Source organism: Sinohyriopsis cumingii, chromosome 7, assembly GCF_028554795.1.
Source record: "Sinohyriopsis cumingii isolate HCF-2022 chromosome 7, ASM2855479v2, whole genome shotgun sequence".
NCBI lineage: Eukaryota > Metazoa > Mollusca > Bivalvia > Unionida > Unionidae > Sinohyriopsis > Sinohyriopsis cumingii.
Window position 1 is genome coordinate 119,738,648 of NC_142967.1, and position 117,759 is coordinate 119,856,406.

Genomic DNA, 117,759 nt, shown 5'->3' on the forward strand with positions numbered 1-117,759 from the left:
ACAATGCAAGTCCAATTCAGCCATGCATCACACCAGGTTTTGTCATTGTCAAGGAACTTGATTTTCATATCGGAAATATAAGACAGGTTTCATTTATTTGTTCTAGCTCACAAAGTACTCATTTTTTGTGTGGGTATGTGAGAAAACTTGCCAGTAGCTTCTCGTGGGTCGGTGGTTCTTCCTGGGGTTTTCCCGGGTTCTTCCTCCACCATTAATACTGGCCGCCATGCATAGCCTATCGTGCTGAAAAATGGCGTTAAACCCGACAACAACAACAACAACAACTCATTTTTGTTGTTGCAGGTACAACTTTTATAAGCAAACACAGTGAAGCATCATATGGCATGGCAAGAAATGTTATATTTTCACATGTGAAAATGTAGGAATGAAAAAATATATGAAAGTTTTTTTTCCCCAAAAGTCTCTATATTTCACACTTAAGTATAATAACAAACTTTTAATTGTAGCCTTTCTGGTTTGTCATTTTATAATGGCATCGTTAGTTTCATTGCCGCTATTTCTGGTTATTAATAGTTGTTATTGTTGTTGTAGGCAACTTTTATATGTGCAATAAATATTTAATATACAATTTGTTTTCTTTTCATTTACTATGTTTTATTAAATATAAACATTTAATAAGTAATTGTTTATTATTCTGCCTCCAACTTTAATGATAGCATTACCTTTTAAGAGTCTTGGGGAACAACCTTATGCTAGCAGACAACAACTGAATCAGTCTAGGAGGCAATCTTACAGGGCAGGTAAGAAACCAAGTTGCTTTACCCTCAAGCCTCCTGCTTCCTGATGCTGACTTGACACCTCTACTATCCATACACAGCCTACTGGTGCATGCCAGACTCCTGCACTTCTGATCATGTTCAGTCAACCTGTTCCTGGAAAATGGATGGTTAACCCAAGTCATTTTGTTGGGGCTTCAGATTTCATTTATCCAACCCCCTCCTCTTTCTCCTCTCCTCTTCTAATGGAAGTGCCATCAGATTGAGAGAAAGACCATACTCTTAGCAAGAGATACAGTCACTGATCAACAAGTGGGCAGTGGAGATAATAGGCCAGTGACAAGTTAAGAGTCTGAGACAGATAATAGATTCAAACAACCTAATCCAATTAATTCTTCCACCAAAGTTAAGATGGAGACAGTGAGCTCTATCCTGCTCTGCATCCAAAGGGTCAGTTATGCAATCAGACGCGATCTCACTGATGCCTACTTACTTTCATGTCTCTATTCACCTAGCATCACATAAGTTTCTTTGATTTGCTTACTTTGATAAAGTTTACCAATGCTGAAGCCTTCCCTTCAGTCCAAATATGCACCAAAATTGTGGCTTGGCAAGTGCAGCCAATCTGGATGATCTACTCAAAGAAAATGCCATTCTTATAAAGGGCAGGAACAATCTTCTTACCCTTTCAAATCATCTCAATTTTCTAGCAAACAGAGACAAGTCTGATATTCACCCATCCCATTATTTTGCCCACCTATTTGTGGAGTTTATAACCATTTTCAGTCTTTTACATCAACCTCATTTCTGTGTACTACAGATCATCAAACTCACAGAGTCCATTTCCTACAGAATGTGGATTTCACTGAGAGAGTTCTTGCAGCTCCTTGGGCTGCCTTTATATGTGCCCATTACAATTAGGTTAATTTAGCTGGGCTGCCTTTATATGTGCCCATTACAGCTGAGTTAATTTAGCTGTGCTGCCGTTATGTGTGCCCATTATAATTAGGTTAATTTAGCTTGGCTGCCTTTATATGTGCCCATTACAATTTGGTTAATTTAGCTTGGCTGCCTTTATATGTGTCCATTACAATTGATTTAATTCAGCTGGGCTGCCTTTTTATGTGCCCATTACAATTGAGTTATTTTAGCTGGGTTGCATTTATTTGTGCCCATTACAGTTAGGTTAATTTAGCTTGGCTGTCTTTATATGTGCCCATTACAATCGACTTTAGTTGTGCTGCCTTTATATGTGCCCATTACAAATTAAATTATAAAATAAAAGAGATACAGTATATTAACGTTTAATGAATTTAATGAAGCAATAACTAATCTGATTGTTCACTTTGTAAATACTATTCTTGTTGCCTAGTAACCTATATGTATGGATCTTTTGTTCTATTATGGTGGCCTAGTGGTTAGAGCATCTGTCTCGGAAGTGGGAGGTTGTGGGCTTGATCCCCGGCTGAGTCATACCAAAGGCTTACAAAAAATGGTTCTAACAGCTGCCTCACTTGGTGCTCAGCATTAAGAGGATAGTGTTAGGACTGGTCAGCCTGGTGTCAGGATAATGTGACTGGGTGGGACATCATGCTACATGACTGTGTCATGATGCCCCAGTGCTGGACATCACATTAGACTGCCACATTGCAGACATCGTAGTGATATGACTGAAACTTTGTTAAAGCTACCTTACAAGTCCTAATCACTCACACACACATTCTGTTCTGTTAATACATCTCTTTAACACTATTCATAAACCTATTCTTCTGATTTAAGGCACTATAATACTTCTGTACACAATCTGTTATTTTAGGATGTATTTTAGACCATTATTGTATGTTTTTATTGTTTTATTGTTCTTCCAATGAGTTTAAAATCTTTTTTGTAATAATAATAATGCATGATTATAAACATTACTACTTCTTTCCTTCTAAATTCAACTAATGTTAAAGGAAATACAATAGTGTGTGTAGAAATGCTGGGTACGAAACATTCCAGTTACAAAATGTTGTATGTACCTCGCTGGACTCCCCATCCCACCCTGCCAGAATTTCAGTGAACATATCATCATTTAATCAAATTGTTTTCAAAAAGTGCATGCTAAATAAAAATATGTGAACATTTGGTCGTATGATTAATCCAGACCATGAAGACTTTGTGTCATTTCTATAACAATGGCTATTCAGTGACGAAGTAGCTTGTTCTCTAACACTGGGAAAACATTTTTACTGTCAGCAACATCACATCATTTTTCTGAGGGGTGTGGGGCATAAAAGATCACATTTGAAAGGATTAGTTTGGTTTACTCTATTCAAAATGGGCATAGTTTTTATTATTAAAATGTACTTTATTCTTGTAATTCACTTCCAAAGATTTACAACTAAATAGTGCAAAGACCAAATTATAAAAACAACAGCAACAACAATAATAATATTGATGGTGATAATTGTTGTTATGGTTGTTCTTACTATTATTATTATTATTAATGTTTGCAAGGTTAAACAATGCATGGAGGCAGGAACAGTCAATCCAACTTCCACAGCATTATTGTTTCACAACAATTATTTAAAAGTCCCTCTTAAAAAAAAACATGAAATGTTATCACTTGATAAAGATGAAAACAACAATAAGGTTTACTGAATGCTCTATGATATGTTTGTTTGAAAGCAAAATGGCTGATAGTGCAATGCCACATGGGTAAATGATATCATACAGTATTTAAAGGTTGAAAAACAACCCTATTAAGGTTGATTATTATAATTACTCAACATCAGTCTTCGAGGAATCAATCTGAGTTGTGTTTCAGTTAATATTTGAAAGGATTTATTTAAATTATTTACTGGATTTACAAAATTCTCTTTGATTTCCAGAGTAAATAATTATTTTGGGATTATGTAAATTCATTCAAGGACATTTTAGATTATATCATTGTGATACATCAAGATTGTTGGCACTTTAGTACATTTGAGGCTATTGACACATCAAAACTTTCAGAATTGGAATTCATTTTGTACACTACTGAAATTCATTTGGAATTCTCTGGACTTTTGGACTTTGATAGAACCCTTAGTGATATTTGAGATCTAATTCACAATACTATATGTACCTTTTACATTTTCACTTGGGGCCCTGAGTGGCCGAGTGGTCTAAAGTGCTCACCGTTACGGACCACTGCCATCTCACTTCTGTCTGTGTGAGTTCGAGTCTCAGGCTCAGCTAACGTTGGCATGTGAGAAAGCCTGCCAGTAGCTTCTCATGGGTCGATGGTTCTTCCGAGGGTTTTCCAGGGTTCTTCCTCCACCAACTATACTGGCCGCCATGTATAGCCTATCATGTGCTGAAAAATGGCGTTAAATCCTACAACAACAACAACAACAACAACATTTTCACTTTGTATTCATGGGAAATAAATTATTTGTTTAAATTTACAAATACTTTTTAGTTTTGCTCTTTTCTCTTAATTTGTATTACTCCATTGAGTTTTAACACTATAAGGGAATAGATTGTTTCAAGAACCAAGAAGGCTTAAAGGTATAATAATGAAACCATATCAATTTATGAAATGGATAGTCACTGTAGAGAAAATTACCAACATTTTTTGGGACTGCATTTCAATTTAGCATCATAGGCAGCAGCATGTGTTTGATCAGTATAGTAAATATGCTTTATTTAAAATAAAATGGTTTTTAGATATTTGGGATGGTTATAGAATGATAAATCTGAGTGTCTGGAAAAGGATATCATTGACATGTCTGTTTATTCAGCTTTATGTGAGACAGCCTGGAAGATTTATTCAGCTTTATGTGAGACAGCCTGGAAGATAATAAAGTAGGGAAATGATTATGTGACTTTGCGTGCTGAAAGTCAAGAAAGGGGACTAGCAAACATTTCATGCCATAAATGCTATGGTTGAAATACAGAATTTAAAAAAATACATCCGGGCTTGCACATTGATAGACAGATAGATGGATGGATTGATTCAATTTTCAAAAATGTTCAGATTAGGGATGGTCATCACAGACATATTCTCATTGTTGTTATTATGAATAAATTTGTACAATAATGTCACTGTGTTTCTCATAAAATGCAATTATGACCAGTACAGGCCAACATACTTCCTTTTAATTGGAATCAACCTTCCAGGTTAGCCACATGTATTTTATTTGCATATACCATGTGGATAAAAGCTGTATTCAATTTCTCAAAGTTTTGAACAAAATCCACTTCTTGCCACTTAGTGGATTATTAAGAAGTGTCAGTGACATGTTTGTTTTGTTGCATACAAATTCCATTTATGTATCGTGCTTCCGAGTCTGTCAATAAAATGGTATGTAATTTTTTGTATTGTAAGCTGTTTTTTCACAAACTCACTGCTAAGTGTTTCAGTATACTTTATTGAAGGGAATGGGACTTTACTGCCAAAATGTACATACGTTTCTTCACAATAATAGTCCCATCTCCAACCCATGAGCATTGAATTGTGCATTATGGGGATCTAGCACACTTAATGACATACAGTACATGTCCTTACAACTGTGGTCATATAAAATATATGTTTGGCACCAACAGACATGAGATGGGAAAACTATGTGCCTTTTAATCCAAGATGGCCAACATAATGTTACATCCATGGAGTTATTCTTATAGTTCAGCTTGGTGGCAACAATAGATATCCCAGGATGCTCAGTATGTGGATGGAGTCCATAGGATATCCAGTTATGTTTAGTTAAGATATCCCATAAGGCCTAGTTATGATATCCCATCAGGCCTAATGTTCATGTGCACTTACAATTTTTAAATGTTGGCAGTTTGCACACATGCAATGAATTTTTTTAAAGTTTGTGCATGTACATAGAATTTTCTAGAAAGATGTTAAAATATGTGCACTGAAAAAGTGTGTAAAATAAAGTATTTATTTTCACTTTTTATCGAAACGATTTTTACATATGGCATATTGAGGACATGTAGTTTTTCAATCTCAATAAACCTGGGTAGCCTTGGAAAGGTTGGCTCTGACACAGGCTATTTATTTAGTATCCACACTTCCCGGACTTGGCTCATCAGGCAGTACATTCATACATGGACTGGTTTCCACCCTTAAGGATAATGGAGATGAACAGGCTTATTGTAAGTTGTTTACTTTGAATGACTTATCCATAAATCACTCACTAACAATTTATCACAAGCACAAGGGTCTGTAATGTTTTGGGGGGTTTTTTTCTTCATATATAGAGCTGAAGTTTTTACTCAGTTATTGAAAACTCAACGTTTGTTCACCCATTGTGGAAATTTTGTCAACATTGGTATAAGACAAAATCAACCCCTATGTTCTAAACTGAAAAAGCGAATTCCTAAATATCCAAAAATACAAATCAAAATGCAATTAGATCGATATAATCAAGATTATCAGAAGAAATTATTTTTTAAGTAAAAGTGTCATTTGAATAAGAAGCATAATTATGGGTTATTGGTAATGCACAATTCAGTGTTTATCCCCTCTTAAGTTTAATTGTTAGGACTGGTTTTCCTTTATCATAAATAAATTTTCATGTTTTCATATATTTTTTAAACAAGTAACTCAATGAATAGAAATGTCTTGTTGCTGGTTTAAAAAATATATGAAAACGTAAAAAACAAATTTTGGAAAACATCAATGGAATAAACAAAAAGGAAAATATTTATTCTTGTACTGCGCGATGTCTTTTTTACTCACTTTTTAGTATGTGTCAGTGCTTCTCCCCATTTTCTTATTGTACCTTGCAACATGTATTGTTATGCCCTCATTTTCTGAGACTCGTTTGCAAATCTGTCTTCCACACGTACCATCTTGCCTTTCGTCATCATCACCACTACTTAAAGGACATTCTCCCGGCTTTTGATTTGTACTTATTTTTACATCGAGATGTGTTATCTACCCATCTCAAGTTAGTTTATGATTGGGAGTCTTGTTACTATGAAGGTACTTGGCTTTTAGTAGCTTTGTCTATCATTTTCCTTCCTAATAGATCTCCTTGACTTGCATGGACAAGACTGCGTTGTAGGTGGGCCTGTTCAACTCTATTTTTGAGGTTTGAATTGATATAGCATGTTCGAGTGGCGGTTGACCCAGCAAAGCAGGCCATTATAAGTCGCTGCCTTTCGAGTTAAAATAATACACATTATTGTGACACATACATTACATGTGTACACACTTGTGTGTATCTGCATTATTGTAAAACTTAATTTGAGTTTAAAAAGATACAAATATAAATTTCGTTGCATAGCCTATTATTTGCCTCTCCTCATGTATACGAAACCGAAAATAACAAAACTGGAAAATGCAGTATGGAACTTTGCTATTATTATTTCTCCATATGGTGGCGCGGAACATTCAGCCTGCCCTCTACCCACCAACTACCCCACCCCCATCAACCCACGATAACATCTGGCTAAATAGTTATTTTTGCTATACATGTACAGAAGTGCCTCTTACTTACCACCTAAATGGCAATATATATTCCACTATGCTTTTATGTATGTATATTGTTTTCACAAAGCTATTTGAATTTTCTAAAATTTACATCTGTATGTTTAACAATTAGGTGAGTCAGCTTGACATGTACTATTCTGCTTCCGTTATTGTTGAGGTAAAGTAGATTATCATTTTCTACTTATCCGCACTCTTTAATTATATCTAACTTTATTTCTTCTATTTCTCTTTCATATAATTTACATTCTAAGATTAGATGCTCGTTTTCCAAATTGATCATTGGAACAATTAAAACATTTTGGTTTGAAAGGAATTATATCTTTCTTTGCTACTGCCCCTGTTAATTACCTATTGTGTAAGATGCCTAAATATTGTATACACTTTATTTGTGTTCGAATTATTCCCCAATGTTCCAATAATTCTGCCATTTTAAATGCGTAATTTTTGTTTTCATATTCGCCTTCCTAATTCTTTCTTGGTTATGTTTAGTTGGCTTGATTTCCACTCGTCTGTGAATTCTAATGCAAGTATCTTTCCGATATTCTGCATCTTTCGATAATGTATTATTATGGTTTATTTCTGATTTGAATATTAGATGCAATCCAGTATTAACAATTAAGACCCAAGGCTATATTATTGAATATAATAACCAAGATCGAGTAAAATATTGAGCCCACGTGAATCCAATTTTTTACTCCATTTTGTTTATTCTTTTCAATACTGTAGCTTTGAATCTTAATTTTCTATCCAGTATAATGGTACCTCCCCCCCACACACACACTTAATGTGTCATTAGAAATTCTTGTATTAATACGATGATTTCCCTTCCAGAAATAATCTATCATAAGTTAATCTAGTTCATTTATCTAAACATATTGTATTGCAAACTATGGGATAGGGTAGAGAGTCCTAACAACTTACTATCGCTTTTCCCGAGCAAGGAATACTTTCTGACACAACATGGGTATATTGAAAACAAAATTAACCAGGAGTAAAGAAAGCAAGATGAAGAGAGAAGACCCCAGATCCTATGTCAGAAATACAGGAAAAGAAACAAGCATGGTGCAATTGAACCGATTCATTGTTTAATAAATTTTTCTACTGCCAAATCTATAATTTGATTTTGCATCTTCATTTCTTTTGAAGTTCTCTCTTAATAATACCCTAAATTTAAATTCAATTGGTTTAGTTCAAGTAATACAACGTCTTTCATTAATATTCCTGCGGCATAAAAAAATAAATAATTTTCATTGGTTTCGGTGCCTTGTCTACATACACAGTCGGGAGTGTCACTTAAACGTGCTTTGATGCTGCCGTAGGAAAGAAACACTTTTTCGTCGGCTTTGTGTGTATAGATAATTTTTGTATCACCGTGCCATAAGTTTTTGAGAGTTTTAGCGTTCTGAAGAAATGATCATTTGAATTACGCTAACGACGTAATCTGACATATATCATCTGCAAGATTATTCCACAAAACATTTTGGTATAAATGGTTTTCTATAAGGAACACACCTGCATGGGCCTTAAACAAGGTCAGACCTATTACGTAATGGATATCGGGTTTTCTCGCTTACAGAACCAGGATTAATTTCTTTAAAAATGGTGGGGAATCAGCATTGATAATCATACAGAAAGTTCCTAGTGTTTGACTCGTTTTCCTTTCGTGCAAAGGAATAAAACCCATTTCTAAATTAAAAATTATTTATTTGCAAAACAAGGTAAACCAGTGACAATGCGGGCATCTTCAAGCTGTACTCATTCTTTTTTAATATAGACCTCCTCATTACAACCGCCCGAAACTTCACTAGCATAATCCTTTACGAATTTTGAAAGAGTTGTTTGAGAGAGCTTTAACTTTAATATTCTTAGCAATGTTAATTTGTTGTTTGATTTTTTGCCTATACATTCAATGTTTGTTTCAATTAAAACCTTTTTGAATTGTCAAACCAAGGTGTATATAAGAATTACAAAGTATGGTATTCTGCTATCAAAAATTAGTTGATGTGCTTGTATATTTGACCTTTGAAGAAAAACTTTACCTCCAATTTCGAAGCATTTAAAGCCATACACTGTTTTGACTAATTATTTAACGTTTCTAAAGCATGGTTGATCACGTGTTCAATGCCAGCAATGCAAGGGGATGAAAATGTAATGATGAATCACCTACAAAAAGACGAGTAAGGGAATGCATTGATTCAGCAATATTGTTTACATAAACCAAGGGTTCCATACCGAACATTGGAGAACTCCTGAATTTATTATTTGAACATTAGACAATGGATTTTTATTAATAGTTCTTTTAACTTGCGAAGAGTTAGCTTTCGAACTAAACTAGAAAAGTATTATTTATTCCATGCTTCCTAAGTTTTGAGATAAGCCAATTATACGCCACACTCTTTCAAATGTCTCCATATGCCATAGAACAGCATGCACCTATCTTCATTTCCTTCTCTTGCTCAACGCAGAGTATGGTAAATCTCAATCAATAAACGCTATAATGTTTAACATTAAAAAGCCAGACTGATACTTAAAGAAAGGGCATCTTTTACAAGTAAGAATTATAAAAATATTTATGTACAATCCGTTCCAATGCAGTGTATGAATGAGATCCGTCTGTAGGTGGAATCCAAACTTGTGTTGCCTGTTTGTAAAGACATGTACAATACTGGTTAGTTTCCATGTAGCAGGAGCATTTTTCTCCTCCTGAAATCTTTTGAAAAAGCATAATAGGGCTCTAAGTAGAGACCGAGAAACGGTATTTCAGCATCATATGACTGATGACATTGAGACCTCTTGCGTTATTTACATTTCAATTTGCTTCGTATAGCATCCAGCAAGTCCAATTCAACAAACATAATAATTGATAGTCCATGATAGGTCCTAAAGTTGAGCCCAAAAAGGGTTTGATTTTGATGATCGATAGAAGGTATTGACACAAAATACGTGTTCAAAATTTCAGCTTTTTCAATGCCTTCATATGCACACACATGTGAATGACCGGGATCTGAAGTTTGCATATGTAGTTTGCTTTGGATGAGTTCGATTTTGTAATGAAATATTGTAAATGTCTCCAGATATTACAGGGATTTTATGCGTGAGTCTAAGTTAGAATTAAATCCTTGTTGAGCCTCCGTTTTCACATCCTAGGCTCTATTTCACTTAGCATGGCTTCAATGAGGCTAATAGTGTTTAGTATACACCACAATGGGCTAAAACTTATTGTGTTTGCTTTCTTCTTAGTTTATCTACTTTGCAAATGTTTGGATCTTTTCAAAGGAATTATGTTCAGTGATATTGTCCAATTACAATAATTTCTGTCAAAGCTTTAACTCAACTTATAAGCCTACTTTGTTTGTTTGTTTGTTTGTTTTTCTTTGTTCGCTTTTCCTATTTCTATTTTTATTCGTTTTTCCTATTTATCTCTGTTTTGTGTTTGTTTGCAAATGATATATTATCCCAGTTGCTTGAGTTCACATGGGATTAATTTTATGTGTATTGTACCTTCTTGTTGTTCTTTTTCTCTCATGTATTGTCCTGTAGCCCTTTTTCCTTCCTGCTCTCTCTCTCTCTCTCTCTCTCTCTCTCTCTCTCACACACACACACACACACACACACAGACACACACAGCAGGATTTGTGCTTCCAGTAGTGGTGGCTGGGGTGAAGGTGAAGAGCTCAATTTCCTTTCGAGGCCTTGACCGTTCCATTTGCTTTCTGTTATTTTTCTCTTCTTTGATTTTGAATATGAATCGTTTCTCTATTTACGTAAGAACTCTTATGTAGTTCCTGATATTTGCATTTTGTTTTCATGATTAATTTTTTTGTTCTTGTTAATGTTTTCCTTTTCTATTTGCAAAGCTTGTGATCCTACTATGATAATTTTTAGTTTCTTTTAGTGGTTTCTTTATTTTGTGATCTTTTCCTCCTGCCTCTTTCTGGACTCTCTACATTCATGTTTTGTTGACCCTCTAAGAGATTATAAGAAATTAATGATACCTCAGGAGAGTTATTCATGTTTTGCTTTGCCAAAGAATATTGTAACTATTTTCTTGGGTAACACACACACACACACACACACACACACACACACACACACACACACCCCACCCACATATATATATATTTAATTATTTACTTTACATTTGATTTAATTAATTTTTTTAATTTTTATATTTCATTATATGATTATGCAATGTAACATTGTATGTTAGACTTAACCGATTCCAAAATCAAGTCGATTTTTTACTTGATCTGAATTATCGAATTTTTTTATTCTGCAAACAACTTACACATGGCAAAAATATTTTCTATGTGTATGGGTTTAATATCAGGATCATTGTTAATAGACGTAAACATGTTTATTTTGGTCTGGGTCTACGTTATTGGAATTCCCTTACAATTACCTGGTTAACCTGACATAATCCAGATTATATATCATAATTTTAGTAACATACTTTATAATTATAACTAACATTTTATTTTGTAAACATTAAGAAGTTTCCAGAATGTTGTTTTCCACTTATCAGTCCTTTCTAGAAAATGATAATTATGAACTGAAGTCAAGTAGACTTCTATGTAGTCTTGTCACTGGAAAGATTATTCATTCATACTTTAACATCCGATCAGAATCTAATTATTGTTGTGTACAGTAATTGATTTGGAATTATTCAAATTATTTCTTCTCTAGAAATACAAAAAGGCGGCTCTAAAAATATTCTTGGAAATAGAGACTGGAATTTATACTGAAATTTCACATAAGGATTTCTTTTTTAATTGTATTATTTTCATCCAACAAAAGACTGTTGGTACATCAACATATTACGGGCCATCATAGGCACATCACCACTTTCAGAGTTAGACCTAATTTGGATTTCCACTAAAGTTAATTCAGAACTTTATTAGGACTTGTGTATGTAATTCTAGGATATTTTTTAATTCACAACATTGTGAGTTCTTTTTCTTCATTTCACTTTGTTTTTACACTCTTTTCTGTTATTTTAAGAGCATAGACTCGTATCTTCTATCTATCTATACATACATACATACATATATATATATATATATATATATATATATATATATATATATATATATATATATATATATATTGTGGTTCTGGCAATTATGACATTGGTTCTGGATAACATGTGCTTACCTTAAGGTCGATGAATAGAGGTCACTTGGATGATACGTGCTCCATCAGTTATTTCGACGTAGGTTTTGTTAGATCAAAGAATGTGAGTTTAAATAGTTGCATTAAATTTGAATTATGTTTTATCGATCAAAAAGTTATCTGGTATGTAAATTGGGAAACCAGAATTATGCACTATGTATGTATATATATATATATATATATATATATATATATATATATATATATATATATATATATATATATATATATATATATATATATATATATATATATATATATATATATATATATATATATATATATATATATATATTCCCAGGACAAAATGGGTTGTGGGGGTAGGGGCCTTTTTCATAGGAACTGCCATAAAGAATTGTTTGAAAGAAAGCAATATTAAATGGATTTTTTTTTGGACACGGAAAGAGAGCATCACCAACGAGCTCCATAACTGAGTATCATTTAATGAGAACAATATATATTATTAGAACATAAGAACTTCTTGTTACTAAACAATGCCAAAAGTACACGTAAAAGCGCCAGTCTGCTTTACAGGAACATAAGCACTTCTTCTTACTAAACAATGCCAAAAAGTACACGTAAAAGCGCCAGTCTGCTTTACAGGAACATAAGCACTTCTTCTTACTAAACAATGCCAAAAAGTACACGTAAAAGCGCCAGTCTGCTTTACAGGAACATAAGCACTTCTTGTTACTAAGCAATACCAAAAAAGTACACGTAAAAACGCCAGTCTGCTTTACAGGAATATAAGCAATTCTTGTTAATAATCACAGGGTATCTGGTCTTTACAGGCCTAATAATATATTTAGTGATGGTAGGGACTTTATGGTAAAAGGACTTCTCGTCTCTACAAGCCTCTTGCTATATTTAGTGATGTTAGGGACTTGATGGTAAAAGGACTTCTGTAGCTAATGTAACCTAAGCTATTTGTTGTCTTTCAGTCACTTTTATATTTCATTAACACAATATAAATGTACATGCCATTATACAATATAGATTTCAATATTCACGAACAAACTACTAACTACGTGACCTTATTTATGAGGTCAATGTCGGGAATAATCTCTGATGGGAAATCTTATCTCAGTGTTGGTTAAGGGCATACGACATTAATCGGGACATTGAGATATTCAGTATACAGGCAAGCAATTCTACACCACGATGGGAAAACATCTTTGCATCTACGTAAGTGGTGTTTTTTATTTGTTTTACTATTTTAAAAAGAAAGAAATTTTAAACTGTTGACCATATTGTAGCAGTATTAAGGGCTAATATGTTGTATTTTTCAGGCTAATGATTAAATTGTATTTTCGCTTGTCAGGTAAAGTCACGTGCTTCAGACCATCTCTAAAGTTAACAAATAATTAGGAAAGAATTCAGCTTCTAAGGCTGTGATACACTTTTTAAACAGCTCTATTTCCCGTTCATCTTTTTAAGAAAATGGATCCCCGTCGCTGTTAAAAATCATACTTTATATTGTGTTGCATAATAAATTCAGTCCATGCGTCCTTCCCTTTCGAATCATGACCTGTTTACTTAAGAATACATTCATGAGAGATATATTTCTTTCTTATTAAATGAGAAAAGATGATAACTTGAGGGGGGATAGATAGGTATATAGATAGATACAATGAAAATTCAGTTAATATTTTTTTTGCTTTCTTGCAATGGGATGATTTAGTGAATCCGGGTCTTTGCATCTGTTGCTGGTCTATATACTGCTGTTACAGGTTGGTCTATATATACTGCTGTTACAGGCTGGTCTATATACTGCTGTTACAGGCTGGTCTATATACTGCTGTTACAGGCTGGTCTATATACTGCTGTTACAGGCTGGTCTATATACTGCTGTTACCAGTGTATAGAAAGTCACATATGTTGCTGGTCAATGTGATGCTGTTACCAGTGGATAGAAAGTCACATCTGTTGCTGGTCAATGTGATGCTGTTACCAGTGTATAGAAAGTCACATCTGTTGCTGGTCAATGTGATGCTGTTACCAGTGTATAGAAAGTCACATCTGTTGCTGGTCAATGTGATGCTGTTACCGATGTATAGAAGAAGTGTTAAAAAAGTTTCTTAGTGATAGTCAGTCATAACCCATAGAACTCTCTCTCTCTCTGCGTCTTTTTCTCCAGTTTTTGTGGCGCTCACTTCGGCAACAAACAATTAATTATTTTGGTGGATCCTGGAATTACCTCCTCTAGGAGCTTTATTGATTACTCACCTACTGATGACGAATGTAGTAGTAATTATTCGCTTACTGATGACGATGTAGTACTGATTACTCACATATTGATGTGACAGTTGTAAGATTGATTACTCATATACTGATGATGAGTTTAGTATTGATTACTCACATACTGCATACGAATGCAATATAGATTACTCACATACTGATGATATTGTAGTATTGATTGCTTAGAAACTGTTGACGAGTGCAGTATTAATTATTTTCTAGAGTGCAGTATTATTTTTTCGATGTCTCTCTACAGTTTCGATTTTGCGTACGATATGAATTTTAAAGAAAATCAATTTCCCAGGGTTTCTTTGCTGGTTTTTCCTGCACATTTCAAAAAGACATTGTACATCTTAGATATCGTTATAAGAACTTTTAATTCCTTTTATTTGGGTGTATGATTGATGGGTGTAATTGATTTATAGAGTAAATAGCTTGGCCTTACTTCCGATGTACATGTATAAATAATTGATACCTCTGCTTGGTCACTTTCAGTTCATGAACTTCAAAGGTAAATAATAAAAAAAAGCCTTTAACTTTTTGGACTTTTTATACATTTTGTAACTTGTTGCACTTTCAGAAGTTGATATTGTCTAGACTGACAAAATTCGTTTACCCTATATTAATAGCTGCTCAAGTTTGTGTACTGTAGACAAATTATATTGATTTTTCGAACACATGGAAGCAGCCATTTTGGTTGTCCGTGTGCTTAAATCATTTACAATTTGCACAAGCAAGATATCCAAAGAATTTTCAACAACAGTACATGAATGTAACACAGCAGTCATTTAACAATTTCTCCACTGTACATGTTACAAAAGGTAAGAACTTCACCGTACATATGTCACTCTCTCTGACGTACATAATAACTGCAGCGCCCCCTACTGACCACGATGTCGAATAGACTAGTAGCATACTGATGACGAGTACTTCACCATACACGTCACTCTCTCTGACGTACATAATAAATGCAGCGTCCCCTACAGACCACGATATAGAATAGATTAATAGCATACTGATGACGAGTACTTCACCATACACGTCACTCTCTCTGACGTACATAATAAATGCAGCGTCCCCTACAGACCACGATGTAGAACAGACTACTAGCATACTGATGACGAGTACTTCACCATACACGTCACTCTCTCTGACGTACATAATAAATGCAGCGTTCTCTACTGACCACGATGTAGAATAGACTACTAGCATACTGATGACGAGTACTTCACCATACACGTCACTCTCTCTGACGTACATAATAAATGCAGCGTCCCCTACAGACCACGATGTAGAACAGACTACTAGCATACTGATTGCGAGTACTTCACCATACACATGTTACTCTCTCTGACGTACATACCAACTGCAGCGTCCCCTACTGACCACGACGTAGAATAGACTACACGCATACTGATGACGAGTTTATTTTTATAAAAAAACTCAGCTGTATATACAGAAAGAAAGATCTTTACCTTTTGGTTTTGTCGGGTTCAATACAATTGTTCAATACGTGACAGACTATATATGGCTGCCAATATTTCGATTGAGGAATAACTCGGGAAGCTTTCTCACATAATCATGTTGGTCGAGTCGAGACTAACGCACACATACAGAGGTGAGATGTGTCTTTAAAGCGAGTACTATAGACCATTAGGCCACCCGGGTCCCGAAAAGATGTTTCATTTCACTTAAATATTCCCTTTCATTCTTTATCTCTTTACCTTTATCTTTTCAGGCCATTTTTATGCTTTGTGTTGTTTCGTTTAATGATTATTTATTAATGGTCAAGTTAGTTATCCCTCATCAAGTCGTGATACCGACTGATCGGGACCTATTGCATTTTCCTTGTAAAGTAAGGCAATGAAGTTGGAAACTTACGCAAAAGTATCATGATTCATGCTTGCCTATTCTGAAATCCTCTCCCACTCCGCACCCCACCCAACAAATTCACCATAAGGTAAACTGAACGTTTGTATTTCTTGTTTTTCATTTCAGGTTTTGTTCATTCTTCTCCATTGTTTATTCAAAGTTGGCTATTCAACATCAAGTAAGTTGTTTATTACTTAACTGCTTATAACATTTACTCAGTTATTACGAAACCAAAATGAAACAAAAACAAGAACACATCACATAAATAAAAGATGAACTTTGTGTTAAACGCATCGTCAGAGAGAAAAGTGAACCTCTGCATCTAAGGCTAGATAATTATTTCCTTCTTTAGGTACATTGTCTTGCATGAACTGTAACTTACAAAATCCATTTTCAAATCAGGAAAAAAAAGAATTTCTTTGCTAATGGTTTATAATATAGCAATTTCTGTTTTTCACTTCAACTACTTATATGCATAACCTATGTGGAAAGACAATTCATGTTTGTGTGTGTTTGTTTGTTTTTAATTTTTGAATGATAATTTACTATATTTTCTCTTTACTTTGCGTCATAATATTTTGTTTCCTTTTATTGTTAGTTTCTGCGTCTGTTTCGGCCTTAGGCATTGTGGAAGTATTTCTCTTTTTGTTACCTGATTTTGCTTTTCGTTGGTTTTAAACTCGCACCAGACAGGAGTGTGCAAAGAGGTGGAGCTATAGAAAGTTTAATTCCTATAGGTAGTTATTTTCTCGAAAATGGTGTTAAGGAATGCATAAATCATGGTGTTGTTTTGCATTCAAGCAGTTTGATTCATGTGACGCAAAGATTTAAAGTTTTAGAATGTCAAATTAAGAAAATGTTTTAGTCGAAAATTATTGCTGTAACCTAAATGGGGCCTTAATGTTCATGGGTCAAATTATTTTCATGGCGTTTATTTTCTGGGTCAGTGTTAACCTGTTAAATGGTTATTGGTTACACTTGACTCAAACACGACGTTTGAGAATTATGTATCACAAACGATGTCAACGCTCACTTGCGGGTTTTTATTATTTTGTCTTAAAGTCAGACTGATTGGCGGGTCTAATGCTATGGAGGGAAGAGTTGAAGTGTTTCACAATGGAGTATGGGGTACAGTCTGTGACGATGACTTCGATACTCAGGAAGCCAGAGTAATATGTAGGATGCTGGGATACAACCCAGAGTAGGTCTCTCTCTCTCTCTCTCTCTCTCTCTCTCTCTCACACACACACATATAACTAATTCAATAATAATATGATTCATATGATAATTTCATTCATGTTTTTCAAAAAAAGAAAAGAATATCAAATGATTTTATATATCAAATATCAAAAGTCATGACTTGATACTAAAGCGATGTTAAATCTTTATTTAAAAAATGTTACTCTCATATGAACGCATGTGATTACGTCCAAGGATTTTCTAAAGTCATAATAATTATCGGTTGGTCTTTAACGCACCTGAGTACATCCAAGAAATTTCTAAAGCCAAAATAATTATCGGTTGGACCTTAACGCATCTGATTAAGTCCAAGAATTATGTAAAGCCCAAATAATTATCGGTTGGATCATAACGCATCTGATTACGTCCAAGAATTTTCTAAAGTCATAATAATCATCGGTTGGACCTTAACGCATCTGATTACGTCCAAGAATCCTAAAGCCAAAATAATTATCGGTTTGACCTTAACGCATCTGATTATGTCCAAGAATTTTGTAAAGCCAAAATAATTATCAGTTTGACCTTAACGCATCTGATAACGTCCAAGAATTTTTCTAAAGCCAAAATAATTATCGGTTGGACCTTAACGCATCTGATTACGTCAAAGAATTTTCTAAAGCCAAAATAATTATCCGTTGAAATAATTATCGGTTGGACCCTAACGCATCTGATTACAATGTTGAGATACTCTTTAGAAACAAAGATCACCTGCTAATAAAGATTGTAGATACTTTCGTACGAGAAAATCAGCAGTTGAGCACTGCTTAATTTATAGACATGGAAATGAATATATTTTCTCAGCATTAATTGTTTTTGTTCTTCTAGGGTTTAACGCCATTTTTCAGCATAAGATAGGCTATACATATTTCATTTTCTTTTTTATTCTTACATTTTATATATCTTTTTGCTCCTCACAGTCGAGGATGAAGTCATAATATGAAGTTGAAAAAGGCAAATAATCATTTCTCGTCATTAACTCCAGTACTAATTCAGAGATTTTTTCAGACAGATTTATTCATAAATTGTAAACTAAAGCCAGAAATGGATTATGATTTGTCCATAAATGTATGCCGGCTTGCAGTGCATATATTAAAATCCCTCATACTCTTTAAATGACGTTTGGTGAAAAAAATTCACAATTCGAGATATGTACATGTGCTTAAAATACTTTAGAATTAACGTAGCCAGTGGCTAAAATGGTTACGAAGTTGGTTTGACTAAGGTGGAAGGTTGTTAGGGATCGTCAGAAGATAGCGAAAAGATAGGTTTTGCTGTTGATTTCCGATCCTCTTTCGTAGAAATATTCAGACCTTGAAATCCATAAGTTCTGCCCAAGGTCCCTCTCCCTTAAACTATGATGCTTTGTTTTTGAAACTTAGAAAAAAGAAAACAAAACAAAATATAAAGAGACAAAGAAAGGTGGAAAACTCCTGAAAGTTATTTCACTCTTACTTTTAGTCATGTTACATAGTAGTTTTATCTTAAAAGTGTCACGTGAATAGTTTCGAGAATAGAAACATGTGGTCTCTGACAACATGTGATTACGTATTTTCTCATCAGCTGGCGACATTTGCAACAGCATTATTTTGACTAGAATAACCGACATCTACCCGTCCATAAACAAGGACAGAAATAGAAACTGGATCCTCTGCCAAAGAACACTCAAACACAGAAGCTAGAACTGGGAAAAATAAACACCGGCATCTTCACTCACTTACATCATTATTGTGGCCTTCTTGATGATGATGATGATGATGATGATGATGATGATATTATTATTATTATTTTTATCATCATAATCATCATCATCATCATCATCATCTCTACAAAAAAGGAATACATAGAAAATAACATTATGACAATAACACTTATCCAAAGATGCTACCTGGGCGCATGGATGCAGGAATTGCACAAAATTTATACGGATTCGCGCACTAAGAGAACAGTGATGCGTGAGAACTCGCCGCAAATTAGGTTAAATTAACCGTTAATGTTTGACGTCTTGTTGCGACATAAGAAATGCCGCCAGTAGAGTTATTGTATTGCTTGTCGCGACATTCGTCTCTTTTAGGCATTGCCTTGGGGCTGGATCAAGCATTCTTTCGTGGTTTGAACCTAAAATCAGTAAACCTTTAGAAAGTCGTGTTTAAAATACTGGCGATTTAAAACACCAAAAATGTTGTTGTTTTTTTTTTCTCCCAAGGCGAATCATCGTCATATGACGATTCCGTTCGGCAAATAATGACTGATGATAGTGACGATGACAACAATTTTTAATGATATACACTACAGTAGATTATAATTATTAGAACTGGGAAGGTAGAATTGAAGAGACCAGTGAGTGACTTTGAAGCCGAAAATGATCTTGAATACGAGTTCGACCTACAGGCTGGATGGAAACAAACCTGTCTAATCGAGTCTTAAGCGATAAAATCGGCTTATAAGAAACCCGTTTGAACTGGTTTAATCCAGACTAAACCGGTTTGAACTGGTTAAAACCTGCCCATTCGAGTCTTAAGCGATAAAATCGGCTTGTAATAAACCGGTGTGAACTGGTTTGATGAAATATAAACCTGTTGAACCAGATTGAACCGATTTAAACCTGGTTCTTTCAGTTGAATTTCGAAATTAATTGAAGAAAAAACTGCAGAGCACAAAGCTTCATTAAACTGCGGAAAATTTAGATGTAGAGTGAAATCTTCATTTCTTTTTTCAAACAGTTTGGCACTGTGGGATATTGTACTGCACAACGTCATAGCCATATAAGGTTTGAAGTTAAATTGAATGAAAAAAGAATCGAAGATGAAATTAAAAAGTAAAGATATGATTTGATACAAATATCTCTGTATATAAAAAGGACAATATGGCTTTGGCGAACTTAAAGCACTAATATAGCTATATGGAGCATATAAGATATCTGGTATAATAGTCAGCGAAGCAAAAATACCCTAAAGACAATACCTATGAGTTTTGGAAAATTGTACCTAACAACTATAAAGATTAGTTTCCCAACTAGTTCAAGCTGGCCAAGCTAGCTATGTATATATCCCTTTGGACACCAAACTGTGAAGGGGGGGGGGGGGGTCAAAAAAAAAAGAACTATTCATACACAGAAATGTTACAGGATAAGCTCAAATACAATCGACAGATTAATGCTTATACAATTAGAGGCAACATCTTTAAGAGATTTTGATTGCTGTAGAGATCTATCAGTGTGCAGCAGGCAGAAAGAGAGGCAGAGAATGGCATGCTATATACTATTGAATGGTGGTCGTTTCCTCCTCCCTCTACTTTTTATCTACGATTCCGTTATTTTTTGTGACGAATGAGGAGCACTCCTCCCCCATTAGGAAAACTCCTGGCAGCATCTCTGCATTCCGGATGGAATTTACAAAAGGACTATTCCAGCTTACCCTGGCTAAGGCAACAGTGTGACCTGTGCTTGGAATGCTTTTCCATGTGTTTAGGTTATTCCTTATGCTTGGAATGCTTTTCCATGTGTTTAGGTTATTTCCTATAGTTGATGAAAGTGAACCAAGCTTTTAACAGAGAATATGTACTACTTTCATAAATATAATAATGTACCTTTGTGCATAAGTAAAAAAAATAAGAATTTTGTATGTTATCATACTTGAAAGTTTTTGTTCTACTTTAATTCTATTAAACTGTTGTGTGTGTGTGTATATATATATATATATATATATATATATATATATATATATATATATATATATATATATTACGTACATTAAAAATAACATGGCAGTTTAAGTGTGGGTATAAACCAATTTGATCCGCTCATGGCGCAATAATACCCATATATAAACATTCTCGCGACCGTCTGCGATTGATTCTAGATCAATGATCAATTTTCACACATAATCATTATTGGCGTAAGAAAATAACGATAAAATCTATCAATAATCCCCGTTTTCTAAAAGAATTGACACATTTTCATTACAATTATTTCTGCTTTCGCTTCCTTCTTTCCTCTCATGCATAACGAACAAACTGCGCAGAAATGTGGAGTGCGAGAGAAAATTAATTTGGGCTGGATTAAAACCTTGAAATAGAAATTACACCAAGTAACCTACAAGAATATGGTTTATCGTAACGTTATGTGTGCACTTTCCTTGGGATTTATCTACAGTGTTTATCAATGATACAAAGTTCCAAACCATGTCGACATTATATTGTAAATTTCTCGGTTTTGTTGTTGTTGTTTGTTAAACGTACTATAATGTTCTAAAATCGATTATTACTATTATTATTATTATCAAAATGTCCAACGGCCGCTATCTCTCTCTCTCTCTCTCTCTCTCTCTCTCTCTCTGAAAAGACGAGCGTAGAGGATTTTCGTTTGTGTCATCCCACGATGTCTCTGGACTTATGAATGATGGTAAAGGTTGTAATACTGACCAGAGGATGAGAGAGAGAGAGAGAGAGAGAGAGAGAGAGAGAGAGAGAGAGAGAGAGAGTTTTAAAGTCAAACTGACCACAGAGAGAGAGAGAGAGAGAGAGAGAGAGAGAGAGAGAGAGTTTATGGTCAGTAGTACTGTTACTAAAGCAGAATAATGATTTAGACCAACTGTAAATATATTAAAATATTTTAATCACCTCTTGCTGGTTCTTCATTTCGCTTAGCTTTTATTCCACATTCATTTCCATGCGCCGGTACGTGAATGACAAAGCGTTCTTATGAATGGCGTAGCTAACCAAGTGTTTTTAGTGCTCTACTTTAGACATTAAAACCATCTTTCATGTTTAAATCATAAGTGTGTATTATATTGATTTAATTAATGTGAAGACAAATAGAAACTAAACAAAGAAAACAATTAACTTATCAATATGCAAGCGTGATTGTGAATAGCCACAAAAGGCATAGTTCTACATTTTGTAGCGAACACATTCGGGGATGTGAGATGTTCATTCACTTGGTCAATACACAGCTGCCTGTAGTAAATCTTACGTCCGTTCAAAGGGCAAATATATGTATTTGTGGCATAAAGAAAATATGTGTACCGTACGTACGCTGTATCAACGATATACCACTCCTTGTATGCATTTTTCATTAAAAGGAAACTCGGCAAGCCTCGTTTTCTTTTAATGAAAGATATATACACCCGGTGGTATATCATTGACACAGCGTACATACTCTATATAAATATATATATATATATATATATATATATATATATATATATATATATATATATATATATATATATATATATATATATATATATATATATATGTATGTATGTATGTATGTATGTATATATATATATATATATATACATACATACATACATACATACATACATACATACATACATACATATATATATATATATATATATATATATATATATATATATATATATATATATATATTATTCCTGGGTGAACAGAGGAGCTGAAGCATTCGGCAGTTCTTACTTTGGAAGAGGTTCGGGAACAACATGGCTAGACGACATGAGATGTACTGGTACCGAAAGTGACCTTGCCTTGTGTTCATTTAGTGGCGGCACCAACACCTGGGGGCAAGAGAACTGCGAACACACAGAAGACGCCGGGGTCCGATGTGGTAAGAGTGGAACTTGAAACAACCTTCCCTATCTTTACGTTAGACCATTATGTTCGGCAGGTTACAGAATACAAATTTGATTTGTGTGGTAAATATAATCGGGTAATGTGATGAAAATGGGCACAGGATGCAGAGGTCGGGATGTGTGAAGAGGTCCAAATAGTCCAATAAGCAATCTCAAACCTTCGTATACTAAGCACCACTAGAGCCTGAGACTGAGGTAAATTTAATCATGTATGTTAGTTTATCCTTGCAAGACAGCTATTTATGAATCATACGTATGTACTCATTTGATATGATTGCAACAACGTTTTAAAGTGTCATAATTAACACATATGTAGAATGCCCGTGATTGACAACACTGTATTAGCACTGCAGAAACTGATAACCATCTGTGATTAATGTGCTACTGAAAATGATGTATCGTACAATATTAAAAGACGATCAGCAAAAACACAAGTTTAATTGTATCAAATGGTGACGTTTTACGAAATTCAAAATATCCTGGCCAGAAGAGGATACTTTCAATCAGAGAGCTCTAAGTCTAAGTGCTAATATGTTAATACATACATGTTGTAAATGATCGTAGACCCTATTTTATTGAAATAATGCGTAAACGTATATATAGCTTGAGACCTTGTTTGTCTTCGAAGAGTTCTTTAGTTTCATAAGTTGATGTGTTACCTGCTGCAGCGAATTACGATAAGGCCTTGTTAAAGTCCACTGTTCCTTTTTAAAAAATAAAGTTAATTCTGCATAGAACTCAAGCCTAATATCATTCATATGCTTCAATTGTTCTGTTTTGTTGTCTCTGCAGCATCGTATATATTGCTTTATTAACCTTTTGCCGGAATTAAACTCATTCATTCATTCATTCTTTCATTATTTCATTCATTCATTCATTCATTCAGTATTATAATAATACTTTGCATTAGCGCTCAGAAAGATCTTTAAATGTTTTCACGTATATAATTCCTAAAATTTGTGCTGTGCTAATTTCAATCAATAGACATAGACCTAAATATGATGCAAGAAATATACGATAGCAAAAGGAAAATTTTATATTTGAAAAATAATGAATGGAAAATATGAATCAAATGGAAATGTTTCTTAACCATAGATTATAGAAACCTGCTTTAAGAAAAGAAATTTAGCCCTGATTCCCCATCTAATACACGAATTGGTTCAAGTTAGCAATTCATTAATTCATTGCAAATTGTTGAAACCATCTGAACAACACTGATGCATCATTCTATCAGTATTGCATTGATTATAATTTTCCCATAACATATCAAAAATGCAGAGTATCGCATAATTTATTGTTCTTTTAATCACTTGAGAGATAAAAGAATGACCCAAATTTTGTTGGAGAAGACTATTCTCTTACACTGATATATATATATATATATATATATATATATATATATATATATATATATATATATATATATATATATATATATGCAGCCAGTCTTGACGTCCGGCTGGTTAACGGAGCGGGAAACTGGGAGGGAAGAGTGGAACTGCAATACACAGGACGATGGGGGACAGTCTGTAACACATCTTTCGACAGTCCAGATGCTGTAGTTGTCTGCCGAATGCTCGGCTTTGATGACGGGTAAGTCGTCTCTTCAAGGTTGAATTCAGTGGGACAGAGCACTAGATCAGAAATTTGTCTGAAAAATGAACACAATTGCAGGCGTGCCGTTTGCTAAGTGCTAGTGTTTGCTGACAGACACGTCGCCTGTTGTAGTAACCATTAGAAGTTATAGGAACTGAGGAGTGAATCTTTTAAAATTAAACATCTTTGCATGCATATGACCCATGATACACAAATAGCCAGAAGAGCACGCGTTTAGGGGTATGAATATTTTTGGTACAGTATAACACACTCACTTTGTACTTGTTTGATCATAGGTTTGATCCCCAATTCTGACACGTGTGTTCATCCAAGTTTGCGGTTTACTGATGCATAATGTCCTTTCCTTCATTTCTAAGACTAACGTACGCATCTAAGTGATCAAGAGAAGTTCATATATTGTAATGTGTGAGAACGTCTGCATTAATATAGTATATTTGTTTTGTTTTATGCAAGATAAAGACGAAGTTGCAATGATAGACTTGCATTAGTTACGTGGGTGAAATGGGGTTTACTTATATGCAGAGAGTTTGGATTTCATAATGGATATATCATCTACATGGTTTATGATCATGTGATTCCAATGTCCAAATTGTTACTTGGAAAAATCACTCATTGATTGATTTTATTTGATGAACCTGTATCACTGGATATTGGGTTTCATACTTTGGTGTTATTCACTTTGATGTTATTCTGATTTACTTTGGAACATTTTGCAAACGAAACCAGAAAGATAATTTATTAGTTTTATAAGTTATTTCAGATGTAAGAATGAAATTGGAGCAAAAGTTATATTTTATTACATTTGTGATTTTGTCAGAATGGTTTAAAAAGGTATTGCAATGATAAATTGATGCAAACTGGTCATCAGAAGTTATGATTCGAAGAGTAGTATCAATATGAAGTTTGTGGATATTGCTTACTGGCAGAAGTCAAAGCCTTCTATATCTCATGACTTTACCCTTAAATCATACGTAAGTGTATAATTTAAGCAATCATGCCTGGCCATTGGTGAACCTATACACCGCAATGGTGAGCCTCAGGTGAAGTTACCAAACTAGGTAATTTTACTAATGAACATGCTAATAGTCTGGTCAATATACATTATTATTATTCATCGTGTTCAGTGCATGCCCAGCATACTAATAGCACCATCATCAGCAAGGTGCAGAGCATGCAGTCCACCGGGGAACATTTTTGTCAGTGGGTAATTGTTTACAATGTGTGACATGGTCGGCACAACTCCACAACTTCAGGAAGAGTTGAATGCACAACGCCGCTGTCCTGTTCAGCGTGGTCCACAGATTTTGTGGAAGGTTGAAGACAGGAGGGTACACAGATGGTTCAGCTACAAGGGAGTGGTTCACAACATCTGTTGAAGACCACTCATCACTCCATGCCGAAATAGCTGTCGTATCCTCCGACAACGGACCTAGCCAAATTGGATGTCTCGAAGCGAAGCGGGCTGCTTTATGTGAAGTGACGTCCACGTACAGTGTAAGTTTATCACTGGCATAGACCTTAGCCAGCAATTTTGTAGCTGCTTCCTGGCGACGGAGATGTGGAGGAGGAATGTTGCTGAGTACCGGCAGCCATGGTAAAGTAGGACGTATTGTTCCAGAGATAATGCGCATTGCTGTGTTGAGCTGGAGGTCAATTAATTCAGTATAGGACGATCGAGCCCAGAAAGGAGTGCAAAACTCGGTTGTCGAATAACAGAAAATCAGTGCTGATGCCTTGAGTGGCTGAGTACTAGCGCCCCAGGTTGGGCCAGCCAGTTTGCGGAGTAGGTTGTTTCGAATGCTCAGTTTTGCTCAGGTTTTGTTTTCAGGTGGATGTAGAATTTCAGTGATCTGCCAAAACTCATGCCAAGTGATGTTGGTATCGGGTAGTGTTTTTTGTGTTGCCCGTTGAGGGGGATACAAAGCTCACGGTTCGCATTTGCATTGCTAAGGTGGAAGACGCTGGAGACTTTGATGTGCTCAGCTGTAGGTGCCATATCTTGAATACGTCCGTCATTTCCTCCAGGTCTTTGTTCAGTACCTCCTCAAGCTCAATAAATGAGCGACTTTGGTTCATGCGAACAATGTCATCTACGTAAATAAATGTGAGCATTGAACCGATTTGGCGAAAGTATATACCCCTGTGATAGTCTATTAGTCCGACGTCTCCACGAGCTGCAGTTCTCTCGGATGTGCACTCTGAAGCGCCTGGCGATAGCCAGTTCGATAGCCTCAACTATACAGCGGAGGCATTACTCTGGAAATTGTTAACAACAGCCCTGCATGCCAGACCGTGTCATATGCCGCTGTTAAATCAAGGAAAACAGCTCCAGTTTTAAGGTTCCTCTGTTAACCGTTTTTAACAAACGTAGTGAGGACAAGAACTTGATCACAAGTGCTGTGACCATGCCTGAGCGTGACTTCTCAAGAGTTATGATGTTCTCCAAGTCCGGACCGATCCTCTGGAGAATCAGGCACTTCAGTACCTTAACACAGACTGAAGGCAAGGAGATAGGCGGATAGCTCATTGCATTATTAGGATATTTTCCAGGCTGTGGGATCGCAATAATCTTTTCCTGGCGCCACAAAGTCGACATGTTGTTTTCCCTAACAGCCCGAGTGTATAAGCAACGAGCTATACCTCTGCCTTCTGGTCAAGATACTTCGGGAACTCAAGCAGGATACTGTCATATCCGGCTGCTTTGCCTGATTTGATGCTGCAAATCACCTTTTCAAGTTCTGCTGGTGTAAATGCCTTTCGAGTATTTTGATCGAGTTCATCTTCCGATAGCAGTATGGTTGCCACTTGTCTCGTACTTAACGTCGGTGCTATTTGCCCAGGGGTGCTTTTTCCACATTTAGTAAATGGCCAACAACAGCATTTGGTTTGACAACAGGGTGGACTAAAACTGATGGCTGATGAGCCGTGCCAAGTCGGCGAATCAAGCTTCAGCATTTCCGGCTGGAGCGCGTAAAGTTGAGTGACCAAAGATCTGCTATGTCTGGGTCTCAAGATATTTCTTACTCCTTGAGAAGGGCCTTACACTCTTCATCCAAACAAGGTGTACACACTGGACGAATGAGTGGCTGCCTTGAATTTGGCTCTTTGGAAGCTGTGATTAGCTTCCTTAATTGGGATGCAGAGAGATGGTATAGTGACTATGCTTCCTACAATATGTCACTGTACTTAGTCCAGTCTGCTTTGCGGAAGTCCAACACCGCTGTGGAGAGAATTGTATGGGCGGTAGCTGAAGTTCAATATGGATAAGTATTGGTCTGTGCTGACTGTGAGGGAAGTCGTCTATAACTGTTTGGCTTGCTGGCTGAGGATGGTCCAAGCGAAGCCAATAAAGGTTCGGTGAGTAGTTATTTTGCCATCTTGCAGAGTGAAAAATCTCACATTGCTTGGAGTTGTGGGTCAGAAGGAGGTCATTGTTCATTGCCCACTCTACCAAGTGTTCCCCGTCTTCTTCGGGGAGCGAGTAGCCCTAGACGGGGGGCGGGGGTTGTGACTATTGAAGTTGCCAGTATAGACGGCTGGATGTTCTAGAGTTGGAAGAATATTGTTGTCCCAGTGCGCATTTTAGACACTAGCAATCTTGAACCCTCCAACCCTGTTCACATTGCAGTATCTGGTGGAGGAAACTGGAGAGGCGACGGTAATGTCTGCGTGTGCAAACGTTGCACTGCATGTATTTGGAGTCTGGAGTTGATGAGATGAGGTCAAAGCCTCCAATGGACCTGCTACCTGGTCTGCTACGTGAGTCTCCTGCAGACAGATTATGTAAACATTATAACGTGGGCTTTAGTGTTGATGATGGTTCGTTTTTCTGCAGAGAGACCCTCGATGTTAAGTTGTAAAACTCGTAAGGCCGGTCCAATGACTGGAAAGCCAGAGGACTCTGGCACGTCGATGGTTGCTCTTGGTAGTGGCAGGTAACCGGGACTTACTGCTGAATTCGGTTTGCAAGTTGGGTCCTTTGTTTCCCCAGCCTCGAGCGTAGTCATGGCTGAGTACTGACAGGGAGCGCAACGTGAATTCGGATCCATGCTCCCCATTAGTTAACTGTTACTCTGTTTTCACTGTCTGTAAATCAATACCTGTTTTTAGTCACTGACGTCTCAGTTCAGGTTCTGTGTATGAAGTCGTCAACGGTTTTTCATTTCTTCCAAAAGGTTCTCAAATCCGCCATACCGTTTATTTTATCCTCGTTAGGCATCGAGTACAGCTTGGCAATATTATTACGACTTTTTGTGCTTCAGCAAGCAGTTCATAGTCAAGTATTCCCTATTGCAATCTTATTAAAATTATTTTACCAGCATCGCCGCCGACACCGGGTAAAATCTATATGGTCCTGACATCAATTCCGATTGGTGTTGCTCTGATAATTGATGTGGCTGTGATTCCCGCTATATCATAGCCAACAGTTGTTGCTGCATCAATTCCACAATTGCATCGTCGACAAGACCTACACGTTTGTATGCCATACGCAGCGGGGTTCTCTTAGTGATTTGATCACATAGCAGTTATTCCGCTTCGATTATATGTTCACATCGGTAACGTAGAGTCTATCATAGTTCTTCCATTAATAATGTAATCGTGCAGTATAATTGCTAGACAAGCATACACCGTACAGACTCAGAACATGCAGGCGCAACATGCATACACACTTCTAACCAGTTCTTCTTTTCAGTTCCGCAACTGTCATTCAAGGAAAGAAAATTTCGGCCTAAGGAATATTTAAGTTTCCGACGAATGTACGTTCTGTTGATTTACACCACGTTCATAAAGATGCAAACCAATCACGCCTTTGACGGGTGTCTGAAACGATCGTTCTCGTCTTTTCTAAATTATCTTACCCGAACCAGTGCGTTCACTGTGAATAGCAGTAGGGATTGGTATCTTCTTTGTTGAGTCTATTTTAGTTTGACATGATTAACGGGGAATGCAAACAGGGTGGATTTGTCGGTGATCTCGATTTGTCAGCGATCACTATCTGCGTGTATTCATGATTGGTTGTGCATTCTGTGACAGGGAGTTTTCACGTGCTATCAATGCTGTTAATTGATTCCATCCACTATAACAACCGGTTATGATAAATGAAAAGGATCCTGACTCGCATGTCTCTCAGATGTTATATTTAGGTTTATCAAAGCCATTAACGTTCGTAAAAGTAATTCGAAAATTTGTTATTTTTAATTCAAGGTTTCCCTCTCCATTACTGGTCAGGAGTTTCTCGAATAATGTAAATCAAGTTACTACGGGTGGTAACAAAGGTACCACAGCAATCTTTTTATTCACATATTGCTTCATAGCAACATCATAATCGATGGGTTCTTGCATCAGTTGAATTCGGTTTATGTTTATAATAATGTCACCGCTCATTTTATTATCGGATAGTTTTACAGTCAGTATTGCATTCACATCGACATAATCTTGGTTAGCCTCAATTAACACACCAGTTTTTCATGACCACGATTTCATTGATTTATACCAGATTCTTTGCAAATGCGCCTCTCAGTTTCAAAACACCTTTCAAATCGTGTTGATGCCGCGCTTAGGCGAATATATACACGTTCACTATTACTATGAACACGGCTATTGCAAGTATATCCAGGTAAAAAAATGTGTTGGACCTGTTGCTAAATTGTTGGCGAAACATAAGGTGCTCATTTGTGTTGGACATGTTAATATGCATCGTGATCAAACATTTAGAACGATTTAACTGCACGCTTGCCGAAATATTATTTACACATCAATACGTAAAATATTTTTTAATGAGTCCTCAGGATACCGATCAATCGAGCGTGTAACACGACGTCATCAGCCATACACGCATTAAAATAATGAAATCACATGCATATTTGGATTAAGACCCGCTGCTGAGATTTTGCAAAGGCTGAGACTGTTACATACACAATGATTTCACAACCACCACCGTTATACCCTTCCGGAAACAATTGTATTCGGTTTACTAACCTTATATGGTCCATTTATGTATTTATAATTTCAAACCGGATTGGTTTCCCAGGACAAGCAAGTCCTTATCATTGGGCTTCTGCAAATCGCTCTGCGGTCCAACCACTAAGCTGGGCACTTGTTCGAGAAGGATTGCAAGTTATTCCAAAACTACCATCAAGACCTCTTCTAATGCATTAATCCGTAATTAATCAATGCGCAATTTGACGACCGAAAATATAAATCGTAAGTTGATTGACAATGCACGATGTCCGTCCGCAGAAGGCGTGATTCACTCGGGTAATTTCCTTTCTGCCAAATGGAGACAAAATCACCTGTGTGCAACAATCCAAGACCACGCGATGTTCCGTTGAGCGCCATCGATAGAACTGGAAGTTCCTATCAGAATCGAGTACATTTTAGGTCGCAGTCCCACATATACTTCGACAGGCTTGCCAGTATATTTGTCTTTGAAATTTCAAGCAACTTTGCTAGCGATTAGAAAGAGTGAATGACCTTTTGGATGCTCACTAGTATCAAATTCGTTAACAAAATTTGGTTCACCCATATACCATCGCTTGTGATGTGCATCAAGACCAAGTCCGTGTTTGTGTGTTGCATTTCGTTGCTGACGCCATACCGGGTTTGATCTTGCAGTAAATCTCATACATGAGTACGTTAGTTAAGTCCAATACAGACCTGCCAACACAAATCGTCTTTGTCACGTTTAGCTTTGTTTTATTCGTGTCAATAGGCAACAAGTCCTCCGTCTAGAATTTTTAGTGACTGAAATCGGTTTAAATTGTCTTGTTCACAATCTTGAACAAGACCAACACGGACTTGTCTTTGAAGATTCTCCATAGTTTTCCCAAACACATAATTGTTCATCAGTTTGAAGAAGTCTGTCTCAAATTCATTCGTTGTCCTTTTGCACAAAAGATATTCATTTGCACATATGGCGCCATCCAGTCAAGCCGTGAAAATCAAAGTATGCGATGGACTTGGCTTACACACATTCCTAATCGCAAATGCAACTACAGATTTTGTACCGTGGATTATATAGTTGTTTCTAGTCCGTATATTTGGGCCAAGCTTGGTGCATTCAATACACTAGTGTATGTCTGGATTCGTCAACAATTGAACAATGTTACTTTACAACCCCCACTAACCACCACCAATGAAAATATAGCCAACAGATAGTCATAATGGTTGTGATGAAGATCGTCTAGATACATCGGATCAACTGCAAAGTGGTTTCCATGGTCTCAGTAGCTGTCAAAGTTATGTACGCTTTTATGATGCATATGTGCTCGAGATCAATCCATTCAAACCCACTAACAAGAATGAGATGCATCATGGCCGATACTTAGAGATTATTGGTATCGTAAAACACAATGCAGTAGTTAGGGAGAGTGAGGTAATGAACATCTGCGTTTGAGTTGCTTACACGAGCATATCGATGGCTCATCATTGATATACCTCGTGGGTTCCACTCTCACCAAGCAGACGTCGGTCAATATCAGTAAGTAGTACTAGTTCTACATTTGTCTTTGACAGCACTGAATCCCAAGCCATCCCCGGTGACGATAAGCATTGGCCAGGATCGAGCTTGTACTCAAGCTAAGTAGTATCACGAAATGTCTCAAGCACATCCGCGAGTAATAACACATCAGTGCGTAAATACAGATCATGATGGTGACTAAGATTCTGACAACCAAATTTGTAGATGACATTTTGCATGTCTGACGTCGCCGATGGAAATACCTTTGCGAGTAACGTATCATTTGTGATATGTATATCTATATTTTTTCACTCCTGGTACATGATTTTATTAAAGCTTTGTAATTTTTATTCATGGCTGTAAATTTCAGCGGTTATCTTTAGTTGATGGCTTATATACATACATATTGTCCATTCTAAGATACGGTTTTGTATATTTTATTTGCATATATTTTAGATTTTACAATTTTTCGTTATATTCTAATGTAATGTAACATTGTATTTTGGACTTAACCTTGTCAAAAATCAAGTTTATTTTGTACTTGACTTGAATTATTTTTTATTTTGTTATATTTTATTCTGTAAACAAATGATACATGGCTAACATATTCTCTTGTGCATGGATTTATCATCAGGATCATTATTAATAGAAGTGAATATGTTTATATGGGTCTGGGTCTAGGTTATTGGGATTCCCCTACAATTTACCTGGTGTTCCTGGCATTGTCCAGGTTATATATAATTTTAGCAACAGACTTTCTAATGATAACTAACATTTTATTTTGTAAACATTAAGAACTTTCTAAAAGGTTATTTTGGATTAGGTCTTTTTTTGAAAACGTTAATTGTAACCTGAGGTCAAGTAGACGTTTATATAACCTTGTCACCGGAAAGATTATTTATCCTTGCTTAATATCTAGCAGAATCAATTTCTATTTTTGTTTTGTTCCGTTTTCAATTGGGTCGGAATTTATTTCTTTAAATTATTGAATTTAGTTATTATTTTCTCTGGAAATACAGAGTGATCAAAAAGAATAATATTATTGGACAGAGACATTTACTGGGATTTATAGTGAATTTAAACCTGGAATTGTATATATGTGTTTCAACAGGTCATCGCAGACATATCAACACTTCAGCGTTGGACTTAATTTGGATTTCTACCAAAGTTTGTTCAGCTATTAAAAATGTTAGGACTTGTGACTGCAATTCTTGGATTTATTTGGTATTTAATTTGTAATACCTTACTGTTTTTCATGTTCACTATGTATTGTTTGTAAATAATAATAATAATAATAATAATAATAATAATAATAATAATAATAATGAGGAATTTGTATAGCGCCTAATCTTTAGAAGCTCTAAGCGCTTTACAACATAAGACAGCAACTATAACATAAAAAACATATAATGATATGATTATAAAATACAAACACAACGTAATTAGAAAAAAAAACATGCTGAAAATATTTAAGGTAGGAATCATTATTAGGTCTTTAAGTTTGTTCTGGCAGTCAAAATAGGTGAGTTTTACGAGCATTCTTGAATGGGATCACTGTCTTTGTGTTTAAGGTCATTGGGCAATTTGTTCCACGTTGCTGGACCCTGGTATGTAGTTGTCCATATTATTTCGTTTTCAAAGTGGGAATAATGAGTATACGATTGTCAGAAGAGGAGCGTAGGTATCGTTCTGGTGTCTACACATGGTTGAGGTCAGATATGTATGTTGGACTGGAGTCCGTCAGTGAAACGTAGCACAGAGAAATGTTGATGCAATCTGAGATTACTGTCCAGAGTAACACATAGGTTTTGTACTGATCGTGTGAATTTAAAGTTGGTGTTGCTGATATATTTTACTTAAAGTAAAGGATATGAATGAGAACATCTTTGTGTTATGATCAGAATGCCTCAGTTTTATCATCATTCATCTTCAGCTTGGTACATGTCATCCATGATTTCACATCAGAAATGCACCTCTCTACACCTTGGATGATATCATCAACTTCAGTTGGGTGGCTAGATTTGTATATTTGGGTGTCATCAGCGTACAATTGGTGAGACTCTGGATGATGATCTATGACACTTGAGAGCGGCTGAGTGTATAGAATGAAGAGAACAGGTCCAAGAAAAGACCCCTGTGGAACACCACAACATAGATCAAATGGGCTGGAGTGTATTCTATTTGCGAACACAATGTGTGTCATGTTGGCCAAATAGGACTTGAACCACAAAATAAATTATTTGATGGATTTTAGAAAGCTTGTTGCTTTTCATTCTTGTCCGTTGACTTATTTTAAAAATCATAGACTCGCAACAATATTAAAGAACGCAAAATTGCTTACGTATGTCTTGGTAATTGCCAATAATACAATTACTGGTTAAAAATATTTATAAGATGTGGCATTTTTTCCACTGGATAGATCGGTCAGTTGGTATATTAGAAGATTTAGATTAATTCCTATTGGATGATTTAGGTCACTTGAACAGATATTTCGAAATATGTATTGAGAAGTAACATCTGTCTCGTGGGGCATGTGTGCATATGATCGTAATTGACGGTGTACATACGGGGAGAACTGAGCAATCAAATTTCATTCCTATTTTGGAGTCATTCTTGTTTCTTGTGTTCCTTTTGTAACATCAAGTCTGTGGACTTGTTTTATGTTGTACTTATATAGTTTTTGATATGAAAAGCATGTATTTGGATTGTTCAGAGGAAATAGAAAGTGCTAAAAAAATTTACTGTAATATTATTTTGTAACTATTGAGATTTATTTAACGGAGTTCTGGGCAACGCCATTCTTTGCGGACCAGTAAATTTTCGGTTCTGAAGTTTATACGGAATTATGCATTCTTTTGGATTCGCTCCTTCGGCCTAACTGGTTCTAGCATTCCCCCCCCCCCCCCATGCGAGAGATCGCGGGTCCGAACCCTGGCAGAGTAATAAAAAAGGCTTATAAAAATTATACTAACAGCTGCCTCGCTCCGCGCTCATCTTTAAGAGTTAGTGTAAAAGCTGGTCGGCTGGTGTCAGGATAATGTGACTGGGTGTAACATGATGCTACATGTCTGCAGCATGATGGCCCAGTGCTAGACATCCTTTGCGTAAGAGTAAACCGAATGTTCCATCGTTGACACAATCGTGTCGACTAGTGATTTTGACTCAATCATAACAATAAGCTGCAAGGCTGTTCAGGAGTTAATTCCGGCTTGAAGTGAGAAACTGCAGCGATTCGATAAATTGCACATGCGCGAGCCTAAACGTCATGTATTTTTCCATTGTGTTTGGAATGTCACTTATTTGTGCATTGGAATATATTGCTACTGCTTGCATTGTTACATAGTCAGCATGCCCTAGAAGGTTTTGAAACACTATGGGAATTCACGTTTTGTTTAGATAAATTCGTAACTAATTGCAGATTGCATGTGTTTTGTGCAGCTCCTCGGTAAACACCACTGTTGTGGCAGTGATCACTAACTTTGGGAACGTTCACCTCCATCGCTACATGTCACAATAGCAATGAGTGAACACAGAAAACTCGCATGTGTCATTTGTAGACATAGTCATGTCTGAGGACGAAACAAGTGTATCTATGTTCCTGTGACATCAAACCAGTTTATAAATACTTCTACCTTGTCAAATCAATATAAAGAAAGATAAAGATAGAAAATATTCCGTGAAATCTATTCGCATACACAGAGAAGGGTATAATACAGTTTTAAAATATGGAGCAATTATCTTAGTCTTAGGCAGCTACATTAGTAAATTTCGGCATGGTACATTTAAATCACTTAAGGCTAACCTCAGGTGGAGACAAAGAACGTAAATTACACTCGCGTGTGATTTAAGGGTAAAGTGACGAAATCCAGAAGGCTCATAACGATACTACTAGAAGAGAAGAAGATAAATGCATTGAAACTTGCTTTTCTGATTTTACATTTTCACCAAAATAATAGAGCGTATATATAATGGTTCAAAACCCATTAAAAATATAACTTTTATTCCACTGGAGAAAAGAAAACAACAGACCAGACCAATTTATAGGTGTATCTTATCAACCTGAAGTTAGTATTGGAGGCGGTGGGTGGGGTGGGGTGGTGATTGAAACATTGCTACAAAGTAAATAATCTGTAATCTTTTGTAATCTAAATTAAACAAGATGAATGTTCTGCTCTATATACCAAGTGATTGGAAACACTGTAATTAATATTGATAATTACAGTGGGTTAATTAATACACTGGAAAACATTTTATGATTGCTATGGAAACAAGGAAAGCGATAGTTCATAAATCTGAGATAGATGTTTATAATTTCGATTAAAAATGTGATACTGCTTGTTTTGTTTTTAAAATTACTTTATACCGCTGTTTCATTATTCAACATATTATTTATAATGCATTTTTTAGCGTATTTTGTATTAATCCTTGTTAGTTGCTTCTCTCTTCTTAATGTGTTATTATTTTTAAAGTCACCGATTGAGTGGCGTAGCAACGCCCAAACAACCCCCGCAAGCAACGTTTTTGTATCGGGAGCGGGCCCCAGAATTAAGTATTGCGGACGGAATGTCTGATTTGCTTGCTGCGCCACTGCACACATTACAAATATATGTACAAATACTGAGTGACAAAGTACGCAAAGATAGAAATATGAAATAAAGCGATACACGCACGCACGCACAAGCACGCACAAGCTCATACACACCTACCTACCTACCTACCTACATACATACATACATACAGCTCTATGGTCTTATGAGTCCTCAATAATCCCAAAGCAGTAGCTTATCCAAAAAGTCAATGAATTTTATGCTATTGCAATGAATAATATAAATAAATTATTTCTCTCAAATTATATACGAACATAACTAAAAGTGATTCAATAGACTGATATTAAGACAGGAACGACGACTTTATTTGCAAAACCTTTTTATACAAAATTAACTTGACCTGCGACGCAATATATTTTCTTTAAAAACCCACTAACTCTTAGGCTAGGTTGCTTCCAGAACCTTTAAGTTTTGTAAGCAAGGTAAGATATTGAAATCAGAATCAAGTAATCGCCTTAAAAATATGACAGCAGTAATGTAAAACATCCATCCATCCATCAGTCCGTCGGTACGCGCATGGATACATACATACATACATACATACATAGTACTGACACAAGCTTTTCCAATTTGAATCTATTTTCAGACAAGTCACTGTGTATGGTGGTGGATATTTTGGGAAGGGCGATGGCTCAATAATGTTGGATGGCCTTCAATGCAATGGCCACGAGGCATCATTATTACAGTGTGGGCGTGGACATTCCACCATTCCAACCAACACTTGTTACCACAGCCAGGATGTGGGAGTGTCTTGTAATAGTAAGTTTGTGTGTGCACATCTTTGAATCAATCACAACAGTTGATAAATCGCCCATATTTACTCACCTTCCAGTAGTAAAGTAATGTTTATCTATTTGAAATATAGAGAGACCGCTGGCCAGTCTTAATACCGGCTACTTGGTAATCATTACGCAATGCTACCTGAATATAGTTAAAATTGTCTTTCCTGGTAGTGTCATTATACGGGCTACAGACTGGTTCCTGAACCCTAAACCTCTTCTATATACCCCGTGACTCTTCCCTAATGAAGCTTTTTGCTCACGCCTGCGTACCTGATTTCAACCTGCTTGGCCCACCCACCTCATACCCGCTAGCGAAATTTCCGCGAGGAATCCCAGTGTGCTCGCAAGCCAATCGATGTACAGATGTAACTGCTTTTTGTGCCACACATCAATATAGATCTCAGGTCTGTATACTGAACTGCGGCAGAGAGCTGCAGTATACAATCTCTTGTAAAAGACAATAATTTAAGTAAAAAATGGATTATTCTGTGGTGTCTATTGCTCTCGGAGCGGAATCAAGCATTATTGATGTAAGCATGAAATTGTGTAATCTAACGTGAATATTCTTCTTAAAGCGGAATCAAGCATTATTGACGTAAGCAAGAAATTGTGTAATCTAGCGCGAATATCATGCTTAAAACTGAATTCAGTATTTCTTGTCTTATACAAGAGACATTGAATCAAGTATTTCTTGTCTTATACAAGAGACATTGAATCCAGTATTCTTGTCTTATACAAGAGACATTGAATCAAGTATTTCTTTTCTTATACAAGAGACATTGAATCAAGTTTTCCTGTCTTATACAAGAGACATTGAGTCAAGTATTTCTTGTCTTATACAAGAGACTTTTAATCAAGTTTTCCTGTCTTATACAAGAGACACTGAATCAAGTATTTCTTGTCTTATACAAGAGATATTGAATCAAGTATTTCTTGTCTTATACAAGAGACATTGAATCAAGTATTTCTTGTCTTATACAAGAGACACTGAATCAAGAATTTCTTGTCTTATACAAGAGACATTGAATCCAGTATTTCTTGTCTTATACAAGAGACAATGAATCAAGTATTTCTTGTCTTATACAAGAGACATTGAATCCAGTATTTCTTGTCTTATACAAGAGACATTGAATCAAGTATTTCTTGTCTTATACAAGAGACATTAAATCCAGTATTTCTTGTCTTATACAAGAGACATTGAATCAAGTATTTCTTGTCTTATACAAGAGACATTGAATCAAGTTTTCCTGTCTTATACAAGAGACACTGAATCAAGTATTTCTTGTCTTATACAAGAGATATTGAATCCAGTATTTCTTGTCTTATACAAGAGACATTGAATCAAGTATTTCTTGTCTTATACAAGAGACATTGAATCAAGAATTTCTTGTCTTATACAAGAGACATTGAATCAAGTATTTTTTTGTCTTATACAAGAGACATTGAATCAAGTATTTTTTGTCTTATACAAGAGACATTGAATCAAGTATTTCCTGTCTTATGCAAGAGACATTGAATCAAGTATTCCTGTCTTACGCAAGAGACACTGAATCAAGTATTCTTGTCTTATAAAAGAGACACTGAATCAATTATTCCTGTTTTATACAAGAGATATTGAATCAAGTATTCCTGTCTTATACAAGAGACATTCAAACTGACTACAGTCTTATACAAGAGACATTGAATCAAGTATTTCTTGTCTTATACAAAAGACATTGTATCAAGTATTTCTTGTCTTATACAAGAGACATTGAATCAAGAATTTCTTGTCTTATACAAGAGACATTGAATCAAGTATTTTTTGTCTTATACAAGAGACATTGAATCAAGTATTTCCTGTCTTATGCAAGAGACATTGAATCAAGTATTCCTGTCCTATGCAAGAGACACTGAATCAAGTATTCTTGCCTTATACAAGAGACACTGAATCAATTATTCCTGTTTTATACAAGAGACATTGAATCAAGTATTCCTATCTTATACAAGAGACATTGAATCAAGTATTCCTGTCTTATACAAGAGACATTCAAACTGACTACAGTCTTATACAAGAGACATTGAATCAAGTATTTCTTGTCTTATACAAAAGACATTGTATCAAGTATTTCTTGTCTTATACAAGAGACATTGAATCAAGTATTCCTGTCTTATACAAGAGACATTGAATCAATTATTCCTGTCTTATACAAGAGACATTGAATCAAGTATTTCTTGTCTTATACAAGAGACATTGAATTAAGTATTCCTGTCTTATACAAGAGACATTCAATCTGACTACAGTCTTATACAAGAGACATTGATTCAAGTATTCCTGTCTTATACAAGAGACATTCAAACTGACAACAGTCGAAGTGAAGAAGATTCAGATTATCTTTGGTGGAAGTGCTAGTTGAAAATTTGTGATACATTCAGATTTACTAGACCAAGATAAACGTGCTATAAAACGAGACATGTATCGAAATTAATAGTGACCAAATGGTAATTTTAAATGGCTTGGCTTTTTACATTGACAAATAACAGATAGTGTATCACTTTGTTTTTGTTTTTAACCAGTGACGCTATGTTTATATATTAGTGGTTTTGTCTGACATCATGAACGTTTTTAGTGACCTAATTCGTTAGCGGGTCATTCCACAATCGAGACATATCAGATTCAAATCACAGTGGCGGAAAATAAAAAAATGTCTTTATAATTGAGGTAACTTTGAACTCAGGTTGGGTTTGTACAGGAAAATGAAAATCAAATCTGATGATGTACTTTTCAGTGCTAATTAATACTACGATTCAAGCAAAATTCTTTGAGAAGTAGTTTCATCTGAAATAATTTTTGCACCTCCTATGGTGTAATGCTACTCTGGGACTCATCTGGCTTGCAATTTCAAATCATCTTAATTTATATTGGCAAGTATATATATGTTTATTGTAAGAAACTGGTGTGTGCACCACTTTAAGACAGCAGTGTCCCTATAACCTCAATTAGATACGGATCGACAAGCAAATCCTGTGTAATATTATATTAAACAATAACAGCATGTCTGTATACAATGTTGAAATCTTCGCCGAAGGATCCATGAGGGTAGCTCATGGGGTAATTGAATTACCCGAGCAGAGGTGTGTTTGTAACATCATAGCAAAGCTTAAATGACTATTTCACCTAAATGCATCATACTAATTTGTAATAGAGGCTCAGGAACAAGAACGAAGGAGACTTGGCGAGGCATATAAGACAAGCGTGAAAAGTCATTGAATGATATTGTTCAACATAAGTATACGTTATGCGAACCCACCTATGACAACACCGAACAGACCAGTGACGATGACAGGAAATACAACGGCTATACCCACACTGTATGGTGTTCAATTTATAAGTATGTCAGATGTGACTTCTCTCATAAATTTCATCAACCAGACATGCATCGAGAAACAAAATCAGTAGAAGAGGATAGTTAACAAAGCTATTCACGAAAATGGAGGACTCATCAAAAAAAGAACAAGAATTAATTACGATTTCTCTCAATTTAGATTTCTTCATAAAGAAATCCATCCCTTTATTATTTTTCTACTACAATGAACAATTATGAGCCTAAACTACTTAAGTTGATAAGTTGATATTGTCTCTGTGGTTTCTAAAACCAAATCGCTGTGTTAGTTATTAGTTATTAGTCTTTGAGTTTTGATACTGAAACGAATAATTATGAGTCTAAACTACTTAAGTTGATATCGTCTCTGTGGTTCCTAAAACCAAATCACCGTGTCTCTGTCTGTCAAAAAAGCGGCCAACAGTATATAGACCTATATTTACATGTTCTGACATCCTGATTTTATACGAGGCAGGTGGCCAATGATTTTCATTGGTACATATAAGATTTGCTTGGCCTAGCCCTCCAAAAGGATCTCGGCCAACGCAGAATAAATTCCAGCTGCTTTGCCCCGACTGTTCACTGCATGGAACTCATCGTCACAGAGTTAGCATTACTTCATTCCAGTTCGCTGTCCTAACATCGAAAATATATATGTAGTTATCTTAATTTTTAGTTATCTTAATATTAACACTCACCTCCTTATGGACTTTGTAGTCTGAAATAAAGATTTCCTATCTTATCTTCTTATCTTATCTTCTTATCTTATTTCATCAACGAAGACATTTTCTAGTATAGGTCACGGTCTAAATCTAGTTAACCTAACACTAGGTACTTCGAAATTATGGGCACCACTTTCTGGATATTGTAATGCTTTGCACATGTATTCCAGGAAAAACACATCTACATATGAACGTAACTACGTAAATGTATATAGTCCTTGTTCATATACATGTTGTGTTGGCTTTGTCTTTGCATTTCTATATATCTTATTTAGATTTACTTCATAATTCTCCAATTGTTGCCTAGATACGAAATTTAAAATCCATTTTACTATGCAATCATTAAAACAAACATGTACATATTTGTAAATTTGCATGTGATTTATATGTTCTTTTATCGTATTTTCATGCATGAATCTGTAAATATCCTTAAAGACAAATAAAGATGAATGAATGAATGACATCGCACTAGCCAGTAATTGGGTAATAATGTAATAAATCATGCGGACAAGTCATAAAATGAGATTGTGCCTTTTGTGTACAAAATATCTATCAACGTTCACGCCAAGCTCTCTAGGTTTACAAAGGCTTCTCCACTCCAGTGACACGTGCAATATTTTTACCTTGCAACATTTGCACTGGAACCGTTTTTAATAACTCTTTAAATGTAGTTTTTGGTGATGCTATTGTTCAAGGCAATGAGCTAAGTCAAACACGTTGGGTGCTTTGAATCAAGGAAGGACATATGGACATCATTAAATTTGCCATGACACAAAACACGCCATGTTACAAAGACGAAGCTGTGGTTGATTCGGCGGCCTCCAAAGGTCACTCCCTAGATGAACAGTGTAAAAAAATTCAACAAAGAAAGAGGATTTTTTTACATACATACATACATACATACATCTGCTCTGACACTGCTAATAAGATAAGAAAAAGAACAAACAGATAATAGTGATAATTTCTATTTAAGACCACACACCTGTGCGACTCGTGGATGGTGCCATTCCCTCTGAGGGCCGGGTTGAGTTACAACACAATGGTATCTGGGGAAGTATTTGCTCCTCTGGATTTGACATGAATGATGCCAATGTCATCTGCAGAATGCTTGGCTTCCCGGGGTAAATAGCAAGTACTCACTCGATATTCTTTATCGTTTCATCATCAGTAGGTCATAATCCATTTTTTTTTCTTCAAAGTTAGAGGATCAGCAGGTGAAGTTGAAGTATTAGCATGTATGCATGCAATAGCACTTTAACATAACGTCAGTAAAAGAACGATTATATGGTGCCAATTAAAGTTTTACGAAAAGTACTACTAGTAACAGAAGTAATTGTTATCGTTTTGTTGCTACTAATGATAATGATGGTGATAATGATGGTGATGATGATGGTGATAATGATGGTGATGATGATGGTTTTGTGGCGGCTTATTAAGAATTTAGTGTAATTCATACCATAAAATATTTACACGATTACCGTTAGGAAAGTTTGTCATGGTATAGGACACGCTTTAATACAATGGAAGCTAAGAAACAATAATATGACTGGAAAATGTGACATTAATAATTAGCGACTTATGAAACACAAAAACATAGTTGTAATAAACATGAACATACCGGTTGTAAAAATTACTTTTTTATTTTCGCTGTACATTGTTCTTGATGTTGAAAAGTCTATGGTATTCTCGACACACACAAATGATCTGTAACTTGAATTTTAGTAGTTTAGAGCGAGTTCAGTAGTGTTGCTTTTATAACGTTACGCATACTCTGTATTGAATCTACTCCGGCTCATGATGTTTGGTATCGCTTCTGTTTGCATGCGTTATCGTATGGATTTTGAGAGTAAAGCAAGAATTGTACGATAACATCATCCCAAGTCACAATTATGCGGAATACTTCGGGTTTTTTTTTTTACTTATGGCTTTATTTGATAGCCAATCGCAACAGCCGATTGAAGTCGTTCAGACAAGGAAACCAGCCTAGGTAAATATCTGATATTTCTGCGTCTTGGCGTTAGGTCATTTTCTTTAAAGTGTACTAAAGAACTGAGCAAATTACTTACTTCAGCTGGTTCTCTTGTCTCAGCCGCTTTGGTTTTTTCACACACCAATTGATGTTGACGCTAGTGATGAAATGCCCAAAGTGATTCTAATGGCAGCTGTCGTTGGTTACTTTGAATTTTTTAAAGTCGTAACAGTGTATGCAAACCTGGCGACTGTATGCGCATCTCTAATGTTAAACATTCAATTTTAAAATAGTACTACATTTACTACGCGTAAATAAACCTATAAATATCCGGAATTCAACTTCCAGTATTTTGATATGCAGCGCCATACCGCCCACCCCCACCTCGACGAACACTCTTTTGAATCCACTCTGTCTTCTTCCCGTATTTGTTGTTGCGTTGTTTTTGTTTAAATATTTTAAACTTAAAAGTACCCTCGGTTGCATAACTGAACCGGCATTTATCGTTAATGCATGGAAACCGATGAAAGTCAACGTTTAAATAATGTCAAAAGATATACTTAAATAAATACAAGTTTTAATATGGGGTCAAAACATGCAGAACTACATCTCCTAGCCATGGTTTTGTGGTTAATATTCGAAAATAGCAGAGACAATAACCCTTAACATACGTAGGTAAAGTAAATTTCACAGAGGGTGCATACAGCTACGATATCGAACCTATGACAGAACGCTATTGGGACAAGGAAATGTTTTTTAGATTATCAGAAAAGACAAGTGCCAATAGAGAAAAAAGAGATAATAGTTGAAAATGAAACCTGCGGAGTAACTTACTCTGTTATCTGAGATTATTTAAAATAATGCAGGTTGCAAACGCGTGGCGTACAGATTAAAACAACCAATACTTAAATGAGTAAAACTGCACGGAAGCTATGCAGGCAAGTTTGGTTTAAATACATAAGACATTATAACTGCTTCTCATAATGTCAAACTGGCACATGTAAAATAGATTATGTTTAGGAAAAGCTAGATGGAACTCAAGGGCGTTAATTTGGAAACTTCCTGCATTTTGACATAGCAAAGGATTTTGTGGGGATTGTTCACAATGTAGAAAGGGTACAATATTTGCATATTGAACATTTCATTTAAGTATGAAATATTTTGTGACGTGCACAATATGTAGATAAAAAATCATGTTTCTGATATTGCACTGCTTACATTTGTAATTACTTAGCACTAAAATGTCCAGTTTTCATGACTCCGTTATCGTGCATTTCTACCAAATCTTTGATAATCCTTTAATAAACGCTTGGATGGTTTGGTTATCCGGATCCACCTGACGTTCAAATATGAATTTAGTTTTTGTTTGATATTAACCGAGGTCACAGTGCAACACAGCAGACATTTAAACAAAAATAGCAATTAGAATTTGATAGTGATAACTCCAGATCAATGCCTCTTGATTCCCGTATACCACTGGGGATTGTGCTCGGGATCACATTATTTTTAAGCTATATAAATAATGCCCCCTTCCTGTTAAATCATACGTTTATCTTTTCGAAGATGATTGTCTGATGTATAAGAAATACAGACTGGTCCTACAAAATGGCTAATAGAAAAGTCCTCGAATACTTGGCCAAAAACTGAGTAATCAGCCCATTACTAAAAGATTCAATGCTTACGTAACAAGTCATCTAACCTCTATTGCAATGGGGGTTCAAACTCATCAAAATCTTCAAGAGAACCCTCAACTTGGCCTAATACTGTCACCGAACTTGAAATTGGGTTCGCACAACACCAAAAACACCAAAATACGAAACAGCTAATACCGCATAGTTTTCTCAAACAGAAACACGAAATATCAACCTCTAAATTGGCATGCCTGGTATTGTCTGGATAGTACTAGAATACGGTCGATTGTTTTGGGGTTCATGCTATACCAATGATGTAACGACAAGAAAAGGTGCAGCGAATTGTTTATCTAGGATATTTCAGAACCTAGAACTATCCTCTTTACATACTATATGCCACGTACACTACCTTGTATTTCACTAGAAGTTGGCTGAGAGACTTGTACCGGACAACAAATATAGAGATTTTCTTAAACGTTTAAAGGAAAAACGTATATTTGACCCAAACAATTCAAATATTGTGTAAACATGAGCAGTCGGCAATAACAGAGCATATTATATAGAATAATGTAATACTGTCCAGTTTCGGAAATTTTTCTTTGCTTGAACAACAATAGATTGGAACAATCTCGAGGAAAAAATGGTACTTGCGGAAACAATTTTCTGGTAACAGCTGAACACCAATCAGATTTGACCACTATGTTAGTCTCCTTTTGAGTTGTTATTAAAGTCCGTTTTGTGTTAAATGTTGACAAATGAGTTAAATAACAATTTCAGGACTATATCTGGTGGTTTAAGTTCTAATATTTCTATATATTAAGTATCCTTAAAAACTTTTGGAAAATCAAGACCATGTGCTTTTATAAGATTCTATGAGAATTCAACTTGAGGTGGCAGCAGCGTTTCAAGAGAAACAAGTGTGTCACCTATGGGAGGTGGGAGGTCTGTTTTTAACTGGTGTTGCAGAAGGCGTGAAAAGAAAATGTTCTCGCTGACGTACAATGGAACTAACATATTAGTAGCAAAGAATGAAACCAGCGGGCGCATGTAGTTGTAGGGGTCCCCCTGGTTACCCTGGATAAAATTACATGTATTTAAAGCAACCTAATATAGGTCAGAACCGTCTGATACTTTGCATAATACAGCTATAATAATTATACACATACAAAAGACAGTTTAAGGACTGCTTTAAATATGTATTTGTAGTTATATAAGGACCCACCTATCTTAAGTGCCCCGCTTCCCCTGAATAAAATCTTATTCCGGCTTCGAAGAAGCTCTGGCCAAGCCTTTTATAGCTAGAATTAAAAATGAGAATCAACTAATTACCCCCTTTCCACAAACTAGGTAAATCTTAAAAAAGCGTGAAGAAAAATAACTAATATGTCCCTTTCCATTAAAAATTGACGCAACTGCACACTCGCTGACTCTAAATCAATAGTTTAACCGTACATATCGGTTTTGCCAAACCGTACACTGAAACGTTTAATAGATGTTTTAAAAAAATGTAAACAATCAAACAACTTGTATTCATCATGAGGAAACGAATACGAAATTGTATGAGAGTGATCAAATTTTATACAAATTACTGTTATATGGCGTATCAAACGAACTGAACTATAGAATTTATCGATAAAAAGCCAAAATAATATGTTAGATGCGAAAAGCCACATTAAATTTTTAGGAAAAAAGGAGAAGCGTTTGCAACTTACCGCGTAGCATAAAAACTGTTCAGCAACATAAATCCTCGTGCAGTTTTGAACTATATTAAAGTGTTGTGACCTATAGATATGTACTGTCAACAGGTCACAGGAAATACTATTTACCAAGCTACAAGTCTTAACTCGTACAGCTAGAAAACGGGAGAGATGCGGAATCGGAATAATGTGTGTATATGTATATATATATATATATATATATATATATATATATATATATATATATATATATATATATATATATTATCCAGTGATTGGTTTTATGGAGTAATTTTATTCTATTTTAGAGCAATCAATACGAGATTGCAAGGCTACTACGGCCAAGGTTCTGGACCAGTGTGGTTAGATAGTGTAAGATGTACAGGAAACGAATCAGATATTTCGATGTGTTCTCTTCCTGGATGGGGAAATGGCACATGCCAGCATGGTGGCGATGCTGGCGTGCAATGTTGTAAGCTAAACCTTATTCATTCATCCATTCATTCATTTGTTTATTCAATAACTCGTTTTAAGAAGACAAGTTGCAATATCAACGTAAACCTATTTTGAACATTCTAATGGCATGCTGTAATCGAATAACGATAGGGATATGTCTTTTTTATGTAATGGTTCATCTATGTTCACAAACGATGATGTAGGTACTAAAGTACATAAAGACTTTTATTTTTATCTATGTCATATTATTTATGTAATACTGTTAGTATTGTTTTAATACTTTATGTTATGAAGAAACAAACAATTGGAATAAATTAAACAAGTCTGAAAACCGTACATAAATGACATCTCCTTCTTGGTGATCATTAATATTGTACATAAAAATGTCACGTTGAATGGATCAATATATACATGATAGAGATTATATCACTAATGCCTTTTTGAAAATTTATATACATTTATTTTACAATAATCGTATCCAAACAACCATTTGTATATGCTGCTTGAGTACATTTATTTTTGTGTTTATAATGAAAAACCTATTTTTGTAGGTATCTGGTATCTAATTTATCTTCGTAGTAATAAAAATGTCATGATATAATAACAATATCATCCACGCATTGTTGTGTGTTATACTAACGATATCATATACACTTTGTTGTGTGTTATAATAACGATAAAGAGCACGTTTTGTTGTGTTATATAACGATATCATACATGTCTTGTTGTGTGTTATAATAGCGATATCAGACACGCTTTCTTGTGTGTCATAATAGCGATGTCTTATGCGTCTTGTTGAATGTAAAAATTGCGATATGATAGACGCCTTGGTATGTGTTATAATAGCGATGGCATAAATGCCATGTGTATTATAATAACGATATCATACCAGCCTTGTTGTGTCGTATAATAACGATATCATACACGTCTAGAATGTTATAATAACGATATCATTTACGCTTTGTTGTGTGCTATAATAACGATGTCATAAACGCTTGGTTGTGTGTTTAATATCATACACACTTTGTTGTGCGTTATAAAAGAGGCATCATATACGCTTTGTTGTGTGTTATAATAATGATATCATAAACGCTTTGTGTGTTATAATAATGATATCATACACGCTTTATTGTTTATTATAATAATATCATACACGCTTTGTTGTGCGTTATATTAGTGGCATCATGTACGCTTTTTTGTGTCATGATAACAATATGATGAACGCCTTGCTACGTGTCATAATAAAAGTATAATACACGCCTTGGTCACTTTTTACTCCAAATTCACAAACTTATCCTCTTCTTTGCAATGGTTTTCCTCTCCGTCTGCAGTCCAGACTGGTCTGCCTTAGAACTCATGCCAAAAAGTCTACAATCCGGACAAACAAACCGGTGACGAGAACAAGCGTATTTTTGGTGTAAAAAAAGGTCGGGTCTCAAAAATTACTTTTCTCCCTCTGATTTTCGCAAAGCATTTAGAAAATCCAGATTATTTGGTATCATTGTAGAGCTTTATCTGTCTACATTTCTGTCAGACTACCTACTTTTGTGTGTTTCAAATGACCTTGCGGCTACAGAAATTGGAAACAGGGTACAACCTCACGACGTATATTTACTTCACTAGGGGTGAATGAGTTATGCTTAATGTACCACTCTTGGCCATGACTACCGATCTTGGTCATTACACCATATCTTTTGGCCATGACTTCCAATCGGGGTCATTACACCATATGTTTTGGCCATGACTTCCAATCGGGGTCATTACACCGTATGTTTTGGCCATGACTTCCAATCGGGGTCATTACACCGTATGTTTTGGCCATGACTTCCAATCTTGGTCATTACACCGTATGTTTTGGCCATGACTTCCAATCTTGGTCATTACACTGTATGTTTTGGCCATGACTACCGATCTTGGTCATTACACCATATGTTTTGGCCATGACTTCCAATCGGGGTCATTACACCATATGTTTTGGCCATGACTTCCAATCGGGGTCATTACACCATATGTTTTGGCCATGACTTCCAATCGGGGTCATTACACTGTATGTTTTGGCCATGACTACCGATCTTGGTCATTACACCATATGTTTTGGCCATGACTTCCAATCGGGGTCATTACACCATATGTTTTGGCCATGACTTCCAATCGGGGTCATTACACCGTATGTTTTGGCCATGACTTCCAATCTTGGTCATTACACCGTATGTTTTGGCCATGACTTCCAATCTTGGTCATTACACTGTATGTTTTGGCCATGACTACCGATCTTGGTCATTACACCATATGTTTTGGCCATGACTACCGATCTTGGTCATTACACCATATGTTTTGGCCATGACTTCCAATCTTGCTCATTACACCATATGTTTCGGCCATGACTTCCAATGAGCATTACACCGTATGTTTTGGCCATGACTTCCAATCTTGGTCATTACACTGTATGTTTTGGCCATGACTTCCAATCTTGGTCATTACACCGTATGTTTTGGCCATGACTTCCAATCTTGGTCATTACACTGTATGTTTTGGCCATGACTACCGATCTTGGTCATTACACCATATGTTTTGGCCATGACTTCCAATCTTGCTCATTACACCATATGTTTCGGCCATGACTTCCAATGAGCATTACACCGTATGTTTTGGCCATGACTTCCAATCTTGGTCATTACACTGTATGTTTTGGCCATGACTACCGATCTTGGTCATTACACCATATGTTTTGGCCATGACTACCGATCTTGGTCATTATACCATATGTTTTGGCCATGACTACTGATCTTGGTCATTACACCATATGTTTCGGCCATGACTTCCAATGAGCATTACACCATATGTTTCGGCCATGACTTCCAATGAGCATTACACCATATGTTTTGGCCATGACTTCCAATCGGGGTCATTACACCATATGTTTTGGCCATGACTTCCAATCGGGGTCATTACACCGTATGTTTTGGCCATGACTTCCAATCTTGGTCATTACACCGTATGTTTTGGCCATGACTTCCAATCTTGGTCATTACACTGTATGTTTTGGCCATGACTACCGATCTTGGTCATTACACCATATGTTTTGGCCATGACTTCCAATCGGGGTCATTACACCATATGTTTTGGCCATGACTTCCAATCTTGGCCATTACACCGTATGTTTTGGCCATGACTTCCAATCTTGGTCATTACACTGTATGTTTTGGCCATGACTACCGATCTTGGTCATTACACCATATGTTTTGGCCATGACTTCCAATCGGGGTCATTACACCATATGTTTTGGCCATGACTTCCAATCGGGGTCATTACACCGTATGTTTTGGCCATGACTTCCAATCTTGGTCATTACACCGTATGTTTTGGCCATGACTTCCAATCTTGGTCATTACACTGTATGTTTTGGCCATGACTACCGATCTTGGTCATTACACCATATGTTTTGGCCATGACTACCGATCTTGGTCATTACACCATATGTTTTGGCCATGACTTCCAATCTTGCTCATTACACCATATGTTTCGGCCATGACTTCCAATGAGCATTACACCGTATGTTTTGGCCATGACTTCCAATCTTGGTCATTACACTGTATGTTTTGGCCATGACTACCGATCTTGGTCATTACACCATATGTTTTGGCCATGACTACCGATCTTGGTCATTATACCATATGTTTTGGCCATGACTACTGATCTTGGTCATTACACCATATGTTTCGGCCATGACTTCCAATGAGCATTACACCATATGTTTCGGCCATGACTTCCAATGAGCATTACACCATATGTTTTGGCCATGACTTCCAATGAGCATTACACCGTATGTTTTGGCCATGACTTCCAATCTTGGTCATTACACTGTATGTTTTGGCCATGACTACCGATCTTGGTCATTACACCATATGTTTTGGCCATGACTACCGATCTTGGTCATTATACCATATGTTTTGGCCATGACTACTGATCTTGGTCATTACACCATATGTTTCGGCCATGACTTCCAATGAGCATTACACCATATGTTTCGGCCATGACTTCCAATGAGCATTACACCATATGTTTTGGCCATGACTTCCAATGAGCATTACACCGTATGTTTTGGCCATGACTACCGATCTTGGTCATTACACCATATGTTTTGGCCGTGACTTCCAATGAGTATTACACCATATATTTTGGCCATGACTTCCAATGAGCACAGCAGAAACTATACATTGTAACTCATTTTAACAGATAAAAGTACTAAGATTACAGTATTGTAATTGCAAATAGGTACCAATAATTTGCCAACTGCCACTTAAACAAGCAATTTAATTTATTTTAGTTTTTTGAACTTCAGCAGAAAATGACATAGTGGAAAACATTTCAAATCTGTCTTGAAACAAACTTTATTAATATAAACGTGGACACGCATGTCTTCATATTATTGTGTTCGTCTATTCAAATCCTAAGGGTCACTACTATTACCGATGAGTAACCTCGACTAAATGTTTAGGGGTCAATTCAAATCTAAGGGTCAACCTTTTGGAATTTATTAAATTTTGTTGAAGTATAAAAACTGAAGAAAAACAAGAAAAATGTCGATTGTTCTAATAGTGGTTTATTAAATATTCGTACATATTTGTAATTAAAGAAAAGTAATATAGGTACTCCTATCAGTTGTAAGTACTTGCTATGTGCAGATTCTGCTGTCCGCATGTGAAGTCCAGTGGATAAAATACTTTGTGTAATGACCAAGAAGGGTTTGGTGCGTTACTTTACTTTACAGTACCGAAGCAACTGGACTAAAATGTCTTGCCCAAGGATACACCACAGTAGCTGACCAAAAGACAGTATGATTCTAACCCGCACCATTTCAGAAAAGAGTCCAACACGTTAACCAAAGTCACATGACTCTTAAATCAATAACAAAAAAGGCATGAAGTAAATGTGTGTTTCATTTTGCATACCTTTCTAGTGCCCACAATGGTTCGTCTCGTACAAGGAGTGGGGCCGTGGGAGGGACGTGTTGAGTTGCAAATTGGTGGACAGTGGAGCACAGTTTGTGATAATGCCTTCGGAAGAGAAGAGGCCCATGTCATCTGCAGTATGCTAGGATTTAAACAAATGTATACCAAAGCTACATTTTGATTAATCAAACTATTAATGGTCTTCATGTAAATTGAATGACCTATTATAATGATACATGATTACAAATCCAACTATTGTTCCTTTAGTTTTCTCTACCAACAGGCAGTCACAAACCAATGCTGGTAGAACGTCTTACAGATTACATGTAAAATGCATTGCATTCTTTAGAGATTAGAACGCGATAAACACAAATGAATGCAAAGTTTTCTAGGAAAATTAATGAAATATAAAGCATATCAGAAGTATGCATTAGTTTATATTATGCAAATTATATGGCTTTGAAATGTATCATATATATATATATATATATATATATATATATATATATATATATATATATATATATATATATATAGTGGTAAACATTGAAATGTGTTCATTCATATATACCTATATAGTGGTAAACATTAGTCTGTTTCAACACTTATAACCTACATTTTCTTTAGCAAGAAAGTGGTCTGAAGGTGAGACACAATGTATCACATATATATACTTCATAAATATGACCTGTTAAGAAGCCTTACAAGTAAAGACACATTAACATTACACACCAAACCAAGACTTAATTACGCTTATGTGCAAAGCAATACTAAACACTCTGTTTTCTTGGTAAAGTCTGTTATATTCTCAGCTGTTTCTTCTCCGTCTTCTTTTACCAGTAATATTTTTTCTTACAGAGATGCGAATTACACTGTTTACCCAGGAGCCTATTTTGGACCTGGTTCAGTTACACAGGCCATTGACAACATTGATTGTTCAGGAAATGAAAACGATATATCAAATTGCCGCATGTCCTTTCACGACAGCAGTGGTACATGTTCACACACAAATGATGTTGGAATCAGATGCTGTGAGTTTACTGAACACATTTCTTTGAAGTGTACACTAGTATTATCAAGTGTAAAATGTTGCTTGCATCCTCATCCTCATCCTCCCTCTCTCTCTCTCTCTCTCTCTCTCACACACACACACACGCACACACACACACACACATACACACGCATGCGACTCATCTGATAACTACATGTTTCTTAAAATATTTAATTATGTTCTTTTGCTCTTGTCTCGTGCTGGAAAATATCCCCATTTGCATGTAAAATATTATGCTAGCCGAATTAGGATCTAATTGGCTTTGAGTGTTTATTCAGTTCTTCAATGCATGTTCCATCTCCGTTGTAATTTTCAGTAATTGAGGCCCGTTAATAACGTTATAAAATTTAAGGCTATCAATGTATACAAAACATACTTGGAAGATCACATTTGTATTTCGACAATTCATGAATTGTGACTATATGGTGCAATAAACTACTAAGAAATCGAACACCTGGTGGGTGTACATTTGCTCAAATGTTGGTAAAGCTTCATTTTGTGTCGATGAAGCTTTCTAAATTACTTTGATCTCATAAAAAACTAAGTACCCTTTTCCATCATCATCATTGCCACCATCTCTACTAACACCACCATGATCATCATCATCGCCACCACCACTAACAATACTATCATATCATCATCTTCTTCTTATTCTTCTTCTTCTTCTTCTTCTTCTTCTTCTGTGAGAAAGCTTGCCAGTAGCTTCTCGTGGGTCGGTAGTTCTTTCTGGGGTTTTCCCGGGTTCTTCCTCCAGCATTTATACTGGCCGCCATGTATAGTCTATCTTGTGCTGAAAATGGCGTTAAACCCTACAACAACAACAAAAATCTTCTTCTTCTTCTTCTTCTTCTTCAAGTATACTGCAATGTGAATTGTGTTAGATCATTATTTTTGTCGTTGAAGAAGGTCGTGTTTTCCAGGTCTAGACAATTTTCTATTATATTTCGACTGTCAACCCTATATCAAATAGAAAATATTACAAATTAAAAGCAAGAATTTAAGGTACCGTCTGTTCCACAGTGGGTACGACTGTCAGACTGGTGGATGGCGCTCATGCAAGTGAAGGGCGTGTTGAAGTGGAGCGGAACGGCACGTGGGGCACTATCTGTGATTTCAACTGGAATGACGTTGACGCCACTGTCGTTTGTAAAATGCTAGCGCCATATCCTCTTGACAAGTGGGTTGACTCTTAATAATAATAATAATAATAATAATAATAATAATCAATACAGATAAACGACCAAACATTTTTTACATGGGATACATCCTGTTATTGTGTTCCAGCTGAGGTCTTGATTTTTTGACAAAAATGCAGTTTATATTTTAAACTGTCTTACTTTTACCATTTACGAATTTTACTCTTTTGTCTATATCTTTGTTTTGTATTCAATTTTTATGCATATATTTGTTCAGCACTGTATGTCCAGGATGGTGCTGATGTGCATACATACATACATACATACATACATACATACAGTTGCCTCTATTTACACTCACTAGTTAGCTTTAAAATTTCGAGATACGGTATGCGCTTCCCAAGTTTGTAAAAAAGCAACTCCTGACATCTTACTTGGTTGTATGAACTAATTCAGGCAGGTCACCGGAAAGGCCTTGAAAGGATCCATGTTTGGTTATGGCGATGGACCAGTATGGCTGTCAGACGTACGTTGCCATGGCAATGAAAGTGATATTGTGCATTGTCCCGCGGATGTGACCGGTGGAGTTAATTGTGATCACAGCAACGATGCTGGAGTATCGTGCACGTGTATGTATAAAGTTTTGCGTGAAACATACAGAAAAACAGACAGACATACAGACAGAAGTAAATAACAGTCACTTATGGAGAATGAGATATTGACGGGCAAATATTAGGTGTACACGTGAAAAGGAAGGAATGTGTAAGCATGGAGTGTATGAATGATGAATGTGTTTTAATCACATTATTGAATTGTTGAAAATTATAAATATATTACCTTTGTGCATCACAATTAGAATACTAAAGGTATTCAAAATACATTCCATGCGGAAATATGAAATTATCAAGGGCAGATACCAGAGCAGAGTGTATTGTTTCCATTCATCCGTTCCTCATTTAGACTTATTTATTTATAACAAGAACGTGCTATTGTAAAAACTGACTCCGGAAAACCAGACCGAATGTTAACGTTTCAATTTGGACATATAGCTTATATCTCAGGTACAATTCTAATAAACATCCATAATCACCTACAAAAAGCATTTTATTAATGTCTCTGATTTTTTCCTAGATTGCAGACTTCAACCGTTGGAAAACAATATTTAACGTATTTCCTAGATAACTACGTCTGTATCAAGTCTTACAGTATTATATATACATAACCCTTTTATGCATATATCCAGAGACACTGAGCCTTATTGACTTATTATACCCATAGACAATGAGCTTTTTCGACTTATTACACCCAGAGACAATGAGCTTTTCCGATTTATTACACCCATAGACAATGAACCTTTTCGATTTATTATACCCATAGACAATGAACCTTTTCGACTTATTATACCCATAGACAATGAATCTTTTCAACTTATTATACCCATAGACAATGAACCTTTTCGACTTATTATACCCATAGACAATGAGCCTTTTCGATTTACTAAACCATAGACAATGAACTTTTTCGACTTATTATACCCGTAGACAATGAACCTTTTCGACTTATTATACCAGTAGACAATGAACCTTTTCGACTTATTATACCCATAGACAATGAACCTTTTCGACTTATTATACCCATAGACAATGAGCCTTTTCGATTTATTAAACCATAGACAATGAACTTTTTCGACTTATTATACCCGTAGACAATGAACCTTTTCGACTTATTATACCCATAGACAATGAGTCTTTTCGACTTACTGGTGGCTCCTCTGCATTCGAAGGGACTGTTGAGAGCAAATCCAACGGAACTAATACATGGAGTTCATTCTGTGATACCCAATGGGATGCCTCTGATGCAAAAGTCATTTGCCGATCTCTTGGCTACTGGTATGTGTTCTGAGCAGGGTAATCCTCTGTAAGGGTCCATTTTATAGTCGCACTATTATTTCGTCCTGTCCATACATACATACCTATATCTTGGACTCGTTAAATAACACGATTACCAACACGCCTCATCAGACTCTAAGGATTTTTGTGAATTTTTAGTGTTTATGCAAATAATATAATGAAGTTATTTTAGACCGATTTTCCAGATCTCTAATCCAACAGAGACTTCCAATTTTGTATTCATCGTGGACCTCTTGGTATGCAGGTCACTCTTAACTCTTGCCTCGAGAGTGTCGGGTTTTATGAGAACTAGCTAATTAAACTTTCAAGCCGTTCCGTTAACTCTCTCTTTCTCTCTCTCTCTCTCTCTCTCTCTCTCTCTCTCTCTCTCTCTCTCTCTCTCTCGTGGCATTACAAGCAGGAGCAACTAATTCAGCTTCCATGTTCCGTAATGTTTCAAGTGTTTCTAAGCTGCTTTATAATTCTTAGTAAGATAGGCAAAACACTCTTGCGTGCTCTGCCCCAGAGTAAATTTTTAAAACAAATAAAATGACATGCTGAATAGCTCTTTTAAAAAGAAGTTTCTTGTAGATGCTTACTATTAAACGCGGTGTCAGTGTATTTTCTCCATATCATTTGTACAGCGAAATAGATGCAATTAAAGCAGTTCAAGGTTCAAGCCTCCAGCTGCGTACAACGTATCCATACCTATGAGTTTTCTTTCCAGAAAAGAAACCCGTTATTTGTTTCAGTAATTAGGCTGGTTCCACAGCTTGTAAATAAATTAATCATCTTGAGCTAACATTAAAGTTCTTTTTTCATGTGCTAGAATTTATCACAGATAGGTATTTCTAAACGATGGTTAATAACCGTTTTGCCGACAAATGCATTACACAACACTTCGTTAAACTATACTTTAATACCCATGGGAGGCCGTCCACATAGGTGAACTAGGCGGCTGTCTAAGGCGCGAAGTTAAAAGGGGCGCCAAATTTGAAGAGAAATTATCGGGGTGGAGGAAGGGCGCTAACTGGATGGTTCGCCGAGAACGCTACTTTCTGGCAGCTATTCCAAGCCCGCCCTTGTTAGTACCTGTTTATTGAATCCGGGATGTCTAAAAATTGATGTTGTAAGTAAAAATGTCAACAACAACAAAAATACAACAGACATGTTAAACACCAAGACAAAGTCAACCCATTTGAATGATTACAATGGGTGAGATGAAAAAGCTGCTAGGCATATTTGCTCGTGGTCCTGTTCCATTTTGTGTATTTGTTTACAAATGGTTCGTTCATTTACTATCAGCGATAATGTAATTGCAGTGCAAAACTGATAGACTTTCTTGTTAAGACCCATAAAACATAATACACAATATGCATGATCTATCCAACAGTAAACTAGTACAGCCATGAAAATAACATGCCGCGTGGATTGATTTTAAGAAAATGTCTTTTATGTGCTCGATATCAGAATCAGTCCGAATGAAATCTATCCATTTACCTCAGGTACTACATATGCGGCTACAGCAACAAAATAAAAATGGGCTTAGGTTCAAGCATAAAATTATGTACAATTTACCCACACCTAGGCTTCTTCTGAAATTTTTTTTTGCCTGTTTATATTTTGGCCAATCAGCAGCCATCATTTGCTTAAATATAATATTTAATGTTTCACCACACATACTATGCTTCCGTAACGGGTACAATAATTAAGTGTCTGTCACATTTATAACTCAATCTTCGCTCTATTTTTATAGCACAGTTTATCTGTTCGCCTTCAGATACACATACATTCACACACACACACATACACACACACACCGATAGCGTTTTGTTTCAGATAATGCCTTCTTAAGATTCCTGGTTGTACTAGAAATTTGACACTGTTCTGTAAATTCGATATCGTCTTCTAAATAACATAACGGTTTTCTTCCCATTCATTATTGTTATTACCATATAGGAGCACTTCCCCGACGGTTTTCGTAGACTCGTGGTTTGGCCGAGGAAACGGAACACCTCGCAACGTTTCCCCCGTATGTAAGGGAAATGAAGGAGATATAAAAGGATGCACTCTGGGTATCGAATGGGGAAAGTCAACCTGTCAACACTCTGATGATATCGGAGTCCAGTGCACACCCATCCCGTTAGGTAAGAACATGGTACTTCATTTATCATCACAGCTCACATACATGAGGTGTAGTAACTAACTTTCCATCGGCTCCGATAAAGAAAAATAAAACAATACAGAGATGTGTATGCCCGTCTATTGTAGGAATTATTTTAAGAATAATTTCAATTAAAATCAGCTATGTTGAACTTTTAACAATTTTCTTGTGATAAATATGCATTTGTTTAAGCACTCTGAATTTTATAAATTATTATTTGAACTATAATCTTTATCTCTTTGTCAGTTTTAGGATGTTTTATTTTTATTTTTGCGGGACATATAAATAACATACTTAGTCATCCTGTAATTAAATGCAGGTATCACAGAAATGACTGAGCAGGGATAAAACTAGTAAAAGGACAAAAGCTTGAATTTAAACAAAATTATTTGCAAAAAACGAATGTATATCCATACAGAGATAGATAGTTTAGTTAGTCATGTGACCATTTCCCATTCAACTTATACGTTGAAATACTTTGAAATAATTACTCAGATAGCATTGCAGATATTTTCTATCAGGATGAGTGGTGAAAATAATAACTCAGCGGCAGTGTGAATATTTTTCTTTTATCCTGGGATCCAGTCTTTTTTTTAATTACAAAATAGCACAACCACCTATGTGGGCACAAATCCTTCCATTTATCACCCCCCCCCCCCGACTCCCACCCCAAAAGCAAATCACCATTGGTACATAGAGTGCCAGAAGCAAATGTAGATGCAAGACATTGGTCGCGTTTTTAACTGGACGAACACTCAGACTACTGATTGCAATCACTATAAGCTAGGTCATAGACTACTGATTGCGATCACTATAAGCTAGGTCATAGACTACTGATTGCGATCACTATAAGCTAGGTCATAGCCATATATCACAGTAGTAAGTCATTCAGTCAGTCATTTTTTCATTTCCAAATATGACACCATGTCCAAATAGGACAAGTGTATAACAATTGTGTGTACGTAAGAAATATCCAAAAATTATATATGCAATGCAGTTTATTCGTAAGAAATATCCAAATATATCCATTGCAGCTTCTTCATAATAAATATCCAAAAATATACACAATACAGTTGATTCATAACTAATATCCAAATATATACACTGCAATTTATTCATAATGGATATCATTAAATCGAACCATAGATATATGAGATTGAAATATTCTCATCATGTACTGTATGCAAGGTGCATATTTAATAGATACGACAATGGCGACCAAATCAATGCTAGTAAAATAAGGTTGTCAGTAACCACAATCTATTGATAACTGAGCTAAAAATAAGATTATCTGTAATAAAATAATCTGCTGATAACTGATATATCCAGCATTTAAAATAAGATTATCGGTAAAAAAGTAATAATAATCGACTGATAACTGATACATGATAAATCTGACGGACTTCTAAAGCACAATGCATAGACTCTAACATTTACACTTGAATGTAAGAAGGATGAATTTATTACAATGATATTATAATTACAATAATAATACAATACCTCATCAAGCTGATTTATTAGTTATGGTTAGTGAAACTATTTCGCTGACAATAATAATAATAATAATAATAACAATAATCTTTATTTAACAAGGACAGCACATTTGGTCATGAAATACCAGTCTGCCATGTGGTCCTCAGTTTTTGTAACAGTTTTTGTGGAGAAAAAAAATGCCACTAGATATAAACTATAGTGCTCAACAGGTACATATATCATTAATATACTAGATACTGGTACACATATTACATCATGACTGATATACTAGATACTGGTACACGTATTACATCATGATTAATATACTAGATACTGGTACACGTATTACATCATGATTAATATACTATATATACGTACACGTATTACATCATGATTGATATACTAGATACTGGTACACATATTACATCATGATTAATATACTAGAGAGTGGTACACATATTACATCATGATTAATATACTAGATAGTGGTACACATATTACATCTTGATTAATATACTAGGTACAGGTACACATATTACATCATGATTAATATACTAGATAGTGGTACACGTATTACATCATGATTAATATACTAGATAGTGGTACACATATTACATCTTGATTAATATACTAGGTACAGGTACACATATTACATCATGATTAATATACTAGACAGTGGTACACATATTACATCATGATTAATATACTAGATAGTGGTACCCATATTACATCATGATTAATATACTAGATACTGGTACACATATTACATCTTGATTAATATACTAGACAGTGGTACACATATTACATCATGATTAATATACTAGATAGTGGTACCCATATTACATCATGATTAATATACTAGATACTGGTACACATATTACATCTTGATTAATATACTAGATAGTGGTAAACGTATTACATCATGATTAATATACTAGATACTGGTACACATATTACATCTTGATTAATATACTAGATAGTGGTACACGTATTACATCATGATTAATATACTAGATAGTGGTACACGTATTACATCATGATTAATATACTAGATACTGGTACACATATTACATCTTGATTAATATACTAGATAGTGGTACATATTACATCTTGATTGATATATTAGATAGTGGTACACATATTACATCATGATTAATATACTAGATAGTGGTACACATATTACATCTTGATTAATATACTAGGTACAGGTACCCATATTACATCATGATTAATATACTAGATACTGGTACACATATTACATCATGATTAATATACTAGATAGTGGTACACATATTACATCATGATTAATATACTAGATAGTGGTACCCATATTACATCATGATTAATATACTAGATACTGGTACACATATTACATCTTGATTAATATACTAGATAGTGGTAAACGTATTACATCATGATTAATATACTAGATACTGGTACACATATTACATCTTGATTAATATACTAGATAGTGGTACATATTACATCTTGATTGATATATTAGATAGTGGTACACATATTACATCATGATTAATATACTAGATAGTGGTACACATATTACATCTTGATTAATATACTAGATACTGGTACACATATTACATCTTGATTAATATACTAGATAGTGGTACACGTATTACATCATAATTAATGTCGTTTGCTGCTTTATGGCACAGTAGGTTATGTAGTGCAGAGGCAATTGGAGTAAAGTGCCTTGCCCAAAGACACGCCACGGTAGTTGGCCTAATGGTAGGATTCGAACTCACGCACTTTCATTGTGGGTTTGGTACGTTAACCACTGAGCCAACGCGATTACCTTTAGCATGGCATACGTCGTATATACATATTAATAATAAAACTTGTACATACTATTTCTGGTCACACTGGTACGATTCTGTATTAGAAAGCTTTACTATATCATTCCATCTGGTCAGGAAAGAATTTCTTTAATGAGGTTTTAAACACATCAGGGAATTTAAATTATGTATCCTCGGGGGGTAAGGAATCCAAGAGGTATGTGATGATACAGTAAAACAGCTTTAGAAATGGGAGGGGGGTTCGAGCACGGGGTCTGGTGTTCGTTGTTAATTGTTGGAAATTACGCTTAGTATTTATGATCTGAGTTCAGTTAGGTTAAAGATGAAATATTGAGAACGATCGTTTAGAGGATTGTATGTCATGATTCCCTTAAAGTAAAGAATATGTTTTTGGATAGGTATCCATTGTAGACGTGAAAACAGACTATTAAATGGAGTCGTAACGGAAAGTTTCCTAATTATTGGGCAACACTTTTCTGTAGCTTGTCAGTTCTGGATATGTTTTAATTGGACGTGTTTGTACAGCGCAAGTCTATCAGTCGTAGGAGACATCCCGAAAAATAAAGTTCAAGCAACTGGGGAGGTAAAAATTTAGACCGTAAGTTTAATAGAGTTTTTCTTTTGACGACTACTGCACACACGTGGTGGATATTTTGTATAAAAGCTGAGATGTTGATCAATGTTGATACAAAATTTTTTATTTTTAACACTGGATACGTCGAGGCCAATTTGAGTTATAAGTAAATCCATGTTAGTGGATAAGTTTTGCTTTGTTCTGATTGTCAAATATTTTGTTTTAGATGCTTGAATATGATCTTTTGTTGTTGACACCAAACCAGTATATTCTTGATGTCGATATGGAGTTTATGTTCAATGGAGTCATGAGATTTACTTGATGATTGCAGTTTAGAATCGACAGCGAAAATATATGTGTTTGAGTGCGTTGGATACAAGGATCAGTTATTGATAAACAATAGGGATAGAAAAGGCCTTAATATAGATCCTTGGGATCTCTATTTAAAAATGACTTGAATCGGAATTATATTTACCCGTACTAACAACCTAGGGTCTATTAAAGAGATAAGACCTGGGGTCTATTAGAGAGATAAGACCTGGGGTCTATTAGAGAGATACGACGTGAACCAAGTAACTGAGTCTGAATATAACTTGTAGGCTGATAGTGTTTTAATGAGCACCGAATGGTCACCCATATTGAATGCATTTTTTTAAATTCAAAGAAGACTGCACCGGTAGGTTCACCAGATTCGATCGTTTGTAGCCCTGGTCTGTATATTTTGTCGGTGCAGTTTGAAAAGAATGTTTTTGTTCGAAACTTTATTGCGATTTTTGGAGGAAATTACTCTTGTTAAGATATCCGAATCGATGCTTTCTGACATGTGTTTCAATAATTTCTGAAAGTAATATAGAAGAGATAAGGGTCGATAGTTGGATGGGTCATTCTTTTATTTCGCGTTTGAATTGCAAATCCTGTTGATAACTTCAATGAAAATTACAAGAAGTGATACAACAGTTACTTACGTATTTCAATGACTCAGAGATTGATAAAGCTGACATTTTCAGAGTTTGGGGTTGAATCACATGCTTACCCGTTGATTTGTTAGTGCCTGTTTCAGTAATAATATCAATAGTACCAGTTATTGTAAAGAGGGGGATATTAAACTAACGTTTTCGGGTGACCTTTCATTCACGAGAGCAATAGATGTGCTCAGTAAAATTAGACTTGTCAAGTGTTTGAGAAATTATAGTGAAAAAGACGTTCAGTTGGTTTGCAACTAGCGCCATTAACTTATTTGCACACTGACTTATCATAACCGGGTTTGTTTAAGTTCTTGCAATTGATTTCAGACGGACCCGTATCAGAGTTTGAGGCAGTGGTTTGTTTGGGTTGTTTTAGAAAAAGAGCTTTTATGCATTATAGCAAGGGACTTTACGATGTTGAGCCAAGGACGATAACTCTTTACATTTATGGCGGTAATTTGGTTGACGTATCGCCTGTGTGTGTGTGTGTGTGTGTGTGTGTGTGTGTGTGTGTGTGTGTGTGTTTGTGCGTGTGATTTGGATTGTTAACGTAGCTTTAAAAAAAATCAGTCATATCGCTACGACGCATTCAGTGTGGCAGTTTATAGTGATATGTAGCACTGAGGCATCACGGTCACATTATCCTGACACCAGGCCAATCAGTCCTAACACTAACCTCTTAATGCTGAGTGCCAATCGAGGCAGCTGTTAGTACCGTTTTTGTAAGTCTTTGATATGACTAGGCCGGGGATCGAACCCACGACCTGCCGCATCCGAGGCGGACGCTCTAACCACTAGGCCACCGGAGCGGTTCGTCTCGCCTCAACAATTTCATTAGTGTGCCATTCTTGCTGTTTTGATGCTTTTTTTATTTGCATGGGAATATGTTTATTTTGGATAAGAAGAAAACGGTGGTTCCAGATAAACAAATCACAATCTGGGTCTGAATTAGAGAAATTTAATGACGTAACATTTTGAGATAATTAAGACAGAGATAAATTTTCAGCAAGTTATCTCAAAGCATTGTTATTGCATTTGGAATATGAATTGTGTTTATTTTCGCTCTGTTGATTGAGATTTGCACATTTGGGAGAGTAATCACTAATAGATACAAAAGGTACGGTAATGAAGCAGAGGTTGTTAAGGTGGGTAATGTTGATGTGGTCGCTCAATTTAGAAGTACAGGCTGTTATTCTTGTTGGAACATGGATTACCTGTTTAAAGTCGTTGAGTCGTATCATATGAATGGTGCAAGTATCGAGATAAAATCATCATTAAAGTCTCACATGATGATTACTTCGTAGTTAAAAGCTAAAGCAGGCTCAATCTGGCTTTCAAATCGTTAAGCCCAAGACGAGAGAGTTTGGAGTCCTATAAACAGAACAGATATAAATAGATTTGCTCTTGAGGAAACTTACTTCGACTCATATTGACTCTACAGTGGATATTCGCAATCAATTCTTCTCCTATAGGCTATGCTGTTATAAAACGTACACGACTATTCATTTTGTATTGTAAGTCTTGGTGTCTTACATTCAGGTTGAATAAGTTGTATACCTTTTTTCAAGCCAAAAGGTGCCCAGTGTACATTGTTTCCAATCGGTGTAGAATCGAGGACAGATGTAATTTGTTAGTGCTGACTGGAGGAAAAGACACCAACACCTTGGCATGTAAACAAAGAATCAATACTTTGGACGGTAGGACACTCAGAACAAATATCATCAAGAACATAATACATGTTTTTGACTGAGGTACATATACTATCATTGTACCCAGACAGCTGTAACTACTGTTCATAATTACAGGCAATTATATCACATCCGTCATCTACTTACTGTTGTTTTATCATGGTGTCCCTTTCACAAAATCTAATATTGAGATCGAATCTGCCTCAGTAACCATGCAGTGTACTATGTGCATTTTTTGGTTCTTTCCAACCCGTAAGCTTGTATTGCACGTCTGTGGCTCCTTTGTTGCCTAGGTCGGTATTTCAAAACTGGGTAGTGGTTGCTTTTGTTGGTACGTTTTGGTTTGAGTACAAGGGTAACTCTGGGAACATTTTTCAATAGGTTTGCAGTGTCCGAGTCTCTCAGGTGAAAGCAGGTCATGATTTTAAAAAGGTGGACGGTTGCTGACCCGACGCTTGCAGAAAGGAGACTTGGTTTGATGGTAGGTTGAATGGTCTGCCTATATTTATCAATATGCCGTCATATTGCGTTATGTCAATACTCCGTCTTGGAATAAGACCAGTTACCTTATCTAAGTGGACGAGTAACAAGTTGATAAGGGACTTGTGTTTAATCTCAAACTGATTTAGGTCCAGACCTCTATCAGCATAATTTTCTACTGTGGTATATATTTAGTTCAAGTTTAGTTCCGTTTTGAGACTGTCATTGGTGGAACCATGGTACGAGTTAACTGTTACGTTGAGGCTCTTACAAAACGCAACAAGAAAAGAGTGAAGACGACAAGCTTTGTAAAGTTTAACAAATAATTTATTTCCATAGAAATGCAAGGTAAAAACGAGAAAAAGAACTTGCGATTTTACGAATCAAATCCAAAATAATCCATTAATGATACCAAAATTAAAAAATAGAAGTCCTAGTAATACAAAGTCTTAAAGAAACTCAGTTCGAATCCCGATGAAATCCAAATGGAAGGCGATGACGTATGATGTGGTCAGCGTCGTACTGATGTTTCAACATTTCTTTGCTGAATCACAGAAAATAATATTTCAGTGTTTAAATTCTATGTAAATTTCGATAACTGTCCTTGTCAAAGAATTAATTTAGAGCACAGGTATTTCCAGGGGAAAATAATCTCTTAGAATCGAAATAATTTGAAGAAAAATTAAAAATTTGACTCAAACAGGTCACAGCAAAACACCTTTAAGTATCAATGTTATAAATTCCGACTGCCAAAATTCTCTATAGAAGAAAGTTATACACTAATTTAAGACGCCAAATAGATTCCCGTAAGGGGGTCACATGATCACCCTTCTAAAACAACACAGAAGCTTTTTACATACCTAACATCACGTACTCCCAGTATGTCTTTGACTAAAACCAATGATTTTTACTCTGGGAAAGAATAAAAATAAATTTAAAAAGTTGTTTACTTCAACTCTCACTGATTTCTGAATCATGGACAGGAATTAGGTCAGCATTATATACAAAGTTTCTATGATTAGTGTTTACGAAAAACAGTCAGGTCAAACCGAACTGAACTGAATTTCTGGACAATATCAAATCCAGTAAATAAAGTTACATTACAATAGCATGTAATGGAATAAAAAAAAATTAAAACTAACAAACAAACAATTAAGATAAATCAAATATAAATTAAATCAAATATACATAACACAACATTTACATAACTGCAAATTCCTCTGGTATTAATTTCTTTCAGTGGCCGTTTCGTGTTCCGACCTTTGGAACATTGAATTGGTTCCTATGAATTCGATTATATTTTGTGGGGTTTTTTTCAGTAACGAAGTCAGTTTAATACCTGTCTCAAATTCATCATCTAATAGGTGCTGTTTGCTGCTTCAAGTTGAATTGACATTGATTCGTCAAATACGGCTATGCATTTTGATATGCTGTATATTTGGTCATTTAAGTTTAAAAATATTTATTCTGTATTGCTGACAGTTAGTATTTGGTTTAAAATGGCCGTTGTACAAGGATGTAAATTCATCTATCTAAACATGTGTCCTTGGATATTGTTCTACATTGAGTACAGAGCCAGAATCTTATTGGGTCTGTTTTGTTAATACCAACACAAGTATATTGGTACCAAGACATGCAAATATTGTTCCGTGTCATATAGTTTTACAAAAAATTTGTTTGATTTGCCTAGTCAAAGCTACACACATGCTCATTTTCGGCTTTAGCTTCAATGCGATTTTCTTCAGGTTTCGTAAAGACGCTGCTTAAGTTTATATGTCTGTTTCGCTTGTGCTATACTTTCGTCCACACTCCTTGATTTATTTTGCTCCTAATTCCGTTTATCGCAATATGTATCGATGCTATTATCGCTTGGTTAATCGTCATCCAGTTCTGAAATACTGACATCAACGTTCGTGACTGTGTAAGATACAGTGTAGGAAGCGATTGAGAATTTTTTTTTTCTTCTCAAAATTCCATGTCAACTTAATTGGTACAGATCTGTTACATATTCTATATATCTGATTTGTAGTTACATTGTACTTGATTGTACTTATAGGACAATCGAATTTAATAGAAGGATATAAAGGAGTGATCCACTACTATGAATATATACGGCATTTTAAGCTGTTCTAGTTTGGTTATTGTCCACACGTCCTACTCATGAGTCGCCTTTTATGGCAATATACGGTATTATGCTTGATGGGTTTACTATATATTCTTTGTTACACAATGGACGTAAACGAAATAGACAATATCGTACTCTCCGGTGAAAATAACTCACTATCTCATTCAATATAGACAAAAACAAACAAAAAACCATATAAGTTATTTCAGTATCAAAACAGAGTTTGAACTAATCCAACCTTTTCAGGATAAGATAGCACTTACCTTCAGATAAACTTTCATACAAAATTAGTCCGATCTGTTATGCATAGCCATCGTAATGTTGGAAACAGTGACAAGCGCCTATATATCCAAACATACAGCACTTGCCAATTGTATTTAATATTGAATTAATTACACATAAGTCATATATATATATATATATATATATATATATATATATATATATATATATATATATATATATACTCACCAAAGTAAGCCTGTAATCGGCATAACCTGAAGAGCAGCAATCGTCCTAAAACATAATGGGTAAATCTTTCCGCTGAGACACATTGTGATTAAGACACCTAACACATACTGTGCATGAAAATACAGAATAATGTAAAAATAAAAAGCTTAAATGTAATAATTCCTAAATCATTATGTGGCAGCAGATTTATTTATATCGGGAACTCTCTTGAAGGTTGAAATTTTAGTTTCTACGTGCGAATCACATTAAAAACAGATCTGCTTTTCTTATCAGCAAACAAAAGAGTTTAAAATTGTAGTAATTTATTCCAAAAATCCTAAGTTATCATTCATTCCACCTGATAAATTCTCTGTAATTACCTAAAAATTTTAGATATGTATTTATTGAACATGACTGTTGTTAAGGATGAGTGGTATTCTTAAATCAATTCTAAACGCTTTAGCTACAAAGGCTTGTTTTCTCTTGTCCAAAACACAATGACGTCATTCGCATCACTATATGATAACAAGGCTACATGGACTAAAAAAGTTATTAGTGCGTTCATTGTAACATAAAAGGATATTGTAGGTGTTAAACAGTGAACACAGAATGACACTGTTGAAATAAATGGGCCAAGCCACAATCAATATTATGTAAATATAGGTCATATCGTTTTTGTATTGTGACGGCCTTTATTTTGTACTAACGGTTCAACGTCACATACTATTCAGATGCCTGTATATACCTCAATGTTATTGAAGGCATACAAATATCTCAGTTTTATCGTAGGCATACAAACACCTGATTGTTATTGTAGGCATGCGAATACCTCAATGTCATCGTAGGCATGCAAATACTTCAATGTTATAGTAGGCATGCAAATGCCTCAATGTTATTGTAAGCATGCAAATATCTCAATGTTATTGTAGTCATGTCAATGTCTCAGTGTTATTGTAGGCATGCAAACACCTCAGTTTTATTGTAGGCATGCAAATATCTCAATGTTATTGTAGGCATTCGTACATCTCATTGTTATTGTTGGCATGCGAATACTTCAGTGTTATCGTAGGCATGCAAGTACTTCAATGTTATAGTAGGCATGCAAATTCCTCACTGTTATTGTAGGCATGCAAATATCTCAATGTTAGTGTAGGCATAAAAACATCTCAGTGTTATCGTAGGCATGCAAATACTTCAGTGCTATTGTTGGCATGCAATACCTCAGTGTTATCGTAGTCATTTCAATATCTCAGTGTTATTGTAGGCATGCAAACACCTCAATTTTATTGTAGGTATGCAAATATCTCAATGTTATTATAGGCATTTGCACATCTCAGTGTTATTGTAGGCATGCAAATACCTCAGTGTTATCGTAGGCACGCAAATACATCAATGTTATGGTAGGCATACAAACACCTCAATGTTATTGTAGGCATGCAAATACCTCAGTGTTATAGTAGGCATGCAAATGCCTCAATGTTATGGTAGGCATACAAACACCTCAATGTTATTGTAGGCATGCAAATACCTCAGTGTTATAGTAGGCATGCAAATGCCTCAATGTTATTGTAGGCATGCAAATACCTCAGTGTTATTGTAGTCATGTCAATATCTCAGTGTTATTGTAGTCATCCAAACACCTCAGTTTTATTGTAGGCATGCAAATATCTCAATGTTATTGTAGGCATTCTCACATCTCATTGTTATTGTAGGCATGCGAATACTTCAGTGTTATCGTAGGCACGCAAATACATCAATGTTATGGTAGGCATACAAACACCTCAATGTTATTGTAGGCATGCAAATAACTCAGTGTTATATTATACATGCAAATACCTCAATGTTATTGTAGGTATCCAAATGCCTCAATGTTATTGTAGGCATGCAAATATCTGAATGTTATTGTAGGCGTGCAAACACCTCAGTGTTATCGTAGTCACGCAAATACTTCAATGTTATTGTCGGCATGCGAATACCTCAGTGTTATGGTAGGCAAAGCAAATGCCTCAATGTTATTGAAGGCATGCAAATATCTCATGGTTATTGTAGGCATGCAAACCCCTCAATGTTACTGTAGGTGTGCAAATACCTGTGTTATCGTAGGCATGCAAATATCTCAATGTTATTGTGGGCATGCAAATATCTCGATGTTATTGTAGGCATGCAAATACCTCAGCGTTATCGTACGCATGCACATATTTCAGTGTTATCGCAGTCATGCAAAATCTCTGTTATCGTAGGCATGCACATATCTCAATGTCATACGTGACTTACAGTTTGTGTTACCAGTCTAGTTCCCAACATTATTAATGTCAGATGTCGCAGAAAATAAACAAATGAAGAAACGTAGTACTGGCCTAGGATTTCAGTTACTCCATTCTTAAGCAGACGATGTGTGGAGGCGGGTAATTATCCCCTTAGCATTTAAGTTTTATATTAATACCAGAGCTTTCGTTATATTCTGTCTCGTTACAAGAATAATATTTATAAAGAAGGATACATGTTCTAAAGCTGTGAATACATTTTAAAAGACTGATTTATACTGATTCAGGTCGCACTAACATTCGACTTGTGGACGGCCCGGGTCCGTGGAAGGGCCGCTTTGAGGTCTACTACAACGGCAAGTGGGGAAGCGTATGCTGGAGTCACTGGAACACTACCTATGATGATATCGTCTGCAGATCATTACATTACAGGCAATATATTTCCGTCCTAACTAATTTGGTTGTTGGTGTATACAACACTGATGGAAATATTTTTTCAGGGAATACTTTTGATTTTAGAAGTTTATTGTTTAATGAAAACTCCCCAGAGATTTATTTGTAACAATTTTCAGCAGGTCCTAATAACCCACACAGTACTCCGTACAAACGACTTCTTTCAAGCTGCCCTTAAAATTATGGCAAAACAATAGTTCTGTATATACTTTTTCGTGATAAATACTAAATTAGTCACAATAACAAAATTTCTTTTACAGAAACAATAGGTTTGAGCAGGGTTTTTTTTTGGTACCGGTATTAATTACAAAATGGATCTGATTGTACTTTACTGGTCATGGAGTTTTGTTCAGATTATCCGTTGGAAGACGATAATAAAACACATGCCATTGTAATTCAATACCTTTAAGTGAGACCGTGTAAAAGAGCAGCATAGATGCATACCTTGTTATCAGTCATGACTAAAAATGAAGAATACATAGACAGAATCTGTTCGTTAAAAGAATTAGTATGTTCTCTACTCTAAATAGTCCATAATATTATTCTGACTCCATCAAAGTATCAGTAATTTATATCTCTAAACAATTCACTACCAGTTAAAAATAAGCTGTGAGAAAGCCATTTTGTTCAACATGTTTTCCCTTATTGTGAGTATATATCAAAATACATTTATCAGAAAAGAAAAACAAACACAAAAAGCTTTTGCAATTTAGTGAATAACCTCTCTGATCAAATATTCCTATCCTATTGAATGAACTTATATCTCATAAAGCAACACCCCTCACACGGTCCAGAGATGTCTGTCATGAGCCTCGAATTCATGTTAGCAAATATTCCTTCCAAGGTGATATAGCAACGATTAAGAAAAAATATAATCTGATGTTTTTGCTCTATAAATATATAAATTCTGAGAAGAATTAGAAATCAGTTTATCGCGAATAACGCAAGTTGGACTTGATTTTTTATACGTTTAATGTGATATGGTGGAACATTTATGTACTAAAATGGCAACGGAAATTAAAAGAAAGGACAAGTTGAGTTGAGATGCCTAAACAGGAGTATGTGTTTAGATTATTTACATGAATCTGAAATATGGTTTTAGATGTTAAAGCCAGTTAGAATGTTTTTAAACATTGCAATATGGAAGAGAATCTACTTTGCTATGACGCTGTTATTTATTTTGTATTTTCAAGCCTTAGCAGCATTTCATGCAAAGTATCAACGTTCGTGACACTATATGTAAATATTATTCAAGAATATATTGCAAAGCATTCTTAAACAAACTATGGCATGGATGTGTTAATATACTTGTATGGATCAAAGGAAGTTGAAAGATAGATAGATGGATAGATAGATAGATAGATAGATAGATAGATAGATAGATAGATAGATAGATGGATGGATAGATAGATGGATGGATGGATAGATAGATAGATAGATAGATAGATAGATAGATAGATAGATAGATAGATAGATAGATAATTATGCTGCATCATCGATATACGACAAGATGTATAAATATCTGACCAAAAGGAAACGAGGCTTGAAGAGTTTCTTTGTAATGAAGAAATTATACAACGAGTGGTATATCAAGGATATAGCGTGCATACTATATTTTATTTATGCCACATACAAATGCATGTACTTTCCTTTAAAGGAGTTAAGATTGACTGCAGGCAACTGTGTATTGATCGAGTGAATCAAGCCTTCACAACCCTGACCAGTGTGTTCGCTACAGAATACAGTTCCGAGCCTTTTGTGGCTATTCACAATCTCCATTGCATATTGATATCTTGCTTGTTTTCATTTTTGAACTTCTATTTTCATTCATTTTTTAGCTTCTATTTTCGTTCATATTGATTAAATAAATATTACACTTACTTATGATTTAAACAAAAGATGGTTTAATAGAAAAACGTAGGGCACTACAAATACATGATTAGCTTTTGTACACTGAATGCTCAGCAAAGTGAACCAAGAAGAGGTAATTCAAGCATTTTAATGTATTCAAATGTCGTCTAAGTAAATATTCTGTTTTAAATAACCTTTCTACCGACCATAAAACCATGTTTATCCTGCATCACTATCTCTCTTTTCCCTTTTATTTGGTCTCTTTGACTGTAACTTTTACCATCATTCATAGGACCAGCGAGATAATCGTATGAGACAGTCGAAAAGTAGCTAGCTACGATGGATGAGGGCTGGGGTGGGGTTTAATGAGAATTTGCATAAGGGAATTTATTCATTGTCAATCCCTATGTTTCTCTGTTGGTCGATTAGTCTGCTGCTTGGCAATCAACACAGTGAGAGAATGTGTGTGTGTCGTGGGTCGGTCTTCAGACACTTTCATATTTAAACATAATCATTTGTATAACATAATTATAGGTTTAAGAAAAAAACAACCAATAAAGAAAAGAATTAAACAGGTTACAGTGCGTCTCGTATAAAAGAAAGTTGTATTTTAAATCCCATGGACAGTGTGCACAAACCGTTATGAAGAATCAGTTTATTCTAGGTTACATTAAGTAAAGTTCAGCTTCAAGGGTTTCTTGAAGCCAAAAAATACCTTTCTCTCTCACTCCAGAGTTCTGCATATTCTGTCCCTTATACGTGTGACAGAGTAAGAAAGAGCAGCAAAAGATTGCAATGGTATTATGTACCATGTTAAATTCATTAGTAAACGGCGACTAATATTTGTTCGCTATTTTCTTTTGTCGTTTGTGATTAATCAATGGAAGTTCATCATTGATCGAAACAATGATGGCACACAGTTGAAACAATTTTTGTATATACATATTAATGCGCCATGGGCGAATCCATGGGCAAATCACAGTTTGATACACCAATACTGATGTTATATCAATTGCTCCATACCAACACTTTAAAAGCCATTATATATATATATATATATATATATATATATATATATATATATATATATATATATATATATATATATATATATATATATATATATATTACCCAGAAAACAATCCTATACTAAATTTCGCAATGCATAGGGTTTTTTTTTCATTTTCATCCTACCTCAACAGTAATTAACGTGTGATTCATTTTCTCACGGTGACTGATTTAATTTCCGATTAACTCTACCGAAAAAGTGATAGTTAAACTTTGACTTCAGTTGTTAAAAGAGAATGTCCTATTACCGCGACACTTGAGAAATTAGGTGACTGTCAGTAGTACGGTATCAAGTTTTAAAAAAGTTGTAAAATTCAGAAAATATTATGCAAAAGTAACATTAAATTCATACATTTTAATCAAGGTATATAAATCTATGAAGTAAGTATTACTGGGGATATTCCTATATTACATGTCATGGTTACAGTTTAATCCAACCCCTGTACATTTTAATTGTATGCTACGTGTCTAGAAAACGCTTTTTATAATTTGAAGGGACGACAGAGTTCACTAATTTGTCTTTATAATAATATATAGTCAGCCGCAGTCTACATCATATGCGATCAGAAAGGGATACAGTCCGGTGTTTGTCAACAGACTCGAGTGTTCAGCTATGGAGAGTGACGTTGGTTTATGTAAAGCAGATTTCGACCTCTCTGATGACTGTAGCAAAAGTGTCGTGGGCATAGATTGTTCAGGTAACACTAACGCCCTTGCACAAGTAAGAAATCTATTCTTCAACAATATTCTGCATTGATCCTATGTGCTTCTGGCTAATACCCGAAAATATTACAGTTAGGTTCACCTCCACGGCAAGTTAACCTCGAAATTTCGAATGTGTGTAGCGCCCCCATTTACAAAAGCTAATAACTGATCTAAAGTCACAACATCCGATTCTTTTCTCGCCTTTAAATGTCGCAATATGACATTAACCTGCTAAACTAGAAGTAAAGTTGCCGGTAAAGGGACTAAATTAAGACTTTTATCATTGTCGTGACATCTGCTGTTGGGGTTGCACCTGCCAAAGTTGCAAATTGTAACATTTGCTGTTGAATAAGTTCAGCCTTAATGGACGGAAATTTTTTTTATAAATTCATGGAGCCAAACCGTGGAATGAAATTCGGACGAGGATACAAGTGAAAAGTTTGCCTTTGCTGAATTCCCAATGTTGCTCATTGATAAATTTGTATAATTTAAGAGATGAATAGCAGGACTTGAATCAGTTTATATTTATTTAAATTATATTTATGATCACAAGAGGTAGTTTTAGTGGGAATGTGTGAGTTTTCATTATTAATGTCATGTCAATACATGTAATATTGTTCTTGTATTTTTTGTGTTTGTTTTCGTCTTTTGAGGGAGTATCGCCTGCCCTAAACATTCATCCTATCTTATCTTAAGCATTTGACTAAGTGTAAAAGAGTTCGTGACTTTTGTTTAAAGTTTGTGATGAGTTTTCTAATTCAATGTCGCCGGGTATATTTACTGGCTTTTGTAGGGTCCACAACGCGCATTGTTCAAACTCAAAGCGCAATACTTCCAGTAAATGCCACTTTCTAGGCGTAGGATTTACTAATATTTTACTACAGATGCCAACGGTAATGGCTCGTAAGCGTAACATTGCGCAATTTAACAACCACAATGCATGCGATTTTAAATGACATTTATTTACGATTGTTACACGCAGAGATCCTGCACTGACAATTTTGTGAGATCTGCAGGTTCTACTCCATCTTTTTCCACCACATTTGTGACACAGTCTCCACACCGTTTATTCCCCACCGCTCATAAGGCACTTAAAGCTCTACATTGTGGTATTCGTAATGCCCTTTTTAGTATGGAGTAGGTTTAATGCAAGATGAAGTGTTATCACTGATACTATTTTTATTACTAATTGAAGATCTGGAAACATCATTACAATCTTCGGGACATATCAGTATAGAATTAGAAGAGTTGTCTTTATTTTTGGGGTCTTATTCATAGACAGTTTACAAGACTACTGTAATAAATAGAATCTAAATATTAATCTTGATAAAACTAAAGTTACGGTGTTAATAATAGGTGGTCCATTAAGTCAAACGAAGTATAGCGAGGAATAATACTGAGTGGTGGAAACGTTTAATTACAATGGTCTTGTTTTCTCGAAGTGTAAAAATCTATAAAGCTCACAATCATTGATTGATAAACATTAAAGACAATAAAATTGATTATTTGTAAGTTGAAAATATTTAACTTAAATTCTAATGAATGTTTGAGGCTTTTTATATATCTATATTGTTCCAGTGCTGAATTAGGCATCAGGGCTATGCGGTTTTCACCAGCCTACGTCAATGAACGTGTAAAACAACCGTTTTTAAAATATATACTAAACGAACAAATGCATACTTCTGACAAGGTTTACACAGTTACCTTGAAAGACTCTCATTTAAATATTGGAAGCTATTTAAGTTAGTTAAATATTGATTAATAATTAAAATTTATGCAAGTATTATTTGAACACTGCATATAGGCAGTCACATGTTGCAAATGAATCAAATAATATTATCAATTGGGTTTACTCTTCTGAAAAGACTTTAACCAGATTTAGTTTTGATGAAGACTGGATGTTTCCTGACTTTGTAATAATAATAATAATGATAATAATAATGAGGACTTTGTATAGAGCCTAATCTTTAGAAGCTCTAAGACCTTTACAACATTAGACAAAACCCTACAGCATAAAAAACATATATAATGATATGATTACAAAAGAAAACAAACACCATGAAATTAGAAAACATAAAAAACATCCTCAAAATATTTAAGGTAGGAAACAGTATTAGGTCTTTATGTTTATTCTTGCAGTCGAAATAGGTGAGATTTAAAAGCACTCTTGAATGTGATCACTTTGTATTTGCGTCTCACTTCAGTAGGCAATTCATTCCATGTTGCTGGGCCCTGGTATGCAAAAGAACGCTGTCCATATGACATTTTTCATGGTGGAAATAATTAGTATACGAGGAGCGTAAGTATCTTGCTGGTGAGATCGGATAGGTATACTGAACTGGAGTCCGTCAGTGAAACATGGCACAGAGAACAAATTTTGTGTTTGATTCTGGATCGAATGGATAGCCAATGTAGGGTACAGAGCAACGGTGAGGTGTGCTCTGATTGTGGTACTCTAAGGATGTTCCGAGCAGCTGTGTTTTGAACTTTTTGAAGTTTCTGGAGCAGATATTGAGATGAACTAGACAGAACTGAGTTACAATAGTCCAGTCTTGAAAGTACTAATGAACACACAAGTGTTTTAGTGGCATCAACGGAAAGATATTTGCGAACGGAGCTGATGCGTCTCAGCTCAAGATATGCAGCCTAGCATATGAAAATGACATGTTGGTGCAATGTGAGAGTACTGCCAAGAGAACACCTAGGATTCATACCGACTGTGTGAATTTAATGTTGGTGTTGCTAATATTTTTTGTTTGGGGTAAATGATGTGAACGAGAAAGTCTTTGTGTTGCTCCAAGTTTATTCTAATTTTTAAATAAAAGGTTAGATGTGCTTTTCTATCAGACTGGAATAAAAAGTTCCAAAATTCTTACAACGGTCTATATATTGTAATATAAAGGCGGACATCAGATTCGATGATCATATGAAATACTTGCGTAACCTTAAACATCGATCCACTTTGACACAATTCCGAGTGTCTTACTATAATCTGAGAATTTAATTGGGATATATGGAATCAATAGAATCCATAGAAGTTAAAGAGATTGCATGCTCCGTGCCAACCATGATATTGAAGATGAATACCATTTTATGTTTAGTATATCCTGTGTATACTAGCTTGCGTATAAACCTAATTCAAAGTTCTTCTGTGATAAACCTTCCGTGTACAAGTACTTTGAATTGTTAACTACTAAATTTATTAATGAAGCGTTTTATAAAGAGAAATTATTATTTTAGAATAATTAATTACAAAACAAATTACGTGTATTTGTCCATCCTCTCCGTTTCAGCTTTTGACAATTACCGTGTTGAATTTGTGTATAAAGTTGCATAAATAGTATCTGATAACCACGCACTCATGTAACATTTGTAATGTGTATATAAAAGCATCTAAATGCTTATGATAACAAAATACTGAATTGAACGGAAGCTGTCTGTCGACCTCATTTGTTGACATCTAAGGGTGAGGGACGGTCTTCTTACTACCGATTAATACTCTAGAGAATGAATGTGTCTAAACATGTGCCACATGCTTCATTCAGTTTAAAGATAAAAAGAGAGATATTCATTTTTATTGAGGAACACAGATATTAAAACCCATATTAGAAGCTATTATAAAGTTATTTAATTCCAATAAAAATTGAACGCATTTTTATGATATATCAACCTTGAAAGGAATGGATATAAAAGAAACAAAACCTTGAAATTCGGATAAAGCATATCAGCCGTTTCAGATCAAACTGACTAAATTTCCTCATCAAACGCCTATGGTAAAAAAATTCAATTTATTATCTGTCTCAGAAAGAAATTTAACTTCATGATAAACCCAAATAAACATCGAATCGTTAAGTGTTCAGCAGAATTCAGTGTGCATACATCGCTAATTTGATTAATCCCTTGTCCCCACATTTTGCAAAACCTTGAACACAAAACTTTAATGTTGACGAACAAGGCTGCCTTTACGTCCAGGAAAATTATATCTATGTTATATCATGCTCAAACAGGTGAGATAACATTATTTTCGAATTTTTTCATCTCCAGTGTAATATTCATAAGCATTTGAAAGATCCCAATCATAATCGCATAGTTCCATCTGTCCTATAGGTTCTTATCATATGTGCTTGCAAACGTATGTTTGTATGTGTATATATATATATATATATATATATATATATATAGATATAGATATAGATATATATATATATATATATATATATATATATATATATATATATATATATATATATATATATAATAATAATAATAATAATAGGTGGAACTGGAGCGTCCTTGACACAGAGAACTACCGGTACAATCGGCATACGGCAAGGTTCAACACTGGCTGGTATTTGTAGCAACGGTCTTGACGTAAATGGAGCAAGAGTCATTTGCTCTTTAATTGGATACAGGTCTGTAATACTGTAGAAAATATATTTTTAAGGTATGTCTGTCTTACTTGTCCACGTGTCTAGTTCAAGATAACTTTTACAAAACCACCAAATGATCCACAATTATGACACCAATTCTTATATATAATAGCACAGCAAAAATTTCGAAAACAAGACGGATCAATTTGTATGAATAATGAAATAGTTTAAAATGTACTGTTAGTTAACCGCTGCTACAAATAGCAGAACCTATCTACGTGGATTAAGTTTGACCGTACCTGGATATAGAGAAACGAATATAACATAATGGTGTAGAAAATATGAATACAGTCACCATGCTGACATCGTTGGAGCTTCTATTGACAGGAACACTCTGCTAAAGAAAACGTTGTATTGTCTAATAACTTGGCTTTGTCTCCAAAAGCAATAAAGGGCTCTAGCAACAATAACACTCCAGCAAAAATAATAAAATCTTATATGCAAATAACTGCAGAATTTATCAATTACTTTAACGGTATTTCAAAGCAATAGGACTTCATTAAATGAATGAATAATTGGATCCAAAGACAAAAGTAAGATACTAAAAAAGATATGACGTGAGCATGTCATAATATGAGCATGAGTCATGATACTAGAATGAGTCATAATGTGAGTCACGATGCGAGCAAGAGTGATAAAGTGAGCACGAGTCATGATATGAGCATGATTCATGATGTGAGAAAGAGTCATGATGCAAGCATGAGTCATGATGTGAACTTGAGGCATGATGTGAACATGAGTCATGAGTCATGATGAGAGTCATGATATGAGCACGAGTCATGATCTGAGCATTTTGACTCTAATAACATCTTATTGAATCACACAAAAACCCATATTCCATAAAATCATTGTAAGATGTAATTAAAATAAAATAAAACAAAAGAAATACTCAGAAGAATATATGGCTGGAAGCAATGTAGGCTCTGGAGGTAGAAACACTTTGCAAAAACCAATTAAGGACTTGTACGACACACAGTTGCCCAAACGCTAAGATCGTTAGATCACCTGAGATGAGCACATTTTTAAATCTTAAGAAAAGTACGCTAATTATTGTCCACTGTTTCAACTGCTACCTGCAGCCATGGGTGGTTTTATGATGACTGTTTGTATTTTGGGTGATTTTAATCTATATATTAGAGGCCTGGAAGGTACGGCCTTTAAACGAGGGGACATTTTTATTGGGTTAAACAAAAATGTATCTAAAGTATGTTTCCAAGAAACCCTGGGTACAAGAAATGCTAAAATAAAATAGGTTAAAGAATTCGGATTCAGATGTATATTTTAGCCACTGTCCTAATAATAGTGTGGGGTCTCAGTATTCCCAACAGATAATTTTGAAGTTGTGGTTCACCAACAAAGATGTGATAGTTAAGGGAGATTTATAAGGGAAAGGATATTGGAAACTGAATGACGAACTACTGTGGAAAATTGAATATATTGGTTTGGCTGACAAATATAAAACTGACATCAGAGAGAGAATATTTCTCAGGGACATAAGAAGACTATATGCATGTTTCTCTTCTGGTAATTACAAAATTTCTTCGAAATTCTGAAAATGAAACAAAGATTGAAACTTTAAATTACTCTGTATGGCTTACAAAATGGAAACATGGAAAACTAATGGAAATTCAACAGGAAATAATAAATCAAAGGGGATTAATGGTCAGTATAGATGGGGGGAAACACTGGACATTATATACGATAAAACGTAGAATTAAATTTTTTTAGTAAAAAGCACAATACATGGAGGATGTTATATCAAGACCCAAAGATTGTATGAGTTTTGAGCAAACAGTAGAAAAAATTGTAAATCTTGATAAAAAGGAAATTAATTCAACAAGACAATGAATTAAATAATTTAGACGATGGGACAAATTTATCAAACCAAATAGATGTATTAGTCAAAAATGCAACCTAGCCAAGAGGACATATAAGTATTCGAGGTTCTAATTTCAATTAATGAATACAATAAGTCTTTAAAAAGATGGAAAATTGAACAAGTACAATCTGAGATGAAATAACTGTGTAGTTCTTTAACTTTGTTTCGAATTATCTTGGGATATGTAATGTAGGTAAACTCAGGCTCTATGAATCATCACACATGTTGACCAAAATGACAGAATATGCATTCACAACTGGAGACCCAAATTTGATTATAAGATTGCTTTGGAAGTTATTGCAACTAGGATTCTTTTTTAAAACATTCTCCCATCATTAATCAGTGATCAGTGACGCACGCATAATTATTTTCCCGGTGGGGGGGAGGTGGGCATGTAGTCGTCAGCTATTAAGTTTTATAAATGTAGATCAAAAACTGTTTAGAGGAGGAATCTGGGGGAGAGGTGCAAGAACCCCCACCCCCATTGCCCCTATGTGCTGGTTCCCATGTCAGTGATACTCAAAAAGGATTTATGAAGGAGATATTCAGTGAATAAAATACCAGGCTATTATAAGATATCGTGGATTAACTTGATTATTAGATAGAGATCATTTTTGTACTTTGAAAAAGACTTTGACGCACATTTAACTAGTGCTTGGTGAGAAAGCTTTACAGTCTGTACACTTTGGTGACGCTGTTTCCAAGTGAGTTAACCTGCTTTTCATAACTTCTAAAAGTGGTGTTGTAATAGTTATTAGACAATTTTTGGACGTGAAAGAAGATGTAGTTAATGAGATCCCTTTGTGGCTTATTTGTTGATCATTGATGTTGCGATTTAAGCGACAAATTTAAAATAAAATATGGATGTTCGGTGACTGATATTGTTGATTGAAAACAACAATAAATTTCCATTTAAAGAAAACGCCCATATAAATTAATCTTTTCTGACTTTACACTCATTGGCATCTGCTTTTCTCTCTTGATTTACAACAAATGGTTGAATCTAATTATAGGAAGAAATTTATATTGGTAAGACAAATTTCAGTACCTGAATGTTTTTGCTGTAAATAAAAATTTAAAAACAAATTTTTAACAAAATCTTGTTTTTCGTATATTCATACATCTTTTTGAAAACTTCAAAATCCCAAAACGAATTTTGAAACAGAACTTAATCGTGCATTATTTATTTTTGTCTTGGGTGGTAAGTAGAGAGAATTAAACGTGACATCCTGGTGGTTCCGGGGTGCTCTTGATTCGTATTTATTCATTCATTGTGCATAATAAGAGAAGCAAATATTTCCCCTTATTATCCCAAATCTTAAAATCATGAAAATATGATATGCGATTTGTCAGTACACAACAATGTTAATAATCAGAGGATAAAACAAAGAACCTGCAAAAACAAATCCACTGAAATTTGTTTGCAAAGATCTAAAAAAAAAATGCAAAAGGCGTCGAATTGGTAAGCAAGTAACTTGGGTGCAAGTTCTAAATACGCAAATGATAGTAAGAAGTTGTCTGAGATTCATCGTCTGGCAAAAAGTTGAGCTACATTTGTCAACTTGGTCTCTTTTAATTTTAAATTAATTTCTTGAATATTTGTCACTAATAATGTTTATAAAATAATTAAAATAGTATCCGACGACAGATGCACATTCTGAAGGAAGGAGTTTTAACGAAAGTATTGTGATTGTGATGTTACGTCATCTTCTGGTACCGTTCTATTAATATTCTACACCTACTTGACCAAAATGTTGAAAGAAAAAGTAGTTTTGGGAAGTGAACCATTCAACGCTTATTGCCTATTTTGGATAATTATTTTATTCACGTTGATTCAATATGCAAAGTCCTCAAATTTGTTGTTTTAAGCAAATATCTAAAATATATTAGAATACTGAAAACTATATTACCAGCTTAAAATGAACAAAGAGGACCAATATCTTTAAAATAAATGGCCGAAATCATGAATGTACAACTTGTTTAATAATCCTTTTTCTTAGTGCGATTGGTTATTTTTATTGGGGTCTTAGTGCGATTGGATATTTTTATTGGGGTCAATTTTTTTCAAAGGCATGAACATAATATTGCAACATGACAAAAATCTATACACGACGACATTGTATGCTTGTGTTCCTGTATCTAAATCATGTACCTTAGGAGACTGTGCTGTGTGTATGTGCGTGTGTTCTTTCTTTTCTTTATATGTTCAACAATTGAACTGTGTCTAGATTAAGTACCGACTAGAAATGTCCCATTGTAACGTGGCCTTGGGATTGCGTTCCCCGACCCAGTGGTAAACCTATTAAGAAGAAAATAATAAAACAAATAAAACAATTTTACTACAAGTAACCATGCTAAAATAATTACTAATGAAAGCAACACGCCTTTAATAATTTTAACTCTATTTTATTCACACAAAAAAATATTTCTATGAGCTCTGAAAAATCGTGTTATTCCTTTATAGAAACACATCGCCGACGTTGCTTACTGACCAGCAATCTAATTCAACTCTGAATGTGTCCCACACATACACACGTGTCCTGTGTGATGGCTGGGAGGAACACATTTCGCAGTGCATTATGGAACGCAATGGGGATACTTCATGTCCAAATAACACTTTGTCAGCAATTCAGTGCTTCAGTAAGTAATCTTTGACGATTCTGGTAAGCCTGTCTGAACACTAGCCTCCAGATCATATAAAGGCAATTTGCGCAAACGTTTAATATTTTGGTACTAAGTAACTCTACTGTCCAAGGTAGGAGTTCGCAATCTGGATGTCGTGCTACATATCTGATAACAGTAACACTTCACCCATGTTCATCATTGAAAAATATTTTCAAACATTTCTTCTAAACCTCAAAACAACATAAGGACCTCGAATGCTCAGTTGGTGTTAGACTGATTTATTACAGGATGTTTTCGGTCAGTTAACGTTTTTATGTAGCGTATAAATTTTGAGACAAAACTATGTTAAGGTGTCTAAACATAACAAGGATCTTTATTCCCTTTTTAAAAACCCAAGCCATCGAAAAGTTTGACAAAAGCGCTATGTAGAACTCCGAACTCCGATTAAAATATGCAAACATTCCCAATTGTTTTTCTAGTCTATATCTATAATTATTTCCAACTTTCTCATTGTTCCTTTTATCCATCTCTGTATCAACTACAATTATATCCAACCTTCTCATTGTTCCTTTTATCCATCTCTGTATCAACTATAATTATTTCCTACCTTACCAATTAGCGTTTCGTCCTTCTTAGCAAAAAGAAAGATCTTTCATCTATCTTCCTATATGTGTTATGTAGATGGAATGTGTTACTCCTTTTAATACTCTCAGTTAATTCATGATACGTTTACTTAATTCTAAATGTGTTACTTACATTTGGCATCTTTATTTTCTTCCGTTATACCCTTCTTAAATCGAATTTATTCTTCATAGTCCTTCATCGCAATAGTTTCATGTTAAAATAAATTGATAAAATAAAGCCAGTTGATTCTAATTCGTGTGCACTTCAGATTGCACAAAGGAGTACGTATCGATGATGGGGACGTTGTCCTCGGAACACTACCCTTCTCCGTATGCTTCCAATACGGACTGTCTCTACAGCATCCTGCCCGCTGGACATCCTGGCATGTACAAGTTGGTGTTTCATGAAATCAAACTTCCCTCTGATGGAGATTTTGTCGAGGTTCGTTGGACAATATTATCCGATAAATATCGAATTCCATTTATGGTTAAGATACTAGTCACTTTAATATTCGATTCGCTACTTTGCTTTCATAAATGTTGCCATACATTTGGACTTTGAAGAATTTGCAAAGAAAATTAACAATGTTTCTATCAATGTTTTTTTATATATAAATTTGGTTCAAATTTGTATTATCTGTGATATAAGTTAATAATTTATCCATCAGATCTTGTTTTTAGTTCACTGTGTAATGTAGTTTTTACTCGTCGTATACTTTAAAATGTGTGGTGAATAACAGGCCATTCTCAAACATAAAAGCAAGGTAGCAGAGGCTTTTACTGCTGTCTTAATGGGACCATATGATAAGAAACATTCGAATCGCTAAACGTACTCTGTAAATCTGCTAAAAATGATAATCTCGACATAACTGCAACGAAATTAGTTTTCGAAAGATCAAGACTAAAAGATCAAGATTAAATTAGAATTAAGAATTGCCTGTCATGATGTTTGTAATTGTTCAGGGGATATTGTCAATAGGGCATCAATTCAAAAGATTCCATCAAAAGTCATGACCTACATTAAAACAGGTAACTGAAGGAAGTACAGGAAAACAGCTGGGTCTGTTCACAACACCAGGGCATGTTCCCATTCTCGTCGGTGACAGCTTTATTGTGCGATTCAAGACCAATGCCGCTGGAAATGACATAGGTTTCAGCCTTTCTTGGAGTCGTAAGTTGAACAACAGTTTTACCGCAAACCTTTTTTGAGAAAAAGTATTCATTATTTGTGTTTGTCCCGAAATATGGGAATATAGCCTGTGATTTACACACTATTTGTTTGTCTTCGTAAAGATTTGGTTACGATCAAAACTTCTAAAAACAGGATATTAGAGGAGTCAACACACACACACACACATACATTCTTATGATTTTCTTACGGTGAATTCCATTTTGTTTTAAAGCCTGCTACAACTAATACCGGTGCAGTAGCAAAATGTAATAAGGTAAATATTTAATGTGTTATTTCTTAACAATTTTAGTTTTGCTGATCATATGTCATTAATAAGTCTTTCTATCGCAGGTTTAAGGAAATTATTAAAGATATGTGAACAATACGCATTAGAGAATGATATCATAATTAATGCCAAAAAAATCAAATTACCATCTCCTCCCCTGTACACGTGTACATGTTAACGGCAATGTTCTTACATATGTCAACAGTTATACCTATTTGTGTCATATTCTGAAATCCAATCGATCCGATGATGACGATATGAGGAGACATTACCAATTTTTTGTACTCGAACAACCATGCTTCTATGAAAATTTAAGAATTGTTCGTTCAATATCAAGATTAGATTATTCAAATCTTATTGCTGCGCAATGTATTGCGCTCCTCTGTGGACAAACTTTAGTGAATGTATGAAACGTAAACTAGTTATTGGTTATAATAATAGTCTTAGTTTTCTGTTAGGCACAAGAAGCTCTGTATCTGTTGTAACAGACATTGTAACAGGCATTGTAACAGGCATTGTAACATGCATTGTAACAGGCATTGTAACATGCATTGTAACAGGCATTGTAACATGCATTGTTAACGAGACGACTATCCTAAAGATGCTATTACAATGGTACTTGCATTATTGCGAATGTTTTTTTTATGGAGTCTGAATAATTTTTGCTGCAAATCATCTCGAGTTTGTATTCATGAAATAACATTTAAATTATAAGGAGTCCATGTTAATAGAAGTTTTCATTGCTGTTTATTTTGCTATTTAATCACAATGAAGTCGGTCTGACCGTAGATACATTGTGTTTTTAAACGTCGTAACTGCGCGTTCTTTGCTCGATGATCGTCGTAAACTTCTTCATAGTAGCCAGCGAGATCGCTTAAATAATCACACGGGGATTCTCCTGTTATCGGCGAGGTTGTCCTTCATCATCACATGCAATCACTTGTTAAGATATTTTTACGCTTCCTTGTTCCATGGAAAGTATCTGCTACCGTGATATTTCCAATTCCCATTCACTCCCATCCGATTTGTTTGAAATGTATTGCTCACAAAATATTTTCCACACCTATTATGTCTTCAAAATTAGCAAAGGACTTGACTAGTGTTATGTATATCCACATTTTATCTTTTACTTTTAGTGCACTAATGTAGATCCCATTTGAGCAATAACAATGTGTTTAAAATTTAAAATCAATGTTAATAATAAACCTGTTGACAAGAATTTCCCATTAGATAGCTAAATCAGGTGGGTTCTGTTCCGCGGTTAGGTATTGTAAAATATTTCACGTGGAAGTATTGCAACATAAATTCAGTGGGAAAATATTGCGATGTAGAGTCGTAAGCGTGCATAAAATGACAAAGACGTGAACAATTGATTACATTCTATTTTCCAATCTTTTTGTTTTAAGATCAGTCTGCAGATGTATTTAATGTTGTGTTTATATACGATTCCATTTGTTTGGATTATTCATTGGAATTGAACAAAGCTCATTGACTTTGGATAAAATATTATTATGGGATTATTGTAAATTTATTCAAAGGTGTTCTGGACAATGTCATTGTCATACATCAAGACTGCTGCCATATCAGCGCATTCGAGGATCTGGAATTCATTCGGAATACTCTCTTCCTTTGCATTTGTGATGTGACGTTTGGGGTTGTTGTGTGAATTTAATTCATAATACTATAAGTTCCTTTTAATTTTTTAATTATTAACTTAGAGAATTAACCGATTTGTTAAGATTTACAATACTTTTTTTAGTTTTCTTCTTTCTGTTGCTTAGTTTCGGAACATAGAGTTGTAACACTTGAATATACTCATGATGATGGCCGATGAGTAGATCTCGCGCATCTGACAACACACGCTTTGCAGCGTGCATTACACAAGGCCATACGTCAATAATATTTTGCATAAATGCTTCACCATTGATGCGCTTCTGTGTCTCATCTTTGAAATCACCTTCCATTATACGCCATTTTGCAACGGATTATGTGATCACCTCCTCTAGCGGTTGTGATGTGAATTTGGGAATCTTCGAAAGTTCAAGCATCTAGGTGGGCTTCGCTGTAATAGTTCTATCTCTTCAACGCTCCGTCGAGAATGTAACAGTCGAATATGCTTGATCTGTTCATCTCATTCAGAGATCTTTTTATGTCTTCTATGTCCAGCATCCTTGTCGTTAAACTTATTACGAGACAACCCCTAAAGGTAACGGTCAGACCTTTCACAAGTTCTCCCATCACAGCAAGAAATTGTCACCTGATCTTCTCTGTATAAACATGCATGTGGCAGAGGCATGTATCATTTGTGTGCAAAATGACATTACTAGGGGGAATGTTCCTTTTACGTATCATCTGACGGTCGATCCCACGGTAACTACAGAAACATCTCCACAAGTAATATCCACCCACTGTCAAGCACTCGCATATGTTATAACCCCTCTTCGTTACTTTAGGTATACACCTGATCAGACTGTATCTCTAACAGTAAGTTTACATATAAACATCCGTGTGGTAAGTTGTCACGCTACGAGAGCCATTGGGGCCGGTGAGTGGACAGTGGTTCGTCCTTCGGGGGCCTACAGTTTTTGAGGTGGGGAGGAATATGTGTGAGGGTATTTACGCTCAAAGGGTGGTTGGAGTCATGTCTATGGCACGCAGCGTCCAGGACCTGTGATCAGATGGAGGCTGTCAATATCCTTTGGAAGAACCCCACCCCACCCGCTTACTGCCTCCGCAATATTATCTAAGGTCTAAGAACAACGGTTGCACAGCTGTAATACTTGAGCTAAATTAGTTAGAATATGCACGTAAACATAAATGTCAACCGTGCTCAAACGCTCAAATTTTTCAACGGTGATCGGCGTAAATCGCAGCTGGATAACAATTGTGTACTCAGAAGAGGACGGTATTTCTAAGTTACGCTATTAATCTGTTTCTGCTACTAAATCGTCTCTTCACATTGCAGCGTTGACAATAGAAGATGCTCTCAATATGACCTGCAGTCCAGATGGCTGGAATATTGCTGTGAACATAACGATTTTACGGAAGATCTACCCGGACATCGCAGTATCTCAAATCAAACTTTCTGACCCACACTGCACTGGTCGCGTATTCGGGGATCTCGTTGTCTTCACTCAGTCCTACGTTGATTGTTCCACCACGTCAATGGTAAGTTTGAACCAACTATAAATCAAACAGCTCTAAAGTTATGAATGTGAGAAAAGTTTGGAAGTATGAAAATTTAATATCATAAGTTAGTACCAATACAAGGCACGCTATGAATTCCAATTATTTCTTTCAGAAGTCTGACATTTCTTCAGCAATATGCTTGCAATTTATTCAATAATTAATTTCTACCTGAAATACGTTCTATGGTCACATTAACATTAGGGACAAAATCATACTACATACTGCATCCAGCCCTCCAAAATGACGAGTAACGTCTTTACTTTCTATGTCATAAGGACAAAAAGCAATAACTTTTGGCCTATACCTCAGCGTTGCGTCTTTCCACTCGTACGACACGGCCGAGGGCGGAACAACACGGAGACCTTAATGAACAGTCCCTCCACTTTACCACTAATACATCCGTTTCTCCACTCCTGGGTATCTTCCTCAAAAATTAACCCCTTTCATTACTTCAACGGCACCGCAGATTTAAAAAGTGTCGTCATTTATACGACACGCACCAGTACGATATCCTGGTGAGCCAGCCTCCGTACCGGAGCGACAAGTCAATCCGACTGATTCGGCCTCTCCTTTGTTTACGGACTAAGTGGGTTTACGGACTTCATCGGGTGTTGCCGTTCTCTGAATGTCCTCCAACCTTATCACTACACAGGTATATAAGATCAGCCTCTGTGGATTTAAAAGACGAAGTGGATTGTCTTTACTTTCCTCTTCCATCACCGTCTGTCAAAATTAAAGATATAACTGAACGCTTCTCTAGAACAATTAGCGGATATTTATATAGAACCAGTTACCGTTTGCATTTTCTTCCCGCAGGTTTACAACACACTCAGTCACCTTTCAGAATGAGCTTCTAACCCTTGATGAGAATTTTGAGGCCATTAATATAACTCCACCTTTTTTATAACGTATAGGAAAAGGTTTTCCACTCAATATCAAAGTTGGTTGGAAACATTGTCACTTCTTCTTCGATGTTAGATCTTGCGTCTTTAGAGACTTTCCGTGTCGTTGAGAAATCTGGTAAAGACCATGCATTGGAGTCCACAACCCAGATCGCCAGATTCATTAACAGAGCTGCCTATTATTCAATGATGATCACTCCTCAAATCTTACCACACACTGTAAATAAAGAAGACACGTTCTGGTCGCCCCTGCTGTTTGGAGGTAACATAGAGGAAATGAGGAAACAGGCAGCCCAAAAACTTCCGCACAACCCTACAGACCCAATCAATCTCAAACCAAGAGGAGAGACGATCGGCATCAACGGGACAATGGATCGATCTCTAGACAAACAAAGGACCGATCTCGACCCCATGTTACGAGTCTATGCTCTTAAAATAAGTAACAGAAAAGAGTGAAGACAACAAGCATTGTAAAATTTAACAAAATAATTTATTTCCCTTGAATACAAAGTGCTAAATGAGAAAAAAGAACTTCCGGTTTTGCGCATCAAATCCAAATAATAATCCTAGAATTACAGACACAATCCTACTAATAAAAAGTTCTGAATAAAATTCAGTTCAAGTCCTGATGAGATCCAAAATTTAAGGCGATGACATGTCTGTTATGGTCAGCGAAGTCGTGATGTATCAATAGTCTCTTGTTGAATAAAAGAAATATTAGTCCAGGTTTTAATTCAACATAAATTCTAATGAATGTCTTTATCCAAGAATTGTGTCAGAGCACTTTTGTATTTCCAAAGAAAATAATCACTTGAATTGAATAATTTGAAGAAGAAAACAAAAATTCAGCCCAAACTGGACACAACATAATAGAACTTAAAGTGCCAGATGTTAAAGCACAACTGGTAAAATTCTGACAGTCACAAAGATAATTTTGTTCTCTGTTTGACCTCAGGTCACAAATTATCATTTTCTAAAAAGAACCAGTACCTAATGGAAAATAATTTTCATGTATTATTTAATGAGCCTTGTTTATTTGAAATATAATAGCCCATAAAATTCACTTTGGATTCTCCAAAACCCTGACCCAAATCAACATGTTTACCTGAATAATGATTTGGTAAATTAGCTCATACACATACAGAATAATGACGATATTATTAGTTGTTTATCGCTAAAATAAAACAAATATTTTAAAAAAGTCAATCAGGTCAAATAGAACTGAACTCAATTTTGGATAAGGTCAAATCCAGCAAATAATGTTACAATACAATAACATGTAATGAAATTAAAAAAATAAAAACTAACAGACAAATAATTAAATTAAATATACATAACACCCAATTCAATGTCAAGCGGCAACAAACGAGGAGGCAGGCTTAACTCATTCGGCCCCAGAGTTTTTTGTCGTTTTTACCTGAAATGTGCGAATGAAAGACATTTGGGGGGCTATTTCTGAATACATCATAATACATCGGCTGTCAACAGATTTTCCATGAGACTAATGCCTAGTTGTATTAGAAACATCATTTTCCATTGATTATTTTGCTTGCGCATGACCAGAAAGGTAAAAGTTGGATTTTTTTGTGTTTTTTGTTGCCTAATGGACCTGTCATTTTTGTATGGAGAACTCTCTTTATTCCAAATGCCCACCTTATCCAAGTTTTTGCAAAGGATCACTTGTGTGCAGTTAAGACTGGTCTGCCTTATATCTGAGGCCAAAAGGTCTAAAATCCGGACACAAAATCACATTCCGACCACGAGCGAATTTTGGGTGGAAAAAAAACCAGGTCCAAAAAATGAGGTTTCTCCCTCTATATTTTGTAGTGCAACTAGAACCTCCAGATCATTTGGTATCGTTTTAGAGCTATATCTAGCTGCTTTTATTGTAATACCACCCACGTTGGTGTGTCTTAAATGACCTTGATGCTGAAGAGCTTGGAAATAGGGTACAGCCTCATTACTTCTACAGATGAGATCGGGGCCAAATCTGGTTAATGGAGAGGGGGAGGGGCACACAAAACTATTTTCCTTCCTCGCCAACCGCCTAACTTCCGCCGTTGACTTTCCAACCGGATCGCTTGCAGACAGCCTACCAATAGACGAAAGACTGTATTTCAGTTCTCGCTGAGTCTCGATATTTTCAGGAAACGACTGGCGATCCAAGTCGTTTCGGATGGGATTCGGATTTCATTTACCAAAGCCCCTCACAGCTTTCATCGTGTAAGCTTGTTACAGCAGTCCCATCACAGCCACAGAAGACAGAAGCAGCAGGAGATGTTGTTGTTAATCGACCTTTGGATGGTGGAGCTTTTTCGCAAGACATGATGGGGGGGGGGGCTAGCTATTATTCAAGACTCTTTCTTGTATCAAAAGCCAAAGGCAAGCTCATGCTGATTCTCCAGCCTAAACCGATTCAATCTGTATAATTCAAATTGAAGATGAAATGGCTCGATCGCTACGATATTCCATCATAAGATATGTGCTTTCTATCAGTCTCGATTTGACCGATGCATACTTCCACTTCCTTATACATCTGACGTAGCATAAAGTCTTTCGATATACTTATCTCGGGACTATTTACCAATTTTGAAATCTCATATTCGACCTAATCTTTAGTCCATGGGCTTTCATCAAGTCTTTGAACTGTACCGTCACCGTGTTCCAATCGACTTCACTCATAGAAACAGAGGTGTACCTGACGCACTTTGACAACATTCTCCAGAATCATGATACGTTCTATTTTTCTATTTTTATCAAGAGCAGGAACGATCTTTTTTATCTACTATCCCTCCTACGTCATCTGGATTTCCTACTAAAATGGGAAAAGTCCGATCTCTGCCCACCCCATCGTTTTGTCCACATTAGTATGGGATTTATAACCATTATCAATCTTGTACGAATGCCTCACATTAGAGTGATGCATTTCGTTGAACTCGCACAGTCCACTTCCACCTCCTCCATTTGTTAAATGAGGCTGCGAATCTGCTACCACTGTCTTTTCTTGCGCCCTTTACAAATAGAATTGCTAGCATAAAATGATGTCCCCTTTTCACCCCAAGCAATCAGAAGAAAAGAATTATGGATCAGTAGTGCAAAATAAATCATTCATGGGTCAGTGATGCAACTAAAGTTGACTCACAACGGGAATTCGCTGAAAAAGATCAACCGGAAGCTACAATATGTAAAAATTCCTGTACTTAGGTTGGGGAGGCCACCGGTTTTGAGGCTGCGACCTTCTTAAAATAAAAGTTATAATCAGTGCCTTTCTGGAAAGACCAACTCTGCAGGAAAGTTGTCTTAATTATGTAGCACGACTTGGCGGTGGTGACCTACCGCTCAAGCAAAGGAGAACCAAATCACCTGACCTCTCCATTCTGATCTGGCATCTCCTCCGTTTGTGTCCCAAACTCATTATTACTGTTCGAATCAAACACATTACCAGCAGACTCAATGTTCTAGCCGATACTTTGTGAAGAAAATGTCGGAACATTCATACCGGATTTGTCCACTCTTCAATTTGATCTGATTTGCAAACTTTAGTGGCGACCAATCATCAAACTTTTGGCGACAATATGGAAATACGAACTCCCCACCTTTGTCACTCCAGTCTCGGACACAGTAGTTTTGATCATGGACGCACATTCAATAAGTTGAGAGGGTTTGAGGGCCTTTGTGCAAGAGTTATTGCACTTTGCCTACATGCTATATACGGAAAAGATGTTTCTTTTTGTGAGCGCTGGATTCGGTCGGTATCAAGCGCACATCCCTAACGTTAATGTTATCAGGTAAGTGTTTTCGAAAAAAAAATTACGTAGAAAATTTGCTATTGTTGCTTAATATTTCATACAGGTGAATGTTATGGTTCATATTTTATTAAAACATAGACACCCTTTTCACATTATTTTAGTACCTATCTTTTTTCGTGCAGATCAATGATACACTGGTGATATACACCAATAAGTTGGTGTACCCTGAGGGTAGCAATCCATTTCCCCTCATTGTACACAGATACTTGTGGAAGGTGGACGTTCAGTGTGACTTATCCCGGAATGTTGTCACAGAACATCACTTCAAACCAAATCAAACAACTGTGCAAGAGCATCATCACGTGGAAGGCGCCGCACAATATTCTGTTCAGCTGAAATTCTTCAAAGATCCGGCATTTTATCAAGAGATTACGGGAGAACCAATTTCAGCGAAAACTGGTAGAGTACAGTGGTGTTCTCTTCTACATATAAGTAATATAAGATGTACTTCGATATGAAATGTAAGACACATAAAGAAACGTTGATTAAGTGATGCATCTAATATTCCAGATCTTCTTTAGGAGTACATCACGTTTTTAACGGTGTTAATCGCTTTGTCGAATTTCTTATACAATACTGTAGATTCGCAGATCATTTCCTTGGTAGTCATTTTTGTTTCCCCGTTACAATAGTAGTCAGTCAAATTCTGTTTTGACAGGAGATGAAGTTTATGTGAAGGTCCAACTCAATTCGAATGACATTAATACGAAGATGCTGGTCCGTTCCTGTTACGCAAAACCTACGCCTACTGCTGACCAATCATCAACCTACTACCTCATTAAAAACGGGTATGTTCTGAAAGAGTAATCGTGCTGATGTTAATACTATATATATATATATATATATATATATATATATATATATATATATATATATATATATATATATATATATATATATATCACATAACTTTGTTTCACTATTAAGTCCATACACGAGCATTAGTACACATCACAATCACACACAAAATATCAAAATATTAATACAATAATTGGCTTCAGCGATAAATTATTGGTGATTATACAGCATACAATGTGGAACACTTCTTTCAAGATTTTGTTATTCTAATTCTTTCTAAGTAACATGCAAAGACTATTGACTTAGTTGCTCACACTCACCCAACCAACTACATGGCACCTGTCATAGCCTATTAAAACTTCAATTCAGTATTGCAAAAGACACGTAATTGTGCCATTGTAGAACGTGCAAAACTTTGTCCATAGATGAGCACAATACAGATTCATACAACATCATGTGAAAAGCAATAGTTCCACATCTGTAGAACATGTTTGGAATGACCTTAAAAGCACGATTTCTTGTATACAAAGAGAATGATATTGTCTTTGTGTACGACTATTATCTAACGAATCAGAATGAATGACATGTTCACAGCGGAAGGTGTCATCGCTGGATCCTACAGCAGAATGCTTGATAGCATTCAGTGAATTTTTAAAGGTAAAGAAATAATACTAGTATACATGTTAAAGAGTTTTTAGTTCACACTCTATGGAGATTCGAACCCATGTCGGCGAGTCAAGAGGAGTTTAAAGGAGTTGATGCGTGCAGGCAAGGCGATGAGTACCGTAACTCGTGGACCCAGCATAGAATACAAATAAAAAGTTATCTCAAAAGTATATATATATATATATATATATATATATATATATATATATATATATATATATATATATATATATATATATATATATATATATATATATATATATATATAGTTGCCAGCCAGGGGTCCTTACTTGATCGAGCACTGTAGCAGCAGAGAGGGTGAACAGACCATTTAAGGGAATGGTCACCCTTGTGTTTAGACCAAATAAAATAGTGACCCTTCATAGAGGTCAATACCACGTCTACCATTATTGTTTGTCCCAAACAGAATTGTAGATGAACCCTCTCTGCTGCTATTAATCTTGGGAATCTTCATCTGAATCATGGGAATCTTTTGTTTTGTTCTTCAAGTAATATTCAAGTTCTGATGGTGGTTTTTCTATTTTTGGATTATGTTCTTTCTTTTTCTGTAATATACCATCAAACTTCTGTATCGATCTCCACCGCAATGTTTGCAAATCTGATATAATCCTCTAACGCCGTTGTTACATCCAACACATCTTCGTGGACCAGCATGAGGATTTTTCTTTAAAATATAATTATGTTTTTTGCAATATTCTCCACGACACCTTTTGTTGCATTTATTTGTTGTTCCTTGAATTAACCACGCACAGTTGTTCATTATATTAATGATATCTGTTTAATTAAATTTAATTTTATCATCCAAATATTTTATCAAGACCCACACGATATCTTGTTCTAGGATCATGTAAATTTATTGTTATAAATCCATGCGGAGTAGCTTGCGCTCGTGAAAAGAAATTTCTGAATTTAATTATATCCATGTCACCGCTGCACCAAGTTTGATGAATATTTCGCAGCGTGTGTGTGTCTACGCCATTAAACACAACTAAAATATTACAATTGTCCCTGATTACTTTTGGTATTTGTGTATATCGCTGAGTAACATAGATAACATCTGTATTTTTATGTCTGCCGCGAGAAAATATCCTGGCTGGATTTGATTGTTTATCCAGCATCACATCATCATACACAACTAAATTATTAATAAATCCGTCTAAAACATCAACGGACGGTACTTCATCAATATCTGTTATAAACTCTATAACATCATTATCTTCGTCCAGTAATCTTGCATTTTCGTTAAAATCTTTTAATACTTCATAACATCGTTGATCATCAGCGGATGGTGCTACCAAATACAACTTAACCCATTTCAACCATTTCATTATCAGATTAAGTAATAACTGCGTCTTACCCGATCCAGATGGTCCTATGATAATCATTCTGATGGAATTCGGTAGCGCAGGATGATGCTTAACAGGTTCTCGCTGCCGAGTTGCTGAGAATTCAATTATATCCATATATATTATAACATGAATTTATATTGTTTACGCTGCAGAGTTAAAACTCCAACAACTGATTTAGCTACAGTTATAACAAAAAATAAAAAAATAGCGTATGGTGGAAAATGTTCTGTGTGCTGTAGAAAGAAATTTTCGTTTTTACCTAATAAGCGCGGTGGTGATATTGCTAATTTGATATCAAAGTTTCCAGGTACTCCATGGGCTAAATACCCAGGAGAAAAACATCTACCAGGATATAATTATTGCGGTCCTGGTACTCGACTTGATATCAGGCTCGATAATCAAGATCAACCAAAATCAGGCGAGGAACCAGTAAACGCTATTGATCGAGCTTGTCACGTTCATGATGTGGCTTATAAAAATAAAGATCTACAACATAGGCATATTGCAGATGTGAAATTAATTCACGCGTTAAATTCGATAAAAAATAAAAATATCAGAGAATCATTAGCTAATTGGTTAGTAAGATCTGCGATGAAAGGTAAAATTAGCGTTTGGGGCTGATAATATATAATGGAATTAATTTATTATTCACCAAGAGGATATCGGAGAGGCAAAGCAGCAATTGGTAAACTCGCTGATGCAGCAGCGGTTAAACATTCTACTGCTAGCGCGTGGTTATCCAAACAGGCAATATGGTAAATTTATCTACCACCACCGAAACGAAATCAGTACGCGTATTTCGATGTTAGTGTTCCTAATGAAGTTCATCAAGCAGATATTCTGTTTTTACCACATGATACTGTGCGTGGAAAAACGTACAAGTACGCGTTAACTGTAGTTGATGTTGCAAGTAGATATAAAGAGGCAGAGCCGCTATCAACGAAAACATCATCTGAAGTAGCCGATGCGTTTGAACGAATTTATCAACGAGGTGGTGGACCACAAAGTGGTCTGCGATGGCCACAGCTGCTACAGGTTGATCCTGGTAAGGAATTTCTTGGTCCAGTATCATCGTTGATGAAACGACATAATACCAAAATACGACGAGGTCATACTGCAATTCACCGTGATCAGGCAATTGTTGAGCGATTTAATCGAACACTCGCTGAGCGGTAATTTGGATATCAATACGCGAGGGAATTTATTCAGGATACGAGATCTCGCGAATGGGTTGCAAGATTACCAAGCGTGATAGCTGCATTAAATAGCGAGATCACACGAACAACCAACATGAAACCCCTTAGCGCAGTCACAAAAAAAATATACCATTACAACGAAAAGGTACTGAAAAACAAAAAATATTGGGTGATGTTACAGTTAGATATTTATATGAACCGGGTGAACTTGAAGGTGGTAGCGCGAGAGCGACTGATCCTATTTGGAGTGTTACCACACACAAAATATCCACCGTGACAAGATCGCCAGGTAGACCTGCAATCTACAGACTAGATTCGGCTGATCCTCAACGTGGATTTGTACGTGAACAACTACAAATAATTCCCACGGATACACAATTACCACCACGATCACTTAACTAGCACTAGCGCCAAGGGTGCCTGCACCCCGACGTCGATTACACTCAAGACAGGTCACCATGGTAATTTCTCTTGTATGACCGCGACTATTATCTTTTCTGTCTACGGTAAATTGTCTTGAATCATTATTCGAATACCGCCATAACATTATACAATTGCAACTTGTGCAATGATTATTCTGCTGCTGTTTTAACTCAATAATAAATTCAACATCAAGATCAAAGTCGCGTTTATTTTTTTTATCAGATTGTTTGTATCCGATTAATTTTTTTCTTATTATATCATCATCAATGACGTTGAATTTCTTAACGATTTCAGGAATTATAATTCTACGTAATTGAGATATATTTCTCACCCTTGATACCGCTAAATAAACTAAATTTGACCACTCGATGTGATCGTCTACAATCCAGACTCGTGTGTCAGAAATAGTTAATCCCTGAGACGGGTGGATCGTCATAGCGTATCCCAACACCCATGGAGATTTGTCAGCGCGTAATGCATCTTCGACCACTCTGATATCAACAGCGACAACATCATTTAATACGAGATTTTGCTTCTCAGTCTGTCCTGGAATATCAACATTAATATTTTGTTTTCGTGTATCTGATGGTCTATAACACAACGGTACGGGTAATTCTGAATATTTTTCTTTATGCAGCTGAAATAACTGCTGTTGTAAATCGTCTCTGATTATTTTTCTGCTTGCTACGATCAAATCGTTGGGTCTCCATAAATTTAAAAAATCACTCATTGAGGTCTCTGAGATTACTCCGCGTATTATTTCACACTGAATTTTGTTTGATTGTAATCTGATTAATTTTTTAAATTCCTTTAAATTTGCATCGAGAGCTCTATGATCATCATCTATTTCTTCGTAATAATCAACGAAATTTTTTAACCAATCATGTGGAGATGGTCCAACAAAAGGCGGTGGTTGACCATGATCGCCACACATTATTATAGCTGTATTTTTCGTCAACAACCAATCAAGAAACATTTTTAATGTATCCAATGACACCGTGCATATTTCGTCCCAAATAATTATTTTAGGTATATATTTTTCTCCCATTCGTTCAGGAGTCCATGTATCCCCGCGCCACCGAAAGAAACTATGATACGTGCACGATTGTGCTTGCCGTTGTTTCATCTCGCGTGCAAGTCTATGTGTGGGTGTCAGCACGATCATATCTGAATTTCTAAAAACATTAATCGCTCGAGTCGTCTTGCCGCATCCACCAGGTCCATTGAGATATACTGTCTTATATCTAGTTATTGGATCACTCAACGATGACGTTTTCGACATTTCTGATATTTTATTACACTTAAGATAAAAATGTCTCATCGGAACATCTGCTAATTCTGTATAATTGTGTAATATTTCCTTTTTTATTCTCCACGAACTCCATCGTTCATCATTACTTGTAAATTTCATAACAGACTCTAAATATTTACTCGAAATATAAAACGAATCTGTTGCGACTCTGACTGCGGTCTCAGGAAATCTGTTAATCATCGATAATAAATTTATGGAAACATAAGCCAACATGGAAGATCTTAGATGAGTATACTGTGGGGAGATATCATTTATGTAACTAACGATCGTACCCAATTTTGTTCGGTCGGATAAATAAACACTTTCTCGATTTACAAATATATTTCTCGCTGTTGTATCAGCGATTATAAAATCGTACTCGGCATCATCTAAAATTAATCGTGTGTGATGTCTTTTATGATCATATGCACCACCTTGAGTAAATTTACCTATAATTTTTCTACCGAGATCTTTTGCGGTTTTAAGTTTAATCTCGAGAATTTTAGGAGCTTCTTTGATAATATCATCTTCGGAAACATCAGGACATTTTTCCTTAAACTCGCTAATAACTTCATCAGCACTGATAGAATGTGACATGGGCAACCAAACTTCGGTCTGTGCATGATATGATATAATTGCCTCACTAACCACCAACGATGTCAGTACCGCACAATCTAGCATATATCGTAATAAAACTATAGGCGCCCAACGTTTTTCACAAAAATGTCTGCCAAACCAAACATAACAAATCTTGTGAAAATTTTCCTTAAGCTCGAATGATTCAACACAAGCGAATACAGCCAGATCAAAATCAGGTAATGGTCCATTAATTGCCACTCGCGTCATCTCGTTTGTAGGGTGACCGAATCTTTTAAAGTATACAGAACAATCTCCGTATCCTAGAAAACTTCCTGGATAACATGCAACCATATCAACCGAAATAACATCGTTGTAATTATATTTGGTATTCCACAATCCGCCATGTCCGTATTCGCCGCAACTTGCGCGTACATCTTCAAGTAAATCAAATCGTGTTGGTTTCCATGAATTTCTTTCTCTAGCGAAATGAGCCTCAACAGATGGAACGGTGAAGCAATTAGTTAGCAATTTGTCAGTATTTTCCGCGTGTTTGCACTTGGAAAACTTCTCCGCAAGATTTTTCATCTCGTCGTGGAGAGATTCTGTTCGATATATTTCACCGTTTGGTCTAACAAACTGATCAAATTCACCTTCCTCATTACATTTAAATAACCATACCGATACAGGATCGTTTTTACTTATTTCGTTGATAAAATCAAACATATCTGGGGGGTAAAATCTAATAGTTCGATCACGTGGAAATATTGTTACTGCGCTGGTCCATGCGTGCGCGTTATGATCAATAATATTTATTGAAGCTCCTTTCGATTTATATTTTGATTCGTACAGTACTTCTCCCGTTATTGTCGCTACGGTTATTGGAAATTTTAATATTTTTCCTAATTCAGCAACATCTTTTATTGTAGCACCGGTATCCTTAACTGAATCAGCCCACGAGTTTATTTTTTTACGTCTTAAATCAGTTAATCCGTTTCCACGCATCGCGTTTGTAAAGTGTTCTATTACTCGCTCGGCTACACAATTTAACCTTGAAAATTTCATGGGTGTCAGTTTATCAACGTTGGGTTTTTTATTTATCTCATAGATTCCATAAATAACCGCTGTTACAGGATACGCTCGCTCATAATACGGTTTGTCATTACCCGTCAATAGACCCGGTCTGGAATTTTTACTTAATATGACAATTCTATTTTTGCCAAGGACAGGATCATATTTGTCACGGATAATCCAATTACCTGTTTCTGTTAATACAATAAATTTTACTCTGAAGAAATATTTTTGATTGCCCTCATGATAGTTGCCGCTCGCTTGTCATTCATTGTGGCGTCCTTGACAGTATTGCGTATAATCTTGAACGTTGACCATGTATGAGATGCACCATCCGTGTAAAATTCTTTCTTGACGTCGTGAATTTTATTGATCAAACTTTTATTTTTCGGATCAACCAGATCTCGTACTGGCAAGTCTGGAGATAATCTGTCGAGGACGAATTTATATTTAACAGGCCTAGTTTGGGATAATCTCTCAAACTCATTCATATAATTAAAACAAATATTTAAATAAAGAAAATTATATATATACAATGTCTCAATGCAAATGGTTGATGATCGGCTCAGTAAATCGATGCAACAAATCCTGCAGAAAGCAATTTTGTTGGATGCACTTACAAAGTATACGACGAGGAAGTCTAGGACCAATACCGTGTCTACGATGTGGTATTGGAGTGCGAGGAAAAACAGAATTATGTGGAAAGTGCGGTGGAAAACGGTTCAGAGAACTTAAAAGATATTATGACAAAAAAATTAATAATAGTGAAAACGCTATAAAATCCGTGGAGGATTATATATCAAGATTTCAGACAAACAATGATTTAAACAAATAATATTATTGCATATATGGAGCAAAATATATTTGTCCCACATCCCACAATAACAAACTATGAATCAGATCGTAATGGCATGATCAGACACTGTAGGTTGAGGAGACCAGTTGGTCATGTCATTAATTCTGGTTATCTAGCGTTCACATGTGAGGGAGGAAAGAAAAGCTATCTCTGTCATCGATTCACGTATGAGTGTTTCTTCGGAGTGATCAATGACGGTCTTGTTATTGATCATGCTGACGGGGATCCTCAAAACAATAATTTATCCAACCTTCGTGTTGTCACACAAAGCGTGAACTCTGCATTTGGTAATACTGGAAGATGTAAAACAATCGGAAAGAGGGCGGTAAATTCCACAAACACAGAAACTGGCGAAGTAATTATATTTCGTTCGATACGTTCTGCTGCGAAATACTTTGATATTGATCCGTCTTCAGTACAAAAAGTAGCAGAAAATATAACCAGATCTGCTTTCTCAAAAGAATATAAGCAGAAAATCACCTTTCAGTACTGTTAACTATCATCACCACCTCGAATTATATTTATTTTTGGGGGGTCAGAAATTGTCATTATTATACTACTTATTTTTTGACTCACGAAAGGGAGGTAATTTATGGTCATAATCATATACAGCATCCAAGGTCCGTGATGCCTGGTGGATACAGAAAGGATTTATGATTTCTAACTTACAAAAATATACAGTTCGTGTATTTTTCTGCCCTATTAGAACAGCGCAACACATAGAATACATGTATATTTCATCTAACCTACAGAAAACCAACATGTATATTCCAGCCTACTGAGTGCAGAATCCAGCGTCTAGTCTGTATCGTGTGGCGGGTTAATTTTAGATCCAATGTACAATATACTGACTCATAGGTCCACGATAGTGTTTGGAATTAAAAATCAGTTGCATTTTCCTTGTTCAGTGCAGAAATATAATGCGAGATTGTGTATGTATGTGTGATTATTTATTTATCGAGTAAACTCCCTTTGACCAGTCTAGCAATTAGATGATCTAGACCGGATGTTCTATCATACATGGCGTGGTATAGTAAATAGGAAATTCCTTAATTTAGCTTTGATTGGTGAAAATATATCATATAAACGTATTTCTTGAATTCAGAATTGTATTTTGAGTAAATATATTCGAAATTAGTTCCTTTTCAATGATTATTAGCTATATATTAACTTTCGAAACATATGTTTGTAACAAGATTTGATAGCTCAATCGGTATCGTATTGGAATGTGACGCTCGCGGTCCAGGATCGAATCCCCATGGCTGACAACATGTCGGTGGTTTGCGCATAATTGCGATTTTTATAATAATTGGGGGCTTCGACAGATCCCCCCGCTCAGCAAAACTCAACCACGTATCAACCGGTGGTTGATACATATTTTCGTATCACCCACGGGCTTGATTATTGTGGGTGGGTTTTTGCTGAGCGTATATGTTTGTGCCGTCCTTTATTCAATTATTAATTGTATATATTTCATTTCATACTTAATGAACTTGCTAAAAAAAGCTCGTTTCATGATATATGTTTGTAATGTCCTTCATTCATTGTACATACCCATTTCATTGTACATACCCATTTCATTGATACTTAATGAACTTGCTAAAAAACTCGCTTCATAATATATGTTTGTGCCGTCATTCATTCATTGTACATACCCATTTCATTGTATATACCCATTTCATTGTACATACCCATTTCATTGTACATAACCATTTCATTGTACATAACCATTTCATTGTACATACCCATTTCATTGTACATACCCATTTCATTGATACTAAATGAACTTGCTAAAAAAAACTCGCTTCATAATATATGTTTGTGCCGTCATTCATTCATTGTACATACCCATTTCATTGTATATACCCATTTCATTGTACATACCCATTTCATTGTACATACCCATTTCATTGTATATACCCATTTCATTGTATATCTTCACCAAACACACCCTCTTGGGCCTCTAGACCGTTGTTTGACTGGTTAGGGGCTCTCATAGCGGGATAGTGTTTCTTGTACCTGTACCTTGAACTCGCAAAAGACTCGATAGGGGTTCAGGGATAATTTTTTTTTATTTTAAAGATTTACATATTATATAATGAACCATGAAAATATCAAAGACACTATTTCTGCTATTAAAAAACTAGAAGAAAACGGAATTAATATATCTGATGAACTAAATCCTGAAAAAATAATATCTGATTTTGAAACGTTAGAAGAACTTAAAAATGAAAATAAGTATGTTCTATCATCTCAATATAAGTTCATAAAGCGGATTCAGGCAGCTATGTTTCAGTCACTGGCTATGGTGAACGATGATCAAGTAAATGAATTTATTCCTCTTTCTGTTGCAATAGAAAAGATCAGGTCGGAATTATCCAGCGAATATGAAACAAAAAAAACAATCAGTACCCGCATAAGATACTTAAGAAAAATTATGTCAGCGGGTAACGACTGAGTAGTAGTATAATTTCCCTCACTGTATATCACATCAGAATTAATTTACATAAAAAATAAAATATTTCAGAATAATAATAAAATATTTTTTGGAAAACTGATTGCTTTCTATACTTTTAAGTACCAGCCACCCCATCAGAATTAGCAAACTGATTGATTTGTGTACTTTTAAGTAGCAATCACCCCATCAGAATTAGCACACTAATTAATTTGTATACTTTTGAGTAGCAACCACCCCATCAGATTGATTCATAAAAAAATAAAATATTTCAGAATAATAATAAAAATATTTCAGAATAATAATACAATATTTATTTTTGTAGTATTTTTTGGAAAACTGATTAATTTTTATAATTTTCAGTACCAATTACCCCATCAGAATTAGCAAACTGATTGATTTGTATAATTTTCAGTACCAATTACCCCATCAGAATTAGCACACTGATTGATTTGTGTAATTTTCAGTACCAACCACCCCATCAGATTGTACAGAATTGATTAATTTGTGTAATTTATCCCATCAGTGATTATATTTATTTATTCTGAAATATTAGTTTTTTAAGTTGGTCGAGTTTAATACAGGAGTGTGTATAATTTAGAATCTGATCTCTCTACAGATGATCTCGGCGGAGCTCATCTAACTGTTCTCGCTTCCGTATTCATCAATAACTAAATTAACGCTAAATTGCTCTGTGTTTTGAAAACACTGTTCTGATGGCGTTTTTCAAGTGCATAAAAAACAATAACGTGCTGGTACATTATATAATATTTGCTGGATTAATTAAGATTTCACATACAGATTTATCACAAGCTCTTCTCCGCGCATGTCAATTAAGCGATTAAGGTGGTCTGTGAGCTTAAAATTTATTCGTGTTAACATATTATTGTGACACCGCAGATACACAGGATTAGTTGGTTCTTGCACGATTAAACTTTCAGGGGGAACTTGTGGTGTAAATGTATATAAAATATATCCTTGTTGAGCCTGATTTGATTTTCCGAGGTCTATTTGATAGCTGCCATCGACTACGTCACAAACCAGATTGACCACAATCGTGCTGGTTATATTAACGATTCCCGGAGAAACGTGCCTGCCGCCGCCATGTCGATCATTATTATATCTAAGAACGGTTGGATGTGGTGCTAGTTTTCTCCATGCATCGAGTATTTTAGGAAAATATTCATCAATGACATCATTGACAGATTTTCTTAATCTATCTGGATTATAATCAGGGAACTTAAATGTTGCAATATCAGCTTCGGATATTTTGTACTTGGTTGCGAAGGACTTTTTATAATCGCTTGATGACTTAAGAACTACATCTATAATTCTGTTATAGATAATTTCAGAAGAATCAACTATAAAATCTAAAACCTCTATGTACCTGATGATATTATCGCGCGCAGATGTCAAATCAAGTAAATACTCCTGAAAACTATCACGTAAACTATTTAACTGTATTGTATGGTCTGAGCTTATTGAAGAAAATATAGAATCAATATTCGAAGCAATAATACGTCTATTAAGATTATAAGAAATAAGTACAGGATCATAATAAAGTTCTCCCCCTATCACCTCTGGTTTTAATTCTATATAATCTAACCAATTTGAATTCATTCCAATATCGTGACGAGATCTATTTGTTGACGTAAAATCAGATTTTTTCGGTTCTGGTGGTCCTTCATACACCGGGGGAACATCCGGCCAACCTAGTACGGATCTTATCGTGGATTGATAGATATCAACGGCATAATTAGGAGAATGTATCTCAACCGTCGAGGACAGCGTCGGTTCATGAACGTTAATTGATATTTTTGCTTCTTTTCCGGTTATTGATTTTATTCTACGTTGAAATTCCTCTTTGATTTGTTAGATCTCATAACTACCAGTGGGTATTCCAACATCTGTCCAGTCAGGAGTACCATCTGGTTTGTTCTTGTTAGCAAATACAAGCAAATTATTTGCTGGTGTACCATTAAATGATTTTGATCTGATATTTGGCCAGCTGTAATATACTCGTAATTTAGCTAATGCTATTTCTTTTACTGGAATTGCAGTAGGAAAGTTTATGCTAAATTCAGGATTAGATGAACTTACCGAGATCATCATTATCTTTGGCGAAGTTGTGTTAGTCACGATCTGCTGGAGTAATTCTGTCATTAGTATTTATGTCTTTAATACCGATACCTTCGTCGTATATTTTAGTCATCATTGAAAACTCGACATCAGATATAATTCCATCACTGAGACTCGCTGATAACAACCAAGATAACTTCGAGTATGCGACCGTCGCTGTATGCAATCTTATCATGTAATCGGATAATTTTTCATTCATGCAGGTGCATATTTTTTTTGTGATGATATTAAGCACATCTGCAATTGTTGTTGCTGCTGAAATACAAATAGTTACGGCTGCTGGTGCCATCATTGTCACCGCTGATAATATCACACCGGTTCCAGCAACAACAGCGGATACTGAATAAACGATCACGTCCACGATAACTAATCGTCGTCGATATTTTTGTACTTTTACTGCATATTGTTCGACTTGATCTTTTAGCGCCGCCTGCCATTCACGCGCTTGATTGTATCTGTATTGTGCACCGTCCATATATTTTTATGCAGTAACCAACTGAGGTGTTTCAGCTACAAATTCCAAACACCACCAGTAAGATGTTGCGGTTAATTTCTTATCATCTGCTTCCAGGATAAAAATTTCTTCGGTTCCGCTTTTTAATATAACAGATACAACTCCGGAAAACCTATCCGTTGAATGACGCCATGGATACGTTGTAAATATCTCAAATCGCGCAGCACTGAACACATACAACCTGTACACGCCAGTGACTGTTGCGGTATATTTGATGGTTTAATTTTGCTGCGACCATGTTGCGAATCCCGATGATACAGTGCATACGATGTTTGTGATATGCCCATGAGTTATTCCGGCTGGAATTTTAATCAAGTTGGTTTTATTAACGATATCAGGAATCTCCGCTGCGATGTTTTGCTGTGTTTGTTTGATCGTGTCGATGTTCGTCTTGATATCAGAAAGTTTCATGTCAACGGAGTGCGGAATGCCGAAGAATTCTTCTGTGGTTCTTTGATGGTTTCTGCGAAATCTTGCAAAAGTGCTAACGTGAACGTCATACTCGGCCCGCAGCGTGGATAATTTACCATCTACGGTGTCGACGTATTTTTTTGTTGCTGCATCTTCGTCGGATGTTGGATCTCTTAAAACTACTATTTTATTTCCGTTCATGCTGAGTTCACCCGTCATTGTGTCACCGGTATTTTTCACGCGATTAGCAACGCTTCTTGCAATTTCATCTCTGATGGTTGTAAATGATACACTTGAATCTCTGATTCTACCACCGTCAGTAAACACAGGAATATTATCTGTAGCTGCATCAAGTACTCGTCGAACTATATCATTCCATCTGATATTGCTCGTTTTTAGTTTACCATATCGATCTTGAAAAATAACGACCTCATCTGGGTCAACTCCAGCCAGGCTCATGATATCAGCGAGTTCATCTTTAGTCGCATACTTCGACAGATCAACATCGCCGGATTTTCTCTTAACGCGGGAAGATCTTCTTCCGTAAATATCAACCATTATATTTTAAGATCCAAGATCTATTTAAAACGCTTTACGCGCAACGAATCGGTTGCTTGTATAATCATGCACAACTTTATGTGGCGGTTTGGATGATTTTAATATAGCGTCGAGTACAGTTATTACTTCACGGCCGCATATTGGCGGATCTGTCATTGTTTGTGTGGGTAGCGTTGAATACCAAACTTTACAACCAGAGGTTCCTGCGTGAAGTGGTGCGACATACTTGATAAATTCAGCAGGTGGAACTAACCCGTACGAATCAAAATAAACGATTCCACGTGGATCAACCGCGTATGATACCCAATGAGTACCGGGTCCGGAACGTTTGTCGAGATTAATAATACCTGTTTCGAGTTTGTTTGGTTGTTTTGGTAATTGATCTCGCATAAAAACACCTCTAAAGGCTTTTATTTTTAATCGTTTAGCAGCATCAAGTAAATCAAAATTTGATGCTGGAACATCTAACATGGGAGCCTCAGACCGCTTCCCCAGCGAGATCCCGGTAATCTTAGACCGCGTCCCTTTATTTTGTACCCATTTCCTGTTGCTTTCTTTAGAGCCATTCCAGCAGCTGTTCCAACGGCACCTAACGCGGCTGCTTTTGCTACGGCTGGAGCGTCAGCAGCTATTAACGCTGGAATAGCCGCGAGAAGTGGAAATATACCACCCGTTTTAACCATGTCTTTGATGGCGCTCGGAGAAAGACGTAATTGAACTCCAGTTTTTGATTCTAGGGCTTTATTGAAATGTTTAATCTGATTATTTGTCAACGATAATTTGTTTGGACCACCGCCCATCTGATCTCGTTTTAGTAATATTTTAGTTCCGCATTTGCTGGTGGTTTTTGATTGAAGCTTTTTGACCTGACCGGAAGTCAGAGTAACATTAACATGACTATGCGACATTTTTATATAAATAATATTTTTCTGAATAATTAAAGATTTTCCATCTTTTTTAATTTACCATTTATTTAACAACTAGTCATCAACAAGTTCATCGATAAGTTCTCGGTAAACTCCGATATCCATGATACCACCTTGAAATAATCGCCGACAAATATCAGCTGCTTCATTAATTATTTCTGGTGAATTATTTCCGGCACGTTTTCCTCCTACGAGAACTTCTAACCGTGATACATCATTAGTGATATTATCAGGACAAACAAAATTATTTCCTTCTGATGTAGTCAGGAACCCACTTCCTACAGCGCTTGGAGAATCATCGTCAGGATCTCTTTCTTTACCCAGTGAACGTAATTTCTCCTGTTGTTTAGTTTCTATATCTCTAAATATTTCTTCTTCTTGTTTCCATTTTTCTTCTGCTTTTCGCTTCATTTCCTTTGCCATCTGCTTCCTTTTCTCTCTAGATGGTTTTAACATCAATTGCTGTTGTTCTATTTGTTGTAAAGGTGGAGGAAGTTGATACTGGGCGAGTTGTTCTTGTGCTAGTTGTTTCAGTCTCTCTCCATGAAGTTTTTTTATTTCTTTATTAAGATTTTTATATTCTTGACCTTTAGCTTGTTTTTTGTTGTAATATACGCGATATATATATTTAATAAGATTATCATCATTTACTTTTTCATAATGGGGTTTTAAAATACTAGATTTATTAAATAGTATATTTAATATTGCTTCGGGTAATTTTTCTCTTTTAGTATTTCTAATTTTTTCAACAACCCCTTTCCTAAATTTTGCAATCAATTCTAAGTTTTTTTCTACTAGTTCGGGTTCAGGTGCATGTTCTTTTTGCACGTCAGCGACTTCAGTACGAAGTTTTCCAATACTTTCAAGTATTTCTTCGCCGACAGGTGGAGGTTGAGCCGCAGCTATATCAGTTGGAAGATCTCGTAAAATCTTCTTTGTCTGTTTAGTTCTTCTTGCTATTTTTTCAGTTTGTTCTGCTGTTTGTTTTGATACCGGAAGAAGATCTTCTTTGATGACAGCTGTAACCTTTTCAGTAGCTGCAGTGACGGGTTTAAACAGTTTTTTAGTTTCTTCTTCGTACTCAACTTGTGCTTCTTGCTGCGCTTGTAGATTTTTTCTAAATGAGTCTCTGACAGGAAGAAATTTTTTAATTGTTTCTAATCGTTCTCGTGCCATTCTTGCAGTATGAGATTCTGGATATACCATTATTTTAAATATAACAATTTTTTAATTGATATCAGCAGAGAGGGTGTAAATTTAATTAAACAGATATCATTCATATAATGAACAACTGTGCGTGGTTAATTCAAGGAACAACAGATAAATGCAACAAAAGGTGTCGTGGAGAATATTGTAAAAAACATAATTATATTTTAAAGAAAAATCCTCATGCTGGTTCACGAAGTTGTGTTGGATGTAACAACGGCGTTAGAGGATTATATCAGATTTGCAAAAATTGCGGTGGAGATCGATACAGAAGTTTGATGGTATATTACAGAAAAAGAAAGAACATAAATCCAAAAATAGAAAAACCACCATCAGAACTTGAATATTACTTGAAGAACAAAACAAAAGATTCCCATGATTCAGATGAAGATTCCCAAGATTATTGAGCAGCAGAGGGGGTTCGTCTACAATTCTGTTTGGGACAAACAATAATCGTAGACGTGGTATTGACCTCTATGAAGGGTCACTATTTTTTTTGGTCTAAACACAAGGGTGACCATTCCCTTAAGTGGTATGTTCACCCTCTCTGCTGCTACTGTCAAACCCTGGCGCGATTCCCGCTAGAAGTCATAAATTTACCCCAAATTTCCAAAGACTTCTATACAACTTCATTTGTAAATTAGAAAGCCCAACGTGTCCATTCCATACATAAATATTACTCTAATCAATGCAAGACCACAGATCTCACAACCTGCTAAATGTAAGGTTTCTCTTTGTTAGGTTTCTGTACCACCAGTAGTTGACGCCGTAGAAACTATACAACTAACCCTTAACCCTACGCCACCTTAGGCTACTCAATTCATGGTTTCCAGGCACATTGCGCCAGTACAACTGCACCACATTTGACACCATGGTGACATAAACGGTATCTGCCGAGTCCCTTCTTATTGATTCCATGGTGTAATTTACCTGTTTCCTACCATAAAATACTGCCCCTGCAGTCAAACTACAAATGTATGCCACTGTGTTTTAAAACGGACTGTTATTCCAGGGACATTCATTCGGTTTGGACCTGAATTCACTTCTAGTGAACCATGGCATCATGGAAACTCACTAACACTTCACTCCATGATGTTTGCTCCTAGTAGTTACCTAATTATTTCGGGCAAAGGAATATTTCTATTGCACTGAATAATCAGACAAGTAATCACACAAATCTAAGAATTCCTTGAAACAGGGTGCTATAACCAAATGCGCATACTCCAAATGTATTACAATATATATATATATATATATATATATATATATATATATATATATATATATATATATATATATATATATATATATTACAGGTAGGAGCTGTGGTGGCTCAGGGGTTAGCGTGCCTTACTCACGACTGAAAGGTGCTGGTTATAATCCCACCATTTTATTTTTTATTTTTTCAGGACATGCAATTTCATTTTTATTAATCAACATAACGTATGTTCCTTTCTGGTTAGCAGATCTATCATCATGTAGTTCAAGAACTAGATTTGCACAGGATCAAATATTAGATTCTGCAACTGGTCATCCAAGCACATGCCTCCTCGGTTGCTCCTTTTTAAGGCATAATCCACAATCTCAGTATCAGTCAACAGCTTGCAGCATCCCTGTTCCTCGACAAATAATTATCATCATAAGAAAACAAAATTTGGAACTGTTCACTCTGCTAACTGTAAAGTCGCACCGAGTAATAAAGTAATGTCAACATTTAAGTCAAAGTCTAAATGGTTTTAATGTATCCCGTTGACTGATTTTTGTAACGATCGAAGTGTCCAGGAAGCCATACAAAAAAAAAAAAAAAAAAAAAAAAAACATGAACCATGTGATTTCAAACTTTCCTTTCAACCCAGACTACAATGTTTCATCCGGAAGCGCAAGGATTACAATGCCTCATCAGCCTTGTTTGACAGGTGGCTGAAATTAGTGGAAATAAACAGCAGCCAAAACTTCTTAGAGCATAGAAAATGTAACATATTGTTATAGGGTGATGAGTTCAAAATTTTGTACATGGCTTTTGCATGTTGTCTGTATACTGGAAATGTTGGCTGAATCAAAAGAAAGTTTAGATGCAACTGGGCCACGATTGCAGTGGTCTGTATTGTACATTATCCACTAAGTACACTTCCTTATACCATGAATTAGCAATATGCAAACTATGACACATGTAAGCTAATAAGTGTACATTCGTTTACCTCCCTTGTGCCTAAAATTTAATAAGCTTTTTACATAACGTATAATATTTACTTTGCCTAGACTGCATTAATTCTAACATTAATTGATCTGAAAATATAATATGATATATACATGAACGTTTTCAAGTTATTCTAAATCGAAAACTATATTTTATAACTGGGTTTATTGTCGAGGTATTCTGCGTCAACACATTTTTGAAAATATGTTTACTCATTCATTTGATAACACACTGTAACACATTCTTTTTTGCAGGACACGCAATTTCAAGCTTGATAATCAGCAAAAATGTATCCTCATTTATTTTTTTCTTCTTCTGATTAACTGCAATCCATTAGTGCGGGAAGTTAGCACTAAAAGTCTCAGTACCTATTCAGTTGAAAACTGCAGAATGATCAATTTCAAATATTCCTTTGTAATGTGTTTTGTTTTGATCCCAATCGACATAATATTTCCGCAGCATTGATTTTAAACATTAAAATAAATATACTGCATAATTCACATTCTGAAAATAGAGCAGGAAAACTGAAAAGCAAATCATAACATGGCTGATTCACTGCTGTGTAGTAATTCACTGCTGTGTAGTAATTCACTGCTATGTAGTAATTCTTCTGCAAATAGAATTGTTTTGTGTGAAGGGCGTTTGGAGCTGATCAAAGAAAAGATGGCCATTAAGCTTGTCTTAACAGTATTTACAATATTTTTCGGTCTTCATTACTGACCAACTTTTAATTTCCTTTCTCTGCTTTGCTGCGGGTGTGAAAATTAAAATTGCTCTTAAAGACCACATTTCTGAAGGCTCATATCCGTTTTCCTTTGTCCTCGGTTTTCCCTTCCATTTTCCATGTAAATATATCTCTTAAACATACATTTTATAACCGTTGAAGAAAGACTGCATGTTGTACCAAAATCACGTACAATATTCATAATAATCAAGAACACTGACATATTTTGTACAATACATGGTGTTGTTTTGGGGGGTTTTGATGCCATTTCTCAGTGCAAGATAGGCTATATATAGTGGCCAGTATAACTGGTGGCGGAGGAACTTGGGAGAAAATCCCTGTAAGAACCACTGACCCACGTGGCAGCTTTCTCACATACCGACATTTGCCGAGCCCGAGACTCGAACCAACACGCGCAGAGGTAAGATGGCAGTGATCGATACATGCTGACAAAGATTGGTTTGGGTACACTTGATCCGCCATATTTATCTCGATTTCAGGAACAGTCTACATTTAAAACTAGAAAGAAATTGAACATAACATACTATGAAAGCTGATCAGTCCAAAATAAACAAATGACTCTTCTACAGGTCTTGGCAGCATCATAAAATTTAAGTAAACAAATCACCCTGTATGTATGTAATGAGATGTGTTACATTCTATGCAAATTTGAACGGTGTTGAAATACTAAATGTTGTTGTTGTTGTTGTTGTAGGATTTAACGCCATTTTTCAGCACACAATAGGCTATACATGGCGGCCAGTATTAATGGTGGAGGAAGTACCTGGGAAAACCCTGGAAAGAACCACTGATCCATGAGAAGCTACTGGCAAGCTTTGGCTAAATCCGAGACTCAAACCCACGCAGACAGAAATGAATTAGTTGTTTTTAGCTACATTTATTGACGCTAACATCAAAATTTACTGAGCTACAGAAGCAGATATCATTCATGTTCAGTATTTTCAGTTAGTGATGCATGTCTAAATTAGGTTGTTGTTGTTGTTGTAGGGTTTAACGCCATTTTTCAGCACAAGATAGGCTATACATGGCGGCCAGTATTAATGGTGGAGGAAGAACCCTGAAAAACCCCGGAAAGAACCACCGACCCACGAGAAGCTACTGGCAAGCTTTCTCACATAACCTCTAAATTAGGTAAACATTTCTATTTCAGAGTGAAATTATTAAAGCATGTCTAAATTTGGTAAACATTACTATTTCAGAGTGAAGTTAGCTATTATAATGTGTATCCTCTTTCATAAATGCATTTAGAAAACCTTTTGGGGTGCACATTTCTTTTCTTTATGTATATTATTATTAACTTAAAATTTATACAGATCACGATTTCTTTTTTTCAGATGTGAAGCCGAACCCGATACACACATCCTATCACAAGGAATTCACGAAACACGGTTCGTTTTCAGTGCCTTTGAATTTCCAACGAATCACAACAGCGTTTACGTATTTTGCGATGCCACCTACTGCAAAACATCAGACATATCACCACAGTGTCTTCAAACTTGCCGTACTAAGTAACTTGATGTGGATATATTTTCTTCTTGTTATTTCATTTTTGCAGTAATCAGCATTTTATAAACGCAAATGAACCAAAAGTTGCTAATTTTTTTAAAGAAACAACCACGAATTATTACTGGCATTGATTCGGTATATCTACCTCAGGACTTTCTTAAATAAGGTTATTTCACTATTTTTCATGGAGATTCAATTTTTGTGGGTTTTGTACTTGCTGCAAAGAGAATAAATAAAATAAATAAATAAACAGTGACACTTATGTGGAAACAACAGATCCATTTCCCCCAAAAATGGGTGCTGACAAAAAGGCATTTAGTGACACTTAAGTGGAAACAACAGATCCATTTCCCCAAAATTTTGGTACTGACAAAAAGGCATTTGGGGTTGGTTAGGTTAAAACCACCAAAACTGATACCCATGAAATAATAAGGGCAGATATGGTAACTATTCGTATGTAAATTATTACGATTATTGCCTTATACATACATGCTTTGTTTTTTTTTAATTGTGTTTCAGTAAAGTTACCTTTCCTCCTGGCTCGAGTTCAAATTTTAATACCTGCAGTTATTTTTGTTTTTTCTTCAGTGAACACAGAAAAAGTTACAAGATTACCCCAATTCTGACTCTACTAAAAAACATTTTTGACCAATAATTGTCCTAATTTCGAGCCAAATTAGAGTGTCTGTCTGAATATTTTATGTAAACTAGTTGCCATGAATTTCCGCTATAGAGGATAATGCTGTATCCTTTGAAGGATTCCTTCATACACATGCGTATTCCTCAACCACGTCGTGTAAAGGATCTGTTTTGTACACATGCGTATTCCTCAACCACGTCGTGTAAAGGATCTGTTCTGTACACATGCGTATTCCTCAACCACGTCATGTAAAGGATATGTTCTGTACACATGCATATTCCTCAACCACGTCGTGTAAAGGATCTGTTCTGTACACATGCGTATTCCTCAACCACGTCGTGTAAAGGATCCGTTCTGTACACATGCGTTTTCCTCAACCACGTCATGTAAAGGATCTGTTCTATACACATGCATTCCACAATAGCATCACAATATGTACTTGGGTTTCACAGAAATCCATTGAAAACTACAGGACTGGTTGCATTCATGAGATTCTGTCACACACTGCATAATAAAAATTTTGGTAGCACAACGAGAGTGCTATTGATATGAAAAGCCTTCAGATGTTGATACCCTTTACCAAAATTCACAGAGATCCATTAAAAACTATGAAACAAGCTGCACTGAAAAAAGTATGGCATACAAACTTCACAGAGATCCATTAAAAAGTGTTAAACAAGCTGCACTGAAAATATTATGGCCTACATTATGCAATATTACAGTCTCTTGATGAGACTGACAGTCTTTTGGGGCAAAATGAGAATCCTGGAATAAGACTTTAATGTTTCCTCTTTTTAAATGCTGATGACTAGACCATGTCTGATATTCTTTAGTGATAACAGTAATTTCAAATTGGCGTATGTGGCAGCCATATTTGAGGTAAGATCAGCAACATTTTCATGTAGATCCAGTTAGATGTAATTAGAAGCCAATTGGTAGAAGTTCCTTATCTGTATAACAATCCATTCAGAAGTAGAAATGACACGATTTTCAAGATGGCCATTGTGGCAGCCATATTTGATAGACACCCTTTATTTTCAGGACCAGCAGCATATTAAAATAAGAATTTTGGTGAAAATTCTAACTGACCATCTTGGTGGAGTAGGAATTAAACAATACTTTCAAGATGACCACCCTGATGGACATATTAGAGGTCAGATTGACACCATTTTCAGACAGGCTCAGTTACACACAATAAGAAACCTTGTGAAATTTCATGTCCATAGGACCATCCATCTAGCATGAATAGAATAACAACATAATTATTTTCTAATGGAAGCCCCATGCCAATATTACTTTATGTTTAGGAGTAGCAACAACAAACGTTTCAAAATGGACACCATGGTGGCCATAATGGATTTTAGATCAACACCATTTTCTTTTAGAAACAGCTAGATGCCAAACGATTTTAGTGAAAACTTCATTCATTCAAGAGTAGTAGTGATAACAAGATTTTCAAGATGGCTGCTCTGGCAACCATATTTAATACCCAAGTAGCAGCATTTATGTTTAGGACTAACTTGACCTTCGGATGTGTGTTTAAAATTTCATGGCTATAGTTTAGAAGGGGTAGTGATAAAAACTTGTGCTGACTATCGGATGGTATGAATGTATATAGTAGTGTTTTATGGTACCTCAGTAAAATAATGGCTTTATGCCAGCTAAAGATAAAGTTCATAAAGAGATATATAGATGAATTGCTCAAAATTAACTATAAAATTCAAGTACAAGAGATTAAATATAACTTTAAAAGTGTCCAACATTATATAAAATGAATATAAAATAAGATGCAGGTTAAAACTCAATTCCTACAACAAAAATTATGATCAAAATTTGCTATGCAAACTGCATTCCCAGAATGTCCAAGATCTTCTAGGCGGCACATCATCATGCAGGTCACATTAAAATACCTCTGTCTCACAGGGTGAAAGCCAACACACTTGAGAAGAACATGTTCAACTGTCACTGGATGCTGGCATGATATGTACTGGTTGAGGTTCACTCTCCAGGTTGTATGCACAAATTCTGTGTGTGGGTCAGATCTATTTCGGACAATAACAGAATCTATGTTGGAATTTGCACCGAGACGAGGAAATCCAAGTCATGGAGTTGCCTTCTTTGACCCTCATGGGCACAGGCAGACAAATAATGTAACACCTCAACTGAGATTTCCTTGTCTCTGTACAACACATAGATTAGTTTTCTCACCCAATTTTTCGATTTCAAATTAAAATATCCCTGCAAAATAATTAGCTCATTCAAAGCATAGAGTATTCTTAGGTACTATTATTCTCTTACTTTTTAATATAGGTCATCTGGTTTTAATTAAATCTAAATAATTTTCTAAGTAGAATCTAGCTATATCTACTGCTCTTAAAAAAAGAAACCACACCCCAGTTATAATTCTTATGTGTCATAAGTACTGCACCATGAGCATATTCAGCCACGTACCATGGTTTGTAAACACCCCGCATTAATACTAATTACATTAATAATAGCTGTTATGTAACCTTTTGTCCATAATTACTCAAAAATTACAACTGAGAAAATAAAAACAT

The 117,759-nt window shown here is 35.6% G+C and overlaps 2 protein-coding genes across 2 annotated transcripts in view; both read left to right on the forward strand.

Annotated features, from left to right (window-relative positions):
* The window catches only part of LOC149796019 (uncharacterized), a 22,586-nt gene extending 21,997 nt beyond the window's left edge, over positions 1-589 (forward strand). The window contains exon 6 of the mRNA XM_089965934.1: positions 1-589. This exon is cut by the window's left edge and continues 1,843 nt beyond it. The gene's annotated coding sequence lies outside the window, so the exon portion shown is untranslated.
* Positions 590-13,485: 12,896 nt separating this feature from the next.
* LOC149796020 (scavenger receptor cysteine-rich domain superfamily protein-like) lies at positions 13,486-115,009 on the forward strand. The gene is made up of 24 exons (XM_089963913.1): positions 13,486-13,566; positions 16,618-16,669; positions 17,554-17,692; positions 23,142-23,317; positions 24,785-24,935; positions 37,612-37,784; positions 42,862-43,009; positions 47,494-47,657; positions 52,602-52,752; positions 53,452-53,624; positions 54,665-54,821; positions 55,237-55,409; positions 56,519-56,669; positions 58,629-58,816; positions 70,954-71,098; positions 74,576-74,736; positions 79,020-79,155; positions 83,517-83,692; positions 84,570-84,742; positions 85,330-85,471; positions 88,723-88,925; positions 93,780-94,056; positions 94,316-94,445; positions 114,390-115,009. Exons 1-24 carry the CDS (start codon positions 13,543-13,545, stop codon positions 114,565-114,567), a joined length of 3,741 nt encoding a protein of 1,246 aa, XP_089820039.1. The 5' UTR covers positions 13,486-13,542; the 3' UTR covers positions 114,568-115,009.
* The last annotated feature ends 2,750 nt before the right edge of the window (positions 115,010-117,759 follow it).

Coding starts and splice junctions, on each gene's coding strand:
- LOC149796020 (XM_089963913.1), top strand. CDS start 13,543: ATGGGAAAACATCTTTGCATCTAC. Junction 16,670..17,553: donor AGTTGGCTATTCAACATCAA/GTAAGTTGTTTA, acceptor TTTGTCTTAAAG/TCAGACTGATTGGCGGGTCT. Junction 83,693..84,569: donor GTCAGCAATTCAGTGCTTCA/GTAAGTAATCTT, acceptor TGTGCACTTCAG/ATTGCACAAAGGAGTACGTA.